At 49.3% G+C, this 138,800-nt stretch overlaps 7 protein-coding genes across 10 annotated transcripts in view; 6 read left to right on the top strand and 1 right to left on the bottom strand.

Annotated features, from left to right (window-relative positions):
- The window catches only part of LOC118597454, a 35,725-nt gene extending 32,809 nt beyond the window's left edge, over positions 1-2,916 (bottom strand). Inside the window, exon 1 of the mRNA XM_036209040.1 lies at positions 2,167-2,916. Within this exon, the coding sequence (XP_036064933.1) occupies positions 2,167-2,411 (245 nt within the window). The 5' untranslated portion in view covers positions 2,412-2,916. The remainder of the gene's footprint in view (positions 1-2,166) is intronic.
- Tuba1a (tubulin alpha 1a) lies at positions 2,290-5,896 on the top strand. The gene is made up of 4 exons (XM_036209038.1): positions 2,290-2,412; positions 3,983-4,205; positions 4,336-4,484; positions 4,712-5,896. Exons 1-4 carry the CDS (start codon positions 2,410-2,412, stop codon positions 5,690-5,692), a joined length of 1,356 nt encoding a protein of 451 aa, XP_036064931.1. The 5' UTR covers positions 2,290-2,409; the 3' UTR covers positions 5,693-5,896.
- Positions 5,897-25,565: 19,669 nt separating this feature from the next.
- LOC118596873 (tubulin alpha-1B chain) lies at positions 25,566-28,780 on the top strand. The gene is made up of 4 exons (XM_036207857.1): positions 25,566-25,688; positions 26,893-27,115; positions 27,246-27,394; positions 27,622-28,780. The coding sequence occupies exons 1-4, from the start codon at positions 25,686-25,688 to the stop codon at positions 28,600-28,602; spliced, it is 1,356 nt and encodes a 451-aa protein (XP_036063750.1). The 5' UTR covers positions 25,566-25,685; the 3' UTR covers positions 28,603-28,780.
- A 14,274-nt stretch (positions 28,781-43,054) lies between these two features.
- Lmbr1l (limb development membrane protein 1 like) lies at positions 43,055-57,694 on the top strand. Of its 3 annotated transcripts, XM_036207855.1 has the most exons (18): positions 43,055-43,102; positions 43,250-43,434; positions 46,068-46,152; positions 47,477-47,510; positions 48,756-48,895; positions 49,038-49,141; positions 49,791-49,917; positions 51,380-51,448; positions 51,543-51,607; positions 51,897-51,969; positions 52,049-52,132; positions 52,212-52,288; positions 52,970-53,047; positions 53,353-53,426; positions 54,453-54,543; positions 54,722-54,788; positions 56,783-56,944; positions 57,117-57,483. In XM_036207855.1, the coding sequence occupies exons 2-18, from the start codon at positions 43,363-43,365 to the stop codon at positions 57,182-57,184; spliced, it is 1,470 nt and encodes a 489-aa protein (XP_036063748.1). In that variant the 5' UTR covers positions 43,055-43,102; positions 43,250-43,362; the 3' UTR covers positions 57,185-57,483. The 3 variants fall into 3 exon arrangements, with proteins under 3 accessions (XP_036063748.1, XP_036063747.1, XP_036063749.1); XM_036207854.1 differs by having other exon boundaries at positions 43,055-43,434; positions 57,117-57,694; XM_036207856.1 differs by lacking the exons at positions 43,055-43,102; positions 43,250-43,434 and adding an exon at positions 43,644-43,702.
- Positions 57,695-69,149: 11,455 nt separating this feature from the next.
- On the top strand, positions 69,150-73,047 carry Rhebl1 (RHEB like 1). Its single transcript, XM_036208367.1, has 8 exons — positions 69,150-69,413; positions 69,986-70,057; positions 70,845-70,912; positions 71,181-71,263; positions 71,352-71,408; positions 71,610-71,657; positions 72,286-72,367; positions 72,512-73,047. The coding sequence occupies exons 1-8, from the start codon at positions 69,362-69,364 to the stop codon at positions 72,599-72,601; spliced, it is 552 nt and encodes a 183-aa protein (XP_036064260.1). The 5' UTR covers positions 69,150-69,361; the 3' UTR covers positions 72,602-73,047.
- Positions 73,048-79,424: 6,377 nt separating this feature from the next.
- On the top strand, positions 79,425-118,372 carry Kmt2d (lysine methyltransferase 2D). The gene is given in 57 exon segments (XM_036207810.1): positions 79,425-79,579; positions 83,746-83,831; positions 84,080-84,206; positions 84,374-84,597; positions 84,706-84,815; positions 85,074-85,236; positions 85,567-85,732; positions 85,826-85,940; positions 86,072-86,229; positions 86,394-86,539; positions 86,676-88,163; positions 88,256-89,364; positions 89,780-89,890; positions 90,189-90,299; positions 91,158-91,262; positions 92,322-92,503; positions 92,692-92,856; positions 92,945-93,054; positions 93,148-93,195; positions 93,765-93,986; positions 94,209-94,328; positions 94,418-94,522; positions 94,752-94,882; positions 94,970-95,117; positions 95,284-95,349; positions 95,528-95,638; positions 95,821-95,958; positions 96,054-96,138; positions 96,369-96,610; positions 96,703-96,776; positions 96,992-97,042; positions 97,130-98,944; positions 99,043-99,225; positions 99,301-99,437; positions 99,643-100,585; positions 100,587-101,490; positions 103,635-103,758; positions 103,894-103,978; positions 104,069-104,135; positions 104,218-104,450; positions 104,549-107,434; positions 107,552-107,692; positions 107,824-107,991; positions 108,148-108,307; positions 108,996-109,071; positions 109,194-109,369; positions 109,476-109,606; positions 110,092-110,224; positions 110,299-110,426; positions 110,578-110,715; positions 110,717-111,722; positions 113,141-113,277; positions 113,371-113,501; positions 115,425-115,710; positions 115,880-115,953; positions 116,039-116,147; positions 116,296-118,372. Coding segments are annotated over 56 exon segments (16,644 nt in total). The 5' UTR covers positions 79,425-79,579; positions 83,746-83,782; the 3' UTR covers positions 116,389-118,372.
- Positions 118,373-119,372: 1,000 nt separating this feature from the next.
- Prkag1 (protein kinase AMP-activated non-catalytic subunit gamma 1) lies at positions 119,373-136,763 on the top strand. 2 transcript variants are annotated; one of them, XM_036207809.1, is made up of 12 exons: positions 119,373-119,453; positions 125,013-125,058; positions 133,881-133,990; positions 134,106-134,187; positions 134,282-134,340; positions 134,489-134,534; positions 134,636-134,690; positions 134,991-135,117; positions 135,268-135,433; positions 135,565-135,602; positions 135,819-135,965; positions 136,094-136,763. In XM_036207809.1, the coding sequence occupies exons 1-12, from the start codon at positions 119,445-119,447 to the stop codon at positions 136,199-136,201; spliced, it is 993 nt and encodes a 330-aa protein (XP_036063702.1). In that variant the 5' UTR covers positions 119,373-119,444; the 3' UTR covers positions 136,202-136,763. The 2 variants fall into 2 exon arrangements, with proteins under 2 accessions (XP_036063702.1, XP_036063701.1); XM_036207808.1 differs by lacking the exon at positions 119,373-119,453 and adding an exon at positions 119,612-119,630.
- Positions 136,764-138,800: the final 2,037 nt, after the last annotated feature.

Genomic DNA, 138,800 nt, shown 5'->3' with positions numbered 1-138,800 from the left:
AATCTGCTCTCATAGCTGCCCTCTGGCCTCTAGACATACTGTGGCACACTCACACACACAAATATGTGCAATAAATGCAATCATTTTAAATTGTGACAATATTTTCAATAAGCTGTTTATCAATCCCTATGGATGCATCTTTTTTTAATGAAGCAGAGTTGGGGGACTTTAAAATAGATTTTTTTTTTTTTTTTTTTTGGTTTTCCGAGACCGGGTTTCTCTGTGTAGCTTTGGAGCCTATCCTGGAACTCATGCTGTAAAACAGATTTTTAAGCATGAGAGTTAAGAGAGAATCTGTCAGAAAAATACCCAAGAGAGTGGGTGTGGTCTTCTCTAAGACCAAGCAGGGGTGTGGGCTTTTTAAGAGAGAGCTGCCATCACTTAATTCTTATCCTTGCTAAATGTACTTACAGATTAGAAGTATTCATCTTTATTCCCGATTCTTTACTAAAATAAACTTTTATCTCCTAAAATGACGGAGAGGGTGGAGGATTGTTTCTCCTATGAAATATGCAAGAGGCAAACAAATGACCTGTGTGTTGGTTTTATGGATTTGTTTTCCTCTAGAAAAGACTTTCACAATACACTCAAACAAGAAAAGCAGAGCTGTGGATGGCAGGCTGGAAGAACTCACGGCCGGCCACCATTGTTGCCGCGCACCGGCAGCTGCTCTCTTCCCAAGGCCCCCCTCCCACACCCGCTCCTTGCCAGCCGGCGGGATGAATGGACTCCATAGAGACTGGAAATAGTGCTGCCGAAAACCAAGACTGTGCTGCTGAGAACTAAAAAGGGAAATCATCTGTCAAAATTCAGATTTTCAGCGTGGTGCCCAAACAAACATCTCTTTACCTCTGAAATTTTATCCAGCAAATATTCAGTGGTCTGCAGCTCAGAGACTCACTCGATATAGACCATCCTTGCTGATAATGGAGGCTTTCTAAATAGCAAAAGAATGCCACTGTAATCCATTTCCTAGGGGTGAAAGCAAGGCATTTTTTGTCCCAAGGGGCAATTGAGCAACAACCACAGTCTCTAGCTGAATAGCAGTGCTGTGAGGAGCCCCTGTTCCCACAGTTAGAAGCCCAACTGCAGACGGGGCTATTTACGGAATTCAGGGAACTACATAAAATGAACTGCAGTCGACTGACATTGCACATTTGTCTGGGGGATGAAAACAAGATCACAAAATGGTTTCCTTTTATATTATATAACTCTCCCCTTTTAACATTGGTATCTCAGTTATTTTTTACTTGGTGTCACCCCTCCTCCAAAAAAGAGCAATGCAGAAATACAAGCCCACACAAAGGAAGAGCTAGTTTTTAAACTCAATTCTTTCTCCTTATAGTTTCTGAGTCCTGTATTAGAAAGGGTGGCTCATTTCTAGGGATAAAATACCCCGGGGCGGCGGGAGTGGGGAGTGGGAGGTGGGGGGGAGTGGGCGTGGAGCGGAGATAGAGAATACTACCCGTAAAGAAAGCTTTCCTAGTAAACTACTAAATTCTGTTTTGTACATTATTTCTCTTTGGTTTTGTTCTCTTTTGCTTTTTGAGACATGATCTCACACTGTAATCCAGGCTGGCCTGAAACTAGCTGCAGTCCTCCAGCCTCTGCCTTCAAGGCTGGGATTTACATGCATGAACCTCTAAGGCCAGTTAAGATGACCTTGAATTGCAGCTCCTCCTGCCTCTGACTCCCAGGTGCTGCTGAGATTACCAGCGTGGCCTGTTCCTACTGGGCTTCTGAATCTTGTTCAAGTAATAATAATAATAACAACAATAATTGTAAAAATCAGCATTTACCCCAGCCATTTTGACCATTCCCAACTTCTCTGCTATTTTTTTTAAAGCAATTAAAGATATTGGAACCTGGCGGAAGTATTCGAATTTAGTATACTATGAATGAAACGCTAGAATTTTCCATTAAAAAAAAAAAACAAACAAAACTCAACGTAAATTCTGTGATTAAATGGTGAGGGAAACCTTAGATTATTTTAACTATAGCTTAAGGTTTAAGCCATGTGTAATCATCCAACCCCAATTTTCTTTCTTCCCTCCCCTCCCCAACCCCACCCCATAATGGATGCTGGGCTAGTCGCCTTTACACAGCCTTTGTCTGAAGGATGCAAAGTCTACGGATGCTAGGGGGAAGGGGTGGGGGAGAGATTACCTCATACCATGTCGCTTGCACCAATCACCACTCTCCTGTCGCGGCTTCTCTGGGCAGACAGAGGGGTCTGGACCAACAGGAAAAGGCCGTGGCCCATCCCCATGGTGACCGAGCTGTATATAAGGAGCTGCATCCGCCCATGTGCCGCAGGTTCTCTTACATCGACCGCCTAAGAGTCGCGCTGTAAGAAGCAACACCTCCTCCTCGCCTCCGCCACCTCCCGGCAGCCGCGAAGCAGCAACCATGGTGAGCCAGCCTCCTCTGGCCCTCGGTAACGGGGTGGGGGAGTCAGTCGCCCGATCTGCCAGGAAAAGCCTTTTGTCATCCCTGCGGGAAGGCTGGTCTCGATGCTTTGTTAAGTGGAGCTTGGCGCGGAGTCCCTAAGTCCGGCCGCCGCAGTGCGGGATACGGAAACGCCCAGACCCGGGGAAGAACAAAGGCGCCCGCGAGGGTTCGCTCGCACCGCCCGGGGCCGCGGGGCGGGGGCTCGGGGGGCAGGGGGCCGGCTGCGGCGGGCGAGCCGGAGGGCCGGCAGGCCGGGGCGGCGGCCCACTTCTCTGGGAAAATGGTTAGTTTGCGTCGGATCCATGGCAGCCGGTGTCAGGGCGGCGCAGGGGCGGGGTTGTTTGTCTCTTGCTTCCGTGGCGTTTTGGGAGGCGTTCGCCCTCTCTAAACTTCCCTCGGGAGCGGTTTGGTACTTTCATTTTTTAAAAATTGGGGACATGTAGTCGTACAAGAGGTCTTGTTTGCTTGAGTATCAAAGGTACGATTTACTTAAGGAGGGGAACGTCTCGCTGGGGGGAGGGGAGCTGGATGGTTGGCCAGGGACAAAGCCCACTTTGTGAGGAAGCCCGGGTACGCTGATTGTCAGAACCCAGGGAGACGCCCTTCCCCGCCCCCCGCAGACAATGAAAGTTGTAGCTCTAAAGTCGATGGAAGAATATCTCTATAGAATGAAATAATAGTAACATATTATGTGGTATGTAAAGATTCATCGAATAAAATTTTCTAGTTTTAAATGTTAATCTTTTTACTCGGTTTTTATTGTTGGCGCTTGTTTCTGACTTAGCTTTAAGGATATTTCGGTTCCATACAGTGGAAAAGATTCTGGGAAACCTTCAGAAAGTAATGAAGCTGCTGCAAAGAAACAAATTATACTCTGTATCCAAACTGTCTTTTGTTCTAATACATCTTCACTAATTCATTAATTCAGGCATATGACCCAGGCAGGGTCAGGACACAGAAAGCAGTGAAGAGATCGTATAGACAGCTTCTGGAATTAGAGCTTTCTCTGTTAAATAATGTAACAAAGGGCACAGGCACAGCGAATGCGGTGATGCAGAAGTCACACTTTGTCTAGCCTCTAACCTCAGTGTACTGCTGCATTCTGCAGATACTCTGCAGAAGGGTGTGGCTCTTGGCCTCAGCCGCAGTACAGATGTCCCTGTTGAAATACCAGATCCTATAAGATGAAACATTCATCTTTCTTTACCAGGAAAAGAATAATAGACAATTAATCTCATTTTACAGAATCTGTGCTTTGAATATTTTTCAAATATGAAAGTTCTTCTTTTCTTCAAGTATGGCTGTGGGAACAATGGGTTTGCACCATGCCTTAAGCAGTATTAAGGTGACATTCTTCAGACCACACCCCTTTGCAGTGTTTGTAGCAGGTCCTTATTCTTTCTGTCATCTAAGGATATGACTTCAAATAAATTTCAACAATATTTGTATTATTAGAAACACTTTAGAAATCTATTAAAATCTAAAATAAGAATAAATCTTAATTTTATAATTTTTTTTCCCCTTTCCACAGCGTGAGTGCATCTCCATCCACGTTGGCCAGGCTGGTGTCCAGATCGGCAATGCCTGCTGGGAACTCTATTGTCTGGAACATGGCATCCAGCCTGACGGCCAGATGCCAAGTGACAAGACCATTGGGGGAGGAGATGACTCCTTCAACACCTTCTTCAGTGAGACAGGCGCTGGCAAGCACGTGCCCAGGGCCGTGTTTGTAGACCTGGAACCCACGGTTATAGGTAAGTGGACCAGGAGCTTCCCTGGGGCATTCTGTCCTGGTCACAGACTCAGAGTCTCTCTTCAGACACCGAACAGCGAGTGGGTGTGTGCGGATTGTTGGTGGGTGGCTGACTGCTTCTCCTTTTCCAGATGAAGTTCGCACTGGGACCTACCGCCAGCTCTTCCACCCTGAGCAGCTCATCACAGGCAAGGAAGATGCTGCCAACAACTATGCCCGGGGCCACTACACCATTGGCAAGGAGATCATTGACCTCGTCTTGGACAGAATTCGCAAGCTGGTAAATGACATAGATGGGTGCATTTAAAATGCAGTGTGGGGGAGTCTTGGTATCTGCCAAAATATAAAGTCTGTTCACTACATTAATAATTAGACTTGTACAGATAATTTTTAAATACTTGTTCACTATTGTCTTTCAAGTACATATGGCTCACCATCTAAAGGAATTGCACATAGTGCTGAGAGTATGTCTTACCAATACAACAATAGATTCTCTTTTCTCTACAGGCTGACCAGTGCACAGGGCTTCAGGGCTTCTTGGTTTTCCACAGCTTTGGCGGGGGAACTGGCTCTGGGTTCACCTCCCTGCTGATGGAGCGGCTCTCCGTTGATTATGGAAAGAAGTCCAAGCTGGAGTTCTCCATCTACCCAGCACCCCAGGTTTCCACTGCTGTGGTTGAGCCCTACAATTCCATCCTCACCACCCACACCACCCTGGAGCACTCTGATTGTGCCTTCATGGTAGACAACGAGGCCATCTATGACATCTGTCGTAGAAACCTCGACATTGAGCGCCCCACCTACACTAACCTAAATAGGTTGATAGGTCAAATTGTGTCTTCCATCACTGCTTCCCTCAGATTTGATGGAGCCCTGAATGTTGACCTGACAGAATTCCAGACCAACCTGGTGCCCTACCCTCGCATCCACTTCCCTCTAGCCACATATGCCCCTGTCATCTCTGCTGAGAAAGCCTACCATGAGCAGCTTTCTGTAGCAGAGATCACCAATGCCTGCTTTGAGCCAGCCAACCAGATGGTGAAATGTGACCCTCGCCATGGTAAATACATGGCTTGCTGCCTGCTGTACCGTGGTGATGTGGTTCCCAAAGATGTCAATGCTGCCATTGCCACCATCAAGACCAAGCGTACCATCCAGTTTGTGGATTGGTGCCCCACTGGCTTCAAGGTTGGCATTAATTACCAGCCTCCCACTGTGGTACCTGGTGGAGACCTGGCCAAGGTCCAGAGGGCTGTGTGCATGCTGAGCAACACCACAGCCATCGCTGAGGCCTGGGCTCGCCTAGATCACAAGTTTGATCTGATGTATGCCAAGCGTGCCTTTGTGCACTGGTATGTGGGTGAGGGCATGGAGGAGGGGGAGTTCTCTGAGGCCCGTGAGGACATGGCTGCCCTGGAGAAGGATTATGAGGAAGTAGGTGTGGATTCTGTTGAAGGAGAGGGTGAGGAAGAAGGGGAGGAATACTAAATTAAATGTCATGAAGGTGCTGCTTTTACAGGGAAATTTTTCTGTTCCATCATAGAAGGTTGTGGTCTGATCAGTTAATTTGTATGTGGCAATGTGTGCTTTCATACAGTTACTGACTTATGCTTTAAACATGAATGATTTGTTGTAGACCCACGTTGTCCATCTCACTGATGGGTTTTAAATAAAATATTCCCTGTCTTAAAAGTTGTCTTGTCTTTTATATTTGGGTGTGTTCTAGTTTTCCTTCATTCACTGAGATAAACATCCTGACCAAAAGACACTTGGGGAGGAAAGAGTTAACTGTATCTTACTGTCCATCATCAGGGGAAACTAAGGCAGGACCTGAAGCACAGGCCGGGAAGGAATGCTGCTTACTAGCACTCCATTGTTCTGCTTGCCCCTTTGTGCATCCCGGGACCACCTGCTCAGGGCTGGCACCGCCCACAGTGCCACACCCACAATAATCACAAGATGCCCCCCAAAGACCTGCTTACAAGCCCATCTGACAGGCATTCTCTTCCCATATGACTCCATATTGTGTGAAGTTGACAGAACCACCACAGGGCATGAAAAGCCAGTACTTAACAAAGAATCATGAAGATCATAATGATTTGGTGGGGTAGGCCTGCAGTATCAACATTTGGGAGGCAGAGGCAGGGGGACTAAATGGTCATCTACTGTATAGCAAACTGCAGGCCAGCTTGAGCTACATGAGAGTTTTTTTTTAAAAAGTTGGAAAATAAAATGCATAAATACATAAAGATACCTTTTAAAAATAAGTGAGAGATGGCAGTGTATGCCTTTGATCCCAACACTCAGGAGGCAGAAGCTGATGGATCTCTGAGTTTGAGGTCAGCTTACTCTGCCTAGCAGGTTCCAGGCCATCCAGGGCTGCAAATAAGACCAGGCCACTAAATATTTAAATAATAGAACTGTTGCTGGTCGCTTTTGAATATGCTACAGTTATTTTTAAGTTCTCCTAATATAAAGTATATATGTAGGAGTCCCATTAGAAGGGAAAACAAAGGAAATCTCTAATGGGAACAGGACAGCGAGGAGAAAGAACAAAGCAGAGTACACAAGGATGAAAATGCCATCATACAGGCAGATCTCAGTGAGTTCGAGGCCAACCTGGTCTACGAAAGCAAGTCTCAGGACAGCCAGGGCTGTTCACAGAAACCCTGCCTGGGAGGGGGCGGGGAGGGAAGAAAGAAAGAAAGAAAAGGAGGAAGGGAGGGAAGGAGAGGGGGGGAGGAGAGGGAGAGAGAGAGAGAGAGTCATAAAGATTAAAAATTACAAAAAGTAAAACACTTTTCAGTATTTACATTTTCACTTCACTAAAGTTACTTAAACTGGCAGTATGCTTTGCTTTGTCTTTTTATTTATTTTTATTTTGTATACATTGGTGTTTTGCTTGAAGATCTGTCTGTGTGAGGGTGTTGGATCTCCAGGAACAGGAGTACAGACAGTTATGAGCTGCCACGTGGGTGCTGGGAATTGAATCCGGGACCTCTGGAAGAGCAGTTGGTGCTCTCAACCACTGAGCCATCTCTCCAGCTCCTGTTTTGTTTTTTCTAACAGGCCCTTCTAGGTAGCACAGGCTGTCCTTGAACTCTAAGTCTGGATGTCTCAGGCTCCTTAAAGCACTACCAAGCAGTAACTTTTTGAGTTGAAAGTTGCTAATTTACAGTCAGGGTGTTTGGTTACCTGCTAGCCTTATGCCGCTAACAGATAAGATGGTGACTTTTGTAAATGTGCCCTGGGGTTTTAGAAGCTGCTTTCCAGGCTCTCTTTTCCAGGCTCCCCAGACTCCTCAGCATGTGTCTAGTGCCACATGCTCCTGCTGCCCAAATTTCCCAAGACGCCTGTTCTCCAAGCAAGTGCCTCCTATGTTTGACCCAGGTCTTCAATCTTTTTTGCTAAACCCATCTCTAGCTGAATGCCATGTTGAAACCCTAATGAATCTATTCAATCTAACGTTAATTAAATCTGAATAACTCTCTAAGGATATTCTTTTTGCAATATGAGCCAATAAATTCAAAGAAGAAAAGTACTGCAAATCTTCGGGTACCTGCATCACCAATCCCAATCTGCTGAATTTGAAAATGACATGGGGCTGTTGTTGCTATTTTTGTTTTTTTGAGACAGGGTTTCTCTGTGTAGTTTTGATGCCTGTCCTGGATCTTGCTCTGTAGACCAAGCTGGCCCCGAACTCACAGGATCCTCCTGGCTCTGCCTCCCGAGTGCTGGGATCAAAGGTGTGTGCTACCACTGCCCGGCTCTGAAAATGACATTTTACTTCTTTTGTGTGCATGGGGCTGTGAGGCACATATCTCAGCAATGTGGAAGGTAGAGTTCTCCTTCCACTATGTGGTTCAGGAATTGAACTCTGAACTCAGGTTGTTGGGCTTGGTGATATACATTGAGCCATCCCATCACACAGTCCTAGAAACAGTTTCAGACTAAGGATTTCTCCAAAAATGGAAACCTTCTGTCAGTCCAACTGGACTTCACACTATCACATTTCTTTCTGCTCTGAGATACTACTCAGTGGGAACAAATTGTATTTTTTGTATCAATTCTTAATGTACTTTTACTCTGACCCAGGTCAGCTAAGAGGGTGTAAAGGGTTCCGTAGTTATTCAAATTCTCAGCTGTGTACTCACTGAAGAGCACACCCATCAAGCTCCAGTAGATAGCTGGGGTTTTGTTTTTTGTTTTTTTGAGACAGGGTCTCGCTATATAGCCCTAACTATCTTGAATCTCACTATGCAGACCAGGCTGGCTCCGAACTCAGGGTTATCTGTCTGCTTCTGTCTCCTGAGTACTGGGATTAAAGGCTTGTTGCCACCATGCCACCAAAGGCTAGTAGTGAACCCACATTTTTACAAATGGCCTTGGTTAAGCTCAATGGGTCATAAAATAAAACAGAAAGACATGAATGTGGGGCCAGAGAGATGACTCAGCAGGTCTCGTGTTTATCATCAAGTCTGTCCTCAAGATTCATGTGGTGGAAGGAAAGAACTGACTTCTGAACATTGTCCTCTGACTTCATACCTGCCCATACATGCACACAAAATAATTAAAATGAAGTGCAGTGATGCTGGACATGGTGGCGCTCGCCTTAATCCCAGCACTCTGGAGGCAGAGCCAGGCAGATCTCTGTGAGTTCAAAGCCAGCCAGAGCTTTGTAGTGAATCCCAGGACAGCCAGGACTATGTAGAGAAACCCTGTGTCAACAAAACGAAACTAAATAAAAAATGAAGTACGCTGAAGACAGGTTCGTCAAATGAATGCAGGAAAGGGATTTGTAGATCCGAGAAGAGGTTGAGGGGTGAGAGGGAGAGTTGAGAGGGAAGAGGATTAAAGTGATTAGATTGCATGATACACCAGTATGACATTGTCAGAGGACAAATTACTGACACTTCTCAGACAAGCCCATCCCCACATGCCTGGGTGTGCCTTACTCTGTCTCCCTCTTTCTCTGAGCACCCTGATTTAAATCTGTTTAAAATTATATCCTTTTAATAAATTCCAGTTCTGCTTTAAAAAACTAATATTGATTTTTGCTTTGCTGTTGTTGCTTTTTTTGAGACAGAGTCCTCCTACTATGCAGCTCTGGCTGGCCTGGAAGCTTGCTGTGTAGACATACTGGTCTTGAACTCACAGAGATCCACCTGCCTCTGCCTCCTGAGTGCTGGGATTAAAAGTGTGTGCTGTCATGCCTGGTAAGAACAATTTTAGTTAACAACAACCAAAGAGGGTTTTGTTTGTTTGTCTGTTTAAGCTGGGAATGGTGACACACATCTTCATCCCAGTACTTGTGAGGCAGGGGCATGTGGGTATCTGTGAGTTCAAGACCAGTGTAGTAAACAAAAACAAAACAATATCAACATGTAATAGTCACTGAAGTTTGAGTTTAATATAAAAATAATGTAGTAGCCTGGCATGGTGGCATACGCCTTTAGTCCCAGTACTCAGGAGGTAGAGGCAGGCAGATCTCTGAGTTCAAGGCTAGCCTGGTCTACAAGTGAGTTCCAGGACAGCCTGGGCTACACAGAGAAACCCTGTCTTGAAAAATAAAGCAAGCAAACAGCAATGCTGTCTAAGAAGTAAGGCCGAAGTGAATGGGGTTGTCCGTGCCTATACACAAGCAACTGTGTGTGCCTGCTCCCAAGGAGACCAGAGCTGGAGTTAGGGGTGGTGGGGAGCCACCATGTAGGTACTGGGAACTGAACCCAGGTCCCCTGTTAGAGCAACACGAGCTCTTAACCCTGAGTCATCACTACAGCTCATTCAAAAACTATTTATCTTATTTGTCTCATGTGTGTGCCTGGTGGGTGTTTGTGTGCCACATGCATGCAGGAGCCTGGAGAGGTCAGAAGACCATATCAGATCCCCTGGGACTGGGATTACAGATGTGTGAGCGTCCTGGGAAGTACACACACCTCTTAGAGCGGTGAGTTCCACACCGCTGAACCTTTAAAATTTAACTGTGGTTTGTTAAGGTCAATCTCACTCCTTGGTCAGGTTGATCTGGAACTCACTGTGTAGCTCAGGCTAGACTAACTTGAAGCAATCCTCTCCCCCCAGTATCCTGTGATTAGCAGGCTATAGTTTTTAGTAACTACATGATTACTGTACGCACTTACTCAGTACAGTGTGATATTAAAAGTCAAAAGCAGGCTTCGAGGTGGTGGTGCACACCTTTAGTCCCAGCACTTAGGAGGCAGAGAGGCAGGGAGACCTCTGTGAGTTCTGGTCTACAGAGTGAGTTCCACAACAGCTAGGGGGAAAAAACCAAAAATATCTTGAAAAGCCAAACCACCACCACCAACCAACAAACCAATAAAGAAAGAAAAGTCAAAAGTAGAGCTGAGAGGATGTGGATGGAGCACTTGCTGTATAAATATGAGGACTTGAATTCAGATCCTCATCGGCCATGTTAAAAAAACAAAACAAAAGAAACCTGAGTATGGTAGCACATACCTGTAATCCCACTGGATCCCTGAGGCTTCCTTGATGGCTAGTCAGTACAGCTGAGTCAACGAACTCCTGATTCAGGAAGAAACCCTCAAAAACTAAGGTAAGGAATGCTAGTCATGGCTGTTGTGGGATATTTGTACACTGTGTGAGGATGTATTGCTGTGATTGGTGTCATAAAAAGCTGAACAACCAATAGCTAGGCAGGAGATATAGGGGGACTTCTGGATGGAGCAAGAACTCTGGAAAGAAGAAAGGAGGAATCACCAGCCAGACCCAGAGAAGAAACAGGAGGTACAAGATGGAGGAGAGGTAAAGCCACACCATATAATATTGTAGTGGTATTTGCTCCGCCCATGGCCTCGGGCTATAGGGCCTGAAGGAAGCAGTGCCTCTTACCTTTGTAAGGGTAGGAGAAGGGTCACATGCCCCTCTCTCTGCATCTGCCTGCGAGGTGGAGTCACTCCCGGTCAGGTCAGAGGATGACTTCAGCTGTCCATTCCATTCTGTGTTCGTAAATGTATTTTCTCAATTTATATCTTAATGAATCCCTATTACCCATTAAATAGACTCACGTGGACTGATCACAATAGAATGTAGATTGATATAAAAGAGTTAATTTAAGTTATAAGGGTTAGCTGAGACAAGCCTAAGCTAAGGACAAGCTTTCATAGTTAATAATAAGTTTCCATGTCATTATTTAGAGGCTGGTGGTCCCAGTGAGAAAGAACTGCTACACATGGTGGTTGCAGGCCTTTAGTCCCAGCACTCAGAGACAGGTGGAGTGCTGTGAGCACCAGGCCAGTCTGGGCTACAGAGTGAGATTCTGTCTTTTATTTTTTCAATGTGTGTGTGTGTGTGTGTGTGTGTGTGTGTGTGTGTGTGTGTGTGATGGCATACAGAAGCCTGCAGAGGTCAGATGCCCTAGGACTGCAGTTACAGGTGGCTGTGATTGTGGGTTCTGGGAACCAAACCCAGGTCCTCTGTAGAACAGTAATTTCTCTCTGGCCCCATGAGACCCTGTCTTACACACACACACACACACACACACACACACACACACACACACACACGGATACACATAGGTAACACACATACATGTACACAAACTAAAAAGTAATGAAAAAAATGGAGGACAACCATGGTGTGAAAAACTTCAGTCTGCAACTCGCCGTGCTGGCCACACCCACATTTTCACTATGGTTCCAGGGTGAAGGGATGCTGGTAGATAGTGTAGCTTTTTTTTTTTTTTTTTTTTTTTTTCTGAGACAGGGTTTCCCTGTGTAACAGTCCTGGCTGTCCTGGATCTCACTCTGTAGACCAGGCTGGCCTTTAACTCACAGAGATCTGCCTGGCTCTGCCTCCCGAGTGCTGGGACTAAAGACGTGCGCCGCCACTGCTCTGTTTGGATGCTGCTGTTTTGATTTGGAATGTCTCCAAATGGTCTTGGGCCCTCAGTCCATGGTATAGGGGGACAGTACAAACTTAACGGGTCAAGCTGAATAAGAGGAGGTTTTGTTCTTTTATTTATTTATTTATTTATTTATTTATTTATTTATTTTTGAGACAGGGTTTCTCTGTGTAGCCCTGGCTGTTCTGGAACTCTCTTTGTACACCAGACTAGTCTTGAACTCACAGAAATCTCCTTGCCTCTGCTTCCCAAGTGCTGGGATTAAAGGCATTAGCTGTCACTACCACCCAGCTGTTTTGTTTTGTTTTTTAGAACAAAACATTAGTGTGTATGTGTGTGTGTAAATGAGTGCACTATCCATGGAGGCCAGAAGAGGGTGTCATAGTGTCATATCCTTTGCAACTAGAGTTACAGATGATTGTGAGCTGCCTGGGGGAGCTGGGAATCAAACGCACGTCCTCTCCAAGAACAGCAAGAGCTATTAACCAGTGGGCTATCTCTCGAGTTCCCTCTCCCCAAATAAGAGGCTTTATTGGTTTCTTTTCTTTTCCTTGTCTCAAAAAAACAAAGTTGATTTTTTAATAGGAAATGACCCCTGTAGGCTCATATATTTGAGAATGCTTGGTCATTACAGAGTGGGACTACTTAAGAGGGATTAGGAGGTGTGGCCTAGTTGGAGGAAGTGTGTCACTGGGGGTGGGCTTTGGGGTTTCAGAAGCCCAAGCCAGACCCAGTGCCTCCCTCTTCCTGTTGCCTGTGGGTCTGGATGTAGAACTCTCATCTTCTCCATCTGCATGCTGCCATGCTCTCCATCATGCTGGTAACAGACTGAACCTCTGAAACTGTAAACCAGCCCCAATGAAATGCTTTCCTTTATAAGAGCTGCGGTGGTCATGGTGCCTCTTCACAGCAATAGAATACTGACAAAAGACTTTTTTTTTTTTACCAAGAGGGTGCTAAAAGAAGGAGACTTGTGAGGGTTAGGGATTTAGCTCAGTGGTAGAGCACTTGCCTAGCAAGCACAAGGCCCTGGGTTCGATCCTCAGCTCAAAAAAATAAGAAGGAGATTTGTGTTGGCCAACTGCTCCCAGCAAAAGCCAAAGCCAAAATGAAGACAAGGAAAGCAAGAGACAGTGCAGAAAGGCACCACAGTCACAAAGACCCTCACCTTCCATGGCTCACCTTCCGTGGCTTGAGAGACAGCCCAAGTGCCCTCACAAAACCTCACAAGAGCATCCCCAGAAAGACAAGCTTGACCACACCATCATCACTAAGTTCCCCTGACCACTCAGCCCCAAAGAAGAGAGAAGGCAGCAGACTTGTGTTCACTGGGGATGCAAGGCCAGCAGGCACCAGATCGAACAAGCTGTGCAGAAAATCTGACACTCGTGTAGCCGGAGCCAACACCCTGCTCAGGCCTGATAGAATGCACATGTTCAGCTGGCTCCTGACTGGGATGCTTTGCATGTTGCCAACAAAACTGAGATCATCTAAACCATAAACTAATAATAATAGTCATAAAAATACACCATTTTTAAAACACTTTTAATGGCAGCACTCGAGAGGCAGAGGTGGCTCTCTACGAACCAAGGACAGGCTGATCTACATTGTGAGATGGTCTCAAAAACCACCAAACAAGGGCTGGAGAGGCGGCTCACCTGTTAAGAGTGCTCGCTGCTCTTGTAGAGGAAGCTGGTTTGACTCTCATCACCCACATCATGGTTCAACTATCTGTCACTCCTGTTCAAGGGGGTCTGATACCCTCTTCTGACCCCCTTGAGGACCAAGCATGTATACTGTTCACATACGTACATGCAGGCAAAACACTCATACACATAAGATAAAAATAAATCTTTGAAAACAAGGTAAGGTTGATACAGGAGGCTGGCAAGATGTCTCCCTGGATAAAGGCCCTTGCCTGCAAGCCTGATGACCTGAGTTCAATCCTCAGAACCCATGTAAAGGTGGAAGAAGAGGACCAGCTTCGGTCAGTTGTCCTCTGACCACATGTGCCCACACATACACCACGCACACACACAATAGTAATAAATTAGAAAAAATAAAAATAACTAAGTAGAAAAAGGTAGAATCTACCCTTCTCTCTTTGAATCCACACTACTTTGGGCCATAGTGGTGTATACCTTTAATCCCAGCACTCTGAAGGCAGAGGCAGGAGAATCTCTGTGCCCTGAGGTCAGCCTGAACTGCATCGCAGGTTCTGGGCCAGCCAGAGTTACAGATTGAGACACTGTGTCAAAATCAAATAAAATCCACCTGGCCTTTATAATTGCTACTTTGTTTCCAGTTTCAGGGGCGGCATCTCCACTACGCAGCACTCTCTGCTCCCCTACTGGTTCCAGAATGCTAACCAAAGAGACAAAGAACGGGAAAGCAGAGAAGAGAGACTTAGGGAAGAAGGAACAGACTTTAGGTTCAAACAGAGGAAGAACTGTTGGGCTATGAGCCAAAAGTGTGATAATGAAGCAGTCCTGAAGGTGTGGCCCCTTCTATATCACCTCAGCTCCAATCCAGGTGGTTGAGAAACTGTTAATCTACATCACTGTTCTTCTGTTTCCCACAAGATGATTATTTCTGCTCCAGAGTGCAGCTTGCCCTTATAAGTAATTGTCCTCATCTGTGTGCATTTGTGTTTTTTTTTTTTTTTGGGGGGGGGGGCTGGGGGACAAGGGCTGGGAGTCGGGATCGGCTGATGGTTTACTTATGAAATCCAAAGAGACTGCAGGTTTAGGACAAGGAATTACCTTTGTGCCTTCAGCTTTATGGCCCAAGTGAAGAGTCAATAGTTTGTAACAAAAGTAGCTTCTGTTACAATTTCCCTTGTGTTTGAACAGTCCTCAGTCTTGAGGGAACTGGGATATCTGCTAATCTGGCTCTCTAGGTTCCTTGGCCTGGTGATAAACTAGTCCACAAGAAGAGGACAGGACACAGGGGCTGAAGCGCATAAGCAAATTTTAAAAAATTCTAATTATAGGCAGTAAAAATATCAAAAGAATTTTATTGTCCAACTTTGTATGTTAGAAGTTTAGATACAACCAGGCATGGTGGCATTCACCTTTAATCCCAGCACGTGGGAGGCAGCAGCAGACAGATCTCTGAGTTTGAGGACCACCAAAGACAAAAGAAAGGGAAAAAAAAAGTCTAGTTGTTTTAGACAGGGAGCATACGATTCTAGTTTTGTATCAGTGTTAAACAACACAAAAACAACCCAGAGCTCCCACCTCCAAGAGAGTAAGATACAGCCCACCACTGCACCAGAATGTGGGTTCAGGTTACCCCAAATACCACGTTCCAATACGGTAACCAGTTTTCGTCCAATTTTATAGTAACACAACCAAGAAAGCCATAAATTAAGATAATTGCAGCTGGGTGGTAGTGGCACATGCTTTTAATCCCAGCACTTGGGAGGCAAAAGTGGGTGGATCTCTGAGTTCGAGGCTAGCCTGGTCTATAGAGCGAGTTCCAGGACAGCTAAGGCTACACTGAGAGACCCTATCTGAGGAAAAAAAGAAGAAAAAGTCCCTGTAATAAAAGTGATCCCAACATCTGTATGGAGCCATTAATCTTCCCCAGGCATTTAGCGTCACTTGTCACTAGTGGCTGATGCCCCAAGGTGTGTGACTCACCCAGGTTGTAAGTGGAGTTTTAGAGCAGAAACCTCATCCAGCAGCTCTAACAAGTCAGGCGTGCTCACTCATCCCAGTGTAACAATTAAGGCAGTAAATAATGGTGTAAGGCAGGGAGGATTTCATCACTCTCAGGGAAAGGAACACATAGAGTAAGTCCATAGCTCCAAGTTCATCTTCAGGGTAGACAGAAGCTTTGCTTTAAGCAGAGATCTGGGGCAGGAAGAAAGAGACGTGCAGAGCTAAGAGTACCCGTCAGGAGTGGCCTGTCTACCCCGTCTCAGCTCCAGTCCTGCAAGGCAGCTGGTAGACTGCTAACCTGATCTTTTGTTGTTAACCTGTGAATCCTGGGTTTCTATGAAATGATGACCTCTGCACCAGGATGCAGCACTGGACTGGTGGAGGGGGTCCGTCTTCAAAGGCATTCTTTCTTTGTTCTTCCTGGAACCCAAGGTGACTGCAGGTGCAGGACAATGACCTGTCACTGTGCCTTCAGCCTTGAGTCAATATTCTTTAGCAAAAGCAGCTTCTAAGTGCTTGCTGCAGGTGACCTAGCGGCAGAAGAGTGTGCGTGCCAGAACCAGGTCAAGCCCTTAAGAAGCCTGGTGGCTTTGTTTTCATTCTCTCAAAGGCAAGCCACCCTACAAAGACGCTCCAGCTAGATTAACAATGGATAAAAGAACATGTGGAGAGAAAGAAAGGTCATGTGGACAAGCACTGTATCCCGTCCAACAGAAAACAAAAGGCCAGGATATCTGCCATTCTAGACGTCCCAATGGACAAAGCTGCTGAGTAAGCCAGATGACACCACACGGAACCAAGAGAAATAACACATACTTGTTCTTTCTATAGATAATTGTTTCAAGTTGGTAAGTTTTGAGGTGATTGGTTATAAAGTCTGGGTAGCTGAAAGTGGAGAGAACTGGTCCCATAGATTCTCCAAAAATAGTCTCACTAATTTAGATGAAAATGACTTAGAAAACAACTCTTGCAGGGCGATGGTGGTGCACGCCTTTAATCCCAGCACTTGGGAGGCAGAGGCAGGCAGATCTCTGTGAGTTCAAGGCCAGCCTGGTCTACAGAGTTCCAGGACAGCCTGGACACAGACACAGAGAAACTGTCTCCAACCCCACTGCCAAAAAAAGGAAACTCTTAAACAATGAACATCTCTTTTTTGTTTTTGTTTTACTAGACATGGTTTCTCTGTGTAGCTCTGGCTGTCCTGGATTTCACCCTGTAGATCAGGCTGGCCTCAAACTCACAGAGATCTGCCTGTCTCTGCCTTCCAAGTGCTAGGATTAAAGGCACATGACACCACCACTCCCCTTTTTTTAGTTTAGCTTTTTTTTTTTTTTTAACAATGCTTTATTTAATATTATTTTTGTGTTTGTTTGTTTTGAGCTTTTTTGCTTAGTCTTTGTTTTGCATATGTCTTTAACCTTTAATCCCAGAGATTGAGAGGCTGAAGCAGGTGGATCTCTGAGTTTGAGGCCAGCCTGGTCTACATAGCGGACAGCCAGTGCTATAGAGAGAAGCCTTGTCTCCAAACAACCAAACAAACAAACCTGTGTAGAACTCACTATGTAACTCATCTGGCCTTGAACTAATATTCCTGCTTCTGCTTTCTCGAGTGCTGATATGACAGGTATGACGCACAATGGACTATGGATTTCTATTAGCTACAAGTAACAGCGACATACCCCATCTCTCTCTCTCTCTCTCTCTCTCTCTCTCTCTCACACACACACACACACACACACACACACACCAAATACCTAAATAGTTTTAGTTTCTTTTGTAATGAGGAATTCAGAGGTAGGTAGTCTGTGGCAATGTAGTGCTATGAAAATATCTTTCTTTTTATGTTATGTGCATTGGTGTTTTGTCATGTATGTTGGGTCCCCTGGAACTGGAGTTACAGACAGTTCTGAGCTGCCATGTGGGTGCTGGGAATTGAACCCAGGTCCTCTGGAAGAACAGTTAGTGTTCTTAACCACTGAACCATCTCTCCAGTCCCCCATGAAAATCTCTCTTATATTCTAAAAGTGAGGAATTTTTGCTGGACCTCACAACTATAACACATCCTTTGTTGATCACTTAAAACTTAAGCCTGATATCCTGCTGTGGACTCAGCCTGTTTGTTTAAACTGCCTTTTAAGAAAATAGTGTAACAATCAAGCTTTCTTGCTTTGGATTCTCATATAATCATTTGTATAACCTAAATCTTCAGTTATATACTCTTCCATGCCATTGACCCATGGGTAATGCACATGTGCGCATATTAGTGTGTGTATGTGTGTGTGTTATGGTAATAAATGCTGAAAACAGCAAATAGGCAGATGTCGCGGAATATTTGCTTACACTGTGTAAAGATGTGTCACTGTGATTGGTTTAACAAAGAGCTGAATGGCCAATAGCTGGGCAGGAGAGACCAGGCGGGACTTCCTGGAGAGAGAGGGCCTGGAAGAGGAATGTAGGCACACAGAGGACACCACAAGTCGGACATACAGAATGGGGAAGAGGTAAAAAGCTATGTGGCAAAGCATAGATCAATAAAAGCTGGTTAATTAAGTTATAAGTTGGGAATAAGCCTAAGCTAAAGGCCAAGCTTTCATAATTAACAATAAATCTCTGTCATTATTTGTGGGCTGGCGGTCCAGAGAAAGACTGACTGCAAGTAGAAAACAACTTTATTTATTTATTGTTTTTCCAGACAGGCTTTCTCTGTGTAGCCCTGGCTGTCCTGGAACTCACTCTGTAGACCAGGCTGGCCTTGAACTCACGATCAGCCTGCCTCTGCCTCCTAAGTGCTGGAATTAAAGGTGTGAGCCACCCCCCACCCTCCCACCCCACCAGGCTAGAAAGCAAACTTTATTAACAAATATCCATCACAAATGCTGAAGCAGCATATGGATATTGCTTGATAGTGTTACCTGGGTCAGTGACTTTATTCCCTGTAACACTCTAGACTTCTGTGAAGTGTCCTACATTCCTTCCCCATGTCTGTGCTGGTCAATAGAGGGAGCAAAGCCTTCATTAGGAACACACACACCAGGGCACACAGACACAGGGACAGACCCAAGGCAGCATTTGGGCTAGCACAGCTTCAGACTCTCACGGCAGATGAAGGACAATGGAAGACACAGGAAGAGCAGTGAAGTAGAGTTCAAATCTGGGCTCACGCTGGGTTAACCGACACAACAGGGAAATGCTTTCACTTCCTTCCTTAATGAGACTCAGACACATTATTGGTGACTCTGAGTTTGTTATTAATGTGTTCAAACTGATGAAGCGGTCCCAGGCTCCTGTAGCTCCACCATGTCATAGGGACCTAGATTCCACTTTCCTCCATCCTTACCAAATGACAAGGTGTTTATCATCATGGCCGTCATTGCTCCACATTCTAGGAAAGAAAAAAGAGGAGAGATATAGATGTTAGAAACCTTTTTCCTTTTTGTTGTTTGTTTTTGAGATAGGGTCTCATTATGTAGCCCAGGCTGTCCTGGAACTCACTCTATAGATCAGGCTGACCTCAAACTCAAGAGATCCACCTGCCTCTGCCTCCCGAGTGCTGGGATTAAAGGTGTGTGCCACCACCGCCCATCCTCTACCTTTCTTTTTACTTTTTTTTCTTTTAAGTTCTGTGTATGCATGTGCCCCTGTTGTGTTTATACCCATAAATGCAGGTGCCCTTGGAGGCAAGAGGCATTGGATACCCTGTAGCTGGAGTTAACAGGCAGTTGTGAACCACCAGATATAGGTCAGAGAACCAAATTCAGGTTTTCTTAACCACTGAGCCATCTCTCTAGCCCTACCACCTTAGGTTTTTTTGTTTGTTTGTTTTTTGTTTTTTTGTTTTTGAGCTGAGGATCGAACCCCGGGCCTTGCACTTGCTAGGCAAGCGCTCTACCACTGAGCTAAATCCCCAACCCCCCACCTTAGTTTTTCAGGCAAGGTCTCTCACTGAACCTAGAGCTCACAGATGCTGCTAGTATGGTTACTCAGAGAGGACCAGGGATACTTCTCCCCCAGTTCCTGCTTCCCACACTGCCAGGCCCAGCTTTTATGTGGTTACTGGGCATCAAAGTTATGTCCTCAAGATTGTGCAGCAGATTCCGCCTGCTGAGCTATTTTCCTGGGCCAGTGCATTTTACTTCAAATCATTTTATTTTATATATTTTTTAAACATTTATTTAGAACATGTGTGTGTTGGGGGGTATGCATGCAAAGTGTGCAAGGGAACTCCAGGGATGCAGCTTTTGTGGGACTTTCTCCTATACTGGGGAGACCTTTTCAATGACGCCACTGCATCAATAAATCAATGTTTGGAGTGCATAGCAGATGTAGCTCAAGGCAGCCAGGAAGTGAAAGACAGGAAGACAATGGGTCATATCCTAGTGTCCACTTCAAAGATATGCCCCCAATGACTGATATTTCCTTCCTCTAATAACTACCACCTAAAAGTTCCACTACTGCCCAACAGTGCACTGCTGGGGATCATGCCTTCAGCACAGGGGTGTCTGGGGGATGGACATTCAAGCCCAAGCTACAGTAAGCATCTATGGTGACCTTTCTCTCATTCTTTCATTCCCGGGGTAAATTAGAGCAAACCCTTACTCGCTCAACACTTGCCTTCCTGCCCTCCTTCAGAACTGAACCTGGCTTTGACCAATGGGATATAAAAACAAGTCATGGGGACAGAGTTTCTGATAACGTTTTCCCCTCCCTGATAGTGATGCTCCTGTAAAGACCCCCCCCCCCCCCCCCCCATTCATTTTGAGAAACAGGTACTCTCTGTGTTGCCAAGGCTGGTCTCAAATTTATTATCTTCCTGCTGCAGCCTTCTAAGGAACTGAGATTAAAAGTGTGTAGCTAGCCCCTCCCACTTGCCACAAGATGGTACTCACCTGACCAGGGATGACTCAGCCGGACATAAGGGAGGCGGTGCTGGCACTGCTCTGTCTTGTGTTATCTCTTCTGTTCCACACAGTGGATCATGATGCTGTGCCTGAATGATTTCAGCAGCATGACAAGGAGGACATGCTCCCTCTTCTGTCAGAGAGAAGGGTTTTGGAGGGAGAAGTCGGATAAAGGATGCAGCTTCCATGAATTTATGTATTTGCATGTTTTGTCTGCATGATTGTTTGTGTACCACGTGCACGCCTGATGCTCTTGGAGGTCAGAGGGCACCAGATCTCCTGGAACTAGAGTTGCAGATGGTTGTGAGCCATGATGTAAATGCTGGGAACTGAACCTGGGTCCTCTGCAAGAGCAACAAGTGCTCTTAGACATTAAGCCAACTCTCCAGCCCTGTAGGCTTTTGTTGTTTTTTGTTTTTTGAGATAAGTTTCTCTGTGTAGTCCTGGCTATCCTGGAACTTGCTCTATACACCAGATGGCCTCAAACTCACAGAGATCTGCCTGCCTCTGCCTCCTGAGTGTTGTGCCACTGCCCAAATAGCCCCAGCAGTTTTAATATATAATTGTGCATGTGAAAATAAAATTATTAGTTCTTTTAATTAAAAAAAAAGGTCATTTAATCCCAGCACTTAAGAGACAAAGGCACGTAGATCTCTGGGTTCAAGGCCAGCCAGGTCTATAGAGTGAGTTCTAGAACAGTCAGAACTACACAGAGAAACCCTGTCTTGAAAACCAAAAACTAAAGAAAGTCACCTAAGGGGCTGGAGATATTTCTCAGTCAGTAGAGTGCTTGTAGCCCTAGCAAGCATAAGCCCTGGTTCAATCCCCAGCACCATGGTGGTCTACACCTGTAATCAATCAGAAGGTGGAGGCAGGGTGATTGGCAGTTTAGTATTATCCTTGGCTGTGTAGGGAATTCGAGGCCAGACTGGGCTAGAGACCTTGTCTCCAAAAATGAAAGTTAAAGAAGCTGGGAATGCTGGGTTGGGGATTTAGCTCAGTGGGTTGGGGATTTAGCTCAGTGGTAGAGTGCTTGCTTAGCAAGCGCAAGGCCCTGGGTTCTGTCCTCAGCTCAAAACAAAACAAAACAAAAAACAAACAAACAAAAAACCAAAACAAACAAACAAACAAGAAGCTGGGAATGCTAGCTCACACCTGTAATCCCAATACTTGGAAGTTTCAGGCAGAGGGATGCCAACAGTTTAGGGCCAGCCTGGGCTATACAGTGAGTTCTAGTGGTAAAGCACTTGCCTAGCATGCACCAGTCCTTGGGTTCAATTCCTAGAACCACCCCTGATGAGAGAAGAGGAAGAAGAGAAGTGAGGGGAAGCGAGGCAGCCAGGGGTGGTGGATCATCCCTGTAACCCTAGCACTTCAGACACTAATGGAGGAAGACACAAGTTCAAGGTAGCTTGGGCAACAGAGTGAGTGCCAAGTCCACTGACTTGTAGTTCAAGATCCTTTCTCAAAAAATCCAAAGGTGAATGCCAGGTGGCAGTGACACATGCCTTTAATCCCAGCACTTGGGAGGCAGAGCCAGGCAGATCTCTGTGAGTTCGAGCCCAGCCTGGTCTAGCTCCAGAGCGAGATCCAGGACAGACACACCAAAACTACACAGAGAAACCCGGTCTTGAAAAGCAAAAAAAAAAAAAAAAAAAAAAGTCCAAAGGTGGAAAAAAATGAAAGAAATTCTTCATCTGCATGCAAAATTCAGGGGAAGTTGTGTATGTGCATATACACACCTTTACAAAATGTACACACATTATTAACAGTTTAAGTTTGTTGTTTGTATGAAGCAATGGGTAAAGGCTTCACCAAATCTCATTAAGGTAACAATATGAACTAGAATTCTTACTGTTATATTTACCCTTTTGTTATTTTTACACCATCACTGTTGAAGGAGAGAAGACAGGAAAAGGATAAAAGTATATAGTAAAGAGCCCTTCATCCTTACCAACATGAGCTTGACTACATCAGAAGTTTCTATATAGTTGACTGGAGACTGTCCTACATAGAAACTTTTTTCTTTCTTTCTTTTTTTAATGTTTTAATTTTTAAAATTTCTTTTCATGGTGTTTTGCCTGCTTGTATATCTGTGTGAGGGTGTTGGATTCTCTGGAACTGGAGTTAGACAGTTGTGAGCTGCTGTGTGGGTGCTGGGAATTGAACCTGAGTCGTCTTGAAGAGCAGCCAGTGCTCTTAACTGCTGAGCTATCTCTCCAGCCCCCCTACATAGAAACTTTACACAGAAATTATATTCCCTTCCTAAAAACATCACGAACAACATTATTAAGATAGAGAAAAAAAAAAAATCATGCTCAGGATTACATACATACGTAACACAGGACTATGGAAAATGGAGAAAGCCCTGAGTAAATGCGTTCTAATGACATGTGTAAGGCCAAGTCAAGGACCACAGAGCCTCAGATCCATGGAATAATGGCAAAGCCTTCACCCTGGAGTGAGATCCAGAGGCAAAGCAAAGCCTTCCTCAGAGGACCCAGTCCCAGTGTTGACTGTGTGTGCAGAAAGTGTCCAGCATAGCTTCTTCCACCTTGATATTTATGTCCTGAAGACTGCTCCCTACAGACACTGCTCCTATGAGATCAGCTAAGCCCATCTCCTGGACCCAGCTGGACACCACAGGCCCTGCCCCCAAGTCCTCTGAACTTAATAACCCCACTTCTCTGTTCAACTCTACATATGAACATGCTTAGCTTCCAGAGGCTGCCGTTTCCCTGTCAGAGCCCTTACCACCCCAGCACAGCTTTCTGCCTGTGCTTGTCTTTTCCTCATTCTCTCTCCGCCCCAGTCAGCTCTGACCCTGGAGCCATGTTGGATGTGGCACAGGATGCTCAGCAGGTGCCATCTGCCAAACCTAACAGCATCTGCTGCCAAACCTAACTTGAGTTGGATCCCTGGGCCCTACCAGGTAGAGGAGACAGGAGATTCCTGCAAATTGTCCTATGATCTCCATATGTGCTGTGCGACACATACCACACATGCACAGATAAATAAATACAATAAAGTTGTTTAAAAAGTTTGTCTTCGAGCCAGGTGGTAGTGGTGCACGCCTTGGGAGGCAGAGGCAGGTGGATCTTTGTGAGTTTGAGGCCAGTCTGGTCTACAGAGCAAGTTCCAGGACAGCCAGGACTACACAGAGAAACCCTGTCTCCATAAACAACAAGTTTGTCTTGGTTAAGATGGTTCGGAGGGTCAAGCATTTGCTTCAGAATTCTGATGACCTGAATCTGATTCCTGGGACACAGAAACGTGGAAAGAACTGTCTCCCAAAAGTTGTCCTCTATCCTCCACAAGTGGCATAATTTAATTTACGTTATAAGAGCTAGTAGGACAAGCATAAGATAAGGATGAGCATCATCTACCTACGTGGGCACACGGGTGAGCACATGTGTATGAGCATGCATGTGATCAATTTTTAGGGTTTGTTTTAAATTTATCATATTTACATATTTAAGGGTGGGTATATATATATATTTGTTTCTCCCTTGTTTGCTTTTGATACATGGTTTCACTGACCCGGAATTAGCCCAGAAAGGCCCGCCTGGCTAGCCACTAAGCTTCAGGGGTCTGCCAGTTCTGCAGCACAGGCAATACAGGCAGAAGCCACCATGGCGGGTTTTTTGTTTGTTTTTTTTTTTTCCTCCCTCGTTTGGAGAATCAAACTCAGGTCCTAACTGAGCGATTTCCTCAGCCCAGATCACCTCTTTTAAACAATGTAACTCCAAAAGTCCCCGAAATTACCTACATAAGTTGCTGCTGAAGCATGTCGGGCCTGCCTCTTCTAACCTCAGATCAGGTGTCTGCTCTTTCTCCTAATTAACTGGCTGAGGCCTTCCTTTCCTGGGACTCGGAATTCGCCTGGGCTGCCGTGCATCAAGAATCCCAGGGCACCTGACTAACAGGCGCCGGGAGGCGCTGAAAGGGGAGTTGTCGGGCCTGCAAAGGCTGTGTTCCCGGCTGCCAGGGCCAGGAAGACATTTTGAATAGTTTAGTAATTGCAATCTGTTCTGTGAAGGCGAATTTAAAGCCACATGTTAGCCCTAGTCACGTTATGAATTCCGATGGTCAGTAGTAGTTTATTGACTATAATCTGGTCGTCATAGCACTCAACACAACGCCAAGCAATCCTTTAAGAAAATTTGTATAGCACAAGAAATCCTCGCTCTCTATATTCAGTGAGACATTTTCCTTCTGGTTCCTCACTCCTTCAACTCTAGCTACCATTTCAAATGCTTTAAAAATCTTTTGAAAGAGCCCTTATTTAGGGCTTCTCCATCAAGTTGGTAGCTTAAGGCTAAAGATGGGGCCTAGTCGGTCTTTATTTCAACACTTAGATGATTCAAGCTGCTTCCAGCACTTGGTCCCTTTAGTTTTGAGAGAACGAGAGCCATTACAATATACCAAGTATTGCTGTTGGCCTTTATCAAAAAGGGCTTTCACAGTAGCAGGTAAGTAGGGAATGCACAGCCTTTAAAGGAAGCGAGGAGAAAAGGCAAGACTCACGCATCCCGTGTGGCCACACGGACAGAAAGAGCTGGGCCATCGGGACCACACGTTTCTGCATTTTAGGATGCTTCACCTTTAACACTGCGGACCTCTCCAGTCCGGGGCTGGCCCGGGCCGCACGGGCAGCCTCCCCAGGCTCCGGGCCCGCTCCCCCGCTCCCCCGCTCCCCCGCGCCCGCGCCGGCTCCGCATTGCAGCGGCGCCGCCCCGTCCGCAGCCCCGGCGCGCGCCCCGCCCCGCCCCGCGGGGAGGAGGCTCCGAGCCGAGCCCGCCTCTGCGGCGGTCAGGCCGGGCGCCCAATGGACGCGGCTGGCCGGGGGAGGCACCGTGGCTCCCCGGGCCGCGCCCGCCCCGCCCCGCCCCGCCCCGGCCGCTACTTAAGAGGCTCGGGAGCCGCCGCCTCTGCCTCATTGCGTTACTTACCTCGACTCTTAGCTGTCGGGAACGGTAACCGGGACCCGGTGTTCTGCTTCTGTCACCCTCGCCTTCTAACCCGTAGCTACTACCATGGTGAGTGCATCGGTGTGGGGAGGGGACGGGAGGAGGGGACGGGAGGAGGGGACGGGAGGGCGGCTCGCCGGGGTCCCGGGCCAGGCGCGTGTGTGCGCGTGCGAGCCGGAGGGCGCGGGGCCCGGGCTGCTGGGGGACGCCGGGGAAGGGGCTTCCGCGGGCCCTCCTGGACCCCGGTCCGCATCCGTCCACACCCTGCGCAGGGCATCGAGCATGGCGCGTTCGGGACCCCAGCCTTCCCGCCCGCGGGCCCTTCCCCCACCCTCCCCTCGCGCTCGGATGTTCGGGCGCCAGCACCGGCCTTTCCCCGCCCTCACTTCCTCTTTAGCGCGAAAAGGCGCGGGGGGGGGGGGGGGGCGGGAATGCGCCGGGCACAAAGGACGCATGCGCGACCGTTAGGTTCCCGCCTGCGAGCGGCGGGAACAGCCTCTGCAGTGTGCGCGTGCGCGCTGAGGCACTGCGGGTTTCCCTGGTTTAGGGTGTGTCTCCTTCTTGGACCTTGTGTTTGGGGGAGGGGGGCAGGGGGGGCAAACCCAGGCCCCCCGCATTCTAAGCTGGCTCCTTGCTACCGAGGTACAACCACCTCAGCCTCCACCTCCTTTTTGCTTTTAAGGAATAAGGAATATGGGGAAGGGTTCCGCGACTGTATGCCGCAATACGTAGCTTAACCAACAGCATGGAGTCCCAACTGTCTCCAGTTAGGAATTTATGTGGGGCCAGGTGGTGACATTGAAGGGTTTTCCGGGGAAACAGAAATCGGATCTGGGAGGTTGATGATCTCCTGCTGGACCAGAACAGGCGTGGAGGGGCTGAGCACGGTGCCTACAGCAGCATCCCCGACCCTGGGTGCGTGCTCTCGTAATGGCTCGTTTGTCCCGTTTGGCAAAGACTTCCCCCTTGTCCCTGCAGCGAGACGTAGCCCCTCACTGCTCAAGCCACCTGCTTCCTCTGTCTAGAACTGTCCGGAAATCTGGACGCAAAGCAGAAGTAGAACTCTTGAGGACGGAGGGTATCTTTGTTTTCAAAAAGAGGAAGTATGACTAAGAACTCCTAGGTGTGAGAAAGAGAAATTGGCTTTTATATATACATATATATAAAGAAATGCTCGCCAGTTTTAAGGATTTGTCACCTTGTGCCTATGAGCTAGAATCCCAGCTGCTTTTGGCATTGCTAATATTTTTCCCCCACTTTCCTCATTCCACAGCGTGAGTGCATCTCCATCCACGTTGGCCAGGCTGGTGTCCAGATCGGCAATGCCTGCTGGGAACTCTATTGTCTGGAACATGGCATCCAGCCTGACGGCCAGATGCCAAGTGACAAGACCATTGGGGGAGGAGATGACTCCTTCAACACCTTCTTCAGTGAGACAGGCGCTGGCAAGCACGTGCCCAGGGCCGTGTTTGTAGACCTGGAACCCACGGTTATAGGTAAGTGGACCAGGAGCTTCCCTGGGGCAGTCTGTCCTGGTCACAGACTCAGAGTCTCTCTTCAGACACCGAACAGCGAGTGGGCGTGTGCCGATTGTTGGTGGGGGGCTGACTGCTTCTCCTTTTCCAGATGAAGTTCGCACTGGGACCTACCGTCAGCTCTTCCACCCTGAGCAGCTCATCACAGGCAAGGAAGATGCTGCCAACAACTATGCCCGGGGCCACTACACCATTGGCAAGGAGATCATTGACCTCGTCTTGGACAGAATTCGCAAGCTGGTAAATGACATAGATGGGTGCATTTAAAATGCAGTGTGGGGGAGTCTTGGTATCTGCCAAAATATAAAGTCCGTTCACTACATTAATAATTAGACTTGTACAGATAATTTTTAAATACTTGTTCACTATTGTCTTTCAAGTACATATGGCTCACCATCTAAAGGAATTGCACATAGTGCTGAGAGTATGTCTTACCAATACAACAATACATTCTCTTTTCTCTACAGGCTGACCAGTGCACAGGGCTTCAGGGCTTCTTGGTTTTCCACAGCTTTGGCGGGGGAACTGGCTCTGGGTTCACCTCCCTGCTGATGGAGCGGCTCTCCGTTGATTATGGAAAGAAGTCCAAGCTGGAGTTCTCCATCTACCCAGCACCCCAGGTTTCCACTGCTGTGGTTGAGCCCTACAATTCCATCCTCACCACCCACACCACCCTGGAGCACTCTGATTGTGCCTTCATGGTAGACAACGAGGCCATCTATGACATCTGTCGTAGAAACCTCGACATTGAGCGCCCCACCTACACTAACCTTAACCGCCTTATTAGCCAGATTGTGTCTTCCATCACTGCTTCCCTCAGATTTGATGGGGCCCTGAATGTTGACCTGACAGAATTCCAGACCAACCTGGTGCCCTACCCTCGCATCCACTTCCCTCTGGCCACATATGCCCCTGTCATCTCTGCTGAGAAAGCCTACCATGAGCAGCTTTCTGTAGCAGAGATCACCAATGCCTGCTTTGAGCCAGCCAACCAGATGGTGAAATGTGACCCTCGCCATGGTAAATACATGGCTTGCTGCCTGCTGTACCGTGGTGATGTGGTTCCCAAAGATGTCAATGCTGCCATTGCCACCATCAAGACCAAGCGCAGTATCCAGTTTGTAGATTGGTGCCCCACTGGCTTCAAGGTTGGCATTAATTACCAGCCTCCCACTGTGGTACCTGGTGGAGACCTGGCCAAGGTCCAGAGGGCTGTGTGCATGCTGAGCAACACCACAGCCATCGCTGAGGCCTGGGCTCGCCTAGATCACAAGTTTGATCTGATGTATGCCAAGCGTGCCTTTGTGCACTGGTATGTGGGTGAGGGCATGGAGGAGGGGGAGTTCTCTGAGGCCCGTGAGGACATGGCTGCCCTGGAGAAGGATTATGAGGAAGTGGGTGTGGATTCTGTTGAAGGAGAGGGTGAGGAAGAAGGGGAGGAATACTAATCCATCCTGTAAACCCCTGGATCATGTCAGACTCCCAGATCTTCAGCTTCACCATTAGCTGACAGGCAGCATTGATGCTTCTGATTGTGTCATCTTCTAATTCTGTGATCATGTCTTCTCCATGTGTCCCTGTATGTTTTTTCCATGATGTCTCAAAGTAAAAGCTTTAAGAAATTTGGTTTCTGTATACTTCTTTCTTTGGTATGAGTATCCTGTATCCCAGACTAGTCTTTACCTAATCCTACAATCTTGATGCCCTGGGATAGTAATAAGCCACCACCACTCAGCTGATTCAGTGCTGCTTGTGTGCTAGGGGAGCACTAGACAGTGAGCATTCATTCCCTAGCTATTATGCTATTCTAAAGTCACTATTGCTTGGGAAAGTTCCTATAATAGGTTAGTGACCTAGACCCCACACTACCAAACTGTCAAATGATCCTTGAGGCTGGCTTAGTGCATACCTTTAATACCTGCACTTAGGATGCAAAAACAGTTACAGGTCAGCCAGAGCTACATAGTACTGGGAGGTGTGTGTGTGTGTACTGAAAATTTTGAGGGTGATGTGACAGCCCTGTTTGAGGACAGACAACATAAGACCTGTGTTCATTGCTTGGTGCCAAAGTACAAAGGTGAAATTTAACAGTGGCCTGTTGGGGTTTGGGATTTAGCTCAGTGGTAGAGCGCTTGCCTAGCAAAGCTGGGTTCGGTCTTCAGGTCAAAAACAAAAAACTGGTCTACCAAGAAAGAACTAAAGAATACATAGTCCAGTCTACTGGTAAGGGAACATCTGTCAATGTTCCAACTCAATTTACACCACTAAAGCATGAGGATATGTGGACTTGATTGGGTGAAAGGCCTCAGACATCCTCAGCAAAGGCTGTACCACTGTTCCTCTTGACTTCCTCTTTCACTTTGACATGGTCTCCTTGCCATGCTGGTCTTGCTATCCACTCCGTATGTAGCCCAGGGCTGCTTCCACCTCCAGAGTGGGATTAAAGACCTATACCTCTGCCGGAAGTAAAAGCTAGAGGGTCAGGAATTCAAGGCTAGCCTGAGCTACAGAAGTCCCTGTCCCAAGAAAAAATGCAAAATAAAACCACACAAACTAGGTACGGGGGCTGAGTAAGCTGAGGAAGAGTGCCTTGTGCTTGAGAACCAGCAAGTCTATCCTAATCAAGCCCTGCGTCCCAGCGAGGTCCTATCACAAGGTAGAGGCTACAGAGATGAGAGGATAGTGCTTATTCAGAGGACCCAAGTTCAGCCAGGCAGCCCTATCTGCTGGCTAATGGCAGCTCCAGGAAGGACTGATCCTCCTACGTCTGATACCAGCACTCACATGACCCACTTACATACAATAAAAATCTAAAAAACCCGAAACGAGGTGGACAAATGAAAAACAAACTGGCCTTCCACACACATGCTCACACTTTTGTATGAGCTCACATCCACACGTACATATAGAGAACACATCTTTTTACAAGGGAAATTGTGTCCGGCATGGTAGTGCACACCTTTAATCTCAGCACGCAAAAGGCAGAGGCAGGTGGATTTCCAATTTCAAGGCACACTTCTTTTACACTGAGTTTCAGGACAGGACTGCACAGACCCTGTCTCAAAACAACTTTAGGGATTGCAGGGGCTGTGTTTGCAGCTTGGTTTGGTAGGTGTTTGCCTGGCATGCATGAAGCCCTGAGTATGATCCCTAGCTCTGCACTACACCTGGTATGGGGGCTGAGGCCTATACTCTCAGCACTCAAGGGTGGAGGCAGGAGGATCAGGAATTGTTCAAGGTGCAGTACCTGGTAAAGCCTGTGGTCTACAGTAGGCTCCAAAATTAAGAAATCTTTTGAGACAGTTTTCCATAGGTGTCCCAGGCTGATCTTTAACTTTATCCTTCTGACTCAGCTTCCCAAATGTTAGCATTATAGGCAAGTATAACTGCACGTGGTCATCTTAGGATCTCTATTGTTTAGTCAACATAAACTTCAACATTTTATAAAACACACACATTCTCCTTACAGCCCTGGTCCTCCATGAGCACTTCTAGAGAAGGTGAGTCCCCAAAGGCCTATCCCTAGGGATCAGAGAAGGTGAGTCCCCAAAGGCCTATCCCTAGGGATCAGAGAAGGTGAGTCCCAAAGGCCTATCCCTAGGGATCAGAGAAGGTGAGTCCCCAAAGGCCTATCCCTAGGGATCAGAGGAGTCCCCAAAGGCCTATCCTAGAGATCAGACAGAGAAGGTGAGTCCCAAAGGCCTATCCCTAGGGATCAGAGAGACTTGACTCCTGTTCTATCTTGAAGCCCAAGACCCTCTGGGCCCTTTTTTTCGTTTGCACTACAGATTCTCATAATGCCTTGTTTGTAGGAGTTAACAGGTAGGGACAGACCCTGTTAGGTTCTGGAAGCTTAGGAGCAGGAGATGGTTCCCTCCTTCCACCATATGGATTCTGGGGATCAAACTTAGGTGGTCAAACTTGACATCTCATTAGCCGAAATATTTGCCTTTAAAACAAACAAAAAAACAACAGGCAGGGTGGTGGTGGCACAGACCTTTAATCCCAGTAACTCAGGAGGCAGAGCCAGGTTGATCTCTGTGAGTTCGAGGCCTGCCTGGTGGTCTACAGAGCTAGTTCGAGGGCAGGCTCCAAAGCCACACAGAGAAACCTTGGGGCGGGTGTGTGTGTGTGTGTGTGTGTGACCAAAAAACCAAAAAACACACCACAACAACAGAAAACACATAATACTAAAATGCATTCAGAGCTTAGCATACTTCACCTTCTTGAGGTCAGTATTAAATTGGGAAGACTCCGGTTGGTTCTTCATCTTACAGATGACAGATTTAATTGTCAAGGGAGAAAGGCAATGATACCACAGCTTTGTGTCGTGCCTTAAATACTGCCTGTTAAAAGAGCAGAGGGAATATCGGTGTTTCAGCCTTAGGGGGAATCCATGCTGTGACCCAGGTTAGAGACCCAGAGTAAAAGAGTTAATAGGGGAAGGCAGGAAGAACATTTTAGCCTGAGATGGCACTGACTCCTCCCAATCCCATAAAATGCCTAGCAAATTCCTTAATGCCCTGCAGATGGCACCACCGACATGGAGTTCTGCGTCCAAGAGAGCCAAGCTGAGCCGTGTGAACTCTGCCCTTGTCCTCACCTTGGAGGTAAGACTCAAAAAAATGCAACAAACAGGAAGTGACTGATGGGGCATCCCTAGCATTCACAGGCTTCTCAGTTTTTGTTCTGACAATTAGTGGAGGGAACTGTGCCTGGTGTTAGGTCACTGTGAATCAGGCAGCCAGAGGCGACACCACACCCAAGAGGTTTCTTGACTTGAGCCCCAACCTCCATCCCTACTCCAGGACAACTGAAAAGCATGGCCTTGGGGTCCATATAAACTAGGGAGAAAATGCTGCTACATTAACATAAACTCAATAATGATACAAAGTAATAATCACTGATGATCATCTCACTGCTGCTACTATTGTCAGTATGTTGCTAAGAGACTAGCTTCCTCCTCGGGCTGGGGATTTAGTTCAGTGGTAGAGCGCTTGCCTAGCCAAGAGCAAGGTCCTGGGTTCGCTCCTCAGCTCCAGATACAAAACAAAAAAACAAAAAAACTAGCTTCCTCCTCTCTGCCACCTGGTCCACAAGCCACGCCCAACCGACAGCTTGCTGTATGCTACTGTGTTCTTGTGTTCAGAATGAAAACCTTAAATAAGGAAGGCGGAGTCACCAGGCAGCAGAGGTGCACGCCTTTGATCCCAGCACTTGGAGGAGGCAGAGGCAGGTGAATCTCCTCTGAGTTTGAGGTCAGCCTGATTTACAGAGTATGTTCTAGGACAGCCAGAACTGTTAAACAGAGAAACCTTGTCTCAAAAAACAAAAACAAAACAAAAAAACAAAGGAAGGCAGAGTCATGTTTATAATTGTGTGTGTGTGTGTGTGTGTGTGTGTGTGTGTTTGGTTTTTTTGTAGGGCCTTGTACTAGCTTTTAGGCAACCATTCTAACAACTGAGCTACATTCCCAGCTCTTCTTTGTCTTTTTATTGGTACTGAGGACAAAACTCAGGGCCTCATGCATACCAAGGAGGCACTCTTGTGCTGAAACAAATCTAAAATGAAAATGCATAGAATCTAAACAGGAGGTTTTAAAAATCATCATTTAAAGAAAAGGACTTGGTACATGCTTGTAATTTTGAGCATTCAATATAAGGTGGGAAAAACAGTTGAAACCAGCAGAGTGTTATTACAGTACACAACATGGACGTTTGCTGCTCAGCGGTGCTTTTGAAACTCAGAGGAGGCAGAAATCCCTTTGAGGGGTTGGAAGATATCTCAGTTGGGTATAAGAAGTAAATCGGGGTCTGGAGAGATAGTGTTATCAAACTTGGAGGTCACAACCTGTGCCCCAAGTCAGGTTCAGCCTCTTGTCCTCAGGAAGCCAATAAAAAAAGAGCCTAATTAAGAAAGAGAGAAGATTGAGTCGATGTGAGTGCTGAGCTAGCCTAGGCTACCTAGGAAGATCTAGTCACAAAAGAAAAAAAATAAGTTATTGTGCTTTCTATGGATTAGGAAACAGGTCACAGGTTGCTGCTGGGCTCAACCACTTTTACTAAGAGGTCGTTTAAATTCTTTCTGGTTTTGCTTGAACTTACACCATACAGTTCTTACCACTCATTGTTTTGATACACTTTGCCTGCCTTGTCTTTTCTTTTTTCATAGCCCTAGCTGGCTTGGAATTCACTATATAGACCATATCAAAAAAGATTGGCAGCTGAGCATTGGTGGCGCACGCCTTTAGTCCCAGCACTCGGGAGGCAGAGCCAGGCGGATCTCTGTGAGTTCGAGGCCAGCCTGGGCTACAGAGTGAGATCCAGGAAAGGCACAAAGCTACACAGAGAAACCCTGTCTCGAAAAAACAAAAAAACAACAAACAAAACAAAACAAAAATTGGCTTGTAGCCAGGTGGTGGTTGTTAGTTATTTTGGCGCTCTTACCCAGCGAGGAACACGTCCCGAACACGACAAATCCACAGAAGAGCTGTTTATTAATAGAGGATAGGAAGAGACGTGACAGGCCTGTGTGAAGCACACACATGAGTGAGGAGAGGAGAGGAGAGGAGTGAGAGACCTGTGCAACATGGCCCCGGCTTTTTAAAGAGTGGGCCACACATGCGTATAGGACCACATGTGGCTACTCCACGCATGCGCGTAGATTACATGGCTGCGCGCGCTTTACACAAGCTTGTAAAGCCACGGAGTCCTAGTCACTCGAGATGTTCTGACCTGGAAGCGGCTATTTTGAACCGGAAATAACTAGGCGGTCAGCTGGGAAAGCCCAACCGTGTGGGCATGTTGTGATTTCCTATTAGTGGTGGATTACAACTTTAATCCTAGCACTGGTGAGGCAGAGGCAGGCGAATCTGAGTTCCAGGCCAGCCTGGTCTAGAAAGTGAGCTGCAGGATAGCCAAGATTGTTACACGGAGAAACCCTGTCTCCAGAGGAAAAAAAGATTTATTTTGTTGGACATGTAAGTTTGAAGCCAGCCCTGTCTACATATTCTATGCCATCTAGAGTCACAGTAAGACCCTTTCTCAAAACCAAGTGTGCACGTGCCCGAGGAAGGCCAGGCCAGAAGAGGGCACTGGATTCCCCTAGGACTTGAGTTACAGGTAGTTGTAAGCCACCATATAGGTGCTCAGAACTCAAGCCAAGTCCTCTGCAAAAGCAACAGGTGCCCTTAACAATGGAGCCATCTCTCCAGTTCCTGATGTTTTTGCCTTTCCAAGTTCATTTCAGGCTAGGTGTACTGTACTTCTGTAGTCCAGCACTAGAGGCCAGCCTGGGTTCACAGTGAGACCTTGTCTCAAAATAAACAAGGCTCACATCAGTTCTCCATATCTCTAGGCTGTAAATGAAAAGTCTACTTAGATTCCATAACAAGTGCCTGTGAAAATTAGAAGCAGAAGCAGGAGGACCTCCAGGAGTTTGAAGATAGCCCAGACTACATAGCACAGTTCTGACTAGCCTGGGCTACAGAGCAGAACCCTGACTTGAAACAAAAAAAGTGGGGTCTTGCCGGGCAGTGGTGGTGCACACCTTTAATCCCAGCACTTGGGAGGCAGAGGCAGGTGGATCTTTGTGAGTTCGAGGCCAGCCTGGTCTACAGAGTGAGATCCAGGAAAGGCACAAAGCTACACAGAGAAACCCTGTCTCAAAAAAACAAAACAAAACAACAACAAAAAGTGGGGTCTGGAGGGCTGGTCTTTAGCTCAACAACAGTGGAGTGTTTACTTAGCATGTACTAGACCCTGGATTTGATCCCCATCACAGGGTTAAAAAAAAACAAAGTGAAGTATAGCTCTGGAAACAGATTAATGGGCTCAGAACCTGGATCTTTTGATTATGTTAATGATGGCTGTGGTTTTCTCACTATGTTTGTAAATGTTTGTCCTCATGGATTGGGCACCAGGTTACAAGCTAAGAAAATCACTCTGTTCAAGATAAACACCATTCTTTCTCCAGAGAAGTCTATATGGCCAACAAATGAATGTAAACAAGCTCATTATAAGTATGGCAACTTCTGATAACATGAGAAAAAACAGGCTGCCTGGGTTGGCAAAAGGGCTTAGCAAGTAAAGGCATTTGCCACCATCTGTGATGACTTGAGTTTGGGTCCCAAGACCCATGCCACAGAAGGAGAGAACCATTCCTGCCAGTTGTTCTCTGACTTCCATGCTTTATAATGCCAGGAATGTACCTAGATACACACACTCACACACACACACTATACATAAATAAATAATTTAAACATTAAAAAATAGGTTGCTTTAGATAAGGTAGTGGGTGGGGGAAAGAATCCTCTGAGCTGTAACATTTAAACCAGGAGATAAAGGGAGGAAAAGATCAGAAGTTCAAGGTCTTCTTGAGCCACTGTAGCCAGACAGAAGAGAACTGGGAAGGGAAAAAGAGTTATCTTGGATAAAGGAAACAATAAATCCAGAGTCCGGAGATTGGAAAGGGCTTGGCAAGGTTCACGAGGGACTGGTAGAAGGCCAGAATGAGGATAAAGCCAGGTTACTGTTTTGGAATATTCCTGTACACTGTGTAAAATATATTGGTATATATTTTACTGGTATAATAAAGATCTGAACGGCCAATAGCTAGGCAGGAGGAGTAGGCAGGACTTCAGGACAGAGAGAAAACTCTGGGAAGAAGAAAGGCAGAGTTGCCAGCCAGATTCGGAGAAAGCAGGATGGGCAGTACAAAAATCAAGTGACATAAGAGGATGTAGATTAAAATAATATGGGTTAATTTAAATTATAAGAACTAGTTAGGAAGAAGCCCAAGATAAGGCCAAGCTTCCATGTCATGAGTTAGGAGCTGGTGGTCCAAAAAAGCCTTCTAAAGGTTATAAAAGAAAAGGTCTAGATCATACATACAAAATCTGAGCTGACCAACAGAAAAAGCTGGTAAGGTGTGGAACTACATGATGGAGGTGTGGGCCAGTGCACACATTGGTCCCATCTATACAGCCAGGGGTCTGATTCCTCCAATCTGCCAGATTTCTGTTGTTTTGTTTTTGTTTTTGTTTTTGTTTTTGTAATTTTGGTTTTTCAAGATGGAGTTTCTCTGTGCAGTCCTGGCTGTCCTGGAACTAATACCATAGACCAGGCTGGTCTTGAACTCAGAAATCTACCTGCCTTTACCTCTGCCTCTGCCTCTGGAGCATTGGAATTAAAGATGTGTGACACTATCACCTGGCTCAGATTATTCTTTAAGAGACATTTTGGGGCTGGAGAGATGGCTCAGCAGTTAAGAGCACCAACTGCTCTTCCAGAGGTCCTGAGTTCAATTCCCAGCAACCACATGGTGGCTCACAACCACCTGTTACGTTATAATCTATAATGGGATCTGATGCCCTCTTCTGGTGTCCCTGAAGACAGGTCGCTCATATACATTAAATAAAGAAATATTTTTTTTAAAAAAGAGAAAGAAAGAAAGGAAGGAAGGAAGGAAGGAAGGAAGGAAGGAAGGAAAAAAAGAAAGAAAGAAAGGAAAGGAAGAAAGAAAGGAAGAAAGAAAAGAAACATTCTGGGCTAGGGTGTAGGTCAGTAGTAAAGTGCTAGCAATACCACACACAAGATCCTTGGTTTAGTCCCCAGCATAACACACACACACACACACACACACACACACACAGACAGAGAGAGAGAGAGAGAGAGAGAGAGAGAGAGAGAGAGAGAGAGAGAGAGGTCATTTCCCATGGTTGAGATTTGATTTAAAAAAAAAAAAAAGATTGATCCAAATCAACCCAAAATCTCTATCACTCTTGTACAGCTTCTGAGAGCCATGAAGCCATGAGATCTTTCTTTTTTTAGGACAGAGGAATCTTCCCCCACCCCACAAATTGATCTCCCTTAATCAACTTGGCATACTTTACCACAAGTTCCTTTTCCTAATTTATTTTTAAAATATTTTCATTTTTTTAAATTATGAGTGTGTGTGTGTGTGTGTGTGTGTGTGTGTGTGTGTGTGTGTGAACAATGGTACAAAATATACATTATCATTCCAAAAGAATAATGGGATATAGTGAGGAAATACTGGACCAAAACAAAACCCAGCAGGGCAAACTCCAAAACCTGTAACTCCATGTCTTATTAAGGGCTCCCAGGCCTCATTCTTCCCAGCTCTGCTGCCTGCAACCCATATCTCTCTCTTAGGCTGGTTCCACTCCCCTGTCTGAAGTTCTCTTGGCAGGTACCTCCCAGATATAGTAACTTCAACACCTTGGGGTCTCCAGTGCAATCCAGGCTTCACTTTCACAGCTTCCTGAAATGGCCTGTTCTGGCCCGCATGCAGGGACTCCCTGTCACACACCTTGCCTTGGTGGAAGAGGATTCTACAGTCTCTTTACTCCTCTATTCTTCAATACTCCTATATCCTTCAAGAAAGAACCAGCCAGGGGATGGTGGCAGCGCACGCCTTTTATCCTAGCACTCCAGAGTCTGAGGCAGGCAGATCTCTTGAGTTCAGGGTCAGTCTGGTTGATAGAGAATGAGTTCTAGGACAGACAGGATTACACAAAACCTGTCTCCAGCCCCCACCTCAAAAGAAAAAAAAAAAAAAAAAGAACGAACCACGCGGCTGATGTTGCCTGTTTGGGATGGGACCTGCCCCCTCCCCAGTTATATTGGCATAAGCTTTGATTGGCTGCTTCCTTTGTTGGATAAATTCTCCCTTACAGCTGCAGAATAAGCTGAGTGGGGTCTTGGCCTGAGGACACTTCCTTCTTTCTATTTTGCATCAGGTCTCTCCTTTTGTCCTCCGGCACAAGCTTTGGCTCCAACAATGAATTTCCTGGTGCTCTTTTGCCAAAACTGTACATTTTGAATCTCTTGTTGACCCATTTGCTCTTTTCCAATGTAGATCTGCTGAGAGATCACTAATAGCCAAGCGACAAAGTCAGTACTGGGCTGTCTTGAAATCACCTCTGCCAACAAAATCAGTTCAAAACCCTTCAACTTAGTGTCAGGTGAATTCTTACAAAAAAAATCAAAATAAAAATAAAAACGCAGCCACATTCTTAACCAAAATATCCCAAGAAGAGAGTCTAGCCCAAAAATAATGTTTTTCTCTGAAACCCTTTGAGCTGGGCCTCCTTAGTCCAAATCGCTCTCTTAAGCCCTAGTTACAGCAGTCAGCCATTTCTTAGTCCCAAATCCCAAAGTCTTCCACATTCCTCCAAATACAGCACCTGTTAGGTCTGTCACATCAATAACCATCTTCCTGGTACCAATTTACAGCCTCGTTACTTTTTAATGGAAGAGATAAGGCACTGTGACCAAAGCAACTTAGAGAAAAAGTTTATTAGCCGCGCGGGAGTGGCGCTCACCTTTAATCCCAGCCCTCGGGAGGCAGAGCCAGGCGGATCTCTGTGAGTTCAAGGCCAGCCTGGTCTACAGAGCGAGTTCCAGGAAAGGCACAAGTCTCAAAAAACAAAACCAAAACAAAACCAAAAAAAACCCCAAACCCCCCCCAAAATTTATTTTTATTATATTTTTATTTTTCTATTATTATTATTGGTTTTGGTTTTGGTTTTTTTTTTTTCAAGACAGGGTTTTTCTGTGTACCTTTGCGCCTTTCCTGGAACTCACTCTGTAGCCCAGGCTGGCCTTAAACTCACAGAGATCTGCCTGCCTCTGCCTCCCAAGTTCTGAGATTAAAGGCGTGCGCCACCACTGCCTGGCATATTTTTTTTTTTTTTTATTTATTACAAAATAAATTACAAAAAAATTTCAGAATTACAAAAGAGAAAAGGAAAAGTTTATTGGGGGGTTCAGAGGGTGAGTTCATGACCATCATGGTGAGGAGCATGGCAGCAGGCAGGCAGGCATGGCTGTGGAGCTGAAGATGAGAACTTACATCTGATTCATAAGCAGGAAGCAGACAAAGAGGGGATGACCTGGGCTTTTTGAAATCTCTAGTGACATACCTCCTCCAACGATGCCATCCCTAACCCTTCCCAAACAGTTCTGTTGTGGAATAGTCTTTTGTTCACTATGAAGATGTGTCACTTGGATTGGTTGAATAAAAAGGTGGATGGCCGATAGCTAGGCAGGATTTGGGGGGCAGAGAGAACTCTGAGAAGAAAGGGCTCGCCAGCCAGATGCAGAGGAAGCATGACATGTAGGAGATGAGGTAACAAGCCATGAGCTATATGACAACACATAAATTAATAAAAATGAGTTAATTTAAGTTATAAGAGCTAGTTAGAATGAAGCCTAAGCTATCAGCCGAGCTTTCATAATTAGTAATGTCTCTGTGTGGTTATTGGAGAGCTGGCTGGTAGGACAGAGAAAGAGTCCCTACATAGTTCCACCACTTGGGGACCAAGTATTCAAATAGAATGAGCCTAGGGGGCCATTCTCATTCAGACCCACAATGTGTGGGTCGGTATGGGGTAAATGCACGTGAGTGCAGGTGTCTCCTAGGCCAGGAATATCGGAACTCACTGGTACTAGAGTCACAGGTGGCTCCTTCTCACTGATCTTTATGATTATTCTAAGCTCTATGAGGGCAGGAGCTCCATCCTTCATTTCTCTCTAATACCCACACCTAGTCCTCGGCACATTATGGACCTTAATATTATGCATGCCAGTTGTTAAGTAAATATGAATGAAATGTTCTGGTTTTGCTCTAAGTCTTTTTTTTTTTTTTTTCATTTTCATTTATTTGTTTTTTTGTTTGTTTGTTTTTCTATTATCAGCTTGATACAGTCCAAATTCTTATCCTAATGGTGAAATGTTTCACTGAGGCTTGCCTAGTAATTGAGTAAGACCAAAACTTATTATAAGCCACAGTCATCCCAGGGTCCCCCCTGCTATGTAGCCTCCCTGGTTCTGTGGGATGCAGTCTGATTATTCTTTGCTTTATATCTAGCATCCACTATTTTTTTTTTTTTTGAGCTGAGGATCAAACTCAGAGCCTTGTGCTTGCTAGGCAAACGCTCTACCACTGAGCTAAATCCCCAACCCAATTTCTTTATTTTTGACACAAGGTTATATCAGGTGGGACTGGAACTCATTAACCTAGGCTAGCCAACTCACATCCTTCTGTCTCAGCCTTCCATATGCTGGGATCACAGGCATGTACCAACACATGCAACCTCAACTTGACTTGCATTTCAATACAGTCATTAAAGCACAATGCTTTTCATAGTTGAAATAAGTATCTGAGGACTCAGATGGTTTGGCCTGTAAAGGCAGTTGCTTGCCAAATCTGATAACCTGAGTTCAATTGCTGGGACCCACACTGTAGAAGGAGAAAACTATCTCTCACAAGTTGTCCTGTGACCTCCACGCACTTTGGCATGAACTTGCTCTTGTGCACACTTGTGAGTATGCACATACACACTCACACAAGAATAATACGTGTAAAACTAAATTTAAAAATGGTGTAGAGTAGGGCATGGTGGCACATGTCTTTAATTCCAGCACTCAGGAGACAGAGGCAGGTCTCTGGGAATTTGAAGTCAGCCTGGTCTAAATATCAAATTTCAGGAAAGAAAGCACACAGAGAGGGATCTAGTCTCAAAAAGAAGTGGGGGCTAGAATTTGCATAAAACCTATGCATATCCTCCAGAATACTTTAAACCACTGGGCGCTGGTAGAACCTTTAATCCCAGCACTCAGGAGGCAGAAGCAAGTGGATCTCTGTGAGTTTGAGGCCAGCCTGGTCTACAGAGCGAGATCCAGGACAGGCACCAAAACTACACAGAGAAACCCTGTCTCAAAAAACAAAAAACAAAAACAAACGAACAAACAAAAGAATACTTTAAAGCATCTCCAGAACACCTATAATCCTTAATAAAATGAAAATGCTATGTAAATAGTTATCATACTCTATTGTTTCAGGAATAATGACAAGATGTTAAAAGTCTATACATGTTCACTACAGACATGATTTTCTTCCCAAATTGTTTTTTTCATGGTACTAGGGACCAAATTCAAGGCCTTGCACATGCTAAGTTCTTTACCACTGAGTACATTTACCCCAAATGTATCTTGCTGTTGTTTTTTGAGACCAGTTCCCTCTTTGTACTCCAAATGTTCTTTTACCTGGGGCTATATGAATAGGGTAGGCTGGCCAGCCAGCCTGCCCTGGGGATCCTCCTGTCTCTGCCTCCCCAGCCCCAATGCTGGGTTCACCAGCATGCACTACTAATTGTGGCTGCTAGGGATGGATCTTAGCTCCTGCCTGCAGAGAAGCATGTTACCAACTGAGACATCTTAACAGCTACCCCTCCCAAAGGTTTGGTTTGGTTTTTTTTTTTTTTTTTTTGGATTTTTTTTTTTATTTGAGATTAATTGAACCCACAGATGTGGAACTCAACAATGTGGACCACCAACTATGTATACATATACATGTTGCAGAACATTTGTTTACACTGTGTGAAGATGTGTTACTGTGATTGGTTTAATGAAGAGCCGAATGGCCAATAGCTAGACAGGAGAGAATAGGCGGGACTTCTGGGCAGAGAGAGGAACTCAGGATGAATCTAGGAGCATGTGAGACAACAGCAAGACACTGAAGAAGTCGGACAAATGGTACAAAGGAGAGGCAACTGAGCCATGTGGAAGAAGGTAGATTAATAAAAACAGGTTAATTTAAGTTATAAGAGCAAGTTGGGGAAAATCCTAAGCTAAGGCCAAGTTCTCATAATTAATAAATCTCCACTGTGTTATTTGGCAATCCAAAGATGGACCAACAAGAAAGCTTGCTACACACAGAGACACACACATATATCTGCATATATTTTTTTGCTTTTTGAGATAGATTCTCATTATGTTACTCTGGTTGGCCTGGGATTGGATATGTAGACCAGGTTGGCCTTGAGTTTAGAGATCCAGTTGCTTCTTCTGCCTTCCTATCGCTGGAATTAAAGGCATCTGTCACAATGCCCAGCTAGAATCACGGTCTTAAGTAGGGCCGTGACAACCTTTCTTTTCTAGTCTCAAATTCTTGCTATGATGTTAAAATCAGATAAAGGCAATAAAGAGAACTGCACATAGCAGGTAGGTAGTTAATGTTTGGTAGTTAGTTAATGTTTGGCTCAATCCACTCACCAGTATTCCCTGAGGACATTTCCTGTGGACAGGGTTTCAGGATAGCCCAGGCCTGGTAGAACATGCCTATCATCTAGCAATCAGCTGGGAGGCTGAGGAAGATCGCTGAGAATTCAAGGACAGCCTGGTTTGCACACCAAGACCTGTCTCAACAAAACGAAAGTTTCATGACATTTTTCTGTAGTCTCCTATCCGTTTTCTGTTTTGTTTTGTTTTCGAGACAGAGTTTTTCAGTGTAGCCCTGGCTGCCCTGGAACTCACTTTGTAGATCAGGGTGGCTTGAACTCAGTGATCCACCTGTCTCTGCCTCCTGGGATAAAAGGCTTATGCCACCACCGCCCGGCTTCCCTATCCAGTTTTTGTTTTGCTTTGACTATTGGTCCTCTGATACCCTAGGCCTTCCATACAAATGACTGAGTGAAAGCTTTCAGGAGTGGCTGGGGTGGGGGGGGGGGACTCCAGTACAAACACACCTCGAGAAAAAGCTATAGGCCCTTGGGTGACAGGGCAGCGGCTCCTTCTCAAAGCTCCGTGGTGCTCTTACATCTAGACTGGTTGTCCTGATGCAAACCATTCATTTAAACTAAAATCGTGGCCGACACTAACTAATATCCTGGAACCATCCTATCTCACTAGCGGATCAAGTGGATTAAGTTTTAGAACAGCTTCGACAGGCCAAAAATATCCCACCTCCCTTCCCAGACTATCCTATCAGCGCACCCCTAACGATGAGCGACGGCCGACAAGAAGCCAATCAGTTCCGCTCTTGGGAAGAAACCCGCCCATGCCTTGTGTCGTCACTGGGCCTCTTAAAAGGCTCGCACCAAGCCCGGCGCTTCCGCGTAGCTGGGCGGCCGGTTGAAACGTGACTGTGAGTGACCCCACCTTAAAGGGGAGGGAGCAGCGGGGGACCCGAGCCCTTTAAGACAAGGCGGGCTGGGACCTGCCCCTTTAAGGGCGGGGCGTCCGACGGCTGAATCCGAGCCCCAGATTACCTTTGAGTTTCCGTCACGGGCAGCGCGGAGCGGCTCCTCGGCTGGGTCCGGGTGCTTGGCGGGCGGCGGCGGCCTCCTCCCCGCTCGTCCTCCCCGGGCCCGGAGACACCCCCGCCCCAGTCATGCTGAGCAGAGTATGGAAGCAGCTGACTACGAAGTGCTATCCGTGCGAGAGCAGCTGTTCCACGACCGGGTCCGCGAGTGCATCGTGAGTGCGGGACCTGGGCGGGAAGGGGCCGGGCCGGGGTGGGAGGGGCGCGGGCAGCAGCGTTGGGGACAGGAAGTCCTGCCGCCTGGGCTCCCAGCACCTCGGTCCCTGAGAGGGCCGGGGCCGGGGTGGCGAACTCCGGAGTCGGGTCTGCTGGGTCCCTGAGCCGTAAACAAAGCCGCGGGGTTTCCGTTCCTCCGCTGCTCGCCCCTCCCCCCCGCCCCCTTCTGCTCCACCCCGGTGGGCGTTCCTGGCGGAGGGTCCTCTTGTGAGTCTGATCTTCTGGGAGAGGGTGGATTTGCTTCGGGACAAGTTGATGTGCGTGTTCCCCTTAGAAGTAGATGGAGGGCGATCGTAGCTGGTGTTGGAGTGGAGACCCGGCCGCATTGAGCAGTTAACGAGGGACCTGCTCTGGTGGCGCGAGGGAAGGGTAGGGATGTCGTGGGTCCTCCCACTGAGGAAGAAAGTAATCCTGCCCGAGGTGGGTTGTAGGCTAGGGAGATGGGGAAACCCCGAAGTCTCCGCGCCGATTTTCTCTGCCCTTCAAGGATGGTTGTTTGTTTTCATTCGTGTTGTGATTGAACCCTGGGCCGCTGGCGTGCAGCATGCCAAACACAAGCCAACACAGTGACGCACACCACGCAACACTTCCTGAGCATTTGTTTGACACTCGACTGGGTTTCCAGCTTTCTGGCCATTCTGGGAGTTCTTCTGTGAGGGGGGCTCTGCAGTAGTCCTGAGCACATCTAGTGGATTCCTCATTCCTTCCGGTAGCCTGTAATCGCAGCTGAACCTTCCACACAATAGTATACTGCTCTGGGATAGGAACATACAGTGGAACTTAGGGAAACATATTTTCCTTGGATCATCTCTCTGTCGGGTGTTTCTCCCACAGAGCTCTGCACGTACTAAATGAAAAGAGAAGGGTCTGGAGGAATGGAAAGAAGTCTTACTAAATTGAGGAGAGACACAGATGGAGTCATCCTTCATTTTTCTCAGGCGGAGCTTTAGGCTACCCCTAGGCATGCTTAGATTGAAGAGAAGGTAGAGGGAGACAGGATATACCTAGGTCTCCCTTATCAATGAGGGCTGGAAAGTACAGGTGTATGGCCTGAGGTGTAAGAATCAAGTAACATCACCTGGTGTGTTCCTTGGTGGAGAGGTACTCATCGGTACATTGGGCCTATCATGGAGGCACATCTAGACCTTGAGATGCTGTATAGGGGCTGACAACCTGGAGGGATGAGCCCTTGGAAACTGTATGTTTCTGCCTTCTAAAGCATTAGCTTAGGACATCAGCACCAGCCAAGGACAGCTGAAGGTTTCTACTACCTCCTCCACATGGCTCCCGTCTAGAAGTTAGAGAACCTAGGTGAGGTGGAGGTGGCAGTGGTGCACACCTTTAGTCCTAGCACTCAGGAGGCAGAGGCGGGGCTGATCTCTGAGTTGGAGGCCAGCCTGATTTACGGAGGTGAGTTCCAGGGGACAGCCAGGGCTACACAGAGGAACCCGAGAGAGAGAGAGAGAGAGAGAGAGAGAGAGAGAGAGAGAGAGAAGAGAGAGAGAGAGAGAGAGAGAGAGAGAGAGAGCGCGAGCGCGCTGAGAGGGGGGGGAGGGGGAGAGGAGAGGAGAGAACAGCAACAGCAACAGCAACAGCAGCAGCAACCGCCTTTCCTCTATCTACTGGGATTGGGTGGAACCCCAAGCCTGACCTTCTGAGCTCGTCTACCTCCTTGGCTATTACACAAGTTCAGGGAGGAATAAGGCAGAACACTTGGCTGTAAAAATGCAGTCACAATCTTTGTGGGATTCCCTAAGTCAAAAGCTCCAGCTCTGTTCTAGATACAGGACCTCCTTGGTTCTTCTCTCCTTGTCACTGTACAGATTTCCTATAGGGTCAGTTCCTCTTGGAGACTAGAAGACACATGAGGCTGATCGTATCTTTGCTTACCTCAACTGCAATGGCATCTTTTTTTTTTTTTTTTTTTTTTTTGGCATTCTCTGACTTTGAGGTAGTGTAGAGATGTAACCCACCCACTAATTATCTGTCCTGTCAATTGGAGGTCTAACCACTCAGGGCCGTGGGTGGGTAGGTCCTAAGAGGCCTGGCCCTGAAGTTGGAAGTCACTTGTGGTCGGGTCTGCGGACTGACTAGAGGCAGATAACCTGCTCTGGAAGTGCTGGGCCTGACAGCTCAGGCTAAATGGTAATTAAATGGGCTCTAGTTTAGCACAGAGCAGACCTGATGTTTCAGGCCCTGAGGAAACAGAGTAGAGGTTCTGATGTGGTCTAGAGACGTGATTCTCACAGAGTAGTTGAAGGAGTAGTCTTTCCCCAACAGCAAATGGAGTTGGGTAAGAGGACGTGCCAAGACAGTGCACACATCTTACCAGGAGTGTCTCTGCTCACCTCTAAAGATATGGTTGAAGCTTGTAGCTCCAGCAGAGTACCCCAATACAGTTGGCACTGTTTCCCCAGGGACTTGGGACATCCTATGGTTCTTAGCTAGAAGGAAGGCATCTGTGAGAAATGTAGAATCCCGGAATGTATGGAGCTTTATATCAAGGCCCTTGGGGCTGTGGAATGTGCTGGAAACTCTAGAAGTTCTCATTCCAGGTTGTCTTTTGCCACAGATCTCAATACTTCTGTTTGCGACACTCTACATCCTCTGCCATGTCTTCCTGACCCGCTTCAAGAAGCCCGCTGAGTTCACCACAGGTGCTTTTGACTTCCCTGCCTTCAGCCAGAGTGCCAGTTGCCATGGAGCCAGCCTCAGAGGACTGGGTGATGTTGCCTGTAGGGAAAGGAGAGGTGGCTGGGCTGGGCTGGGAGCTTGGCTGCCTCGGCCCGTCCTTCCACAGGCAGAGCTAAGGTGGCCTAGGTGGAAATAGCTTTCGATTCTTTCTTGTTACTTAATTACTTTATTTCTATGTATTTTAAGTTAGAGTACAAAATAATGTTGTATTGTGGCTTTTTCAAAGTCAAGTACCCCTTTCTTGGTTTTATTTTGTTTTATAGACAATATCTCATGTAGTCCTGGCTGGCCTCAAACTCTTTATGTAGCTAAGGGTGACCTTGAACTCCTGTCTCTACCTCCCAAATACTGGGCTTCATGGTGTATTGGTGTATCCTACCACATCCCTATCCATGTAGCTTTTCTTTCTTTCTCTCTCTCTCCCTCCCTCCCTCCCTCCTTTCCCTCCCTTTCCCTTCTTTTCTTTCCTTTCCTCTTCCTTCCTTCCTTCCTGTCTTTCCTTTTGAGACAGGGTTTCTCTGTGTAGCCCTGGCTCTTGTAGAATTCGCTGTGTAGACCAGGCTGGCCTGGAACTCAAGAGATCCGCCTGCCTCTGCCGCCAGGCATCCATGTAGCTTTCCTAATCCTCAGTTCCACCCTACAAAACGGGCATAATTAAGTCCACCTAGTACTCTGTCACTGGAAGGACCAGACGAGAGCCATTGGTGACCCGGAAGTGGGCAGCTGCAGGCTGAGTGTCATGGGCATTTGTTCTGTGCCGTCTTCTTTCCTAGTGCTTTCCCACTGGACCTGGCACCTCCCAAGGGTTGGCAGTGTTCATCTTTCTCTTTGTGGAGAGACTAAGTTTTCGCAGATTGTGGCTTGGGGTCCCATAGATCTCGAGGGGGCTAGAGAAACACACCCAGCAAGTTATCTCCATTAGTGCTGCCCCTCGGGGACTTTTCTCTGTGAATCCCCTCTTCCCCTCACCCAGCCACTGATGTGAACAACCTCACAGACTGCAGTCTGAGCCTCCATAAAGAGGAACCTGTGGTGATGGTGATGGTGGGGAGGAGGGAGAGGAGGGGGGGAATTTGGGGCTTATATTCTGTGTACCTAGGGCCACTGATGATTAAACTTGCCACCTTGGTCGGAGAACAGGTTGAGGTTTATAATGTAAGCTCTCCCAGAGCCTCTTCTTCAGCACTGTCGTCAGTGGTGGGGACAGGGGACACATTATGATGCATCTGACTCCCAGAACTGCCCACTGCTATCCTGCTGAGCCCCCTTCCTGTCTGTCTCTTGCAGTGGATGATGAAGACGCCACCGTTAACAAGATTGCGTGAGTGCCGCTCCCTCAACCCCTGAATCCAGCAACTTAAATGCTGGGATCTAGAAAGTCCTCTAGGGCAGCGGGAGAAGGAGCTGTCATCCGTCCAGGAGAGAAAGAGTTCCTACTTCCACCCTGTTCTGGCTTCTTCCGGCATTGCCTTATGCTGGGGATGCTCAGAAAAGCTGCTGTTCCTGTCTCCCTGGTTGGGCCAGGAGCTTCATGATCAGGATATTGGCTGGGACCTGCCTGAGTCACCAAGCAGTGGCTTCAGCTTGGCCTCACCTCCCAGCAGTCAGTGTGGGTGGGGAATGGAAGGGGGAAGACAGGCTAAGGAAACAGGACAGGGTTTGATAAAGATTAAAAATCCCTGAGGGATCAAGGAAACCCTGTCTCGAACACCCACTTTCCCAAAACACACACACACACACACACACACACACACACACACACACACACCCTGAGGGCAAAAAAATGCTTGGTTCTTAGAGGAAGACCCTTATTATGGACATTTTAAAAAATCTTATTTATTTTTATTTTATGTGCATTGGTGTTTTGCCATGGGTGTGGAGTCCCCTGGAACTATAGTCACAGACAGCTGTGAGCTGCCATGTGATTGCTGGGAATTAACCGCTGAGCCATGTCTCCAGCCTCCTATGGACAGTTCTTATTCACTAGCAGCATATAGAGAGGAAATGTGGAGATGCCCCTCTGGCATGACAGACTAGAAGGCAGCATTCCCCCTTTTTGAGTTTGTTTCCAGCTGGTGCAGCCCATGGCATAGGCCTTGCTTATGAAGTTGGGTTTTAGCTTGTCTTTATCCTCTGCACTAATGCCTTCTTAAAGGGCATAGCCATATGGAGTGACTGAGCTCTTATCCGTAGGGAAAGAGGCAAGCTCAGAAATCTATATCCCTAAGCGGAGGAGGAGCCACGCCCCTGGCTTTGTTAGCATTCCTGGCGTGCCCTATGGGCTTATATGGGAAGATCACATTCCCAGGATAGCCTAAACAAGTGACATGGCCAGTGATCAGGTGCCCATGAATGCCTGAGTTGGCATCCATCCATCCCAGGTGCCAAGGCTACCCTGTAGTGAGGGCGAGGGTGCGCTAGCAGTGGGCAGAGCCCAGCTGGAGAGCTCCTTGCCATCGCCCTGGCTGGCTCTAGAAGCCATAGATGCCCTTGGGAAAAAAACGGGCCTTCTAGGGCAGCAGGGCGGTGAGTGCTGGGCTGACCCGACCCCCTCTTCCCTTCTTAGGCTGGAGCTGTGCACCTTTACCCTGGCAGTCGCCCTGGGGGCCGTCTTACTCTTACCCTTCTCCATCATCAGCAATGAGGTGTTGCTCTCCTTGCCACGGAACTACTACATCCAGTGGCTCAACGGCTCCCTCATCCATGGTATGTGGCCCTGGACCGGAGCTTGGGGGAGGGAGCAGGGCAGGCAATTAGGCAGACCCAGGCAGCCCTGAGCTAATCAGTCATGTCGCCCACCTCCACTGGCCCCTCAATGACCAACTCTGCTCTTCCTTTTTGGCTCTAGGTCTTTGGAACCTTGTTTTTCTCTTCTCCAACCTGTCCCTCATCTTCCTTATGCCCTTTGCATATTTCTTCACAGAGTCTGAGGGCTTCGCCGGCTCCAGAAAGGTAATGTGGCAATATTACAATATTAGTCAACTCAGCCAGAAGCAGAACTCTGGTCTAGGGAGTTGACATAGGAGATGATTTGCAGACTTCAGTCAGAGTTAAGGGATGGAACAAGGAGTCTGAGGCTGTAGCAACGTGAGAAGTCATTGTCACCCCTAGCCTACAGGGCATTTCTAGAACTGTCGGTAGGTAAAATTGAGAATATGATGAACTCATTTAGCAGAAAAGTTACTGCCTTACTGTTGTAGCTGCTGCTGGAAGCCAGTATGCCAAAGGTGAGAGAAAGCATAGGAAGTCCCAGACTTGTTCCACCACCTTCCACTTCTCTGCTGATCCTTGCATTGGGCAGGCTGAACCAGAAGTCAGAGCAGAGAGCCTGTGTGATGCAGCTGTCAGGGACCATCTCCTCGGAACAGACAGGAGATTGAATGATTTGAGGATGGTTTTACAAGTGGATCCCCAGGATATGGATTGGGGAGTAGGAGAGCAGAGCGATTCAGAATTAGGAGAGAGAAGCAGCCCTTCCTGCCTGCTGAATCCAGACGCTTGGTCTCCCAAACCCAGCCACAGCTCTAATGTCTCCTTTCTTCCCCACCCTGCTGTAAAGTTGACCCCCCTCTTCTACTTTACCCATTTCTTCCTCCTGTAGGGTGTCCTGGGCCGGGTCTACGAGACAGTGGTGATGTTGATACTCCTCACTCTGCTTGTCCTGGGCATGGTATGGGTGGCATCCGCCATTGTAGATAATGACAAGGCCAGCAGGGAATCACTCTATGGTGAGAGTTCAATTTTCTGTCACTGATCTAAAGGAGGAACAGTTTTGGCTCATGGGTTCGGAGGTTTTGGTCTGTGGTCATTCGGCTCTGGTTTCTGGGCTGTGATGAAGCGGAACCTCACGGCAAGGATCATGTGCTGGAGCAAAGCCTCTAAACCGTGGATGGCTAAAATTATGCTCCAATCACGTCCTAAGAACACCACCACCTCTGCCCATTGTAATGGGGACCCAAGCCTTCAACATTCACGTTTTGAAAGACCATTTTACACCCAAACCACAACAGAGCGCCAGCCTTTTCCTCCTTTAGAAAGATTTATGTGTACTGGGTGTTTTCCCTGTATCTGTGCACCACATCTGTGCAGTGCCAACACAGACCAGAAGAGGGCATCAGAGCCTCTGGAACTGGAGTGAGCTGCCCTGTGGGGGCTGGGAACCAAACCTGGGTCTTACACTGAGCATCTCTCCAGCTCCTGTCCTTCCTCCTCCTCTTTAGAGCTTGTAATCTGAGCACTATGGGTAACTGCCATGAGTTAATACAGTGAGTTTGCATCTTGGGATACAGAGGAAGATGCTCTTTCTCATTCTCTGTTTTGGAGAGTGTTTCTTTGCTACACAAAGAAACCTTGGCTGTTCTCCAACTCACAGAGATCTACTTGCTTATGCCTACCAATTGCTGGGATTAAAGGTGTTCACCACCACCACCACCCATCTAAGATTCTGTCTGAAAAGAAGAGAAGAGAAAAAAAAAGAACATCCTGGCTCTTGAGTTGGCCATGTGTGTTTGGTCAACTGTAGTCCTCCTAAGTGGAAAAGACCGGCACCATTCCTGTGGGCTGAAGTTCCAAACTTATGGACTTTGGACACATCCAACATATAGAAACATCCACACAGTGATTTTGAAAAATAGATAATCAACCAGGCATGGTAGCACAGTTTTAATCCCAGCATTCAGGAGGCTAAGGCAGGTGGACCCCTGTGAGTTCCAAGCCAGCCTGGACTACATAGAAAGACCTTGTTCAAAAATAAAAAAATAAATAAATAACTAAGTAAATAAGTAAATGAGTAAATAATAGATAACAATTGTTGACTATGAAGCCCAGGCTGGCCTTGAAATCTTTCTGCCTCGACCTCCTGATTCTGCTGGGGTTACCAGGCATGTGTGCCACCATACCTGCCCTCCCACTTTGGAACTGAGAAGTTTCATCTCAATTTCTGCCTTGCTTGACAAGGGAGAGGACCTGGCTATACTTAACCCTGCTCACCTGGGCCAGACAGCAGCTGTGTCTTTTGTATAATTCAGAGTCTCTCGTTTGCCCAGCACTCTGCCTCTAACCTGGACCAGCTTTCCCCATGTGTTACTCGCCTGTAGCCTGAGGTGTTTGAATTGTCTAGACCCTGAGCCCTGTCACCTCCTAGCAATGAGGAGGAGTAAGACAAGCTGACATGCCTTTTCTTGTCTTTAGACTTCTGGGAGTACTACCTCCCCTACCTCTACTCCTGCATCTCCTTCCTCGGAGTCCTCCTCCTTCTGGGTGAGTGCAGAGTCGGGAGGCTTCAGCAATGAGGGTGGGAGGAGAAGGGCAGGGGAAGGACCTAACTGTGACCGACAAGCTCTTATCCCAACAGTGTGCACTCCCCTGGGTCTCGCCCGCATGTTCTCCGTCACTGGGAAGTTGCTGGTCAAGCCTCGAGTATGTGGTGCTCCTTTTGTACAGGGTGAATCTTGTGCATCTGAAGCCGAACCATGAAATGAACCTGCAGTTGTGTTGTGCACAACTTGCAGAAGACCACAGCCTTGGCTGGCTTCTGTGTCCTTTGCCCCATCCTCTTGAGCTGGTCAGAACGTGAGGGATTGGAAGGGATAGGACAAATGACGGGCATGGGGTGTGAAGGAGAGTTAGAACCAAGACTGAGATTGGGACTGTAGAGGGCTGTTGGGGCCAGAGAGCCTCTGACAGCCCCCCCACCCCCCACCCCCAGCTACTAGAAGATCTGGAAGAACAGCTGAACTGTTCAGCGTTTGAGGAGGCAGCTCTGACTCGAAGAATCTGCAGTGAGTTCAAATACTCCCTTGCTTGGGTGGTGGACTGGCCTTGGCAAGCACTGAAGGGAAGTGTGTTCTCTGCCCTCAGATCCCACCTCCTGCTGGCTGCCTTTGGACATGGAGCTGCTGCACAGACAAGTCCTGGCTCTGCAGACGCAGAGGGTCCTCTTGGGTATGTGGACCGGTGCTTTACCCAGGGAGAGCAGATCCTTGTTCCAGATACTTGCTAACAACCTCCCATTCCTGCACAGAAAAGCGGCGGAAGGCTTCAGCCTGGCAGCGGAACCTGGGCTACCCTCTGGCCATGCTGTGCTTGCTGCTGCTGACGGTGGGTTTTCTAGCCTTGGTGGGCATAGGGAGTATGGATACTTGAGCATCCTCAGGGAAGACAAAGATATACGTGGACATGGTTGTCGTCCACTGTGGTAGTTGCCCCTCATAGTACCTGCTTTGTGCCTCTTCCTGTGCTAAGAACATTAATTCCCATTTTGTAGATGAAGAAATACAACTGACTTACCCCAAATCACACAAAATCATTAAGAAGACACACAGATTTGCCTTGGAGTGAGAATAAAGGTTGAAATCTAGTGTCTCTTCTGTACTGGATTAGGACTTCAGGAATAGTTTCAGAGGAAACAGTACCTTTCTCTAGGTCATTTCCTGTGTGTGTGTGTGTGTGTGTGTGTGTGTGTGTGTGTGTGTGTGTGTGTCTGGGGTTGGACCAGGCCTTTGCATGTATTCAGTGCTCTGTAGAGTTATAATCCAGCCCCGTAGGGGTACTCTCTCTGGTTAAGCTTTGCGGTCCGTCCGTCTGGAAGCAGTCCATCCAGTAATATCCTCCAAGTGCTGTGTTGCTAGCAGCAGCTCGAGGGGTCCCTAAAGCTGCTTGGAAGCAGATCTGCTCTTACACACAGAGCGCTGGACTGAAGAGAAGCTCTTCCGTTGAGCTCAGAGCACTGCCGTGGGCTGGGGCAGGGATAATGGGAGTTGGTACCCTTGCTGCACACAGGGCCTGTCTGTGCTCATTGTGGCCATCCATATCCTGGAGCTGCTCATCGATGAGGCCGCCATGCCACGGGGCATTCAGGTACAGGGCTCTCTTCTTTCCCACCGCTTCTTTTGGAGAGGACTTAATTGAGAAAGGCTAGGGAAGCTGGGTATGGTGTCTTACGCCTATTATCCTAGCATTTGGAGGCTGGAGCAGGTGGATCGCCACAAGTTTCAGGACAGAATGGGCTATATTGTGCTATAGCATAATGTCTTTAAAGGGTCGAGGGGATGCTGGGGATGCTGGAGAGAGAAACAGAAGCCGAGGACAGAGGGGAGGCTGGGTAGGGCTAGTAGTACTCACAGTGGGAATATCCCTCAATCATGCCACCCCAACCTCCACAGGATGCCTCCCTGGGCCAGGTCTCCTTCTCCAAACTGGGATCCTTTGGTGCCATCATCCAGGTCATATTGATCTTGTATCCTTCTGGAAACTCCCGTGGCTTCTGCTTTCCAAACCTGCCTCCCAGGACTCCAATAGACTCTTTGGGAACACGGAGGAGGAGGAGGAAGAAAAGGGGACAACTCTTCATTTTCATCTGACTTGGGTTCAGACAAGGAAATACTTGATCTTGAGGACTGGGGAGATAACTCAAGTCAGTTAAGTGCATCTGCCTGTAGTCCAGTTCTGGGAGGCAGAGACAGGAAGATCCTGTGCTTTGTTTAAGAGCCAGTCTAGCCTGGCGGTGGTGGTGCATGCACGCCTTTAATCCCAGCACTTGGGAGGCAGAGCCAGGTGGATCTCTGTGAGTTTGAGGCCAGCCTGGTCTGCAAAGCGAGATCCAGGAAAGGCGCAAAGCTACACAGAGAAACCCTGTCTCGAAAAAAACAAACAAACAAAAAAGCCAGTCTAGCCAAACTGGTAAGTTCTAGGCTTGAAATAACCTGTCTCGGAGAATAGTAAGGTAGTAGCTGGCAAGATGGTTTGGCGAGGGCTGGGAGAGGAGTCAGGGGTTAGGGGATTGATGTTCTTGCAAGAGCACTGAATTCAGTTGGCTCACAACCATCTGTAAGTCTAGCTCCAGAGGATCTGACTCCCTCTTCTGGCCTTTGTAGGCATCCACCCTCATGCACATACCCCACACACGTACACACATTGAGGAAAGTTTTTTAAAAGATGACTCAGTAGGTATAAGTGTCTACCCTGCAAGCCTGACAACCTGGGTTCTACCCCTGGGAACTCACAGTGGCATGAGAGACTGACCCCTGAATGTTGTTCTCTATAGCACACCCTCACACACACCAACACAACATAATAGTAAATAAAATTTATAATGATAGGAGGAGACGTCCAGCTTTGACCTGTGGCCTCTGCATACACATGGATATCACATACACCACACAGAAATATTTCATCTTGGAAAGAGGTCTGAGGCGTCCTTTCTCTGAGACAGGCAGTGCTTACTTAGAAGCCGGCCAGTTTTTCCCTAACCCAGCGGCAACAGTTACCTGATGGTGTCTTCGGTCGTGGGTTTCTACAGTTCTCCACTTTTCCGAAGCCTGAGGCCCAGATGGCATGATACAGCTATGACACAGGTATAGAGGGGGAGAGAGGAGAAGCCTCCTGGGGTGGGTGAGCAGTGGGTGTTGGCAGCCCACCCCACAGGTTTCTCTGTGCAGTCCTGGCTGTCCTGGAACCCACAAAGTCTGCCTGCCTCTGCCTTCTGAGTGTGGTAACTCTTGCTGTTTTGCTTCTTCTTTGTTTTCCCCCCAGATAATCGGGAACTGCGTCTGCCTTCTGGTCCTGAGCTCTGCACTTCCTGTCTTCTCTCGGACCCTCGGTAAGAACAGAAGTCGGGAAGAGAACTGATTGGTTTTGTTTTCATAGCTTTAAAATGAGGTTTGCGGGCTGGAGAGATGGCTCAGTGGTTGATGTGGATGGTTCAGCCTCTCCTTCCAGAGGACCCAAGTTCAAATCCCAGCACCCACATGGCAGCTCACAGCTGTCTGTAACTGCAGTTCCGGGGGATCTGGCACCCTCACACGGATATGCAGGAAAAACACCAATGCACATTTAAAAAAAAAAAAAAAAAAAAAAAGGCCAGTCTGGGCTTCATAGGGAGTTTCAAGCAAGTCTGGGCTACCCAGGGAGACCCTGTAACAGAACAGAACTGCCAAGGTCTCACTAATCATTCTGCCTCAGCCTCCAGAATGCTGGAATTTGTGATACAATGCCATACCCAGCTGGGAATTTTTTTTTTTTTAGATGTATTAGTTGATGTGTATGAGTATTTCGCCTGTATGTGTGTTTGCACCTCTTTCATGCATGTACCTGTGGAGGTGCCAGAAGAGGGGTCAAATGCCCTGGAACTGGACGTGCCGATGGTTGTAAGCCACTCGTGGCTGCTGGGCACTGACCCAGGTACTCCGCAAGGGCAACACATGCTCTTAACTACTGGCCATCTCTCCAGTCCCAGAGTTATTTTTTCCTTTTAATATTTTTGATATGCGTTGGTGTTTTGCCGCATGTATGTCTTTGTGAGGGTGTTGATCTTCTGTAACTGGAGTTACAGACAGTTGTGAGCTCTAAACTGATGAGCCAGATCTCTAGCCCCTGGCTTTTTTTTTTTTTTTTTTTTTTTTTTGAGTATGTACTTAAAAAAGGTATTCAAGGGTCAGGGTCAGTAAAGGGATATCTCAGTGGGTAACGGCAGTTGCCACCATCAAGCCTCTTGACTGGAGTTTAATCCCTGGAACCCACAAGAGAGGAGAGAACCCACTGTCTCCAGCTGTCTTTTACCTGTGCATGTGCATTCACACACACACTCACACACAGAAGAAAGAAAAAATGCTTTGTAACTAGATGTGCTCCACAAAACACCCACAAAGAGCTACTCCCTTCTCTGCAGGAGAAAATCTAGCTCCATAAAGGCCTGCACCAAGCTTTGGGTGCTTGCTTTTGGTTTTGTTTATTGTATGTGCATGTATGTCTGTGCACCATTTGTGTGTCTGGTTCCAGAAGAGGCTAGAAGAGGGCAGGAGCCAGTCGGTTGTGGCACATTCACACCTTTAATCCCAGCACTTGGGAGACAGAGGCTGGCAGATCTCTTAAGTTAGAGGCCAGCCTGGGCTACAGAGCGAGTTCCAGGACAGTCAGGGCTACACAGACAAACCCTGTCTCGGAAAAAAAAAAAAAAAAAAACCAACCTCAAGTTCTTAGTGATCCTCAGCTACATAGCACAGCCAGGCTGGAACACAGGAGACTCTCAAAAGAGAGAGAGAAGGGGAAATTGTAGTAGTGCCTGGTACAAACAGTTAAATGTGTGTATTGCCTTAATTACTATAGCCCCGTTGTTTTCTTGTTTTAAAACCGAGGAAACAGGCCCAGAGCATTTAAGGAACTTGCCATGCATCACCCAGCTATGGAGAAGTGGAATTGGGATTAAAACACAAAGAAACAAACAAAACGTGATGACAGTCTGCACTCAGTGCTTAGTCTTTCTTAGTTACTGACCTATGCACTACTGAAAACTTAAAGCCAACTCGTAGGTTCTTAGCTAGGAACCACTTGTCTTCCTGGGAGCTCCAAGAGATGCCTGAGGCTAGAGGCAGCCCTCCTGAAGGAAAAGGGTCTCTGGAAGGAGGGACAGGAGCGAATTTAGCTGCTGATGCATTCAGTAGTCCTGAACTGTCCTGGCTTGAGAGTAGTAGTTCATGCACAGCCATGCTAGCCGATGTGATGTTCTGGTCCGGCCACGAGAGGGCAGCAGAAAGCTGAGCTCCTTTGAGGAGAGGGCTTGGGGGACTCCCCCTTCTTACAGATTTTGTACTTCAGGGCTGACTCGCTTTGACCTGCTGGGTGACTTCGGACGCTTCAACTGGCTGGGCAATTTCTACATCGTGTTCCTCTACAATGCAGCCTTTGCTGGCCTCACCACACTCTGTCTGGTGAAGACCTTCACTGCAGCTGTGAGGGCAGAGCTGATTCAAGCCTTTGGTAAGGGAGTATGAATTGTGGGCTAGGGATGTTCATTCTGAACCAAGGGTGGCCCCAGCAGAGAAGAGGGGGTGCTACCTGTTTGTATGTGACCTGTCTCACTCACCTCTTGTATGTTCTGGTTGCTTCACCTCTGAGGAAATGGACCTGTGTCCACTCTGTCTGCTTCTAGGGCTGGACAGACTGCCGCTGCCTGTCTCTGGTTTCCCCCGGGCTTCCGGAAAGAAACAGCACCAGTGACCGGCCCCTCGATAGGGGTTGAGAAGGAGAGAACTGGACACAGCCTAGACCTGGAGGCGAGCCAGGGTGTTGGAATCTGAGAGGGTGGGTGGAGGAGGGAGCCGAACCATCTATACTGCTGCATAATCTGAGCCAGAGTTTGGGACCCGGCCTCCGGCCTTTTCAGATGGAGCTGTGGCCTCAGCAGAAGGTGGAGCCAGGGGACTGGCTCTAGTTCCCGGTCCCAGATCCGTTTACACATCAATCTGCCTCAATCCTGTTCCAGGCCATGCCTGTAGCCATGTTTACATGATGATGTGCAATAGGGTGGGTGGGAGTGTGGGGGGGGACTAGGCCGGGGTAGGGTCTGGAGACAGGCTGTCTTCCCTGCCTCTGGCCCAGCAGAGCCTAAGCACTGTGCTATCCTGTGGAGGGGCTTTGGACCACTGGAGAGACCAAGGGTGCAGGGAAGAAGAGCCGCACCCATCAGCAATAAAGTCGATCCCAGGGTTCTCTTGGTTTTTTTGTAAAGAGCCTGTCTCTGTGTCTATACCACCTGTCCCGGCTGGTCCTGAGTCTCCTGAGGACAAGCTTCCTTCCCCTCTGTGCTTCCAGTGCAGAGAGATGCAGTTCTTCCCTTAGTTTACTTCAAGTTGGCTGGTCTCAGCTGGTGTGTCGACCCACACCTTTAATCCCAGTGCTCAGGAGTGAAGGGATCTCTATGTTTTAATTGCAAGTTCCAGACCAGCCAAGGTTACATGGTGAGACCTCAGTCTCCTGGATGCACTCTACTACTTGGGGCTTTGTTTCCATACCTTGGAAATTGGGGTACTATGGTATATGGATCCCATCCTCTGTCCACCTACACCTTCAGCCCTGACTTCTCATACTTAACAATTGCAGAGTAAAAGTGATTGGCTGGCAGTTTTTTATTCCTGCCTTAGAGAAGAACCTGACTTCAGTTTTGTAAAGACTATCAATCTCTTGATGTCCTCAAGAGACAAACCTCTGTAGACATGTACAGATTATACATTGTATGGCTTCAAAGGCATGGATAAATTAATGATTGATTGATTATTATTACAATGGAGGGTCTCATTCTGTAGCCTGGTGCTCACTTTGTAAACCAGGCTGGCCTCAATCTCATGGCAATTGTGCCTCAGTCTCCCCAGTGTCAGGAATACAGATGTGAGCCAGCATGTCCCGCTAATATCTGTGACATTTTATCATGATAGCCAAAGAATGCACGCTTCTGGTCTTTAGGAGGAGACCAGTGTCAAAGCAAAGACTTTACTTAATGAAAAGAATCTTCTCTTTTGCTGGTCGCAGAAGCTCACACTATCACCTGGAGCTCTCTGGAGTAGAAGCAGATCAGAGCTCTGGGCCGGCTTTGGCTACGTGGAGTTTTAAAGCAGCCTGAGATTCTGTCTCAAAAAAAAAAAAAAGAAAGAAAGAAAGCATCTGGGGAGGCAGCTCAGCCGTGAAGAGCACTCACTGTTCTTCCAGAGGACTAGAGTTCAGTTTCCAGGAGTTCAGCTCCCAAAACTATCATCTCTTAAAAAACAAAACAAGGGCTGGAGAGATGGCTCAGCGGTTAAGAGCACTGGCTGCTCTTCCAGAGGTCCTGAGTTCAATTTCCAGCAACCACATGGTGGCTCACAACCTTCTGTAAGGAGATCTGGCGCCCTCTTCTGGCCTGCAGGAAGGCATTCATGCAGGCAGAACACTGTGTACATAATAAATAAATCTTTAAAAAAAAAAAAAAAAAGCTACTAGCCCGGCGGTGGTGGCACACGCCTTTAATCCCAGCACTCGGGAGGCAGAGGCAGGTGGATCTCTGTGAGTTCGAGGCCAGTCTGGGCTACAGAGCTAGTCCAGGAGAGGCACAAAAGCTACAGAGAGAAACCCTGTCTCGAAAAATGAAAAAAAAAAAAAAAAAAAAAGCTACAAACATTGAAGGAAAAAAACAAACAAACAAACAAAAACCCACAGAACAATATAAAAACATGTCAATCTGTATAATAAAGAGCTGTCCAATATGTCTACATTCTTAATCTTAAAAAAACAAAACAAAAAACCAAAAACAACAACAAACCAAAAAGGACAAAAGGAAGAAAGAAAAGGAGCATTTCTGATTAAGAAACTCTTATGGCTCCCTAACTATGTTTCTGTGGACTGTGCTTTACTTCTCTAGTAAGACTTTGCTCTCAGGTGGGGAAACTGAGGCAGCTGTCTATTGAAAAAAGGCCAGGAGCCAGCTATGGTGGCACATGCCCTTAGTCCCAACAACTGGGAGGCAGAGGCAGGCAGACCTCTGAGTTTGAGCCAGCCTGGTCTACAGAGCAAGTTCCAGAACAGCCAAGGCTGTTGCACAGAGAAACCTCGTCTTGAAAAACCAAAAAGAAAAGAAAAAAGAAAAGGCCATGAATAGCTTATTTTTTGCAGCAGATTTTTTGGCCAATTAGCATATTTGAAACTTTCTCCCCATTTTGTTTTTGTACATGACTTGACATATACATTCTAATAAAAACGAGAGATTATATTTTATTAAGTTTTTGTTTGTTTGCCAGAGCCAAGGACCGAACCCAGGGCCTTGTGCTTGCTAGGCAAGCACTCTACCACTGAGCTAAATCCCCAACCCCTTTTATTAAGTTTAAGTTTTGTTTTTTCTATTTTTCATTTTGTTTTGTTTTTGAGACAAGCTCTCATGTTGTTCAGGCTGGCCTCAAACTCACTATATAGCTAAGCGAGTGTGAGCCATCATGCCAATTAAACAAAAGATTATTTATTTTATGTGTGTGTTGCCTGCTTGCATGTCTGTACACAATGTATATATGGCCCTGGTATCGAGGAGGCCAGAAAAGGAAGTCAGAGTCCCTGGAACTGGAGTTACTGATGGTTGTGAGATGCCATGTGGGTGCTGGAAATTGAATGTGGGTCCTCTGAAAGAGCAGCCAGTATTCCTAATGGCTGAGCCATCTCTCCATCCCACTTCCTTTTTTTTTTTTTTTTAACAGAGTTTCTCTGTGCAGCCCTGGCTGTCCTGGAACTCGTTATAAAGCCCAGGCTGGCCTCGAACTCACAATGATCCGCCTGCCTCTGCCTCCCTAGTGCTGGGATTAAAATCGTGCACCACTATACCCTGCTACCCTCCTTTTTAGATTTAATTTGAAAAGATTGTTGGGTGCTGGACAGATGGTTCAGTCGTTAGGAACACTGACTGTTCTTGTGGGCAGCAGAGGACCCACGTGTTGAGGCGGACAAGGGAGCCATAGCTGGGGCACTTCCGTAGAGCTACAGAGAGAAAACCTTCTGGGCCTTAGGTTTTGATTTTCCCAGCACTTGGGAGACTGAGGCAGAAGTACTGCCACAATTTGAGACCAGTGTGGGATACACATAGAGTTTGAGGTCAGCCTAGGCTATAGTTATGTCTTTCAAAAACAAAAACAAGCCAGGTGGTGGTGGTGGCGCACGCCTTTAATCCCAGCACTCGGGAGGCAGAGCCAGGTGGATCTCTGTGAGTTCGAGGCCACGTCTCCAAAGCGAATTTCGGGACAGGCTCCAAAGCTACACAGAGAAACCCTGTTTCGGAAACAAACAAAAAAGAATTAGAAGCAAAGGATTATCCTGCTGAGGGGAGTAATTAAATTTGTATTTTTTTCTTTTTCCTTTTTTTGTTTTTTCGAGACAGGGTTTCTCTGTGTAGCTATTTTGCCTTTCCTGGATCTCGCTCTGTAGCCCAGGCTGGCCTCAAACTCACAGAGACCCGCCTGGCTCTGCTTCCCGAGTTCTGGGATTACAGGCATGTGCCAGCACCGCCCTGCTCTTTTTCCTTTTATTTTAATGCCAGCTGGTTTTATTTGTTCGCTTGCTTTTTGAGACAGGGTCTCTCTATACAGTCCATCCAGACTGTCCTCGAACTCACAAGATCCACCCGCCATCAGCCTCCTAAGTGCAGGGATTAAAGATGTGTGCCACCACACCTGCCTAAATTTGTATCTTAAAAGGGAAATTGAACATGGGAGAGACGGCTCAGTGGCTCACACAATTTGTTGCTTTTGTAGAGGACAGAGCCTGTAAGTCCAGTTGCAGTGGATCTGACATCTTCAGGCCTCCACTTCCACCAGTGGCACACAGATATACACGCAGGCACAACACCGTGCACATAAAATAAATAAAATAAAACAGAAACTGGCACTGGAAAGGGCTTTTGGTTAGTCTTGTCTCTAGACAGTGTCTGAGATTCCTTGTTGCAGCCCCAGCCGAGAGCAGGAAAAGCTCCCACTCTCACAGTGTGCCATGAGAACGGACGGTAGGACAGTGCCGGGAAGTGACCGCTGGGTGGGCGAGGACACAACAGGACTCTGTTACCCTCTAGCCGCGGATTTGCTTCTTTGGAAACCCAAGTCCAGACTATCTCTAAACCTGTCCCCCGTCAGGCCCCAGAACCTAAGGACAGCGTCCAAATAGAACTCTTTCTCCGTTGTTCTCTGTCGCTTTCAGACGGTCCTGTGAGGGGAGCCTAGGCTTAGCTTGGAGCTGATGTCTACAGGCTAAGGCAGAGCCGCCCCCCTAACAGCCAGGCCTGCGCTGGACACTGCAGCTGCCCAGGGAACAGCTGCTTAAGCCGCAGCAGCTGCAGCAGCTGACAGCCCTCTCATTCCCACCACGCATGTCTCTTCGTTGCCATAATCCTTGACTAGTCCACATGATCTCACAGACTTTTTCCTCTTTAATTTTTTTTTTTTAAGTTTTATTATTTATTAGGTATACAGTGTTCTGCCTGCATGGATGCCTGTGGGCCAGAAGAGGGCGCCAGATCTCATTACAGATGGTTGTGAGCCACCATGTGGTTGCTGGGAATTGAACTCAGGACCTCTGGAAGAGCAGACAGTGCTCCTAACCTCGGAGCCATCTCTCCAGCCCCCAACTTTTTCTTTTCAAAGATCTCACTATGTGGCCCTGGCTGTCCTAGAACTTGCTATATAGACCAGCCTGGTCTTGAACTCAAAGAAATCCTCCTGCCTTTGCTGGAATTAAAAGTGTGCATCACCATGCCCGACTTAAGATTGCCTAAAATCTTTGAGAGTGGGTATTATGGATTTTTTTCTTTTTCTTTTAAGAGATGTTATTTATTATGTATATAGTGTCCTGCCTGCAAGCCAGAAGAGGGCACCAGATCCCATTATAGATGGCTGTGAGCCACCATGTGGTTGCTGGGAATTGAACTCAGGACCTTTGGAAGAGGAGTCAGTGCTCTTAACCTCTGAGCCATCTCTCCAGGACCCCCCCCCCCTTTTCCCTTTGAAATGAGCCAAGTCTCTTACCTGCTTTTCCCTGGCACTGGTGGCCCCAAACCCCCCAGCCTGCTGGAGGAGGCATAATGTGAGTCTAAATCTCACACACAGCCTCCCCTTTCACTCCCCTCTCATAAACTGATGAGGATGGAGTTTTTGTGCAGGAAGAATGGAGTTTGGTTTTGAATGACAAAGTTGTCTAGGGATGACAGCACATGTCTGGTAGGATGAGAAGGTAGGTAGATTTCCTCCGTTTCTTTCAAAGACTCTATGCTAGGTCCTAGAAATTCTTGCAAGTGTCTTGGAGAAAAGCCACTTTTCTTTTCTTTTTGTTTTATGTGCACATCTGTCCGTGTGAGGGTGTCAGATCCTCTGGAACTGGAGTTACAGGCAGCTGTGAGCTGCCATATAGGTGCTGGGAAATGAACCCAAGACCTCTGGAAGAGCAGCCAGTGTTCTTAACCACTGATCCATCTCCTCGGTAGTCACTTTTTTTTTTTTTTTTAAGATTTATTTATTTACTATGTATACAGCATGTATGACTGCAGGCCAGAATAGGGCACCAGATTTCATTACAGATGGGAATTGAACTCAGGACCTCTGGTAGAGCAGTCAGTGCTCTTAACCTCTGAGCCATCTCTCCAGCCCCCATTGGTAGTCACTTTTAAACTGACTGCTTCTCATGGGATGGTGATTCTACACTTAGAAACCAATAGAGCTTTCTACGTCCTTTTAGGTTTATTCATCTCTTGTGTTCTCAAGGAAATCACTTTGTCTGGGGTGCCAGGGGCCATGGCGAAGGGCTGGACAGGAGGCTGGAAAACCTGAGGTGCTGTAAGATTTAAACAAGGTGAATTAACACACAAGAAGAGGTCAGACACGGGGACTGTCGCTGCCGCGACTATTTACCAGGCCCAGCAAATACTGGCAGGCTTTGGACTGTAAGAAGGATGTCTTACACCACCTCTCTTTCTGGTTGATGTTGAAATCCAAAGTCTTGCTGCCTTGCCTCGCCAGCCTTGAGCACCAATGAGACACTCCTGCCTCAGCTAACCCAAAGGATGAGGTTATAGGCTCTCCCTATACACAGGAGACTTCGAAGATGGAGTTATTTGAGTAGAGAAATGAATGCAGTTAAGCTTTGGGGAAATGGTAGGATCAAACTTGAGCTTTAAAAGGACTGTTTGAGTCCCAGCGAGATAGCAGGTCTACTGTCTCTGCTGTTTACACAAAGCGGAGAGACTTGTGAGTCAGGCTGACTTGGGCCTGTAAGTTCAAGGCCAGCCTGGGTCACTTAGTAAGACCCTGTCCCAAAATATAAATTTAAAGATTTACTATTTTTTTTTTTATGTGCATGAGTGCTTTGCCTGCATGCATGTATGTGCACCATGTGGGTGCCTGGTGTGAGCAGGGGCTCGAAGAGGGCATTAGATTCCCTGGAACTACCATGTGGGTGTTGGGAACTGAACCAGAGTCCTCAGGAAGATTGGCAAGTTTATTTAACTGCTGGGCCATGTCAGCAGGCCTTTCAAAATATAAATTAGGGCTGGAGAGATGGCTCAGAGGTTAAGAGCCCTGGCTGCTCTTCCAGAGGTCCTGAGTTCAATTCCCAGCACCCACATGGTGGGTCACAACCATCTGTAATGAGATCTGGTGCCCTTTTCTGGCCTGCAGTCACACATGCTGTATACATAATAAATAAATCTTTAAAAAAATATATGTATATATACACACATATATATATATATATATATATATATATATATACATACACACACACACATACACACACACACACACACACACACATATTTATATATATATAAATTGAAAAACTAGATAGGGAGGTAGCTCAGCCTCAGTACAGAGCTTGCCTAGAATATATGGGCCCTACACACAATTCCCAGGACTACCACTACTACTATTAATATGTATATAAATATATATGTATATGTTTATGTGTAAGTAAATGAGACCCAGTTACACACTTGTAATCTTCACACTTGCGAGGTGGAGGCAACAGGACCCAGAGTTTAAAGCCAATTCTCAGTTTTACAGCAAATTTGAGGCCAGCATAAGTAACAAGAGACCTGTCTCAAAAACAAACACATAAACCAACTAAAAATACAATCAAAAGCCAGGTGGTGGTGGTGCACACCTTTAATCTCAGCACCCAGGAGGCGGAGGCAGGTGGATCTCTGTGAGTTCAAGGCCAGCCCGGTCTACAAAGAAAGTTCCAGGACAGCCAGGGCTACATAGAGAAACTGACTTGAAAACATCAAAACAAAAAATTATAGTCTCATTTAAACTTTGGAATATGAAAATGTTGCTTTTAAATATCCATATAAAATATTAGAATTTAGATGTGATGCCTGAAGGTGACCTGATTGTGTGGCCATGAGGTGACAACATCAGAAAAAAGTCCAGAAGTGTCGAGGTGCCAGGCCATGTCAATGGCACTTCCCTCAGCTTTGTTATGTGAGGTTGTGAGGTTTGTTTAAAGTGTTGGAACTGTGTTTTCTGTATTTTTTTTTTTTTATTATTAAATTATACTAGCGACTAAACCCAGGCCTTGTGTTTGCTCGAAGGTACTTTCCCACTGAGCTATGTCCTCAGTCTCAAGTAGGTTCTTACCACTCAAGTAGCTACAATCAACTAGATACCAGCAAGTTCAGGTCGCTGTAGGTTAGATACTCAACTTGGAGGTTTGTTTCCACAGTTGACATAGACGGCCTCCGTGTCTGCTAGGAAGCAGGGTGTCAAGAGTGGGTGGAAGGTGATGGTAGGTGACTTGTAGGGCTCAGCTACAGACATGGAAGACTGCACGCCTGGCTAGGTGGGGAACTTCAGCTTGTTGTGACCAACATAATCTGCTGTAAACTGAAAAACTGCCACAGGGAGTAGGGAGATGGTTCAGGGATTCAGAGCGAGCGCCTGCTGGGAACTGGGTTCATGGTCTAGCACCCACCTAGACATTCCTAGTTCCTAACTGCCTGTAAGCCCGGTTCTAGGGGCTGCAATCCCCTCATCTGACCTCCATGGGCATCACAGGAGTGTGCACACACATCTATGCAGGAAAGCACACGCATCTATGCAGGAAAACACACACACACACACACACACACACACACACACACACACACACACACACACCAAGTAGGAAGAAAGGATTGCTACAATAGTCCTTCATTCTTTTTTTTTTTTTAATTTTTATTATTATTATTTTTTTTAGTCCTTCGTTCTTATCAAGAAACAGTCTAGCGGGCTGGAGAGATGGCTAAGAGGTTAAGAGCACTGACTCCTCTTCCAAAGGTCCTGAGTTCAATTCCCAGCAACCACATGGTGGCTCACAGCCATCAGTAATGAGATCTGGTGCCCTCTTCTGGCCTGCAGGTCTACACACAGGCAGAATATTGTATATATAATAAATTTAAAAAAGAAAAAGAAAAAAAAAAAAGAAACAGTCTAGGTCACGGCTTGAATCGGGGGTGGGGGGATCTGTACCTTTTTCAAAGTAATAAGGTGTAGAAGAAGTAATGTTATGGGATGGACTCCAGGGCGCAAAGCCCAAGAGTGCCTTGCCTTCTGGTGTACTTTTGCCTCCAGGTAGAGAAGTTCAGTCCAGGCTGGATCATTCACTGATGAAAGACACATCAGGGCGGGGGGAGGTGGGGACAGAGACAGAGTCTGACTCAGCCAATAGTCAGCACCCAGGCCCAGGTACTAAGATCCTTCTGGACTTTCAACTTCCATTGAGACTTCAGCCCCCTTAGCAAATACAGAACAAGAAACAAGAGAATGACTAATTCAACCCACAGATCCCTGAGAAAGAAAACCTTGTTTTTCTGGGCCAGCACTTGGAAGGCAGAGGCAACTGTATCTCTTGGTGTTCAAGACTAGGGTCTCTGACAAAGAGTGCTCTAGGCCAGCTAGGGCTACATAATGAGATGTGAGATGTTGCCTTTTAAAAAAAAAGAGCCAGGAGGTGGTGGTACACACACCTTTAATCCCAGCACCCGGGAGGCATAGGCAGGTGGATCTCTGAGTTCAAGGCCAGACTGGTCTACAGAGTGAGTCAAAGCTAGGTAGAGAGACCCTGTCTCAAAAACACTAAACTCAATCCAAACAAACAAACAACAACAACAAAAAAATACAAAAACAAATAAAAATCTTCCCAAACCCAAATAGTGGTAAAAAAGCCACGGCTACCAAGTATTAATGTTTATTATTATTATTATTGGTTTTTTGAAGCAGAGTTTCTCTGTGTAGCCCTGGCTATCCTGGATCTTACTCTGTAGGCCAGGTTGACCTCAAACTCAGAGATCTGCCTGCCTGAGTGCAGGCATTAAAGGCGTGTGTCACCACCGCCCAGTGTTGTTTATGATAATAATGATTTTTATTATACATCGGCTAGGCAGTGATCTGTAGTTTTAGAAAACAAAGAAGCCCCGTGAAGCACTGTGTTAGTCAGAATTTTGTGTCTCTGTGACCAAATACCCAAGAAATGCTACTTCAAGGAGGGAGAGGTCTATTTTGGCTCAGAAGTCCATAGGGTTGGTCCGTGGTCAGAAAAGGAAGCATACAGGAAGGGGAGTGAACTAGAGCCTCAGGAGCACCCTCTACCAATGGCCTTCTTCCTTTGTTCTCTCTCATCAAGGGAGGAATCCATTTACTAATTTGGAGCACTCATGACATAACTGTCTCTTTTAGTTTATTTTTTTAAATTTTTATTTCATGTGCATGGATCCCCTGGAACTGGAGTTACGGTTGTGAGCTGCCATGTGGGTGCTGGGAATTGAACCTGGGTCCTCTGGAAGAGCAGCCGGTGTTCTTTAACTGCTGAGCCATTTCTTCAGGCCCCCCACCCTCACGTGTGTGTGTGTGTGTGTGTGTGTGTGTGTGTGTGTTTGTGTGTGTTCTGGGAGTTGAACACGAGGCAGTCTTCATATATGCCACGGAGTCACAATTCCAACCTCTGTGAATAAATTTAAACGCCAGAAAACGAAGACTTTGCCCGTTACATCTATCTCTTTCAGCCAGCCTCAGGCAGTGTTTGGTCCAGAGCGTGTAGAATATGCTCAACAGACTTTATTATAGTTTGTAGTTTTGAGACAGAGTTTCTCTGTGTAATAGTCCTGGCTGTCCTGGAACTCACTTTGGAGACCAAGCTGGCCTTGAACTCAAGTGCTGGGATCAAAGGCATGTGCTACCACTGCCCAGCTCTCTCTATCCCTTTTTTTAAAGACAGGATCTCTTGGGCTCAAACTCACTCTATGGCTCAAGGCCATAAGGAGTTTGAACTCCTGACCTTCCTGTCTTCACCTCTTAAATCCTGTGACAACTCTGGGTTGGTTTGGTTTTTTTTGACAAGGTCTTACATGAGTCTTGGATGGCTTGATAACTGTTTAGCCCAGGCTGGTCTTGAACTCATAGAGTCCTCCTGCCTCAACTCTTGAATTTGAGTTTGGAGATCAAAAAATATTTATTGAGCCAGGCAGTGGTGGCACACATTAATCCCAGCACTCAAGAGACAGAGGCAGGTGGATCACTGTGAGTTCGAAGCCAGCCTGGTCTACGGAGGGAGTTCCAGGACAGCCAGGGCTGCACAGTGAAACCTTGTTTCCAAAAACAAACAAACAAACAAACAAAAATTTAAATGAATGAATGCCCTAGTTAAGATAAGGAAACATCAGACTGCACAGTCATACACTGAAGCAATTTCCCCAAGGCTAAGAACTCCAGTTCTAAGATTATATCCTAGAAGACTAAAAACTACCAATAAAAGGTCCAGGCTGAGCCGGGCGGTGGTGGCACACGCCTGTAATCCCAGTACTCGGGAGGCAGAAGCAGGCGGATCTTTGTGAGTTCGAGGCCAGCCTGGTATACCAAGCGAGATCCAGGAAAGGTACCACAGAGAAACCCTGTCTCGAAAAACAAAACAAACAAACAAACAAACAAAAAAAAAAAAAAAAGAGGTTCAGGCTGGGGAAAGCAGGTGAGATAATGGAACTGTCTTTTCCTGCTAGGAGAGACCATGGAAAACAGAAGCCTAGAATCCTTTTTTTTTCCCCACAAGACAAAGTTTCTTCATGTAGTTCTGTAGACCAGGCTGGCCTCGAACTCACTGAGATTCACCTGCCTCTGCCTCCTGAGTGCTGGGATTAAAGGCGTGTGCCAGCACTGCCGCCTTCAGAGGCCTAGAACCTTTTCAACAAAACCTCCATCCTAAAGCTACTTGTAATGGTACCCCCATTTTAATCTAGCACTGGGGAAGTAGAGGCAAGGCAGCATGGTGTACATAGAGTTAAAGGCCAGCCAGGGTTACAAGATCAGACCCTGTCTCAAAACCACAAAAACCAAAACCCAGCACTCCAGCCAACTGCAGCAGGTATTTTCCTTTTCATTTCGTATTTTCACAACGGGTGTTTTTCCATCTAAGATTCGCAGCCTCTTCGGCTAGGCTGCATACGGGCAAGTACCTCTAGGACCCCGGGTTCCTTTCTCTTTCTTTATGAATGAACAGGCTCGGGTCTACGCATGTGCAGCTCCCAAAGCTCCCGCTCCACGTGAGGCCCACCCGTTCCTCCTTGCGGGCGACTCCGCCCTCCTTCATTCTAATGGACCAATGGGGAGCGGCCTAGGGGGCGGAGCCGGGAGCCGCCCGGCCGGGTATTCCGCCCCTCCCCCGGCCCCGGCGCCGGGCTCCCTTGCGTAGAGCTGCTGTGTTGTGATCACGTGGCCTGCCTGGGGCGCGCGGCTTGTTTTGGTTTTCCTTCCGCTTTCCCGGCGTAGCTTCGGTGTGCTGCTGCCTTTCCTGGGCTCCACCGCCTCCTGCATCCCGGCTGGTCTTCGGGCTCTCTCGGCCCGCGCTCTCAGGAGCCCCTCGAGGCGGCGTCTTGTCATGCCGCTGGTACGCTACAGGAAGGTGGCCATCCTCGGGTACCGCTCCGTAGGTGAGTCTCCGCCCTCCCGAGAGCACCAGAGCACCAGCGCACCGATGCTTTGTGGCCAGAAGAGGCGCGCTGTTGCGGGAACGTGATGCGAGGAGCCAATGTGGCCTGGGAAGAAGTCGGGTTTACTGCCAGGCGATGGAAGGGTGGAGGGATATTGCAAAAGGAGCGCTCAAGGGTTAAAGTGGACGGGGCTGTGGTTGCATCAGTGGTCCCCGCGTTACTCTGGGAGCAGGGGAGCGATTAGCATTTGAATGCATAGTGGAGGTCTACCCGGAGCAGACACTTGAAAGTGTCCTTGGGCTGGTGCACTATATCCTGGGGAATCCTGAATCTTCCGAAGGGTGAGTTGGGGTGGGGCAGGAAGAGGCTTCCTGCGACGCTACTGAATGCATCCCAGTAGCCAAAATGCTGCGGAATCAACGCGCAAGGATGTTGGTAATAATAGGCCAAGGGGTCTCTCACTGATTGGGAAGCTGATTTGGGGTGCGTTTTGGTACTGGCCACAGTCCGAAAGGACACAAGGTGTGACTATGGATGGATGATTGCATTACAACAATCTCTGGTCCTTAAAGGGAAGACATCTTTGGCACATCAGTTTGTGGAAGGCGAATTCCTGGAAGGCTACGATCCTACAGTGGAGAACAGTGAGTAGTGTTCTTTAGTGTGAAGGGGATGGAACCTAGATAGACTGGCTGCCCTCTTCAACTCCTTAATTTGGGATTTCTTTGTTACCAAGGGGCTGATTTATTTATGTGCTCATCTAATCAGTTCTGGGAATCCTGTGAGTGTCCAGAGCAGTGATTCTCAACCTTCCTAATGCTTGTGACACTTTAATACAGTTCCTCACCGGGCTATGGTGGTGCACACCTTTAATCCCAGCACTCGGGAGGCAGAGCCAGGCAGATCTCTGTGAGTTCAAGGCCAGCCTGGTCTACAGAGTGAGATCCAGGACAGACACTAAAGCTACACAGAGAAACCTTGTCAAAAAAACAACCAACCAACCAACCAAAAAACAAAACAAACAAACAAACAAAAAAAACCAGTTCCTCATGTTGTGGTGACCCCAACCATAAAATTATTTCATGGCTACTTCATAACTGTAATTTTACTACTGTTGTGAATTGTAGTGTAATATCTGATATGCAGGATATATGATATTTGGCCCTCCAAAGAGTTGTGACTCACAGGTTGAGAATCAATGGTCTAGAGAGTGGAATTTGCAAGGTTCTAGCCCAGGATAGTATAGAATCTATACTACACTTTACAGTAGATAAGGACAGCAAGAACCCTTGCATGTCTCTCCAGTTTCTGGAGAGTTCCCTGGAACAAATCTGTCTGTGTCACCCCCAGGGTCAGGAATATAAAGGAACACACATCACTGGCCCTTCAAAGAGCCTCACACTCAAGAAGTTTTCCTCTTTGTTTTTCCAGCTTTCAGCAAGACAGTGACTCTTGGCAAAGATGAGTTTCACCTACATCTAGTGGACACAGCAGGGCAGGTACCGGTTGGGGTAGGGTGTCCAAATGTTGCAATTCAACCCTGCGCAATGTCTTGTGGTCTGTGTGGTTCCTGTGTGACATAGTATGAAAAGAAAAGCATTTGATCTGTTAAGAACAGTGTGCAAAGGCTCATTGAGCTACTTCATAAATACTTGTTTAATGGGAGTGCCAGGAATGTCCCAGGGAGGGTCACTTGTATGCAGTCCCAGCAGTCTTTGTGATCTGAATGGTGTGGCGCTAAATACTCCCGTTTCTGTTTCTTGTCAGGATGAGTACAGCATTCTGCCCTATTCCTTTATCATTGGGGTCCACGGTTATGTCCTTGTGTATTCTGTCACGTCTCTGCATAGGTACGTGACTAAGATTTTGATGGGGGCTTGGCAGGACTCAACAATTACCCTGGAACTAAGATTATAGCTCTGTTTCTTATGTTTGAAGCTTCCAAATCGTTAAGAGCCTGTACCAAAAGCTCCATGAAGGCCATGGTAAAACTCGGTAAGTGGCCCTAGGGAGTAGATCGAGTGTGGGCATGAGGGTGTGGAAGAAAGCAAAATTGTGAATTCTTCAAGGAGGCTGGACGTAGATCGTTCTTGGCTTGTTTGAGGAATCATCTAGCCTTGCTGTAGTTGCAGTGGTTGGGGTCCATCGGGAACGGGCTCTTCTGATCATACAGTAGTAACTGCTGTTTCATCACAGGCTGCCGGTGGTGCTTGTGGGGAACAAGGCAGATCTCTCTCCAGACAGGTGTGTAAGTCTCTGCTGCTCACAGCAAAGGAAAGTGAGTTGTACCAAGGATCAGTCAAGCTGTAGTCCTTCCTGGCTCTCTTTGAGACAGACTCTTCACCATGTAGCCCAGGCTATCCTTTAACTCCCTGCCCTCTTTCCTTTCTGATAGTTCCGAGCTGCGATTGTAGGGGTGGGTCACCATGTCTATCCATCGTCCCTCTTTTCATCATTACCTTGGTGGTTATTTACGGACAGTCTTGTTGTCATAAGTCCATAGTTCATGTTTCAAGTTTCAGTCTTACATTTACCCATTCTGCTTTTGCTTTTACTTTTTTTCTTTTTTTGGTTTTTTGAGACAGGGTTTCTCTGTAGCTGGACTAGCTCTGTTGTAGACTAGGCTGGCCTTGAACTCAGAGATCCACCTGTGTCTGCCTCCCAAGTACTGGGATTACAGGCACGCACCACCGCCGCCCTGGCCCATCCTGCTTTTGTTTACATGTATTTTCTCTCTCCTCACCTTGCCCTCATCAAACCTTGGGGGAGGGGTGTGAAGAGGCAGAGGAAATCTAAATCTCAAAAGCACTTTCAGAGAGCTTGCAGACATTATTATCTGCCTTCCATCTCTATGTTCCAAATGTGCTTCCAGAGAGGTGCAGGCCATTGAAGGGAAGAAGCTAGCAGAGTCCTGGGGTGCCACGTTTATGGAGTCATCTGCTCGAGAGAATCAGGTGCTGAGCCCACTTGGTGACAGGGTTAACAGTGTCTTCCTTACACACTGCTTGGTGGTGGGGATGGTAAGAGAGTGGTGTGTTTGCCTCAGGGCTGGGTGGTATTGACACCGCCTTACCTCTGAATCTGCTTATTTCTTGTAGCTAACTCAAGAGATCTTCATCAAAGTCATCCAGGAAATTACCCGTGTGGAGAATTCTTACGGGCCAGACCGCCGATGCTATCTCATGTGAGCTCTTGACATGGACTAGCTGCCTTGTTTCTGCTGCAGGCATTTCCCAGCCTGCAGTGGGGGGCAGACCCTTGGGACTCAACTGGCATGGATGCCAACTATGTCCCTGGCCCTCTGGGCACACAGTGTGGTACCTTCATTTTTGCACACTCATCCCAGGTTCTGTAGCCTGGTGTTAATGTTTACAAAGGGGCAAGATGTCTCATGGACACTGGCTTCTAACTCCTTGTTTTTCTAAATGAACTTTTACAATCTGCACAGTTGGAATATGAGTTTTGGGCATTGATTATCCAGGACACACCCTCCTGGGTAGGTTTTGGGTGTTGGTTGGGTGAGGGTGTTGGTTGCTTGGCAGTTCTGAAGTAGAGCTGGCTCCTGGGGTGACAATGTATATTTGCAAATAAACTGAGAAATCTTTTGTTGTTGACTTCTCTGTGTCTGGAGAGAGCTGAGGAGTGATGGTTTCATTACTTAGTATGGAATCTTATCTTACTCCTCACTAAGGACCATCACCCTAAGATTTAACTATTAGTCTTTTGCACCTGTTTTGCCGTTTCTTTTTTTTTTTTTGGTTTTCCGAGACGTGGTTTCTCTGTGTAGCTTTGTGCCTTTCCTGGATTTCGCTCTGTAGACCAGGCTCGCCTGGAACTCAGAGATCCTCCTGGCTCTGCCTCCCGAGTGCTGGGATTAAAGGCATGTGCCATGGCTTCTATACTTCAAGTTCTATTGGGCTGCCCCACCATCTGAGTTTGTGGGTTCTGAAGATCCCCCTTAACTACAGATACAGCGCCCTCTAGTGGCCATCTGCTGTATGCTGAATAGCTGTTCTTGACATGGAGGAGTAGAGGCAGAGAATAGAAGTGTGTGATAACCAAGAAAATTGAGAAAAGCAAGAAGCATGTGCTTGGTGAACATTAGTTCTGCCAACCCTCATGTCCCTTGCCCCTTTCAAGTATAGTGTTTTGTTTTTTCTTCTTTTATCCATTTGACAACTTTTTGTGCCTTGCACACCTTTGAAATTGTGCTATATATTTTAGGTGTCAAAGACTTGTTTCTGCCCTATATGATTCACTGTTGCAATAGGGTGGGTGTTTCAGCTAGAAAGGGCCTTTTTGGTCTACCTTTAAAATTACGTGTCAGGGCGGGTACGGGTATACACGCGAGTGCAGGTACCTGAGGAGGCAGAGGCATCCGATTCCTTGGAGCTGTGGTGGGGTGGCAGGGTGGTGTGGCAGTGGGTGGTGATACTGTACTGAACATGGGTACTGGATACAGTACATGGGTCCTCTCTGCATAAGCTGTGTCTCCAGCCCCTGCCTCTGTCTTCCTTGACTACTCACCCACCCCCACAAAATCCTCCTCCAAGGGAGTTGTGAGGGCTACCTAAGAGGCACCATAGCATAAGGGGACAAAGACCTCTGCTAAGTGCTGGGAGCTGAAGTACCCAGGCAGCCTGAGATTCCCAGTTGTGAAGTGTGGTTAAGTTGGCTTCTGGTGTGGGGGTATGCCCCTGTAATCCTTGCATTTTTGAAGGCTAAGAAAGGGGTCCATCCTGGCCTTGATACTAAGATTTCACATATTAGCCAAATACTCTGCCAGTGAAGTATAGTTCTAGTCCTTTTTTCTGATTGAAACAGAATCCCTGGCTGTCCTGGAACTCAGAGATCTGCCTGTCTCTGTCTCCCAAGTGCTGGGATTAAAGGTGTGTGCCACCACTGCCCAGCTATTCCTTTTTTGTTTTTTAAAGTTGTATTTTAGAAATGTGTGTGGGCGTACTGTAATATTTAAGTGGAAGGTTGAAGGCTACTTTCTAGAGTTGATTCTCTTTGCAGTCTGGGGATCGAACTCAGATCTTCAGGTATGGCAGGAAGTGACTTACTCATTGAGCCATCTAGTCAGCCCTGAGAGAGTTTTGATATGCTTTTTATTTTTTATTTTTTGAGACAGGGTTTCTCTGTGTAGCTTTTCGCCTTTCCTGGAACTCACTTTGGAGACCAGGCTGGCCTCGAACTTACAGAATCCGCCTGCCTCTGCCTCCAGAGTGCTGGGATTAAAGGCGTGCACCACCACTGTCTGGCACTTTTTTTTTTTTTTTCAAGACAGGGTTTCTCTGTGTAGTTTTGGTGCCTATCCTGGATCTCACTCTGTAGACCAGACTGGCCTCGAACTCACAGAGATCCACCTGGCTCTGCCTCCCAAGTGCTGGGATTAAAGGCATGAGCCACCTCTGCCTGGCTTGATTTTCTTTTTTATAAGATTTTTATCTGGGTGGTGGTGGCGAATGCCTTTAATCTCAACACTTGGGAGGTAGAACCAGGCGGATCTCTATGAGTCTGAGGCCAGTCTGGTCTACAGAGTAAGTTCCAGGACAGCCAGGGCTTTACAGAGAAACCCTGTCTAAAACAAAACAAAAAACAAATAAGAACCATCCAAACAATAACAAAAAGGATTTATTTTTACTGTATGTTTTTGTCTAATGTACATCTGTGCACCACTCCTGTATTGTGCCCTCTGAGGCCAGAAGAAGGCATCAGATCTCTTGGAAATGGAGTTATGGATGGTTGTGAGCCACTAAGAAGGTGCTGGGAACCAAACCCAGGTCAGCTGGAAGATCAACCAGGGAGAGCTCTTAACCACTGGACAATCACTCCAGCCTCTGCATATGTTGAAATAGGGTCTTGACTCTGCCAATGCTGCTCAATCCTCCCTCCCAGTAGCTGGAATTCCATGGGTGCCACCAAGCCTGGTGTTTAAATAACTTTTTTTGTTCTTTTGATAGGAGTGTGTGTGTGTGTGTGTGTGTACAAAATATGTGTGATGGTGCAAGTGTGGAGGTCAGAGGACAACTCTCAGGAATTGATTCCATTCACTGTCCTGGGGATCAACAGGTGTTGGTTGTTTTTTGCTCTTCTTGAGGGGCCTGTCACCCAGCTCTCAAATAAATCACACACAGAGACTTATTAATTATAAATGCCTGGCCTTAGCTTGGCTTGTTTCTTGCTAGCTTTTCTTAATCTAAATTAGCCTGTCTACCTTTTGCCTCTGGGCTTTTCTTTTTCTTGCTTCTGTATGTCTTACTCCATGGCTGGCTGGGTGGCTGTCCCCTTGAGTCCTTCTCTGACTACTTGATCTCCCTTTTCCCCCTTCTAGTCTCTGCCTGCCAGTTCTCTGCTCTGCCAGCCCCACCTATCCTTTCTCCTGCCTTGCTATTGGCTGTTCAGCTCTGTATTAAACCAATCAGGTGTCTTAGGCAAGCACAGTAACACAGCTTCACAGAGTTAAACAAATGCAACCTAAAGGAATGCAACACATCATTGCATCATTAAGGGAAATGTTCCACAGCATAAACAAATACAACACACCTTAAAATAATATTCCAAGACAGCCAGGGCTGCACAGAGAAACCCTGTTTCAATCAGAAAAAAAAGGACTGGAACTATAGTTCACTGGCAGAGTATTTGGCTAATATGTGAAATCTTAACCAACAAACAGGCTTGGTAACAAACTACTTTACCTCCTGAGCCATCTCAGCTCAGAAGATGACTTTGAAGTCCTCATCTTCCTCCTGCCTTCACATTACCACATTACAGGATTGCAGTGCCAAACTCAGGTTAAGACCTTGTATTAAACAAGCCTTGGGGCTGGAGAGATGGCTCAGTGGTTAAAAGACTATGTACTCCTCTTACAGAGGACCTGAGTTCAATGCCCAAGATCAGGCAGCTTACAAGCTGCTTGTAACTCCAGCTCCACGGAATAGTCCTAACCCTGATATTGCATTCACATATATAGACATGCACACACGTACATGCACATATTCAGACATACACATGTACACATTAAAAAAAAAAAAAAGCCTTGGAGCTCAGTGGTTAAGAGTGCTTAATGCTTTTGCAGAGGACCTAGGTTTGGTTCCCACCCCCACTTAGTGGATCACAACCACCTGTAACTCCAGTTCTAGGGGCTCTGATGCCCTCTTCTGGCCTTTGGAGGTTCCTGCATCTATGTAATAACAGAAACTCACAAAGATACAAATACACACATAAATAAAATTTTTAAGTCTGTTTCAGAGGATTAAAATGGGAAATGAGGGGCCAGGTGTGGCACATGCCTTTAATTCCAGCTCCTAGAAGTCAGAAATAACATAGATCTGAGTTAGAGGCTAGCCTTGTCTAGGTGTGTCAGGAATACATAAGACCCTGTGTGATTTAAAAAAAAAAAAAGCAAGAATTGAGGTAATATACACAATGTTCAGGGTAGTCCATCATAGATGAATCAGTCAGCACTAGTGTCTTCTAGTGAGGGTCTGCATTTCCTTTTTGGTTACAGGCAGCAGGGAGGTCCCTTCCGCTTTTCAACTCCTAGTTAAACTTTAAAATTTTTGCTGAAATAGGTTTCAGTGACCAGACTAGAAACATGATGCCTGTGTATGGATAGCAGTCTACTCCGATCCCTCCTACGACCATGGCCTGATCGGCACTGTCCAATATGAAAGGTCACATATGACTAAGTTTAACATAGTTATAATTAAGTTACTGAGTTGCACCACCTACCAACATTTCAAAGTATTCAACAGCTACATGTATCTAATGGCTATATTCCTATGGCTACAGCACCTTTCCATCAGAATGAATCATGCAGTTCTTTTCCCACAAAGGTAGCCTCAGATCTACTTTGCCAACTTCTTTCCATTAAATTAAAAAAAAAATTACATTTACTTATTTATCATGTGTGGGCACAATGGGTATGTGAAGGTCAGAGGACAACGGTTAGTTCTCTCCTTCCATTAGGTGGGCCACAGGGATTGAACCCAGTTCTTCAATAAGTGCCTTTTACCCTCCAGGCCATCTCATTGGCCCTTAATTTTTTTTTTTTTTTAATTTAAATCTAAGGGGAAAATGTTGCCTTTGGTTTGTATTATGGGTTAACTTCTCAGAGTGATTCCTTGGGCATTTCCTCTAGTTTAGCCTCAGTCTTTTCGTCTGTAATATGGAGGTAATTCCCCAATGCTGGTGAGGAAAAACTAAGATGATATAAAGTATCAAGTACACAGTTAATTTGTCTCAACCTGCTTACTCCATGTATAGTCTCTGCAGAAAAGGTAATTTTTTTTTTTTTTTCCTCATTCAGACTTGGGGTGAGAGTGCTTGCCAAAGTCTTATCCAGATTAACAATATTCCAGCCAACTATTTAGCTGGGGGCGGGGGAAGAGGTTCAGAAGATTTTCGGGAAAAATTAAATACGGGGTGGGATATTCTAGATAGATGTTTTGGTAGGGAAGTGGTGTTTGGGGATCGTGAGGACACCGACAGTCCTTCCGCACGAAAGGGTCTTGGAGTTAGAAGACCTGAGACTCGTCCAGCTCTCTTTCGCCCCCGAACGTGCCGAGAACCCACCCTTTGCAGCGCCAGGCGCCGTGCCTCACTTTCTCCATTTGCGGACTCCAGTTCCCAGGATGCAGAGCAGCGGCCAATCTCTAGGCTCTTTTTCCATTCCTCCCCCCCCCCCCATGGCAAAGATTGTCCCCAGCCAAAGCATGGAGTTTCAAGGGTCAATGACTTTAGGGAACAGAATTAAGAAGTGGCTAGAATCCTAGTTTCACCACCCAAAAGGTAAAGGAAGCAGTTCCTGGGCCCCGGCGAAGAAGAAGGGGGGCTTTATTCCCACGTGTCTGCTTGGCGGCCAGCCTGGCGCAGTAGGGGTTAACCTGCGGCGGAGGGATCCCGGAGCGTGTGCGTAGAACTGCAGAGTCACAGCCTTTCCTCCAAGAGGTTGTACCCCTCCGCCGCCCCGCTCCAACACAAAATAGGGCCTCCTCTTCTCCTTTCTCCCCTTCTGGAGTGGGGTTCCCCAGGCAAAAGGCTCCCCCTGGATCTCGCGCCGGACGCTCCTCGAGCCTCTACGACCGCTGCCCAGATCTCTGGCGAGGAACTAGCCTCTTTGCAGGAACCACCCTACCGGCGGAGCAGGAGGCGGAGGGGGGGAGGCGGAGCGGCGCCGCGCTGCACTACTTTCCTCTCCGGTTGCAAATGGCTGCCTCGTTCCCCACTTTCCGCTCAGTTTCCTGACCCCCCGGCGCCGGGAGCCGGGGTTGGACCATGCACCTCTAGACCCCCCGCGATCACAGCCTGCCGGGGGTCTAGGGGGTGCTGCGGACCACAGCCGGCCAGGCCGGGGGCGGGGCAGCTCCCGAGGCCAGAGGGGAAGGGAGGCGAGCGCTGGGCCTGGAGCGGCCGGAGGGGAGCGGGCAGAGGGCTCGCACCGCCCGCCCCTTCCTCTTCCTCGCCCACCAACCCTCCTCCCTTCCCCGGGGGGAGCAGAAGGTGGGGGGCTCGAAGCCGCCGAGGGGGGACGCTCGGGGTCGCGGAGCCCGGCGCTGGGTGTGTGTCAGGTTCGGCCCCGCCGGCTCCGCGTCGCCGTAGCTCGCGCGGCCCCGGGGCGCCGGCCGGGCGGGGAGAGGGGTTCGGCGCGGCTGCGAGGGGCTCACGTTCCATCCGGGCCCGGCGCGCGGCGCGGCGCGGCGCGGCATTCCTTCCGGGCTGCTGGGGAGGCGCCTCGACGTTCCATCTGGAGAGCCTCGACGTTCCGCCCGAGCCCGGCGCGGGCGGCCGGGGCGCTGGCCGGGCCCTAGGACTGGAAGGCCGCCCGGCGACGCGGATGCGAAGCCTGCTCGCCCAAGATCAAAGCCACCGGTGCTCTCTTTGTGTCCGCTCGGGATTCGCCGCCCTGGGGCTGTCCGTGGAAACCTAAACTGCTGGAACCCGAGGCAGAGAACCCTTCTTGGCTTCTTGCTTTTTTTTTTTTTTTTTTTTTTTTTCCGGGGGAAGGGTGGCCACTCCGACCTGGATTTACCGTTCTTGGCCCCCCTAAGCCCCCCCCGAGTGGGGGGCGGCTGTGATCGCTCTGGCGGTTGGAGGTCGGGGAGCGGCCCGGGCTCTGGCCATGTTCTCGGATGAAGGTTTCTGGATCGCCCTGTGAAGAGGTGAGTGAAGTCCGCCCGGCCTGGGCCCAGAAAGGGTTGGACTGGGGGCACAGCCAGATGGACTATCTTGGCCGGTGCTGGCCTTTAGGTTGGAGAAGGGGGTGCCAGAGCTGGGGAGGGTTCCTTTGGCAGGGTCTGTCAAGGGAACCTGAGCCAGCCGCCGAGGCAGAACTGAGGCCTGGTTTCTTGGGGTGTGCCTCTTTAAAGATTGGGGGTTCAGGGAACTACAGGAGTTTGGGAACATGTCCAGGTAGCCTCTCTGCCTGTTTATTTTTGTGTTGACGGAGTTCGACCAAACTAGTACCCAGGCCCTGATGCCAGCACCAATCCCAGGCTGCTGTCCCCCACCCCCACCCCGCAGGGTTCCTTGGGACAGAGCAACCTGGGGCGGGGGTGCCACTGCCAGGTCGGACTTACTGCCAGATTGGACGTTAATGTTGTTCCTACCTAGCCGGGCACCCAAAACAGTCTGGGAAACTCAAGGAGCTGTGGGTCCTTCACTCGGGGAGGGGTGGGTGGAAACTGGTGTGATGAAGTGGGTGGCTGGGGTAAGAAGGAGGTGGGGCTGGGGCAGCTCTGGCCTTGCTGTTCAACTTTAAACTACCCCTGTCTGGCAAAGTGACCCCAGCAAGGCCTAGTGGTGTCTTAACCTGCTTTGCCTCCCCTCCTCTCGGGATGGCCATAATCTCCCGGGGATTATAGAGGAGGCCGTTGAGATTTGTTCTCTACGAATGTGGCCTGCAAAAAATGGCTTTTGTCTCCTGCTTTCCCTGGGCCTAGTGTAGAGAGTTAGCTGTCCATGAGTCCCCGGCCAGACCTCTACAATGCTTTTCTGGCCACTGAGTGGTAAATAGTTCTCTGAAGCTGTCCCAGCCCTGCAGAATAGGGTTGCTTGTACCTCTTTGGTGGAGAAATGACTTTTATTTGTGCGCTTTTCTGCTGGAGGCCAGTGTTTCCACCCCTGGTAGGAGGTGCTGGGGAGAAGGGGTGTGTATTTGCAGCAGGAAGGGTGCATCTTGAACCTCCAGCCTCAGCCTCTGTGCCCTGGTCTGGGACAGCCTCTCTCACACCTGTCATGTTGCCCAGCAGGGATTTGGCTAGTGCATTTTGCTCCCTCATCTCACCCCCTCCAAAATACATTTGCTAGGTCTCTTTGAATCTTGTCTCAGGAAGGGGAAAGTGGGGGTTCTGTCCTTGAAAGATTTCTGAGAGGTGGCACGGGGTGGTGGAGAAAGGGGAGCTGTCACCTGTGGTCTCTGATTCTGTAGTCTGTGCACCAGTGACTTCCTTAGGTGGCACTGTACCTTGTTAGCTCTGGCTACCCCCTAGGCTGACCTGTCCAGGGACAATGTGTTACCATTTGGCTCCTTCCTAGAGGGCTGCCCGAAAATGGGGGTGGGGAGAGGTGTGGTTTGATTCTCTAGCTGGGAACCAGGAAGTCCTGAGTCCCACTGAAGAGCTGTTCACACAAGGGCCTGCTCCAGCCTTTCACCCCTCCAAGCCTCCATTTCCTCCCTTGCAGAGAAAATGGAGTGAAATCTATTGGTCTAGGGCGAACACAGGAAGGCGAGCGAGTGGCTGAGTAAATCTCTGCCTTCTTTCTTGCTGCTTTGGGCCTTTTAGATGTAAGGCTAAGAGGTGTCAGCTCCTAGAACTGAGGAAGCCTGGCCCAGGTACTAGCCTAGCTTGATCCAGGGAAAACCCCCTTGGGATATGTGCGTGTGTCTGTGTTTACTGGCTGTGAATGATGGGCCGGGGGACCTTTGCTTTTATTTGTTTAAATGCCTTCAGGGAATTGATTGCTGTGGCACTTGGTATTTCGGTAAAGATGCCGGGCTGCAGGCTTGAGGAGTCCGGGGCTGAGGCTTCTTGGAGATGCTCCTGGCTTCTTTATGGTACAGAGAAAGGACATTGACTCTTTGCTGTTCAGTCTTCCACCTTCCGTAGCTCCGTGAGTGGGACTCTTACTTTGGAGGGGATTGCTACTCTGTTCCTCAAGGCTAGATGAAGAAGGCAGTTTCTGTACCTTCTTGGGCAGTGCTCACTTTACCAGCCCGAGAAGGCTGTGCTTGGGGGAGGGCAGAGGAATTTGTCCCTCTGGCCTTGTGTGGGGCGGTCCTCCTCCTCCCCCCCACTGTATTATCGCTGGCGCTGCCCATTTGTCGCTGTTGGTGGCTCCCTCGGCCTCAACTCTGAGAACAAAGTTGGTGGAGGATCCCTAAGGAAAATATGGTGGGATGCAAACATTTAGAGAACTTTGAAGTCCTCTTGGACCTTTGGTGTGACTGTTGAGTAGGAAAAGGGGCCTGGCTTGAGTCTTGACCTTCAGTTCCCACTTCCCACAGGTGGCTTGCACCGGCCTCTTGAAGTTCAGAGCACTTTTCTGTAAGCTGGCCAGATAAGCATCCTGCTTTCTTTTAAACGGACTGTTGTGTGTAAGGTTTGGGAAAGAGGTGATTTGGGAATGGAGGTAATGGGTGTCAGGTGAGGCCTTGAGGCCCTTACCTGGTAGGGGCTGAGTGTTAGGAGGAAGGAGAATAACCCCCTTTACTTTGACACAGCATTTGGAAATGAAATTGTGAGCTTAGGAAAGGAATATTGATAGTGTGTTACCTGGGAAATTGATTTCTGATCTGGGGCACTGAGTGTTTCCCTTGTTATTCAGCCCCAAGTGCTTGACTGGGATGTTTGCTGTCCGGTTTTAGAGGACAGGATTATCTGTACCCAGGTTGGTGTCATCACTGGCTGGATGGAGGAGAGGGAAAGATGGGAAATGAACTTCTCAGACTTTTATTATTTACACAGTTCTTTTTCTGGGATTCTCCACACCTCACCATCACCTTCTTTAGATGCACTAGAGTCTCTGATTAAGAAAAGGGCCCACCCTCCTCCCTAACAGCTGTAGGCACTTAGCCTTTCAACCTTCTTATGTAGGGTTCCTTTCCGAGTCATAATCTTGGTGATTCTTGTCTGATTAAACATTTTAACTGTGTAGCTCTGACTAGCCTGAAGCTCTGTGTGGACCAAGCTGGCCTCTAAATTGCAATGATCTCTCTGCTTCTGTCTCCCAAGAAATGGCATTGTTGTGTATGCCACCAGGCCTGGCACCTCTGTAGTTCTTCCTCCTAACTCCTTTCAGTCTTTGTATACTACTTAATGTGCTGCCTTGGAGGGCAAGGAAAATTCCCCCGATGTTTTGTGGGTCTTAACCTTTTCAGATGTAGACTTGTGTATTTCATTGGGTTTTGATATATGCTGGACTTTATGAGAGGGGAGAGAGGGACCGTTAACTCTGTGAGTATTTGGAAACCCTGCTTGACTTAAGAGGAAGGAAACTATTCTGCTGTTATGCCCTGCCCCATTTAGCCCTCCTCCAAGTGGCAATGTGCTTCCTGAGACTACAACTCCCAGCATGCTTAGCCCCAGGCCTGCTTACACATGCTCAGTAACTCTTAAGGCCCACTTCTGTTAACTACTAGGAGCATCTAAGGAAGAAGGGCAGTTGGCGTTGCTAAGGGCAACAACCTGAGGCCTTCATGCTAGGTGAGACCCAAGGCTCATTTAGGCCTGGGGCTAGTGGTGGTCCTGAGTTTTCATGCCTGGCAATTAAGGGCTCTCTGTCTGTTGTGTTTGGGATGTCCTTGTTGAAAGCAAGAGATCTATTCATAGCTAGCCTTTAGTTTAGTACTGTGTTGAATCTCTTGCAAGACCCTAGGACTCTGCCTTTTGAGAAAGGGATTTTGGCATGACTGAGACTTCTGGGTCATTATTACTCAGTGGGTTGCTACTTTCAGGACTGTAGGGTGGTAGCTGACCGGAGACCCAAGGATAAAGGCCAGGGACTAGGTCCCAGGAGTTAAGATGAGACAATGGATTGTACTAAATGTAACTGGATGTATTTTGAGTTGGATGTGATTGCCCTAGGAATTGTTATAGAGGAAGGTGGAAGTGGGGGAGTGGAATAGATACCTTGAGAATCCAGGATGAGAGAAAGAGGTATATGTTTGGGGAAGAATTGGGATAAGACTTAGCTAGAGTGATTTTACTTGTCATTGCTATAGAGGTTTGTAGACAAGGCTTGTCTCTGATGTCTGAAGGGTCTCATTACCATTGGCTGACTATTGGAGAAGCTTACTGGACACACAAGTATCTTTTGGCACCAACAGGTCTCCCCGAGAGGGCCCTGCCCAGTCGGAGAGAGGGATGGACAGCCAGAAGCCGCCTGGTGAAGATAAAGATTCAGAACCGGCAGGTGAGTAGGATAAATTCTCAGTTTGCTGACAGCGTTGGGCTCCTCAGGGTAGTCCTTTATTTCTGGTCCTGGCACAAGTCCTGGCTAAGTCTGTAATAGACAGGTAATTGAAGAACTTTGTGCTTTGAGACAAAAGTTGAAATGCCATCTCTGTGAGTTGCTGAGGGCTTAGATAATTTCATGCATGTGATGGGTGAACTTAGTAATCTAAGTCAGGCTGACACATACTCTTCTGTCCATTTATTCAGCTGATGGACCTGCAGCCTCTGAGGAGCCAGGTGCCATTGAGCCAGACCTTCCTAACCTGTGTGTTGGGGAGGTCTCTGTCCCCAGTTCTGGGAGTCCCAGGCTTCAGAAGCCTCCTCATGACTGCAGGTAATTTGTTTGTGGAAAACGGGACTTTCTGGACACATAAAGATTTGGTTGGAGTATTTGGGTTTTGCAGAAAAGGATGTCGGAGAAAGAAATGAGTAGGATGCATGAGTATGCCAGTCCTGGGGTTCTCAGAGGCTGGCACAGTGCTGATGTTTGTGTGTCCACAGTGGGGGTCCAGCACGGCGTTGTGCTCTCTGTAACTGTGGAGAGCCCAGCCTGCACGGGCAGAGGGAGCTACAACGCTTTGAATTGCCATGTGACTGGCCCCGGTCTCCAGTGGTGTCCTCTGGGGGAAACCTGGGGCCCTGTGAAGCAGTGCTGCCCAGTGAGGACCTATCACAAATTGGTTTCCCTGAGGGCCTTACACCTGCCCACCTAGGAGAACCTGGAGGTAAGTGAGAGAGGTGGATTAGGAAGCAGGGTGGAGGCTGGGCAGCCTTGAGTTACTGGTCACTGTATTAATTTGTTCCTCTCTGTTGACATCTTCCCACCTATGAAGGGCACTGCTGGGCACATCACTGGTGTGCTGTGTGGTCAGCAGGTGTATGGGGGCAGGATGGCCCGGAACTACGTGGTGTGGACAAGGCCATCTTCTCAGGGATCTCACAGGTAGGGCTGAGGTCAGAGGGTGGCGTAGGTGAAGGCAGGGCTGGTGGACTTGGTGAAGGCAGGGCTGGTGGACTTGGTGAAGGCGGGGCTGGTGGACTTGGTGAAGGCGGGGCTGGTGGACTTGGTGAAGGCGGGGCTGGTGGACTTGGTGAAGGCGGGGTTGGGGCAGAGTGGGCCCTATGGAGGACGGGCGGGCTAGTGGCTCAGCGTCCTCCAGAGGGAGATGGCAGGCTCTGAGGCTTCCTCTCATCCTCACAGCGCTGCTCGCACTGCGCCAGGTTCGGTGCCTCCGTTCCTTGCCGCTCGCCTGGATGTCCACGCCTTTACCACTTTCCCTGTGCGACTACCAGTGGTTCCTTCTTATCCATGAAAACCCTGCAGCTGCTCTGCCCCGACCACAGAGAGAGGGCTGCACATTTGGGTGAGAAGTCATAGTCTTCGGATAGGGAGCAAATGAAGGGCCAAGTGTGCCTTGGAGTTGGTACTCCACCAAGCATTCTTCCAAGTCTGGAATTACATAGTCCTTCTGTCCCAGTAGGGTAGATGCAAACTTTGTGAGTACAGGGGCTTTGCCTATATTTATTTACTCCGCTGTCTGCTGTGCCTAAAATAGTACCTGGCATGTATTTGATAGGCACTTGGTGACTTTTTTATTCTGTGTCCATGAAGGGCCTGGTAGCTATCTACCACTGTGCTCCGTTGTATGAGCACCCCACAGCTGACCTACACTGTCCCTTCCTTCCTGCTGCAGAGGAGGCTCGCTGTGCAGTGTGTGAGGGGCCAGGGGAGCTGTGCGACCTCTTCTTCTGTACCAGCTGTGGGCATCACTACCATGGAGCCTGTCTGGACACTGCTCTGACTGCCCGCAAGCGCGCCGGCTGGCAGTGTCCTGAATGCAAACAGTGCCAAGCCTGCAGGTAAGAGGGTGAGGGCAGAAGCGTAGCCACACGCAAACTGTGAGCCGAAGATGCTGTGAGAGAGGATCTCATAATGTGTCCTGTACCCCCCAGGAAACCTGGGAATGATTCTAAGATGTTGGTCTGCGAGACCTGTGACAAGGGACATCATACTTTCTGCTTAAAGCCACCCATAGAAGAACTGCCTGCCCACTCCTGGAAATGTACGGTGAGTGTCTTCCAATGCCACCTCCTTCAGCAGCTCCAGAGCTGCCCTGCGCTTGCCTGCCGGCCGTGTGTTCGTCTCTGCCCTGCACTGTGGTCTGACTAGTGCCCGTCTCACCCGCTTGCTTCCCCTAGACATGCCGAGTGTGCCGGGCCTGTGGGGCGGGCTCAGCAGAGCTGAGCCCGAACTCTGAGTGGTTTGAGAACTATTCACTTTGTCACCGATGTCACAAAGCCCAGGGAAGTCAGCCTGTCGTTTCTGTTGCTGAGCAGTGCCCACCTGTGTGTAGCAGGTAAGTGGCATAGACTGAGGCCGGGGTGGGACACCAGAAGGGGCCATGGGAAAAGGGGACAGTCAGCAGCGTGATCCACAGGATTTATGCCTCGCCCCAGGACGCTCTCTAGGGGTTGTCAGCTGGTGAGAGCCACAGTGCCTGCTCCCCTGTACCCTCTGCAGATTTTCACCCCCAGAGCCTGGTGATATCCCCACTGATGAGCCCGATGCTCTGTACCTTACATGCCAAGGGCAGCCAAAGGCTGGGCACATGACCTCTATGCAACCCAAGGAACCGGGGCCCCTGCAATGTGAAGCCAAACCACTAGGTGAGTAGAGTTTAAAGGTCCCTGAAATTAGTCTTTTGTTCTGTGGCAAGAGACAGTTTTTGCTTTGCCTCAGACCCTGCACTTTTTGTGGAGTCAGATCTGAGCTAGGTAGGAACAGAATATGTTGTGTCTACAGGGAGAGCAGGGACCCAACTTGAAGCCCCGTTGGAGGCTCCCCTAAACGAGGAGATGCCACTGCTGCCCCCTCCTGAGGAGTCACCCCTGTCTCCACCACCCGAGGAGTCACCTACATCTCCACCACCCGAGGCCTCACGCCTGTCCCCACCACCTGAGGAATCACCTGAATCGATGCTACCTGAGACATCACGCCTATCCCCACCGACTGAGGAGTCTCCCCTTTCTCCACCACCTGAGGAGTCTCCTTTGTCTCCCCCACCCGAGGCCTCACCTTTTTCTCCTTTGGAAGAGTCAACCCCGTCTCCTGCACTAGAGATGCCCCTGTCCCCACCGCCTGAAGCCTCACCCCGGTCTCCACCATTTGAGGAATCTCCTCTATCCCCTCCACCTGAGGAATTGCCCACTTCCCCACCACCTGAAGCTTCTCGCCTGTCTCCGCCGCCTGAAGAGTCACCCATGTCCCCTCCACCTGAAGAGTCACCCATGTCCCCACCACCTGAGGCATCTCGTCTGTTTCCACCATTTGAAGAGTCTCCTCTATCCCCTCCACCTGAAGAGTCTCCTCTGTCTCCACCTCCGGAGGCATCACGCCTGTCCCCACCCCCTGAGGACTCACCCATGTCTCCCCCACCTGAGGACTCACCCATGTCTCCCCCACCTGAAGTATCACGCTTCTCCCCGCTGCCTGAGGTATCACGGCTGTTCCCACCACCTGAGGAATCTCCCCTGTCCCCACCACCTGAGGACTCTCCCACCTCACCTCCACCTGAGGCTTCACGACTGTCCCCTCCCCCTGAAGACTCACCGACTTCACCACCACCAGAGGACTCCCTCATGTCCCTACCGGAGGAGGAGTCACCCTTGTCCCCACTGCCTGAGGAACCGAGACTCTGCCCTCAGCCCGAAGAACCATACCTGTCTCCTCAGCCGGAGGAGCCCCAACTCTGTCCCCGGTCTGAGGAGCCACCCCTATCTCCACAGTCTGAGGATCCATGCCTGTCCCCTGTGCTTCAGGAACAACATTTGTCCCCTCAGCCTGAGGAGCCACACCTGTCCCCTCAGCCTGAGGAGCCACACCTGTCCCCTCAGACTGAGGAACCACACCTGTCCCCTCAGACTGAGGAACCACACTTGTCCCCTCAGACTGAGGAGCCACACCTGTCCCCTCAGACTGAGGAGCCACACCTGTCCCCTCAGACTGAGGAACCACACCTGACTCCCCAATCAGAGGAGCCTTGCCTGTCCCCCAAGCCTGAGGAATTATACCAGTCTTCTCGGCCTGAAGAACCTCCTGAGGAACCAAGCCAGTGCCCTGCACCTAAGGAGTTGCCCTTGTTTCCCCCAGCTGGGGGGCCACCTTTATCCCCCATGCTTGGAGAGCCAGCCGTGACTGAGCCTGGGGACCCACCTCTGTCCCCACTTCCTGAGGAGCTGCCCTTGTCCCTCCCAGGGGAGCCAGCCTTGTCAGCACAGCTGATGCCACCAGGTAAGGAGATGTTGATGTCCCCTGTCTGGGCCAGTCTTCACCCTTTATGGCACATCTAATCTGAGAGTCTCTCTTTTTCTCTTATCCCTCAGATCCTCTTCCTCCTCCGCTCTCACCCATTCTCCCAGCTGCGGCTCCTCCAGCCTTGTCTCCTTTGGGCGAGTTAGAGTACCCCTTTGGTGCCAAAGGGGACAGTGATCCCGAGTCCCCATTGGCTGCCCCCATTCTAGAGACACCTATCAGCCCTCCACCAGAAGCTAACTGCACTGACCCTGAGCCTGTACCCCCAATGATCCTTCCGCCATCTCCAGGCTCCCCAATGGGACCTGCTTCTCCTATCCTCATGGAAACCCTCCCTCCACCTTGTTCTCCGCTCCTCCAGCATCCCCTGCCTCCTCCAGCCTCTCCTCCTCCCCGATGTTCACCTCCTGCTCTGCCGCTGTCTATCCCCTCCCCACTGAGTCCTGTGCAGAAGGCAGTGGATGTCTCAGATGATGCTGAGCTGCAGGAGATGGAGACTGAGAAAGGTCCAGAACCTGAGTGCCCAGCCTTGGAACCCAGGGCCACCAGCCCTCTGCCATCCCCTATGGGGGACCTTTCTTGCCCTGCCCCCAGCCCTGCCCCTGCCCTGGATGACTTCTCTGGCTTGGAAGAAGACACAGCCCCTCTAGATGGGACTGATGCCAACACTTCACAGTCACAGACTGGACAGACCCCTGGCAGTTTGGCTAGTGAACTTAAAGGTTCTCCCGTGCTCCTGGACCCTGAGGAGCTGACCGCTGTGACCCCTATGGAGGTCTATGGCCCGGATTGCAAGCAGGCAGGGCAGGGCTCACCCTGTGAAGAGCAGGAGGAGCCTGGTGCACCAGTGGCCCCTATGCCACCTATTCTCATCAAATCAGACATTGTTAATGAGATCTCTAATCTGAGCCAGGGCGATGCCAGTGCCAGCTTTCCTGGTTCAGAGCCCCTCCTGGGCTCACCTGACCCTGAGGGGGGCGGCTCCTTGTCCATGGAGCTGGGAGTGTCTACAGATGTTAGTCCAGCCCGAGATGAGGGCTCCCTGCGCCTCTGTACCGACTCACTGCCAGAGACTGATGACTCACTGTTGTGTGACGCTGGGGCGGCTATCAGTGGGGGCAAAGCGGAGGGTGACAAAGGGCGGCGGCGCAGCTCCCCAGCCCGGTCCCGGATCAAACAGGTAAGAGGCTCCTCGGCCATTGGATGTCGGTTACAGCCCTGAGCTGCCTTTGCATCTGACTTTCTGCAGTCTGGATTCATACGGAGATCTTTTAGTCCAGCTTTGCCTAGCTGACTCCTGTGCATAGAGGAGGAAATGATTTACCCAGGTCCACGGTCCCTTAGAAATAGAATTGGGACCCAAAGATTGGTCCTCTCGAGTTATTTCGCTATAGTTTTTGTCCTTACCCACATTCTCCATTCTTGGACGCAGAGATTGGCTGGTCACTACTTGCTGCTGTTTGGAAACTGGGCTTTTCCCCTGTCCTCTAAGTGGGACCTCTAGGTCTTTTTTTTCCCTCCTCTTGGTCGTCCTTCCCTCCAAGCCTGTGGGCCCAACATACTTGGCCTTGTAACGGTTCTCTTCCCTCACTTAGGGTCGTAGCAGTAGTTTCCCAGGAAGACGCCGGCCTCGTGGAGGAGCACATGGCGGACGAGGGCGAGGACGGGCTCGACTGAAATCCACCACTTCTTCCGTCGAGACCCTGGTAGTAAGGACAGGCTTTGCAACCCCTTCCCCCTCCAAGCATGCTTCACATGCTGCTTCAGAGTTAAACACGCTTAAAATCCTGTCAGCCCTTTGCCTGATAGTCCAGGGCTTGATGACTTGGCCCTGGGGGTTCTTGAAACTTGCTGTTGGGCCCCAGCTGGGGAGTTGGAGTGTTCTGCCTCTCAGGCCTTCATCTTAGCCAGAAATTCACACCTCTTTCCTGGGTATGGGGGAGAGGACAGCTTAGCTGGGGTAGGTTTCTCTTCTTCACTTTCTGCGGCTTTCTCCTTATGAAGGTGGCTGATATTGACAGTTCTCCCAGCAAGGAGGAGGAGGAGGAGGAGGATGACACCATGCAGAATACAGTGGTTCTCTTCTCCAACACGGACAAGTTTGTTCTGATGCAGGTACCACACTGACCAGGGATGGCCCAGCTTTAGCGGGGAGAGTGGGCATGCAGAGCTCGCTCTGTGTGTGTGTGAACGTACTTTGCTGAGAGGGTGGATGGGAAAACCAGGGACCCCCTTTGCTTCCTGGGATACCGAGCTAATGAGGAAGTGGGTGGCGAATGCCCAAATAGTGCAGAGGGCAGAAATGTAGTCTAGGGAGCCTGTGTATGTTGCCACCTAATCTTGAAACTGCTGTGCTTTTTGTCACATACAACTCTTACCAGAAAGTCTTTATCCTGGCTTGTCTTCCTGTGACTTCTTATATTTACTGATGCCGCACTGTATTTCTGGTTACTTGACCAGGCCAGGAGGGGCATCCTAGGGAGTTGCATCTTTTGTGAGTTGAGTGGGAGATGCAAGGGTCCCCTGGTGACCTATAAGTGTCTTAATACTTTGACATGGGCTTCTGATTACCTCCCTAATCTTTGGCTGGAACCTGGGGTAGCGAAGAGACTTATTTGCAGGGCTAGGTAGGTGATTTAGGAGTAATGTTTGCTCTGCATTACAGAGGACCTGAGTTTAAATCCCAGTATTTATTAAAAGCTGGACATGGCTGTACATGCCTGTAACCTCAAGTGTGAATGGGGAGGAGACAGGGTGGATCCCAGGAGCTTGTTGGCTAGCCAGCTTAGTTGGGATTGTTAGCTTCAGGTTTGTGGAGAGACCATTTCAGACAAAAAGCCTGGAAAGTAATAGAAGAAACCCTTGACTTCTTCCATATTACCCCTACCCCCATACAGAGAGAGAGAGAGAGAGACAGAGACTGAGGCAGGGGCAGAGGTATGCTTGGACGTTGGGGTTTCTGTGTTTCCACAGGACATGTGTGTGGTGTGTGGCAGCTTTGGCCGGGGGGCCGAGGGCCACCTCCTGGCCTGTTCCCAGTGTTCCCAGTGCTACCACCCCTACTGTGTCAACAGCAAGGTGAGTTTAGGGCCCAAGATGGACGGGCTGCAGTCAGGGTCAGTCCTCTGTTACCTAGTCCCCATTCTTGCCACACTATTTTTTTTATTATTTTATGACGTTTATCTGGTGTGGGGGATTGCAGGGGGAGTGCATGTGTCAGAGTGTAATTGTTGAGGTCAGAGGGTACCTTATGGCATCATTTCTTTCTTTTCACCATGTTGATCCCAGAGATCAAACTGAGGTCATCAGACTTGGTGGCAAGGGCCTTTACCTGCTGAGCCACCTCATCAGCCTGACACACGATGTCTTAAGTGGCTGTGGTTCTTGGAAGTCACTGATTACTTGTCAGTGCCATCATACTTGGAGAAAAGTGCCTGGGAATTCAGGGTGAACTTTGTAATTTCTTTGCATAGACAAAACTTGCTGGTGGAATTCAGTCCATTGTATAAATGCATGCTGACACCTTTACTAGTAGCACACATGGTATATGGCCAGGAGTGGAGGTGTATGCCTTTAGTGCCAGCCAGAGGCAGGCAGATCTTTTGGGAGTTTCAGATGAGCTTGGTCTGTATAGTGAGTTCCAGGACAGCCAGAGCTGTATAGATAAGACTCTGTTTCAACAAAACCATAGTGTAGTCTGGAGGTAGATCATAGAATCAAAAGCGTAACTGCACATCCACAAATAGATAGCAATTCTTTAACCTTAGGCATAATCGATCCTTTGGAGTTTTTCCAAAACTATTCCTTTATTAATTAATCCACTGCTGTCATTTACTAGCTTGTTTTACTAATAGGTTCTAAAGGTAAAGAAAAGCTGAAGGAAATGAGCCTTGATCTGTCATCAGTTGGGTGGGGGGTGCTGCTTAGTAAAGGATGTATAATTCATTCTCAGAGTGGGGCTGTGACCACGTGAGGTTGTTGTCTGTTCAGCAGAGATCCCAGGAGCCTCTGGAGACTCACCTTTGGGGGCAAAGAGTGCTCTGTACAAATCTCTCTGCTTAGAGGTCTGGCCTTCAGCCATATAAGCCCTGTGCTTCCCCCACCCCAACACACCTGAGGCATCTCTCTCTGTACCAGATCACTAAGGTGATGCTGCTAAAAGGCTGGCGTTGTGTGGAGTGTATCGTGTGTGAGGTTTGCGGCCAGGCCTCTGACCCTTCGCGCCTGCTACTCTGTGATGACTGCGACATTAGCTACCATACATACTGCCTGGACCCTCCTCTGCTCACCGTGCCCAAGGGTGGCTGGAAGTGCAAGTGGTAAGGAGCCTGGGAGTCTTTGAAGGTCCGACAGGAGGTGGTGAACGGGCCTGAGATCCAGTTAGAAAAGATGCAGTGTTGAATGTGGGATAACCTGTGTTTAGGAAACCAGATTGCTGGTTTGGTACTCAATGGTAGTACCTCCGGGAACCTAGGTTAGATGCTGAAGGTCCTTCTGCTTCTCCTAGGTGTGTGTCTTGTATGCAGTGTGGGGCCGCCTCCCCTGGCTTCCACTGTGAATGGCAGAATAGTTACACACATTGCGGGCCCTGTGCCAGCCTGGTGACTTGTCCTATCTGTCATGCCCCCTATGTGGAGGAAGACCTGCTAATCCAGTGTCGCCACTGTGAACGGTGAGGGCGTCCCTTTCTCCTCACGCCTGCGCCATGTGCTGGCATTGGCTGCCTTTGCCTGTGCTTATCCCTGTCTTCCTCCTCCCAGGTGGATGCATGCTGGCTGTGAGAGCCTCTTCACAGAGGAGGAAGTGGAGCAAGCTGCTGATGAAGGCTTCGACTGTGTTTCCTGTCAGCCCTATGTGGTGAAGCCTGTGGGTGAGTGTCGGCGGGCGCCGAAGAAGCAAAGAGGACGGTGTCTCTTGCTTTGGGACAGTGCCCTGAGCTGCCTGTGGTCTGTCCTTCTCACAGCACCTGTTGTCCTCCCAGAATTGGTACCAGTGAAGGTAAAAGAGCCAGGTAAGTCCCAGAGAGTCCGAATACCCAACCCAGCTAAGACCATCTCCTCTGCTCCATCCTCAGGGTAAATGGCCTACACCTAAGGCCACTTACCAAGTTAGTGGCAAAGTTATGGTTAGAACCAAAGCTATCTCCAGATGTGGTCCTTTTGCCAGGCAAGTCAGCTTCTCCACTACGAGAATTTCATTCAAGAGAGCACACCTTTCTTCTTACAGAAGGGGACAAGGGCACCCTTTCTGCCCCAATGTGGGCACCACTCTTGGAGTCTAGGGTACTCTGTGCTGGCATTCAGCAAGTAGAGTCCTTCCTGTCCCTTGACAGCTTGAGATTTCATTGGGTGAACCCGTGGTTAGTAGGTTCTGGACACAGCTAGGTTTCTGCACTAACAGACTCAGGTCTGGATCCCTCCATCACTGTTGGGGCCTCCGATGGCTGTTATCCAGCCCTGGGAGTCTGACTGGACCTGTCTGTCACTGCTTATGTCTCAGCTGGGAATAGGGGTTGAAATGTGGAGTTTTGGTTCCTCTGGGCCTCTGTCCAGGGGTCATATGTTCTTCCCTGTTGTCCAGAGCCCCAGTTCTTTCGCTTCGAGGGTGTGTGGCTGACAGAAACTGGCATGGCGGTGCTGCGTAACCTGACCCTGTCACCACTACACAAGCGGCGCCAGCGGCGAGGACGGCTAGGCCTCCCAGGCGAGGCAGGGCTGGAGGGTTCTGAGCCCTCAGATGCCCTTGGCCCTGAGGACAAGAAGGATGGGGACCTGGACACTGACGAGCTGCTCAAGGGTGAAGGTTGGGCTGGGGAATCTCAGAGAAAGGCAGATAGTGGGAGAAGCCCAGCCCATTGGAGTTGGGATGTTGGGTAGGGCTCCATAGCCACTGCTGGTCAGCCTCTAGCACTGTTGGTCTTGCTCAGGTGGCCCTGTGGCAGGTTGCTGGGTTCCCTCATGCAGGATGACAAGGATTCAAGGACCCATTCCTCTGACCTGCCTCCATCTCTTGTGTTCCATGCAGGTGGTGTGGAGCACATGGAGTGTGAAATTAAACTAGAAGGCCCTGCCAGCCCTGATATGGAACCTGGCAAAGAGGAGACAGAGGAAAGCAAAAAACGCAAGCGCAAACCCTATCGGCCGGGTAAGGCCCTGGAGTGGGGTTGTGAGGCAGTAAGAGGCCACTCCCCAGGTCTCTAGTGGCTTCTCGTTCCTAATTCTGATTTCTCACAGGCATTGGTGGTTTCATGGTACGACAGCGGAAAACTCACGCGCGTGTGAAAAGGGGGCCTGCTGCACAGGCGGAGGTGTTGAGTGGGGATGGGCAGCCCGACGAGGGTGAGATGGGTGAGGGCACCATGGGGTCTGGGAAGAAGGTGGGGATCACAGCACATGGGGCAGTGCCAGTGAGACTAGGGTGTGAATTTACTTCAAGGGAAGAGTGGGCGGAGGAGGGTCTACCTGGTTGGGGAGGAGTAGGTAGGGAGAGTCGTCCCCCCCGCCCCCCAGTTGACTGTGGCATGCCTGGTATCTCCAGAAAGTATGAGCCCTTCCCCTTTGTCCGTAGTGATGCCTCCTGATCTGCCCACAGAGGGCTCTGTGGAACCAAGCCTTGCTGAGGGAGATGAGAAGAAGAAGCAGCAGCGGAGAGGGCGGAAAAAGAGCAAGCTGGAGGACATGTTCCCTGCTTATTTGCAGGCAGGTTTCAGACTCCCTAGGGCAGGCGAAGGGCGGGTCTGCACCCACAGGGTATCAAGAAACCATTTCTCTTGACTCCTCCTGCAGGAAGCCTTCTTTGGGAAGGAACTGCTGGACCTGAGTCGGAAGACCCTTTTTGCAGTTGGGATGGGCCGGCCAAGCTTTGGATTGGGGACTCAAAAGCCCCGGGGGGATGGAGGTTCAGAGAGGAAGGAGCTCTCTGTCTTGCACAAAGGTCAGTTGATAGAAATGACATGTTCTGGGCTGTCTAGCCTACCTTTCTGCTTCATAGTTGGCAGAGGTGTCTAGGGGAGGGCTGGTCAACCAAGGTTGGGCCAAGGGCCCCATTCTGGGCGCCAGGTGTCACTCATCTCTGATTGGAGTGGAACTGTTGCTCATAGGAGATGATGGTCCAGATGTTGCAGATGAAGAGTCCCGTGGGCCTGAGGGCATGGCTGATATACCAGGTGAGGGCTGCTGGGGGAATTGGGGCCTGTCTTGGTTTTGCTTATTATCGGTTGGCTCTGCTCCTGAACACTGCCAGAGCTGGAGCCTGGACACTGTTCCATGCCTCTTGTGGTTCGTATTGGCCTGTGTGGTACCTCCATGCCTCTGTGACTGGTGGTTTTCTTCTGGAAGTTGCAGGGCTTGAGGATGGGGGTGTAAAGGCATCGCCAGTGCCCAGTGACCCTGAGAAGCCGGGCACCCCAGGTGAAGGAATGCTTAGCTCTGACTTAGACAAGATTCCTACAGAAGGTAAGGCTTGCCCGAGGTTGTCTTCTGTACAAGGGTCCTCCATGGGAAAAGAAGGTCCTGTCTGTGGAGCTGCCCTAGACTGCTGTGGTGGGAGAGTCCTGGTTACCCTCCTTGGCCATGACCATTTGTAGATCTGTGGTGTCATGTGAACCTCATACTCAGCACTGTGTCATTTCCCACAGAACTGCCCAAGATGGAGTCCAAGGACCTGCAGCAGCTCTTCAAGGATGTGCTGGGCTCGGAAAGAGAGCAACATTTGGGCTGTGGAACTCCTGGCCTAGAAGGCAGTCGTACACCACTGCAGAGGCCCTTTCTCCAAGGTGCTTAAAACAGGGGGCTGATGCCAAGTCGCCAAGCCAGCCTGCCCCTGAGTGGGCTGTTGCTCCTTCCCCCGCTGATCCTGGTGTTCTTGCAGGCGGACTCCCTTTGGGCAGCCTCCCGTCCAGCAGCCCAATGGACTCCTACCCAGGCCTCTGCCAGTCTCCCTTCTTGGATTCTAGGTTGGTATCTATGCTTAACTGTCATGGGTGGTCCCTATTGGCCTTTCCCTCTGCATGGTCCCTGCCTCGCCTCCTTTTGACTCTGAGCCACTGAAGAGACAACTCCCTTGCTCTTCCTACTCCCTTTTTAGTGGCCTTCCTCAAGAGCAGTGACTTGGGGTTCTGGGCGGTTGGTTTGGGGTGGGTCTTGAAATCCTTACCCTCTGTGACTCTCTGCCCCTGCGCCCCAGGGAGCGCGGGGGCTTCTTTAGCCCAGAACCCGGTGAGCCAGACAGCCCTTGGACAGGCTCAGGGGGCACCACCCCCTCCACTCCCACCACCCCTACCACAGAGGGTGAGGGCGACGGGTTATCCTATAACCAGCGGAGTCTGCAGCGTTGGGAAAAAGACGAGGAACTGGGCCAGCTCTCCACCATCTCACCTGTGCTGTATGCCAACATTAACTTTCCTAATCTCAAGCAAGATTACCCAGGTACCTCTGGGCGAGGCGAGGGCAAGAGAAACAACCTGGCAGGTGGAGGGTCACCTGCCAAGCCTCCTCTGACTTACCGTTCTGCTCTCCAGACTGGTCTAGCCGATGTAAACAAATCATGAAGCTCTGGAGAAAGGTTCCAGCTGCTGACAAAGCCCCCTACCTGGTAAGACAGCTTGGGCCAGCCTGAGAGCTGACGTGGAAGCATCTGGAGGGTGTCATCTCAGTTCCTTCTCCCCTCCCGACCCTCTTCTCTTGTCTCCTGTCATCCCTAAAGCAGCCGGGTTAGGAAGGACTGAGTTCTGAGGAGGCAATGTGGCAAGGTTGGGGGCTGGGCTTGAGGCTAAGCACAAAGCGCTCTGTTGTGTCCTTGTCCCTCAGCAAAAGGCCAAAGATAACCGGGCTGCTCACCGCATCAACAAGGTGCAGAAGGTGAGTGGGTGGTTGTTGTGGGGTGGGGGGCCGTGGTGGTCTTCCTCAGGAAGCAGAGTGACTGATGGACTTGGTCTCCCTCTGTAGCAGGCTGAGAGCCAGATCAACAAGCAGGCCAAGGTGGGCGACGTGGCCCGTAAGACTGATCGACCGGCCCTCCATCTCCGCATTCCCTCCCAGCCAGGGGCACTGGGCAGCCCGCCCCCTGCTGCGGCCCCCACCATTTTCATTGGTAGTCCCACCACCCCTGCTGGCTTGTCTACCTCTGCCGACGGGTTCCTGAAGCCACCAGCGGGCACAGTGCCCGGCCCTGACTCACCTGGTGAGCTCTTCCTCAAGCTCCCGCCCCAGGTGCCCGCCCAAGTGCCTTCGCAGGACCCCTTTGGACTGGCCCCTGCCTACGCCCCGGAGCCCCGCTTCTCTGCGGCACCACCCACCTATCCTCCTTACCCAAGCCCCTCTGGAGCCCCTGCCCAGCCCCCGATACTGGGCACCACAACTCGACCTGGGACTGGCCAGCCAGGGGAATTCCACACTACCCCACCAGGCACCCCCAGACACCGGCCTTCCACGCCTGACCCCTTCCTCAAACCCCGTTGCCCCTCACTGGACAACCTGGCTGTGCCTGAGAGCCCAGGGGTAGCAGGAGGCAAGACTTGCGAGCCTCTTCTCTCACCCCCACCTTTTGGGGAGCCCCGGAAGACCCTAGAGGTGAAGAAGGAAGAGCTTGGGGCACCCTCTCCTGGCTATGGCCCCCCAAACCTGGGCTGTGTCGACTCACCCTCCTCAGGCCCCCAGCTGGGTGGCCTGGAGTTAAAGGCACCTGATGTCTTCAAAGCCCCCCTCACCCCTCGGGCATCTCAGGTAGAGCCCCAGAGCCCGGGCCTGGGCTTACGGGCCCAGGAGCCACCCCCTGCCCAGGCTTTGGCCCCTTCTCCTCCCAGCCACCCAGACGTCTTTCGTTCTGGCCCCTACACTGACCCCTATGCCCAGCCCCCATTGACTCCTCGGCCCCAACCACCACCCCCTGAGAGCTGCTGTGCCCTGCCTCCTCGGTCACTGCCCTCTGACCCTTTCTCTAGAGTGCCCGCTAGTCCCCAGTCCCAGTCCAGCTCCCAGTCCCCACTGACCCCGCGTCCTCTGTCTGCTGAGGCTTTCTGCCCATCCCCTGTGACCCCTCGCTTCCAGTCCCCTGACCCTTATTCTCGTCCACCCTCACGCCCTCAGTCCCGTGACCCCTTTGCCCCATTGCATAAGCCACCCCGACCCCAGCCCCCTGAAGTTGCCTTTAAGGCTGGGCCCCTAGCCCACACTCCGCTGGGAGCTGGGGGCTTCCCAGCAGCCCTACCCTCCGGCCCAGCAGGTGAGCTCCATGCCAAGGTCCCAAGTGGACAGCCTCCCAATTTTGCCCGTTCTCCTGGGACAGGCGCATTTGTGGGCACCCCATCTCCCATGCGGTTCACTTTCCCACAGGGGGTAGGGGAGCCTTCCCTAAAGCCCCCTGTCCCTCAGCCTGGTCTCCCTCCACCCCATGGGATCAACAGCCATTTTGGGCCTGGCCCCACCTTGGGGAAGCCTCAAAGCACAAACTACGCAGTAGCCACGGGGAACTTTCACCCATCAGGCAGCCCCCTGGGACCCACCAGTGGGCCCACAGGGGAGGGCTATGGGCTGTCCCCACTGCGCCCCGCGTCAGTCCTGCCGCCCCCCACACCCGATGGACCCCTCCCCTACTTATCCCATGGAGCCTCACAAAGGGCGGGCATCACCTCTCCAGTGGAAAAGCGAGAGGACGCGGGAGCTGCAGTGAGCGGTGGCTCTTTGGCAACTCCTGAACTCCCAAGTACCCAGGATGCAGGCATGTCTAGCCTCAGCCAGACGGAGCTGGAGAAGCAGCGGCAGGTGAGCGGACGGCCTAGACCTGTCCCACCATGCTTCTGACCCCTCCCCCAGCCCTGTGAGTAGAATGGAGTGGGCTTACTTTTCTGTCTTCTGGACAGCGCCAGAGACTACGGGAACTGCTGATTCGGCAGCAGATCCAGCGTAACAACCTGCGGCAGGAGAAGGAAACAGCTGCAGCAGCTGCAGGAGCAGTGGGGCCTCCAGGCAACTGGGGTGCTGAACCCAGCAGCCCTGCCTTTGAACAGCTGAGTCGAGGCCAGACCCCTTTCACTGGGTCCCAGGTAGGTGGATTGGCAAGGGTGGTGGGGCCAGCATACTGAAGGTGGCTACACCTTCATCTACTTCTGTCGTTTCAGGATAAGAACACTATCCTGGGGTTACCCTCAAGCAAGCTAGGTGGTCCCGTCCTGGGACCAGGAGCCTTCTCCAGTGATGACCGACTCTCCCGGCCACTTCCACCAGCCACGCCTTCCTCTATGGATATGAACAGCAGGTGAGGTTCAGGGTAGGGGTGGGGGAGAGAGTGTGTGTGCACGTGTGTGTAAAGAGAGAATGGGACAGGTTTTACCGTCACTGTATTCTGTCCCTGTCCTCATCTCTTTCCCTCATTGTTTCTTTTGCCCTTCGTCACTGTCCTAAGCCTCTCTTCTGGGCCTCCATGCTCATTGCTTCTCACTGACTGCTGAATATTTTTCCAGGCAACTTGTCGGAGGCTCCCAGGCCTTCTATCAGCGCACACCCTATCCTGGGTCCCTGCCTCTGCAGCAGCAGCAGCAGCAGCAGCAACAACTGTGGCAGCAGCAGCAGCAGGCAACAGCAGCAACCTCCATGCGACTTGCTATGTCTGCTCGATTTCCATCCACTCCTGCACCAGAACTTGGCCGCCAGGCACTAGGCTCCCCCTTGGCAGGGATCCCCACCCGCCTTCCAGGCCCTGCTGAGCCCGTGCCTGGTCCAGCTGGTCCTGCTCAGTTTATTGAGTTGCGGCACAATGTGCAGAAAGGACTTGGACCTGGGGGATCTCCGTTTCCTGGTCAGGGTCCCCCTCAGAGGCCCCGTGTTTATCCGCTTGGCGAGGAGCCCCACCGACTGGCTCCTGAAGGTCTCCGGGGCATGGCTGTTTCAGGCCTTCCCCCACAAAAACCCTCAGCTCCACCAGCTCCCGATTTGAACAACTGCCTCCAGCAGACCCCCCATACCAAGGGTCCTGCCCTACCAACTGGCTTGGAGCTGGTCAGCCGTCCACCATCAAGCACTGAACTTGGTCGCCCCCCTCTGGCCTTGGAAGCTGGGAAGTTGCCTTGTGAGGATCCTGAGCTAGATGATGACTTTGATGCCCACAAGGCCCTAGAGGATGATGAAGAGCTGGCTCACTTGGGTCTGGGTGTGGATGTGGCCAAGGGTGATGATGAACTGAGCACCCTGGAGAACCTGGAGACTAATGATCCCCACCTAGATGACCTCCTCAATGGAGATGAGTTTGACCTGCTAGCGTACACTGACCCAGAGCTGGACACCGGGGACAAGAAGGACATCTTCAATGAGCACCTAAGGCTGGTGGAGTCAGCAAATGAGAAGGCCGAGCGAGAAGCCCTGCTGCGGGGGGTGGAGCCAGGGTCTTTGGGCTCTGAGGACCGTCCTCACCCCTGCCACAGAGAACCCTGAGCCTCGCCTAACATCTGTGCTCCCTGAGGTGAAGCCCAAAGTGGAGGAAGGAGGACGTCATCCTTCTCCTTGCCAATTCACCATTAACACCCCCAAGGTGGAGCCAGCACCTTCGGCCGCTCCCCTCAGCCTGGGACTGAAGCCAGGTCAGACTGTGATGGGCAGCCGGGACACTCGAGTAGGTACAGGACCATTCCCCAGCAGTGGGCAGACCACAGGAGGAACACCAGCTCACTTGCTGAACCCCAGCTCACTGAGTGGCCCAGGTGGAGCCTCCCTTCTGGAAAAATTTGAGCTAGAGAGTGGGGCTCTAACCTTGCCCAGTGGACACACGGCACCTGGAGATGAGCTGGACAAGATGGAGAGCTCACTGGTAGCCAGCGAGTTGCCCCTGCTCATCGAGGACCTGTTAGAGCATGAGAAGAAGGAGCTGCAGAAGAAGCAGCAGCTGTCAGCACAGCTGCAGCCTGCCCAGCAGCAGCAGCAGCAGCAGCAGCAGCAGCAACAGCAGCATTCCCTCCTTCCCACGCCAGGCCCTGCACAGACCCTGCCTTTGCCACATGAGGCTGGGCCCCCACAGCAGCTTGCTCTGGGGCTTGGAAATACTCGACAGCCAGGTTTGGGCCAGTCACTGATGCCTACCCAGTCCCCAGCTCATGCCCTTCAGCAGCGCCTGGCCCCATCTGTGGCTATGGTGTCTAACCAAGGGCACATGCTGAGTGGGCAGCAAGCAGGGCAGACAGGCCTGGTGCCCCCACAGAGCTCCCATCCAGTGTTAGCACAGAAACCCATGAACGCCATGCCAGCTTCCATGTGCATGAAGCCCCAACAGCTGGCAATGCAGCAGCAACAGCTGGCTAACAGCTTCTTCCCTGACACAGGTAACTTCACATTGGCGTGGTTAAGTGTGATGCTGGTTATCATTGAGTGGGCACCGAGTGTAGTGCCCTCAGAGAAGCCATAGTTAAGGGAGACAGGACACCACAAAGTATTATAGGCAGAAGCAGTGGGACTTTGGAGAGGAAAGCTGGATTAATGGTTGAAGCCCGATGAGCAAAGGCTCTATGTCTGTGGTGAAGTGAGAGATTAAATGAAGCCATAGGGCAGGAAAATCTATGGAGAGCAATGAAAGATATGGCACAGAAGGGTGGGCACTGCTGTTAGACATGGCACAGGAGAGCGGGCACTGCTGTTAGACATGGCACAGGAGAGCGGGCACCGCTGTTAGACATGGCGCAGGAGGGCAGGCACCGCTGTTAGATATGGCGCAGGAGGGCGGGCACCGCTGTTAGATATGGCACAGGAGGGCGGGCACCGCTGTTATTTTGGAGAGGGAGGAAGGGGGCCAAATTGAGGAACACCTCACACTGCATTTATTGAATAGTCTTTATTGGACATTGGTTGTTTGATTTCATCATAACAGATTTGTTAAATGGCTACTGTAGTTGTCTTTGATTACCAAAGATTAAACAGGCATAAAAACTAAATAATGTGTCTAAGATTTTACAGGTAGCAGAGCCAGCTCTGAACTTAACAGCCTTAGAATTAGTCCTTTATAAAGTTGAGAGTCAACCGGGCGGTGGTGGCGCACGCCTTTAATCCCAGCACTCAGGAGGCAGAGCCAGGCGGATCTCTGTGAGTTTGAGGCCAGCCTGGGCTACAGAGTGAGTTCCAGGAAAAGGTGCAAAGCTACACAGAGAAACCCTGTCTCGAAAAACCAAAAAAAAAATAAAGTTGAGAGTCAGTTTTCTGAGCCCTAGTACTTGAGAGGCAGAGGCAGGAGGATCTCTGAGAGTTGAAGGCTAGCCTGCTCTACATAACTAAATTCCAGGATGGCCAGGGCTACTTAGGCTGTCTCTCAAATAAATAAACCAATTAATTAATTAATTAAAGCAAATAAATAAAAGCACCCCAAAACAAAATATAGGATTTTAGGAAGGTTTGAGTTTTTTTGTGGTTATTTCTTTATGGTTTATTTATTAAATTTTGAGTCAGAGGATAAAAGTAGAATGGGAAGTGAGTTAGGGTCTCATATATTCCAGGCTATCCTCAAATTTGCTATGTAACTGAGGATGAAGATGACATTAAATTTAGGATTCTCCTGTCTCCTTATCAAGTGCTGGAATTACAAGCATATGCCACCATACTTGGTTTATTCTGGTTTGTTTTGTTTTTTTGAGGCAGTGTCTCACTACATAGCACAGGTTGGCCTTAAATTCAAAAATCTTTGTGTCATAGCCTCTCCCAAGTGCTGGGTTTACGGTTGTATACCATTCATTGTGCCTAGTTATTTTTTGTTACTTGACTAGACTGGCAGGACAATGGGTTATTTATTTATTTTTTTGCCAGAGCTGAGGACCAAACCCAGGGTCTTGCACTTGCTAGGCAAGCGCTCTACCACTGAACTAAATCCCCAACTCCTGTTTTGTTTTTTGAGACAGGGTTTCTCGTGTAGTTTTGAAGCCTGTCCTGGATCTCACTCTGTAGACCAGGCTGGTCTTGAACTCACAGAGATCCACCCGGCTCTGGGATTAAAGGCATGAGCCACCACTGCCCGGTTTAGGTGATGTTTTTACATCACAAACAGTGCTATTGTCTAGGGCTTTGTCACAGAGCCTATGCCTTGGGTTCTTGAGCTGGCTTAGTTGCAGAGTACCTCTTTGAAGAGTACTATCTGCTCACAGCATGCCTTCATTCTTGTCACGTGATGATCTTTTAGAGTATCATGAAGTAGGCAGAGTAGCAACCATGGTTTCTCCTCAAATGAGGGAAACTGAGTCTTAAAAAGGTATAGTGGCACTAACTGACTTAGTCAATGTTTTGCTACTCCCTTAAACACACAAATGAAAGGACTGTGTGTTCTGTGAACATTAGTGCTATAGTGCCATGTTGCGTGGCTCCTGCTTAGCTGAGCGGACTTGCCACATTGCTCTACATGTAGAGGTCAGAGTGTTGGGTAAAAACAGCCATCTTGCCATAGAGCCTTGACCCCCAAACCCAGCTTATTAATCTCGTCCCTCTTCAGATCTGGACAAATTTGCTGCAGAGGACATCATTGATCCTATTGCAAAGGCCAAGATGGTAGCTTTGAAAGGCATCAAGAAAGTGATGGCTCAGGGCAGCATTGGGGTGGCACCTGGTATGAACAGGTGAGCGTCTGGCCGGGTGTGAGCTGACTGCCTATCACACCGCTCTCCTGGGTTTCCTCCCCACTTGTCTCATTGCTTTGTGTTTGAACTGTGCCCTCACTGACGCCATAATCCCCTATGCTTTATGGACTGTAGGCAGCAAGTCTCACTGCTGGCTCAGAGGCTCTCTGGGGGCTCTGGCACTGATCTGCAGAACCATGTGGCACCTGGGAGTGGCCAGGTAAGGAGGAAGTGGGAACTTGTGTACTATTTCACTGGACTGTCTTTCTTAGGGCCTGGCATGGAACAGTGACCTTCTCTCTTACCACAGGAGCGGAATGCTAGTGACCCTTCTCAGCCTCGTCCCAATCCACCCACTTTTGCCCAGGGAGTGATCAGTGAGTATGGGCAAAGAAATGGCTAAGACTCTGGAAGGGGGTCACCATTTTGCAGGTCCTAATGTACAAGTTCCGTCCCCAGATGAGGCTGACCAGCGACAGTATGAGGAGTGGCTGTTCCACACCCAGCAGCTCCTTCAGATGCAGCTGAAGGTCCTAGAGGAGCAGATTGGTGTGCACCGCAAGTCCCGGAAGGCTCTGTGTGCCAAGCAGCGTACTGCCAAAAAGGCCGGTCGTGAGTTCCCGGAAGCTGATGCTGAGAAGCTCAAGCTGGTTACGGAGCAGCAAAGCAAGATCCAGAAACAACTGGACCAGGTAGGAAAGCAAAGTGCGGCCAAGCGCCCAGAAACCAGGGTTAAGGCGCGGCAGGGCTAGGCAGCCTCCGTCTGACCTCTCCAACCCTCCAACGTTAGGTCCGGAAACAGCAGAAGGAGCACACGAATCTCATGGCAGAATATCGCAACAAGCAGCAGCAGCAGCAGCAGCAACAGCAGCAGCAGCAGCAGCAGCAGCAGCACTCAGCTGTACTGGCTCTCAGCCCTTCTCAGGGTTCTCGGGTACTCACCAAGCTCCCTGGCCAGCTGCTCCCTGGCCATGGATTACAGCCACCACAGCCACCTCCGGGTGGGCAAGCTGGAGGTCTTCGCCTGCCTCCGGGAGGTATGGTACTCCCTGGACAGCCTGGTGGTCCATTCCTCAATACTGCCTTGGCCCAGCAGCAGCAGCAGCAGCAGCAGCAGCAGCAGCCGCAGCAGCCGCAGCATCCTGGTGTGGCTGGATCCTTGACTGGTCCCTCAGGGAGCTTCTTCCCTGGTAATCTTGCTCTGCGAAGCCTTGGACCTGACTCAAGGCTTTTACAGGAACGGCAACTTCAGCTGCAGCAGCAGCGAATGCAGCTGGCCCAGAAATTGCAGCAGCAGCAGCAGCAGCACCTCTTAGGGCAGGTGGCAGTCCAACAGCAGCAGCAGGGTCCCCCTGGAGTACAGAACCAGACTCTGGGTCCCAAGCCTCAGGGCCTTCTGCCTCCCAGCAACCACCAGGGCCTCCTGGTGCAACAGTTGTCCCCCCCGCAGTCACAGGGCTCCCAGGGCGTGCTGGGTCCTGGCCAGGTTGCAGTGCTGCAGCAGCAGCACTCTGGAGCTTTGGGTCCTCAGGGCCCTCACAGACAGGTGCTTATGACTCAGTCCAGGGTGCTGAGTTCCCCTCAGCTCTCGCAGCAGGGTCACAGCCTTATGGGTCACCGACTGCTCACGGCCCAGCAGCACCAACAACAGGGCTCTATGACAGGCCTTTCCCATCTTCAGCAAGGAATGATGTCACATGCTGGACAGCCCAAAATGAGTGCTCCAACGTTGGGCTCCTTGCAGCAACAGCAGCAGCAGCAGCAGCTGCAGCAGCAACAGCTGCACCTTCAGCAGCTGCACCAGCAACAACAGCAACATCTTCAGCAGCAGCAACAGCTCCAGCAGCAGCAGCAGCAACAGCAGCAGCAGCAACAGCTCCAGCAGCAGCAGCAACAGCAGCAGCAACATCTTCAGCAGCAGCAACAGCTCCAGCAGCAGCAGCAACAGCCACATCTTCAGCAGCAGCAGCAGCAACAGCCACATCTTCAGCAGCAGCAGCAGCAGCAGCAACATCTTCAGCAGCAACAGCAGCAACAGCAGCAGCAACATCTTCAGCAGCAGCAGCAGATGGGCCTCTTGAGTCAAAATCGAACTTTGCTATCTCCTCAGCAGCAGCAGCAGCAGCAGCAGCAGCAGGTGACACTTGGCCCTGGCATGCCAGCCAAACCTCTTCAACACTTTTCTAGCTCTGGAGCCCTAGGCCCAACCCTCCTCCTGACAGGCAAGGAACAAAACATTGCAGAGACATCGCTTCCTTCAGAGGTCCCTGAGGGACCCTCAACACATCAAGGAGGGCCACTAGCAGTGGGGGCTACACCTGAGTCAATGTCTGTTGAACCAGGGGAGGTAAAGCCCTCCATTTCCGGAGACTCACAACTCCTACTTGTCCAATCCCAGGCCCAGTCTCAGCCCGCCTCAATGCAGCTGCAGCCACCACTGAGGCTCCCAGGACAACCCCAACAGCAAGTTAACTTGCTCCACACAGCGGGTGGAGGAAACCATGGGCAGCAGCTGGGGAGTGGATCCTCTTCCGAGGCCCCATCTGCACCCCACCTGCTGACCCAGCCCTCTGTTCCCTTAGGGGAGCAGCCTGGGCCTATGGCTCAGAACCTTCTGGGCTCCCAACAGCCCCTTGGGCTAGATCGGCCCATTCAGAACAATACGGGGCCACAGCCTCCCAAATCAGGCCCTGTCCCTCAGTCTGCGCAGGGTCTTCCTGGGGTTGGAGTCATGCCTACAGTGGGTCAACTTCGAGCACAGCTCCAAGGAGTCCTGGCCAAAAGTCCGCAGCTGCGGCACCTGAGCCCGCAGCAGCAGCAACAGCTACAGACGCTCCTCATGCAGCGGCAGCTGCAGCAGCAGAGTCAGGCAGTGCGCCAGACCCCGCCCATCCAGGAACCTGGGACCCAGCCCTCTCCTCTCCAGGGCCTCTTGGGCTGCCAACCTCAACCTGGGGGTTTTTCTGCATCTCAGACTGCACCCCTCCAGGAGCTAGGGGCAGGGCCTAGACCTCAGGGCCCACCCCGGCTCCCTGTCCCGCAAGGAGCCTTATCCACAGGACCAGTGCTTGGCCCTGTCCACCCCCCACCTCCACCATCCAGTCCCCAAGAGCCAAAGAGACCTTCACAATTACCTTCTCCCAGTACCCAGCTAACCCCTACCCATCCAGGGACTCCAAAGCCCCCGGGGCCAACCTTGGAGCTGCCTCCTGGGAGGGTCTCACCTGTGGCTGCCCAGCTTGCAGATACATTTTTTGGCAAGGGGCTGGGACCTTGGGACCCCTCAGACAACCTAACGGAAGCCCAGAAGCCAGAGCAGAGCAGCCTGGTATCTGGGCATCTGGAGCAGGTGAATGGACAGGTGGTACATGAGCCACCCCAACTCAGCATCAAGCAGGAGCCTCGGGAAGAGCCCTGTGCCCTGGGTGCACAGGCATTGAAAAGGGAGGCCAATGGGGAGCCAGTAGGCACACCAGGCACCAGCAACCACCTTCTGCTAGCAGGCTCCCGCTCAGAGGCTGGGCATCTGCTCTTGCAGAAGCTTCTACGGGCAAAGAATGTGCAACTTGGTACTGGGCGGGGGCCTGAGGGGCCTCGATCTGAGGTCAATGGACACATTGACAGCAAGCTGTCGGGGCTGGAGCAGAAACTACAGGGTCCTTCCAGCAGCAGAGAGGTGAGTGCTGTGGCTAGCGAGGTGTGACAGTGAAACCTATAATTATGGAGGTCAGATGGGCAGGGCTAGGTCAGACTAGGTAAGAGCAGCACCCATCACAGGGCTTCTCTGGTTTAGGATGCAGCCACAAGAAAGCCTTTGACAGTGAAGTCCAAGCGGGTACAGAAGACAAGCGACAGGTTGGTGAGCTCCCGAAAGAAGCTTCGGAAAGAAGATGGGGTCAGGGCCAACGAGGCCTTGCTGAAACAGCTCAAACAGGTGATCTCCGAGGAGCCAGTCCAGCGGTCCCCAGCACCCGCCCCCCGCCGGCGGGGGATGGGCAGCCTGCTGTCGGAGGGGAAAGCTATGACCGCTGCAGCTTCCCAGCTTTGTTATCTTGTCCCTCCTAGGAACTGTCCCAGCTGCCCCTGACGGAGCCTACCATCACCGCCAATTTTAGCCTCTTTGCTCCCTTTGGCAGCAGCTGCCTAGTCAGTGGGCAGAGCCAGCTCAGGGGGGCCTTTGGAAGTGGGGCTCTACACACCGGCCCTGACTACTATTCTCAGCTGCTCACCAAGGTCAGAAAAATGACAATGCTTTTGGGGAGTAATAAAATTCTTGGGGTTGGAGGTAGGGATGAAAGACTGGAGGAAAATGCTGATGTAGTGTGGGGCCAGGAGATTATACCAGTCTCCCTCTGCCATCTTGCACACAACACCCACCCCACCCCCCAGAATAACCTGAGTAACCCGCCGACACCACCCTCGTCGCTGCCCCCCACCCCACCCCCATCGGTGCAGCAGAAGATGGTGAATGGTGTTACTCCCTCTGACGAGCTGGGGGAGCACCCCAAGGATTCAGCCTCTGCCCAGGACACTGAAGGAACATTGAGGGGTAAGTGAGAAGCTGATTTCTCTTTCCCAGTGGGATTTGGTGGATGAGTGGCGGGCATGAGTGGTATCCTGGTAGCCACTCAGTATCAGAAATAAATGGGTGGCATCCTGCCTTGGGCGCTTACACAGTAGACATTTGGAGGGAAGGGCCCAGTGATGGGCTTCTAGAGTCTGTTGCAAAGGCAACAGGGGAGGTTGGTAGCAAGGTGAATCTGAGTGAAGTTCTGTGAGAGCAAACAGTCCAGCATTCGTGGATGTGAAGCCACAGTCTAACCCACATTTGAACTCCAGCACATGAGTGTACTTAGCTGTGTTACTTAGACCAAGTAGCTTGACTTGTGTGAACCTTGATTTCCCCTCTATAAACTGGATACTATAAAGTTCACCATAATAGTTATTAAAAAGACTTAAATAAAGTGTTATGATGACTTATGATCCCAGCCAAAACCGGAGAAGCACGGCAACAGGGCTTAAGAGTTTGAAGTCAGCTAGACTGTGCTACGTGAGTGAGACCCTGTCTTTAAGTCAGTATGGCACACAAGGAAGGCTCAATGCGTGTCTGCAGTGCTCCTGCCACAGACTGTTAGTTGAGTAGATAGTTGGTCACAGTAGCTAGCTGGACCTGGAATGCTGGGGACAGCATCACTGACTCTCCACTCACCTTGACCTCTACTCCCTCCGCCCCTCAGATGCTGCAGAGGTGAAGAGTTTAGACCTGCTGGCTGCTCTGCCCACACCCCCTCACAATCAGACTGAGGATGTCAGGTGGGGCATAGGGTGGCGGGCAGATGGGGCAGGTTTCAGTTCCGGCTACACCTCCTGATCTCTGCTGTTGAGAGGGAGAATCCCTGTGGCTGTACCAACGTCTGCTTGCATTTGGCCTTCAGGATGGAGAGTGATGAGGACAGTGACTCTCCTGACAGCATCGTGCCGGCGTCGTCCCCTGAGAGCATCCTTGGGGAAGAGGCCCCACGCTTTCCACAGCTGGGCTCTGGCCGGTGGGAGCGGGACAATCGGTCCCTCTCTCCTGTCATCCCTATCATCCCCCGCGCCAGCATCCCTGGTAAGCGCTGCTCATGGCCTGGGCAGGCCCAGTGTGGCTGGGTTGTCAGAAGTGAGGGGCTAGGGTTGTGGCGGAGAGTGACGTTCAGTTTCTCTCTCTCATCCAGTCTTCCCAGATACAAAACCTTATGGGGCCCTTGACCTGGAGGTCCCCGGAAAGCTGCCTGCTGCAGCTTGGGAAAAAGGCAAAGGAAGTGAGGTGTCAGTCATGCTGACAGTCTCTGCTGCCGCCGCCAAGGTATGTTCTAGGGGAACCTTGAGGCCAAGGAGAACTTGGGTGAGAGGGCATTCTTCAGAGCTTGTCTGGATTTAAGAAGAAAAAAAAATTTCAACTGTCCAAATACTTGTCCTGAGCACTTGCTTTGTTTGAAAGACTGGCCTGGGCACTGTGGGGCTGAGCAAGGAAAGCCGGTTCTCATAGGGCTCGTCATCCGTTGTTAAAGACAGTCAGCCCACACACTGACAAATGCTACCAGACCGCTCTCCTCCAGTTGCACTTGGGGGACCCTGCTGCAGGTTCTATGGTCAAAGAAAGTTGGAAAACGGTTCAGATGGCAAACATCTACAATGTCATTTCCTCTGTGGAGCTCCTGTGTCCCTGTCGTGGTCTGGGAACGGTGGTGTGAGGAGAGCGGGAGTGAATGGGGAGCAGTGGCCACCGCGTGCGGTAGGGCTCACTGAAGATGCTGCTGGTTTCTCCCATCCTTTCTTCCGCCCCAGCAGAATCTGAATGGTGTGATGGTAGCAGTAGCAGAGCTACTGAGCATGAAGATACCCAACTCCTACGAGGTGCTGTTCCCAGACAGCCCTGCCCGCGCTGGCCTGGAGCCTAAGAAGGTGGAAGCCGAGGGTCCTGGTGAGTAGAGCAGGAGACCACTTTCAGATCCGAGAAGAGTTCTGGTGGAAGGACTGACCCTTTCCTTTCTACAGGTGGGAAAGAAAAAGGTTTGAGTGGCAGGGGCCCAGACACTGGACCTGATTGGCTAAGGCAGTTTGATGCTGTGTTGCCTGGCTACACCCTCAAGAGCCAGTTAGACATCTTGAGCCTCCTGAAACAGGTGGGTCTGGGGGGAAGGGTAGAGGGGAGGGGTCAGTTTTAGGAAGAAGGTGCTCCCAGGGCAAAGAAGACTTTTGAGGGAGTGGAGTCTGGTCAGGAGGGAGGGAGGGGCTAGTGAGCTGAAGAACTAACACCAGGGTGCCCTCTCTTAGGAGAGTTCTGCCCCAGAGCCATCCACCCAGCACAGCTACACCTGCAATGTCTCCAACCTGGATGTGAGGCAGCTCTCCGCCCCACCTCCTGAGGAACCGTCCCCACCTCCGTCCCCTTTGGCACCTTCTCCCGCCAGCCCCCCCCGCCGAGCCCCTGGTTGAACTTCAGGCTGAGCCCTCTGCTGGGCCGCCGCCAATCCCTTCGCCTCCACCACTGGCTTCATCCCCTGAATCTGCCCGGCCCAAACCCCGAGCCCGGCCCCCGGAAGAGAGCGAAGACTCTCGTCCCCCACGCCTCAAAAGGTGGAAAGGGGTACGCTGGAAGAGGCTGCGACCTCTGCTTACCATCCAGAAGGGCAGCGGGCGGCAAGAGGACGAACGGGAAGTGGCAGAGTTCATGGAGCAGCTCGGGACAGCCTTGAGACCAAACAAGGTGCCTCGAGACATGCGCCGATGTTGCTTCTGTCATGAAGAGGGAGATGGCGCCACTGATGGGCCTGCCCGCCTCCTCAACCTTGACCTGGACCTCTGGGTACACCTCAACTGTGCCCTGTGGTCCACGGAGGTGTATGAAACCCAGGGTGGGGCGCTGATGAACGTGGAGGTGGCCCTGCACCGAGGACTGCTGACCAAGTGCTCCCTGTGCCAGCGAACTGGCGCCACCAGCAGCTGCAACCGCATGCGCTGCCCCAGTGTCTACCACTTTGCCTGTGCCATCCGTGCTAAGTGCATGTTCTTCAAGGACAAGACCATGCTGTGTCCGATGCACAAGATCAAGGGGCCTTGTGAGCAGGAACTGAGCTCCTTTGCTGTCTTCCGGAGGGTCTACATTGAACGGGACGAGGTGAAGCAGATCGCCAGCATCATCCAGCGGGGTGAGCGGCTGCACATGTTCCGAGTAGGCGGCCTTGTGTTCCATGCCATTGGACAGCTGCTCCCACACCAGATGGCTGACTTCCACAGTGCCACGGCCCTCTATCCTGTGGGCTACGAGGCCACTCGCATCTACTGGAGTCTTCGGACCAACAATCGCCGCTGCTGCTACCGCTGCTCCATCAGTGAGAATAATGGACGGCCGGAGTTTGTGATCAAAGTCATTGAGCAGGGTTTAGAAGACCTGGTCTTCACTGATGCCTCTCCCCAAGGTGAGCACTAGAATGGGATTGGGCAGGTGTTTCTCAGGAGTCAGTTTACAGCGTCAGAAAGCTGGACAGCTTTTATGTAGCCCCTACCTCAAGTGGCATGGTGTCTTGAAAACTCAAAAATACTGGGATTCTGCCTTACTCAGGCACTTTAAATACCTTGCAATTTAAAATATTTTCTTAGCCAAGCATGGTCCTCAACCCTGTAATACCAATACTTGGGAGATTAAGGCAGGAAGATCCTGAGTTCAAGGTCACATCCTTAGCTATATAGCAAACTGGAAGCCAGCCTGGGCTGCAGGAGACCTTTTCTCAAAAGAAAAAGTTTTGTGGTTAGCTTTTCCCCCTAACCTTGGTAGATTAAATGATGTAGTTTTTGTGTGTATGTTTTTTGTTTGTTTGTTTTTTGAGACTGTGTAACCCTGCCTGTCCTGAAACTTGCTCTGTAGACCAGGCTGGCCTCAAACTCAGAGGGCCGACTGTCTCTGCCTCCTAAGTGCTGGGATTAAAGGCGTGTGCCACCACCGCCCAGTTCAACAGTGATGTTTTGAGATGCTGTTGTCTGTTATACACAGTTCCAAATTCCCTCTTTTTTACCATATGTAAAATCCCTTTTAGAATTTTGTTTTTGTGGTACTGGGGATAAAACCCAGGACTCAGGATGTGCTAGGCAAACTTACACCATTGAGCTACAGCCCTACCCTACCCCCTAAAGGGTTTTTTTAAATTTTAAGTTTTGTGTGTATGAGTGTTTTGCCTGCATGTATGTCTGTGTATCTCATGCATTTAGTGCCCATGGAGGCCAAAAGAGAGTGTATTGGAGTTCCTGAGACTAGAGTTGAAAACAGTTGTGAGTAGGCTTATAGGTTGCTGGGAACTGAATGAACCTGGGTCCTTTGGAAGAGCAGCCATTGATCTTAATTGCTGAGGCCATTCCTTTGTATCTTTATTTCTATGTTGATGATAAATCAAGCAGCAGGAAGTATATTTTGTTGAGCATGTCCTATGAGTCACAGATCCGTTAGTAGGATGATCATTCAGGTGGTTTTGTCCACGCAGCCCTAGAAGGTGAACACTGTCATTATGCACCGTAGACGTACCGTGACCAAGTCTTGTGAGGAGACTTGGGTATTTGGCTTAAGTCCCATAGCCAGTGCTCAGACTTGAACATCATCTTCTCAACTCCAAAGCATGTGTATTTGTTCAGTAGGAACTGTGGCTCCTGCTGGGTCTCTGGGACCTGTGCTTGTCATTCCCCTCCAAAATTGAAGCTTCTGGGACTAGGAAACCGGGAGTGGGTCCTGAAGAGTCATGGGGAGGGGCAGTCAGATGGCGGAAAGCCGAGCTCAGGAATGGGGTTATGGGCTGGCGATCAGTAAGCAGTGTGGTCCTAGAGCGCGGTCTGTCTCATTCACCCCCAGCCGTATGGAACCGAATCATCGAACCTGTGGCGGCCATGAGGAAAGAAGCAGACATGCTGAGGCTCTTCCCCGAGTACCTGAAGGGCGAAGAGCTCTTCGGGCTGACTGTGCACGCCGTGCTCCGCATAGCTGAGTCGGTAAGCAGGAGCGCAGAGCTGCGGCGGCGAGGTGGGCACTGGGAGTCTTGGTCCTGCTTCAGAGGAGCTAAGGCAAGCTCCCTGTGCCCGCAGCTACCTGGGGTGGAGAGCTGTCAGAACTATTTATTCCGCTATGGGCGCCACCCCCTGATGGAACTACCACTCATGATCAACCCCACCGGCTGCGCTAGATCAGAACCTAAAATCCTCACACACTACAAACGGTGAGCTTGTGCGGCCAGGGCCAGGGGCTGTGGCTGTGGCTGTGGGTAGGACCGTCTGGCTACATTGTGGGGGTTTGAGGTGCAGATCAGAGTCTTTTCCAAGAACTGGGGGAGTCACCCTAGACCTGGTTAGAGGTACACAAACGTCACTGGTGTGCTGGGTTGACCAGGAATACAGGACAGAGCCCTCTTGGGTACCCTGGGAATGGCTGCTGGGAGGTTCTTGGTAGACAATGGAGATGTACGGGAGCTGGTCACTTCTTTCTTCTTTGGTCTTGCTTCCAGAGGGGCCGGTGATACTCCCAAACCTCAGACACCCCATGAATGCTAGGGTCACCATCCCTTTCCAAAGCTGAGTCGGTTTAGAAATAATTAGTATTATAGAAAAATAATACAATCTTACATTTGTATAGCACTTTATACTTTTTTTTTCAAAGCGTTTTCACATCCATTATCTCATTTGATCCTCACAACAACCTTATGAGGTAGGTAGGGCAGGTGGTATGACCCCATTTTATAGCTGAGAAAACTGAGGCCCAGAAAGACTGCGTGACTAGATAAAGGTCACACAGCTGGGACTAGACTCTCCTCTCATTGTGGGTTGCTGGTCTTTCGGTGTACCACAGGAGCCTAACCTTGGTCCTTGGGTAGAGGGAGGCAGAATCCATGGTAGCCGGGCTCTCCATGAAGAAGGCCTTTGGTGGCTCGAAGGCTGTCATCGAACACTGAACACTTTACCTTTAGTTAACCTAGTCCTTGACGCTCTACAACAGTGGTTTTCAAACTCAAAGTCCGTGTGTCCCCCGCGCCCCAGACCACCGAAGCCAGTGAGCAGACTTGCCCTGCTTTGTCTGACTTCACCTTCCTCAGACTGGATTTAGCCAGAGGAATTCCAATTTTACCTATGGATTGGAGTTGCAATCAACACTTTGCTGAAGAAAAGAAATTGTACTACATAAAATAGAAAAGCACCCCAGGCGTTTGAAAACCACTGCTCTGAGCGAGACTGGCTTGTGCCCCAGGGTGGTGAAGGCTGCCACACACAGGCAGCTGTCCTTCCCCTGCACTGGTGCCCCAGGGTGGTGAAGGCTGCCACACACAGGCAGCTGTCCTTCCCCTGCACTGGTGCCCCAGGGTGGTGAAGGCTGCCACACACAGGCAGCTGTCCGTCCCCTGCACTGGTGCCCCAGGGTGGTGAAGGCTGCCACACACAGGCAGCTGTCCGTCCCCTGCACTGGTGCCCCAGGGTGGTGGAGGCTGCCACCACACAGGCAGCTGTCCGTCCCCTGCACTGGTGCCCCAGGGTGGTGAAGGCTGCCACACACAGGCAGCTGTCCGTCCCCTGCACTGGTGCCCCAGGGTGGTGGAGGCTGCCACCACACAGGCAGCAGTCCTTCCCCTGCCCTGAGCCGTCGACACAGCCCAGTGCTGTGCCGCAGAGCAGGACGGTCTGAAGAAAGGCCAGGATACCATCAGGCTGAATTCACAGCCCCCTAAAACTCAGATCCAGCCCCTGTAGTACAGGTGGCCCCATTTTTCAGGGTCTATGGCATGTGCAGGACGTAGGACTCAGATGATGGAACAAGCCATCAGCTTAAATTCTAGGGAAGACCACCAAGATCTTGTGTGGCCTTGAGCATGGTTGCCAGGGGGTGGTAGCCAGTATGAGATGGGGCAGCAAGCTCAGTGTCGGGGAACTGGTACTTCTTCCCTCTCTCTACCTACTCCTTATCCTGGGTGGTCTCTGCTACCTAGGATGTCCAGAAGGGTCCCAGTGGCTGGTTACTTCCTCTTCTAAGCTAAGACCCAGGTGCTTGCACTGCATTCTCAAGGCAGCAAGCCCTTGCTTGTAGTACATGCCCCCTGGAGGAGGCAGGCGATGAAGGCTTGGCCTGTCTTGTCATGGACTCTATCACCTCCCAGGCCCCATACCTTGAACAGCACCAGCATGTCTAAGGCATATCAGAGCACCTTCACAGGCGAGACCAACACCCCCTACAGCAAGCAGTTCGTGCACTCCAAGTCATCCCAGTACCGGCGCCTGCGCACTGAGTGGAAGAACAATGTTTACCTGGCTCGCTCCCGTATCCAGGGCCTAGGGCTCTATGCAGCCAAGGACCTAGAAAAGCACACGATGGTCATCGAGTACATTGGCACCATCATCCGCAACGAGGTGGCCAATCGGCGGGAGAAAATCTACGAGGAGCAGGTACTTCAGGGTGGCTGGGGAGTGGTGTGGTCGAGTCCACCCTCCTCTGCCAAGGAGCACGGGGCAGGGTTGGGTCCAGGAGACAGTTGGAGGGAGGGAGAAGGCGGGAGGAATTTGATGGTGTCAGATAAGCCGATTTTTGTGCCTTCCCTGACTTCTGCCTGTCTAGAACCGAGGCATCTACATGTTCCGGATAAACAATGAACACGTGATTGACGCTACGTTGACTGGAGGCCCTGCCAGGTGAGCAAGGAAGGCCCGAGTGTCTCCAGTGGCCACTTCCTGGGTGCGGCCTGGCATCACTGACGTTGACTCTCCTGCCATCCAGGTACATTAACCACTCCTGTGCCCCTAACTGTGTAGCAGAGGTTGTAACATTTGACAAGGAGGACAAGATCATCATCATCTCCAGCCGGCGGATCCCCAAAGGAGAGGAGGTGAGAGGGCCTCCTGTACTGTCACAGAGCAGTCCTCCTCTCCTCCTCTGCCATTGCCTAGGAGTTGGATTCCAAGGCTCCTGCCCTCAGATGGCATCTTGCCCCCCCCCCCCTTCCTCACCTTGATCCTGTCCTCCTTTCTTTCCAGCTGACCTATGACTATCAGTTTGATTTCGAGGATGATCAGCACAAGATCCCCTGTCACTGTGGAGCCTGGAACTGTCGGAAATGGATGAACTAAGAAGCTTTGAGGCTACCAGGCAGGGGAACCCCCCACCCCCCACCTCTTCCCTGAAAGGGATGAGGGGGAAGAGCGGTAGCAGCCAGAGCTAGGACCCAGGGCTGGGGCTGCCAGCCGACCAGAGCCCCTGGAGCAGGAGGCTGGGGCAGAGGGCCCTAGGCCAAGCCCACCCTGGGCACCAGGGACAACCTTCTTCCCTGCCACCGGCCCTTAGGCTGGCATCTCTGCCCCCAGCTCCAGGAGGGGACAGACAGAAGCAGCCACTGGGCATCTCAGGTTTGAGGGGATATGGGCCGGGAACTACCCAGAAGTGTCTGGGAGGCAGCAGGGAGGGAGGAGGAGGATGTGTGGCCGGGCCTCACAGCCCTGCTGCCTCCACTGGCCTCTCTGGCCCAACTCAAGGCTGCAAAGAGACTTGACTAAAAGCTTGACAATCCCAAAGGCCGGGTCCCACCCCTGGCCCTGCCTGCCGGGTCCTGCCCCTGCCCTCGCCCCCGTCCCTTCCTCTCTTCTGTCTCTGTCTCCCTCTTTCCTCTGTGTCTCTGTCTCTCTGTGGGTTGTGTTTCCTTGTTTTCCACTCTGACAAATGCAACATGATGGGAAAGAGGCATCCAGATGCCCAGGAGGGCAAGCTGGGCAAGCCGGGCAAGGAGACCCCGCACCCACACCTACCTCATTTAAGTGTTGGATTTTTTGCTGTTTTGAAATGTGAGACCCTCTCCAAGCCCCCTACTGCCCCAACTCTGTCCCCCACCTCACTGCCCTCTTCTAGTGGGTGGAAAGGGGGGTAGGAGGAGGAAGCAACAACAATAACAACAACAAAAATCCATCTTTGTTTTTAATGATGGGCATGGGATGGTGGTTGAGGCAAATGGTGATGAAGATTGGGGATGACTGGTCCCTAGTTGCTCTAGAACTTCCTTCTCCATCTGGACATGGAGGCAGGAGGGGGTGTGCTAAACCTAGGACCAGGATCTCTCTCTCCTGTTTTCCCAGCCTCATCCTTAGCCCATTTGCCCTCCAGCCCCTGGATGGGGTTTGGGGGGTAGGGTGAGGGCTATCCCTGTGTGGCATGCCCATACCCAGTGAGGCAGGGTGTGGCCCAGAGCTCTCACTTTCCCTCAGTCACCAAACTGCTGCTGGTCTGGTGGGAATGGGTGGTGATGTGGGGGTGGGGAGCTTAGTGTCAGCGCGGGGAGGGTGGGGGGTATTTATCTATTTATACATGGGGTTGTACATAGTCTTGTGGGGCATGGGGGAGCCGGCTGGAGGTGAGAACCCTCCCCTCTCCCCCAACCCCCGGGGAGAGCAAATGTAAAACTACTAATTTTTGTGCTTTATATATTCTATATAAATATATCTATTTTCTTTTTACAAAACCAGTTTATAAATGGTAGGGGGGTGTGGGGCGGACACATGGAGCTCCCCTTGTGGGGGGGCCCCCTCCACTACCCAACCTACCGCCCTTTCCTCACCCCCCTTTCCCACCCCCTGGCTGTGACTGCTGTAAGGTGGGGGTATAGAGAGAAGCTGGGTGATCCTCACCCCGGTTGTATAGTTGGACTATGATATAACGCACAAAAGTAAGCTGGCCCCAGGGGGAGCCAGAGGGTGATGGGTCCCCGATCTTCCTTTTTCCTTCCTCTTTCTGCCCAAGCTTGTGCTGCAGTTAAACCTCTTCCTGGGGGTGGTGTAGGGTAAGGGTGTGTGAGGCCTCAGACTGCTCTCTGTAGGGAGCCATGGGGATGAAGATGAAGCTTATATGCAGTTCTCTCGTGGGGGCTGTGGGCAAAGGGCATTTTGTAATTAATATTTCCAAGAATCAGATATCTGGATTGTAGAGATGGGCTTGATGGTGGCAAATGAGCAGGCCTGCTGAGGGTAGCACGATTGCTGTTGTGATTTTAGGTTTTTGTTTTGTTTTAAATTTGGGGGATTGTGGATTGATGGGGGTAGGGAGGTTTTTTTTTTGTTTTTTGTTTTTTTCCTGGCTTTTTTTTTTTTTTTTTTTTTTTTTTTAAAGCTGCTTCCTCAACTGTTTCAAGCTGCAAATGTTTAAGAGAACGACAGCTCCCCCACACGCTCCCACAGAAACCATTGTAATTAGATCAGACAGTGGGAAGACTGGGCTGCTGTCCCCAAAGCCACAGAGCTGAAAGGTCTAGGCACTAGGTGGGGGAGATTTGTCTCCTGTGAGTCAGGCTCTGGTTGGGGCTTGGGCCCTAGAACTGGGAAAGGAGAAGGGGCAGACTTTGTAAGCATATGCTAGGTATCCGATAGTCCTGTAGAATTTAGTGAAGAAACCTTATACAGTTTTTAATTTTTATATAAACTATAACTCAGACCCACGCTACAAGGTTGGAATTTTGGTTGTTGGTTTTTGTTTGTTTGTTTTTTTTTAAAGTACCCCGCCTGTATAATTGCATCAAAATCCCACCCCCGTGTTTGTACTTTGGGTTGGTTTACACTTGCACATACTCAATTTCAGTTTTTCCCTTTTACCGTCTACCCTCACCTCCAGGACCCTCCCCCTTTTTAAAAAAATAAATCGCTGACAAGTGTGAATCCCGTGAAGAACTTTATTTTGTGTTGTGTGTATCCTGTACAGCAAGGTTGGTCCTTCGTAACAACGGATGAAATGGTTCCCTTTTTTAAAGCGCTCTCTCTTCCTCCACCCCCAGCGCCCCTGTCCTTGGCATGTTTTGTATCAGCGATCATTCTGAACTGTACATAATTTATGTTGCGAGAGGCAAAGGGCAAGTTTTGGATTTTGCTTCTTCAAAGTTTGTTTTTAAACGACAAATAAAAAAGGACATTTTAAATACAAGCGCCTCCGTCCTATGACCTCGCCGTCAGCCAGATATTAAGGTCCTAGAGGACCTAGCGGGAGGGAGGATATCCAAACCAGGCTCAGCCGCTGCCGGAAGGGTGGATTCCCCGCCTTCCGCCCTGGGGCTGAGATGGCCTGACGTAGACGGAAGTGACGTGAGGCGCCGGAAGTGGGCGGGGCTGCTGCAAGGGAGCTTTCTAAGCTCAGGAACTGGCGGGCGATTGCGATGGAGTCGGTGAGTGGCGCAGGAGGGCGGCGGGGGGGCGCTGTGGAGCCGGAGACCCCCGCTAGGAGCCGGGGAGGGCCGGGCTTGGTGATGGAGTCCCAGACTCCCTCCTCTGCTTCGGTGGGCACCTCGACTGGGCCACACCCGTTCCTGCCCGGGGTCCGCGGTTCTCTGGGAGACCGGGCTGTGAGTTTGGAGCCTACGAATGCCGCCGTAATCCTGGCCTCCTGGCCGGGAGTGCCTCAAGCCCTTTCAGAAGTTTGCATGAGGGCGGGGTTGTGAGCCCCGCTAGCGGGGAGCTCCGGGACCCCGTTTGTGCAACTGTTTACTGCAATTCTTGGCACGGACATCTGAAAGACTATACTGCATCCAGAGAGGCTACATTCCTTTAATAAGTTCTAGAATTGAGGTTTCCGAAAGGAAGGAATCCAAGAGGCCGCTGTGTCCCTTGAACAAGTTTAGGTCGTGTCCTGATCACAGTGACGCTATGCATGCGTGTTGACACAGCTCGTTCTTGGCGAGCAGCGTTGACCAATGCTGGCAGGTCCCTGTCACCTCTTACAGGTGCTGCAGGTTATCTGCTGCTTGCTTGACCTCCCTCCTCTGGAGCCTTTTTTTAGCACTTGGAAAGCCATCCCATCGACTTCCTGCTCCAGAGTTTTAGCTGTGTATCCCCTGCGGGCAGCTTGGGTTCTATCTCTCACTCACTTACTCACTCACTCACTCACTCACTCCCCTGAGGGCAGCTTGGGTTCTGTGTCTCTCTCTCTCTCTCACTCACTCCCCTGAGGGCAGCTTGAGTTCTATCTCTCACTCACTCTCTCTCACTCACTCACTCACTCACTCACTCACTCACACCTGATGTGTAGCCGAGTAACACCTGCAGGTTCGCTCTTCCTGTATTTTTTTCTCCTCTTCTTTGAGTCAGATCCTTGCCCAGTGTAATTTTTGCGCCACGCCTTTGCCTGCAGAGTAGTAATACCTTAACTTACAAAGAAGAAAACAGATACAACAGGAGAGTGGTATGCATTGGTCATACATGCAAGGATTCCGTTTTCTACAGACAGCACATTTTATGCAAAAGTAGTCTAATTACATTAAATTTAAAACAATGCTGTTATTTTTTACTTGTAAATGTATTATGCTGTAATGTCTTTAAACTATATATTATCATAGTTTTTAATGTGTATTTCCGAATTTAGCCCTTATGCTTTATATATACACTGGAGTGCAGAGAGAGTGAGACAGAGAGAGCTGTTACTTAAGGTAGACAGACTGTACTAAGTTCTATCATCAAGATACAAAGAGCTGCCATCGGTGGTGGCACACCTCTTTAATCCCAGCACTTGAGAGGCAGAGGCAGAGGCAGGTGGATCTCTGTGAGTTCAAGGCCAGCCTGGTCTACAGAGTTCCAGGAAAGGCTCCAAAGCTACACAGAGAAACCCTGTCTTGAAAGAAAAGTCAGCCAAGACCAAGTTGGATGTGTTGTATGTTGTGCTAAGTTACACACAATTTTTTTTTTTTGAGACAGGTTCTCAGTAGGTAGCTCAAATCTTCTGCTTCAGTGCAGGTATCATTTCCAGCTCTGACTTTTGAAATAAGAGGGCCCGAGGAAGATTTATAAGCAAGGCAGTGATTGTACTTTTGAGAATATTCTTAAAAGTTTTTAAATTTTGAATTGTATTTGTGTGTGTGTGTGTGTGTGTGTGTGTGTGTGTGTGTGTGTGTATGTAAGAGAAAAGAGAGATGGGGGAGTGCACAGGTGGCATGGAATAAATGTGGAGGCAGAGAACAGCTTTCTGCAGTTCGTTTTCTCCTTCTGCCGTGGTGGAGGGTCTGGGGACAAACTCAGGTCACCCGGCTTATTGCCCTCTTACTCTTTGGACCATCTCGCAAGCCTTGTATTTCTGTGGCTGAGGATGGAAAGAACTGTAGATGTTTAGACTGTATCTCTGGAGCTACTTTGGTTAGAGAACCTGGTGAAGGCACAAAAGATAAGTGAGGAGGCAGTAGATGTGGAGCAAGGAGACTAGAATGCTGTGCAGCTCGGGGTGGGGTTTAGTGCCTGCCCACACCTGTGGGTTCAGTGCGCCAGCACCGTCCAGTGAAGGTTTATGAAAGCTTGGAGGCAGTGCAGGAGCAAGAAGCAGAAGCCTCAGTGAGGGCTGTGAGAATGAACAGAGAGATCTGAGGCATTTCAACACGAGTTTGCCATCGAGAGCCCTTACATGCTAAGGAAGACAGAAGGACTAGAGTCCCAGACACTAGGAAGATGGCAGAATTGCACTAAAAAGAGAGAAATGTCACAGGCCAGGGACAGGAGTGAAGGACAGTATTCTGTACTAAAGTAAGTAGTGTGGATGGTCTCTGTACTGTGTGGTTGGCACACAATGGGAAACGTAGATGGGGAGTTTGGGAAGCAATTCTGTCTTAGCGTCAGACCTAGCCTCTGTAGTAATACGTTATACTTGTGTATAAATATAAGTGATATAGTCTTGTTTCCCTAAAACGTTTTGTTTGGGGTGTTTTGTTATTGTTTTGAGTTGGAGTCTAATGTAGCACAGGATAACCTTGAATTCACTCTGTAGCTGAGGCTGGTCATGAACTCCTAATCCTTCTAACTCGACCTCCCGAGCACTAGGAATACAGTTGTGCAACACTAAACGGGGCCCTTAGTATAAGGAGAGGAGAGTGGACATAATCTGCCCACTTGTGGAGAAACAGGATAAAAGCATGTTTAATCGTGTCTGTGACGGCTAGCTTTGTCAACTTGTTACAACCTAGAATTACCTGGGAAGAGAGTCTCCATGTTGCCTGTCACATTAGGTTGGCATGTGGGCATGTCTGTGGAGTATTGTCTCAGTTAATCAGTGTGGGAAGACCTAGCCCACCGTGGGTAGCACCATTCTCTAGATAGAAGGTCCTAAACCGTGTAAGAGTGGACAAATGAACAACACAGCAAGCGAAGGAGAGTGTATCCACTCCTTCCTCTCTGTCCTTGACTGGATATGATGCAGTCTGCTGTCTGAAGTTCCTGCTGCTGTGACCTCCCCACAAAGATGGGCTGTAGCCTGGAATTGTCAGCTAAAAATAAGCCCCTCCTCCCCTGAATTGCAAATTGTTATCAGGGTGTTTTACCACACAACAGAAAAGGAACTAGACCATCTCTGATTCTTTGGTTGATATCTGTATCTCTACCTGTGTATCTTGTTCATCTCTCAGTCTTAGGTTTACATCATTATTCTAGAATGTCTTTAAACTGTAAATTATGTACAGTGCCCCATGCTAGGGGAGCCAAATACAAGGTATAAGATAGTTGAAGGCTTCTGGGAATTTATAATCTGTTTCTGTAGATAATGCCCTAAATAACTGTAACACAGTGCGATGTGGGTTGAGAGACAGGTGCCACCACTTTCAAAAGTAGCTACTTCTGTCTGTGCCTTGTGTAGATCAGAGACTGATGCACGCATCTTTACTGTGGAAGAGCCCACTCCTGTTTTAAGCAATGAGGCTGTTACTTGGCAGTGAGTCTTGCCAGAAAAGCCAGACCAGGCTGCTGGTTTTATCGAGCCCAGAGAGAAGAAAGGAGGATTAGTGCTTACCTCAGTGTTCTTGCTTGTCTCAGTGTACCGGAGGGAGATTTGGGGTCATCCTGCCCACTTCACCCTGTTCGCCAGCCATCTCTTAGGTTCAACCCAAGGCCTTTTACTTCGTACCACTACATAAGCTATGAAAGTGAAATGATTCTGTGTGTAGATAAATGTTTTCATGATCCCTCCTGGGCTCCCAGATAGCAATACAATTTCCAAATGTTCTACTTGAGAGATCTCTGTGAATGCTCTTCTATGTGAGATATCTCTCTCTCTCTCTCTCTCTCTCTCTCTCTCTCTCTCTCTCTCTTTCTCCCTCGTGTTTTGAGACAGGGTTTCTCTGTGTAGCTCTGGTCATCCTGGAACTTGCTCTGTAGCCCAGGCTGGCCTTCAACTCAGAGATCCACCTGCCTCTGCCTCTGAGTGCTGGAATTAAAGGCGTGTGCCACCATGCCCAGTCCAGGATTTTTAGTGTTAACTCCTGTTTTGTTTTGGGATATGGGGGACAGATTCTTACTGTGTAGCCCTGGCTGGTCTGGAATTCACTATACAAACCAGGCTGGTCCCACACTTGCTATGATCCCCCTGTCTCTGCCTCCTAAGTGCTGATATTACAAACATGCTCTACCACAGCTGTTTTTAGACTTAATGGTTTGTTGGTTTTTCCTTTTTTTTTTTTTTTTTTTTTTGAGATTTATTTATTTATTATGAATACAGTGTTCTGTCTGCATGTGTGCCTGCAGGCCTGAAGAGGGCACCAGATCTCAGTACAGATGGTTGTGAGCCACCATGTGGTTGCTGGGAATTGAACTCAGGACCTCTGGAAGAGCAGTCAGTGCTCTTAACCTCTGAGCCACCTCTCCAGCTCCCAGTTTTTGTTTTGTTTTTTTTTTTTTTTTTTTTTTTTTTTGGGGTTGTTTTTTTTTTTTGAGGCAGGGTTTCTCTCTGTAGCTTTGGAGTCTGTCCTGGATCTCGCTCTGTAGACCAGGCTGGCCTTGAACTCACATGGCTCTGCCTCCCGGCTTAGACTTAATGTTTTGTTTTGCATTGTAATATATACTTGTAATCCTGGCACTAGGAAGGCTAAGGCAGGAAGATTTTAAGTTTAATTTCAGCCTAGTTAGTCTACATGTTGAAACATTACCTTAAATAACCAGCCAACCAACCAAGACCTAATACTTCGTTAGAAAGTGTGTTCTATAAGAATGTGAGCTTTGCCTGGCGGTGGTGGCGAATACCTTTAATCCCAGGAGGCAGAGGCAGGTGGATCTCTGTGAGTTCCAGGCCAGCCTGGGATACACAGAGAAAGTCTTGAAAAACCAAAGCCAAAGAAACAAAAGCCATGAGCTCTGGAGATCCCACCTGACCCTTTAGCGGCCCGTGAGCTTGGGCAGAAGGTTCTGTCCGTACGGACTCTTGACTCTCTCTTCTACTGTGAATAATTGTTTACCTCAGGTTGTTAGAAACATAGATGAGATAGTATTTCTGTCTTTGAGGGGATGTTGAGACAGAGTCTTGTGTAGCCCAGGCTAACCTCAAATCTGTTGTGTATCCAAGGCTCGTCTCAAGCTCCCGATTCTCCCTTCTTCACCCTCCCACGTTGTAGGCGCCACCACACTCCGCTGAAGGAATACTACTCGAAGAGCCTGGCCCTGCTGTGTTTTTTTTTTTTGTTTGTTTGTTTGTTTGTTTTTTAAAACAATGCTGGGAATTGAACTTGGGCCTCACACATGTTCTACCACTGGTCTATATCCGTAGCCATACCAGCTTTGTTTTTCTGTTTTTTTTTTTTTTTTTTTTTTGTTTTGTTTTGATGTCTTTTTGAGACAGAGTTTTGCTTATAGAGTAGCCCAGGCTGGCCTGGCTTCAAATTCATGATGCTATTCCCACATTAGCCTTCCGAGTAGCCTTTTTCTAATGTGAGGCCGAGAGAGGATGGAGTCTCAGCTAAGGTGACAGCGCTTTTCTTGTCTTCCAGGTCGCTTTAGAGAGCTCCCCAGCTCCGGAGAACGAGCCCTCTCAAGGTACATGTACCATGAAATCGGCTGAGGGAAGGGGTCCACATGTGAAAGAAAGCCGTAGCCTGACCCTGTCTTCAGCGATCCTTTTGAATCTCCTAGGGAAAGAGGCGGGATGTCTGGGGATGTGGCTCGGCGTCAGAGCACTTGCCTAGCATGTGTGCGGCCATAGGTTCAAGCCCCAGCAGCACAAATGAATGAAAGAATCAATTCGCCACTTCTCTGGGAAAGGATTTTGCCTGGGAGCACTCTTATTTTTCCTAAGGATTTTACCTTCATTGTGTTAGACACACCTTTTCCCAAAAGATTAAAATACAGACTGAGTGTAAACGTCAAGAGATTATGTAGTGGGGCTGGAGAGATGACGGTTCCTTGTTTTAAGAGCACGTCCTGTGCAATCCTGAGGACTGGAGTTCAGATCCCATAGATTCACGTGTTCCACATGTCCTGTAGCCCAAACTCCAAGGGAGTTTGAGACAGAAAGATCACTGGGGCTTGCTGGCTGTACCTTGACACAGAAAACGAGCTCCAGCTTCAGGGAGAAACCCTGTCTCCAAGGAATAGGTGGAGGGTGGTAGAGAATGATACTCGATACTCTCTTCTAGACTCCACACATGAACAGCACTTGATTATATCTGTATCAACAGTTTTTGGTTTCTGTGAGTCTTACATATATATATTTTTTTTTTTTTTAATTTTTGTTTATTTATTTATTTTAGAGGACAGGGTCTTGTAGCCCAGGCTGAACTTAAATGTGATTTGTAGCTGCGCTGTCTAGTTTGACGTCAACCTAACACAAGCTGGTGTCATCTCGGAGGAGGGCTGTAGGAGCTGGGCGGTGGTGGCGCACGCCTTTAATCCCAGCATTGGGGAGGCAGAGACAGGCGGATCTCTATGAGTTCGAGGCCAGCCTGGTCGACAGAGTGAGATCCAGGACAGGCTCCAAAGCTACAGAGAGAAACCCTGTCTCGAAAAACCAAAAAACAAACAAACAAAAAAATCAGGCTGTAGGCAAGCCTGTAGGGCATTTAATTAGTGACTCATGGGGGAGGGCCCAGCTTATTGTGGGTGGTGCCACCCCTGGGGTTCTGAGCTGATATAAGAAAGCCATGTTGAGCAGGCCAGTAAGCAGCTCCCCTCCATGGCCTCTGCATCAGCTCTTGGCTCTAAATTCCCTCCTGGTTTGAGTTCCTGCCTCGGTTTCTATCAGTGGAGTGTGATTCAGGATACATAAGGCAAATAAACCCATTCCTACTTAAGCTGCTTTTGGTCACGGTGTTCATCATAGTGACAGTAGCCCCAAGACTGCAGCTGAAGATGACTTTGAACCTCTGATTATCTTGTCTTCCACCCCTAAGCACAACTATGCCGATTATTTGCAGGGCTGGGATTGAACCCAGGGCTTTGTGCATCCTAGGCAAGTATTCTAACAACTGAGGTACACCCCAGCCTGGAAATCCCCTTTATACATTTTAAGAGACATGTTGTTTATTTATGTCTATGAGTTTTTTTGTCTGCATGTATGTCTGTGTACCACATGTGTGCCTAGTCCCTGTAGCGGCCAGAAGAGGGTGTTGGATCCTGAGACTAGAGTTACAGGCAGTTGTGAGCCATGTAGGTGCTGAGAAATGACCCTGGGTCCTCTGGAAGAGCAGCCAGTGTCTTCTGAGTCATCTCTGCAGCCCCCAAGCCCCCTCCCCTTTTTAAATGTCCTTTCCCTGTTTCCTGATGAGGTGTTCTTTACCTGAGTATATTATATTGTTATCGAGGTTTTGTTCTGTGTGCAGGTTCCCTGTACTTCCCCTCCAGTCACCCATGTGTTTCCTTGTACTGTATTTAGTATGGGGGACAATGTGGGTCACTATTTTATACTAAAAAATTATTTATGTGTATGAGTGTTTTTTGCCTGCATGTATGTCTGTGTATCATGTATGTGCTGGTGCCTGTGGTGGTCAGGAGAGGATGTTAAGATTCTCTAGAACTGGAATTACAGATGCTTATGAGCCACTATGTGGGTGCTGAAACTAAACTCGGGTCCTCTATAAGAACAAGTTCTCTTAACCACTGAGCCATCTCTCCACCCCTACACCTTTTTTAGATGTTTGTGAATCCTTGGTTTAAACAAAATTCAATGGGTAAGCTCTTGCTTTGGAAGTGTGAGGACTGGAGTTTGGATTTCCAGAACTCAGGTAAACACTGAGCAGGCATGGCCTGTAATCCCAGCACTCAGGAGTCAAAGATGGATCCCCAAAGCAAACTGTTTGTTCAGACTAGTAAAGACTACTGAGGCTCTGCTCAGTAAATTAAGTGGAAGGAGAGTGATTGATCAAGGAATACACTCAACATCAAGCTTGAATTTCCACATACTCATGCATGTATATAGACATTCACATACATACATGGGAAAAACAGGATTCTAATAATACACTCAGATGTACAAAAACACAAAATTTTTAAAAAGAGGTAGTCAGCTGGATGGTAGTGGTGCATGCCTTGAAGGGAGGTAGAGGCAGGCAGGTCTCTGTGAGTTGGAGCCTGGTCTACAGAACAAGTTCCAGGACAAACAGGGCTACACAGAGAAACCCTGTCTCAAAAAGAAAAAAAAAAAAAGCCTAGTATCTAAGAAAATCCAAGGACATATTAAGACTTCTGTGAGTTCTTGACAAGAATTTAAATTGTTCTGTTTTATTGGCTTAAAAAATCAGCTGGGTGGTGGTCTTGCACACCTTTAATCTTAGCACTCAGGAGGCAGAGGCAGGTGGAGCTCTGAGTTTGAGACCAGTCTGGTCTACAGAGTGAGTTCTAGGACAGCCAGGGCAACACAGAGAGACCCTATGTCTTAGTGAGAGTTTCTGTTGCTGTGAAAAGACACCATGACCACAGCAACTCGTTTAATTAGGGCTGGCTTACAGTTTAGAAGTTTAGTCCATTGTCATCATGGCAGGAAGCATGGCTGCAGGCAGATATGGTGCTAGAGAAGAAGCTCAGAGTTCTACATCCTGATCCAAAGGCAGCAGAAAGAGAGAGGGCCACTGTGCCTGGCCTGGAGTTTTGAAACCCCAGAGCCTACCCCCAGAGAGACACCTCCTCCAACAAGGCCACATCTCCAAATGCCACTCTCTAAGCATTCAACTTGATTCTGTGGGGGCCATTCTTATTCAGACCACCACACCCCATCTTGAAAAATAAAAAACAAATTAGTGTTATGGTATGTTACATCATCTCGATGACTTTTCATCATTGAATGCTGCACACGATATCAATGCCTGTTGTGTGTTTCTGAGTACATCTCTGGCAGCTGCAAGGCAGGCAGCAGAGACTCGGTTTATGTGGATGAAGCAGATGAGGTGGACTAAATATGACAAGCAACAGCTCATAACTCTTGTGTCCCACTTCAAAGGAGATAGCAACTATCTATATCTGCTCAATTAAGGCCTATTTTTGCCAGATCTCATTTTTGTAAAGAAACTGAGAATTTGGATTTTTATGTAAATTTGTAGAGTTTTTAAATTTGGAAAGTGATTTAAATTATTTTTAAAACTGGGAAATCCAAATTCAATACGTGTGTGGGCTTCTGACTTATAATGATAGTGTCTAACTCGGTGTAGTATATCTATGTCTTGGTATCTGTAAGTTGGGTTTTCATGTTTGAGAAACAATGGAAGTCATCCAGTTACTGTGGTAGATTGAGTGCCTACACCCACCTTCAGTCCTTCTTTGAGAACAAAGGGCTCAGAGATAGCTCAGCCATTAAGAGTGCACTCTTCTAAAGAACCTGGTTCCTTTCCTCCCTCTAATGGCAGCTCACACAGTCTTGTCTGTAATTCCGGTTCCCAGGGAACTGATGCCCTCTTCTGGCCACCACAGGGACTGCATGAACATAAAATCAAAATCAAAATCAGATAAAGCTGCTTGCCGTTCTGGGCCTGGCAACCTGAGTTTGATACCCAAAACCTACAAAAAGGAGGGAGGAGAGAACCAGCTGCACAAGGGGGTCCTCACATGCCTCGACATGTGCACATGTATGCATGCACACACAACACCCTAGAGGACTTTTTTTCTTTTTTAGTACAAACCTACAAAAATAAGAACAGGAGAGGGAACTGTAGAAATGGGTTGTGGAAGCTGGAAAGTGTGTGGGAGATAATTAAATGAGTTAGCTGATCTGCGAATGGTTCATTGTAGTTAACAGTAAAGAAAGTTTGAAAGTATAAAGAACAGACACCCCAAGACAGACTGTCTCATTGCATACTGCTGAGCTACGGTTCCTCCCCACCCAGGCCCACCCAGTGTGGAGAGCAGCTCACACACTGTACTGAAAAGCAGAACCTGAAGTGAACTATGCTGGATGCTGAGCCTCCCCCATTCAGCTTCCAGAATACTAACCAGAAAAGACTTCAGTCTTCCAGGCTCAGGGTTAAAGGATCATCTGTAGACTCCCCTTGACAGGAAAACCTACAAACACAAGAACTGGATGTTCTCTAAATGGCTCACAATCAACAACCTCGTTTATACATTTAGAGGCTCCAGTTGGCATTCAAGTGTTCCCACTTAAGATAGGATTTAGATAAAATGTGCAGAAATCGAATTTGAAGCCTGTTTCTGTGTGTGCCGCGGGCGGGAGGGGGTCTACGTTACTCACTCTTCCCCATTTCATTTACTGAGGCGGGGTCTCCCTAAACCACACCTCGACAGTTGTGACTGTCTGCCATCAGCTTACCCGGGTTCCTCTGTCTGTTCGAAGGCTTCCCAGGCTTTCACACAGGTTCTGACACTTGGGGTAAGCCCCTTTTCACTGAACCATGGCCCAGCTCCTAAATCCCATTTTAAACCAAGATTAGCAGACATCTAAAGAGAGTATTTAAAAGATGGTCCAACTGTTTCCTGTCCCACAAGGAAACGGACAGAAAAGGTCAACTGGAGGGAAAGCCAATGTGCAGGGAGCAGAACTTTGATAATAATGTAATATGTTCAAGTAAAAAAACCTATTTGCCCAGTGTGGTGGTGGCACTTTAATCCCGGCACTTGAGAAGCAGAGGCGGGTGACTCTGCGATTGAGGTCAGTCTGGTCTTTCTTTATAGCAAGTTTCAGGACAGCCAGGGAGAGACCTTGTCTCAGAAAGAAAAAAAGAATTACACAGACTTGAAAGGATCAGTGTAGAAAGTCTAGTGTCTGAGTCATAAGAGCCACAGAAAGAGATAAGGCACAGTCAAGATAAACACTTAGCCGGGCGGTGGTGGCGCACGCCTGTAATCCCAGCACTCGGGAGGCAGAGCCAGGAGGATCTCTGTGAGTTCGAGGCCAGCACAGTCCAGAACTGAAAAACATTACCACTCCCACTGAAAGAAAACCCACTGGATACTCAGTTCAAAGATGAACCCGATCCACCCAAAGAGAAGCAGGAGATTTCAAAGAGAAGAGCCCATGAGTTTGCAAAGAGGCCAAAATGACGCATGGAACAATCAGAAACGACTAGGAAAGCAGTGTTAGTGATGATAGGCGATGGTGCAGTGCCTTCAACATGCTGTGGGAAATCAATTCTAACCTAGTACTCAAGCCAACCACGTTATAATCAAAGAAGGATTAGGGTAGAATAGCGATATCCACAGGCTACTAGGACTCAGAGGTCCTTCCATGCATGTACCTTTCTCAGAAAGCTGCTGGAAGATATGCTCTGTGAAAACAAGGGGGCAATAATAAAGTGTATAAACAGGGGATACAAGAAACAAGAGTCCCAAACAGAGGAAGGTATGAAAGGGGCCTCCTGGACATTGGGAAGGAAAGACCAAGGTGGCGGGGCAGAAGACTTCAAGGAGACATCTTTTGATATTCCAAATTGATAGAATAATGCTTCTGAATTTCCTGAGATTCGAGTAATTGGTAGACTTGGGGATTGAATCAGTTGTGAGTACTGCATATGTAGAAAATTTGAACAAAAGAATAAGGCCATTGTTAACTCTAGGGATGATAGAAAGTGCCAAAGAAAGAAAATGTTTTTTATTTACTTATTCTTGTTGTTTTCAATTATATGTACTTGTGTCTGTGCACATCTGAGTGCAGGTGACCACACAGAGGCCACAGGTGTCTGATGTCCCTGGAGCTGGAGTTACAGGTGCTTGTGAGCCATCTGATGTGGGCACTGGGAAGAACAGAAATATGTCACCTTAACCACTGAGCCATCTCTCTAGCTCCAAGAATAGGTTCTTTTAACTTAGCTCTGACAATGACTATCTGGTCAAAATGGTTTAAATACTGATATAACCAGCATTAGGATTTAACTCTAGGAAGGAAGGGGGCTGCAACATGAAGTCCTTGATGTTGATTTGGAAAGAGAACTCACAGTTCTTGTCTTTTTAGGAAGATAATGATTGAATGTGAAATGAAGTCAGACAGCAGCAGTGTGAGCGTGCCACAGGAACAGTCTGGGTGTGAGTGTGCACACTTGGGATCCCAGTACTCAGGCTGAGGCAAGGTGTGAGACTAGCTTTGTAGTGGTATTTGCTCAGCCCATGGCCTTGGGCTGTACTGTGGGAAGGAAGGAGGTGCTTCTTGCCTTCCTAGTGACCTGTCAAAAGAGAGGCGGCCTGGCTCAGCTGTTAAGAGCACTGACCTCCGTTCCAAAGGGCCCAGGTTTAATTCTCAGCACCCACATGAATGCACCTAGCCTCGGTGTGCTATCACGCCCAGGAGCCACATGAACCCTCTCTCCTCTCCTTTTAAGAGGTCATACCCAAGGTCATGGGTGGAGCAAATGCCACTACATAGCTTGAGCTATATAGTGAGACCCTGGCTTTTTTAAAAAAAAAAAAAAAAAAAAAAAAAAAGCACTGGCTGGAGAGATTGTTCAGTGGCAAAGAGCACTGGCTGCTCTTTCAGAGGACCTGGGTTTAATTCCCAGCACCCTTGTGGTAGTTCACAACCATCTGTTGGCCTCCAAGGCCACTAGGCATGCAGACAAAACACCCATACACATAAATAAAAATGAAAAGTTTAAAAAAAAAAAAGCACTGTCAAGGCCCCTCAAGAGATATTCCCTCAGTTGGGTAGGTGTATTATTTCATACCTGTAGGGGCTAGAGGCAGGAAGATCAGCTAAAGGTCATTCTTGGCTACATAGGGAGTTTGAGTCTTTTTGTGTTAAAATAAAAATGAAGCCCACAGGATCCAGGTGTGGTAGTGTTTGTCTATGATCCCATCACTAGAGAGACACACAGTGACCTGGCTTCACACTGCTTTCAGAACTAGCCCAGTCAAAAGCCTATCTCCAGATGCTGAGGGCTGGGAATGTAGTTAGTGGTGCGGTGCTTGCCTGGCGTTACCTAGGAGAAAAAAAATTATGAGTTGGTTTTTTTTTTTTGTTTTTTGTTTTTTTTTTGAGGCAGCATTGCTATAGCACTGGCTGGTCTCCAACTCAGACATCCCTCCTCTGCCTCCCAGGTGCTGGGATTAAAGGCATTCAAGACTGCCACCACCTGGTTAGAATTTTTGTTTGTTTGTTTGTTTTTCGATACAAGGTTTCTCTGTATAGTTTTGGTTTCTGTCCTGGAACTCTTTGTAGACCAGGCTGGCCTTGAACTCACAGAGATCCACCTGCCTCTGCCTCTTGAGTGCTGGGATTAAAGGCATGTGCCACCACTGCCTTGCTTAGAAATAATTTTTTAAAAACCAGCTAGGGTGCTGGGAGTCTAGTACAGAATTAGTCAGGGCTCAGAGTATTTCTTGCCATTCACTCAATGATATGACCTTGAACAGTTCATTTAACTGGTTTGCATGTGTTTTCTCACCTAAAACACAAGGATAATACTTAATAGAACAGTAAGCATTCGGAGATGCAGGGTGGTGGTGGTACACAACTTTAATCCCAGCACTCAGGAGGCAGAGGCAGGTGGATTTCTGAGTTCAAGGTCAGCCTGGGCTACAGAGTGAATTCCAGGACAGCCTGGGCTACACAGAGAAACTCTGTCTTGGAAAAAGTGGGGAAAGGGATGGGATGTTAAGTGATGCAGTATTTTAAGTATATATTATAGTACACAGAACATCCAGAGTATTATTTTACAGGGTTGCCTTTCCAGTTTAGAGCAAGCAGTTAAAAAACACAGGCTGCCAGGCGTGGTGTTGCATGCCTGAGATCCCAGCACTTGAGAACTAAGGCAATAAGATTACTACAAGCTTGAGGCGAGCCTGGGCTACATAGCAAGACTCTGTCTCAAGAAAATGAGGGGCCGCAGAGTTGGGTCAGTGGAAAAACACTGGCTGCTCTCCAGAGGACTCCAGTTCAGTCCCCAGCACCCACATGACAGCTCACAGCTGCCAGTAACTCTCAGGGGCTCCAACTCCCTCTTGGCCTCATCAGGCACCAGGCACACATATGGTGCACAGATATACAAGTAAAACACCCATACACACAAGAAGAAATTATTTAAAAAGCCAAACTAAAAACCTTACAGTTATTTAAAAAGCAAACAGGGGAATGTATAAATCAGAAGAATGGAGGTAGTGTAGCCAGGCTCTCCCTTTGGGATTTGTGACTCACATTGTGATTCTGAGTGTTCTGACCAAGTTGATTGAGCACTTGGTGTTGTTAGAGATGTCCTTGCCTGAACCATGAGTGTCCCACCTGCAGGTCATCAACACGCATGAAGAAGTTTGCTTGCTCTCTCGTCCTCATTTAGAAAAGAGAAACTGATGGGAAGATGAGACACAGTGCGGAACAACTCCCTTCGGAGTTGATTTACTAGAATTCTTTTTTTTGGGGGGGGTTCCATCTCTTCTGATTGTGAGTTCTTGCATAAAAGAAAGACACCAACTTTCCAACTTCCCCTGTGCAGAGACCCCGGAATCGAACAATGGTGTGTATACTTCCTTCATGAAATCTCATCGCTGCTACGACCTGATTCCCACAAGTTCCAAGTTGGTTGTGTTTGATACTTCCCTGCAGGTAGGTCGGATCCCTTTCTCCTCCGCAGTCCCCAGAGCCGCTGGTTCAATGCCCGTCATCACACTTGATACCCCGTCTGTCTTACCGCCTTAGGCTCTTCCTCTTTTGGCTTTAGGTAAAGAAAGCCTTCTTTGCCCTGGTGACTAACGGTGTTCGAGCTGCCCCTCTGTGGGATAGTAAGAAGCAGAGTTTTGTGGGTAAGCAGAAGTTTCTGGAACACGCCCATTGGCATCTTTTGCCAGTTGGGAAGATGCCTTGAACTGTGCTGAGGGCTCTTGTCTTGGCTTCTAGGAATGCTGACCATCACTGACTTCATCAATATCCTGCACCGATACTATAAGTCAGCCTTGGTAAGGCAGTGAGCCTCCAGAGCAAACCACACCCTACCTCTGGTCCTCACCTGTGGGCCCATCATGCCTGGGTTTTCCCTCCAAGCAAAGCCCCATGGGTTAGTGAAAAGGGGAGAGCAAGTCTCAGATCTGCTGCTTCTGCTTCTAGGTACAGATCTATGAGCTGGAAGAACACAAGATAGAAACTTGGAGAGGTACATAAGGAGTTGGAGGTGGTGAGAGATGAAGGGATGGAGGGTTCCCTGGGACCCGCTTCTCCGTGGCAGTGTCTTATGAACCACCCCTTTCCCTCCAGAGGTGTACCTACAGGACTCCTTTAAGCCGCTTGTCTGCATCTCTCCAAATGCCAGGTCAGTTCCGGCTGGGTGTCCATCCCTCAACACCTGGAGCCAGGGCTCATCTCCCCATAGCCAGGACTGGCCTGATCTCAGTCTTACTGCAGAGCTCAGGCTGGCCTGAGTTATGATTCTTCCGCTTGTCCTCACCTGGCACGACACATGTCACACACCCAGCCACATCACTCCACTTTAAGTCTGGTTTAGCACTGCCCTTCCCTCTGACCACGAGTTTTCCCTGTCTGTAAACACACTGTAAGGAGCAGTACAGTTTAACACTGTGGAACCTAACCTTGACCTTCTACCTTTTCACAGCTTGTTTGATGCTGTGTCTTCATTAATTCGAAATAAGATCCACAGACTTCCAGTTATCGACCCAGAGTCAGGCAACACCCTGTACATCCTTACTCACAAGCGCATCCTCAAGTTCCTCAAGTTGTTTGTAAGTGCACTTGAACGCAGCTCTTATGTCTTATATGCTGGGGTGGGACCTTAAAAGTCAAGCCCAGTCGGTGTTTTGGGTCCTGAGGATTGAACCCAGCACTTCATGATCTACCACAGAACCCCTGAAAGCCGATGATTCTTCCCTCAGATCACTGAGTTCCCCAAGCCAGAGTTCATGTCTAAGTCTCTGGAAGAGCTACAGATTGGCACCTATGCCAACATTGCTATGGTGCGCACTACCACGCCTGTCTATGTGGCGCTAGGCATCTTTGTTCAACACCGAGTCTCCGCCTTGCCTGTGGTGGATGAGAAAGGTAAGACTGGGAAAGAAGGGCGGAGGTTCCGGGCTCTGGGAATACCTGCTTTCCCTCAGCTTGACTTGGGTAGTAAGAGCTGTGGCTACCAGATATTTTTCTTTTTTTCTGAGCTGCCTCTGTTTCCCTAGGGCGTGTTGTGGACATCTACTCCAAGTTTGATGTGATTGTGAGTGGCAGTGGAGGGCACAGAGGGAGGGCGGGGAGCAGCAGGGGGGCTTCTTCTATGTCAGCCGCTTCTGTGCTTTGAATCCTGTCTGGACAGTAGCTGAACAGACTGGTTATGGCTGTGGGCAGAGCTAAGGAGTGCCCCCAGTCTCTAGTGAGGTTGGGTTGGTCCAGGGTTTGGGAACTGGCACCCTTTCAAGTGCACCCCCACCTCCAGAATTTGGCAGCAGAAAAGACCTACAACAACCTAGACGTGTCTGTGACGAAAGCCCTACAACATCGGTCCCACTACTTTGAGGGTGTTCTCAAGTGCTACCTACACGAGACTCTGGAAACCATCATTAATAGGCTGGTGGAAGCGGAGGTAGGAAGCCAGCCCCCCTCAAGCAGCTAGGGAGCGTGGCCTTGAGAATGGTGTTTTCAAAGAGGGCAGGGACTGAGGCGCTCGCCCTGAAGTTGGTACTAACACTACTTCTCCTTGCTCTGCGCCAGGTTCACCGTCTGGTGGTGGTGGATGAGAATGATGTGGTCAAGGGCATTGTATCGCTGTCTGACATCCTGCAGGCTCTGGTGCTCACAGGTGGAGAGAAGAAGCCCTGAGCATGGCCCCTTGATGCCTCCCAGAAGCTCTGGGAGTCAGATGAAATCCTGGGAGATCAGTCTGTTCCCTTGGGAGCTCCATACCCACTGTCTGGAACTAGAGGAGACGGGAATGAGGAGAAAGGACTTTTAGCTTCCCTTACCATCATGTGTACATTTGAGAAAACCTTGAGCCTAGCCAACCCTAGTACCTGTGCCCTTAGTCATAGCGCCCTTCTGGGTGAACCATGAGCTTTGTGCTCCTTAGGCAGATTCTGATCTCTAAGAGATCCCTACACCTCACAGTGCCCCAGCTCTGTCTCTGCCCTTACTCCACCAAAGATAATAGCTCCACAAAAGTCTTCTTAAAAATATTTTTATTCATCCTGCTTCGTTTGTGTGGAGGAGGCTGAGTCCATTTAATGTCATTCCTTCCCATGAATCTTGGGAGGTGCATGTCTGGGTTCCTGTGCTCTGCGCATATGAAGGCAGATGGCTGTGTGGAGGAGGGCAATGGGTAGGTAGCCAAGATTAATGCTTTTTGTAGCAAACCTAATTAAATGACAAGGTTTTCATCATGGTATTGCAGTGTTTGATTTCCGCATTTGATCGACACTGTTTCGACAACCTTCCTACCTTATAAAGCTGCTTCAACTCACTGATAACAGTAATGATACTACACACAAAAACACATGTTCTCAATGGTTTAACTACACGGGTTGTATGAGACTCTGCGTGTTTTGGTTTGGGGAGAATTTATTTTTATTTCTCTATCATCCATCTATCTGTCTGTCTATCTATTTATTTATTTTTTGGTTTTACGAGACAGGGTTTCTCTCTGTAGTTTTGGTGCCTGTCCTGGATCTCACTCTGTAGACCAGGCTGGCCTCCAGCTCAGAGAGATCCACCTGGCTCTGCCTCCCGAGTGCTGTGATCAAAGGCATGCGTCACCTCCACCCAGCATGTATTTATTTATTTATTTATTTATTTATTTATTTATTTATTATTTTATTTTGAGACAGGATTTTGTACCATATGTAGATCAGGCAGGCCTCAGATTTATAGCAATCCTCCTGCCTCCAACTCCTAAGAACTGGGGTTATAGGCACATGCTGCCGCACTCAGGGTCAGACTTTTTAAAAAAATCTTTGTGAACCAGGCATGGTGGCACAAGCCTTTAATCCCAGCACTCAGGAGGCAGAGGCAGGTGGATCTCTTGAGTTCGAGGCCTGCCTGGGCTACAGAGTGAGTTCCAGGACAGCCAGGGCTACACAGAGAACCCTGTCTAGAAAAAAACAAAAACAGGGACAAAAAAACCTTTGTGTGTGCCTGTGTGTAGGCAAGTGGTACCTGAAGGACAGCCTTGGGTGATAGTCCTCACCTTCCACCTTAGGTGACACTTTCTGTTTTTGAGACACTGTCTTTCATTGGCTTGGGATTTCATGACGGAGGCAAGGGTAGCTGGCCGGCAGACTCCAGGACCCCTGGGGTCAAAAGCACATACCACCATATGTGGCTTTGTATGTAGGTTCTGGGGATCTGAACTCGGTGCTTCAACCTTTTGAGACGAATATTTTACCAGTTGAGCCGTCTCAGCACCTTCTCCACTTCTGTCTGTCTGTCTGTTTGGTTTTTCAAGACAGGGTTTCTCTGTGTAGTCCTAGCTGTCCTGGAGCTCACTGTGTATGTATGTATGTAGATCTGCCTGCCTCCTCAAATACTGTGATTAAAGTCCTCCGCCGCTGCCACTACCACCACCACCACCACCACCACCACCACCACCACCACCATCACCACCACCACCACCACCACCACCACCACCACCATCACCACCACCACCATCATCACCACCACCACCATCACCACCACCACCACCATCATCATCACCACCACCACCACCACCACCACCACCACCACCACCATCATCACCATCACCACCACCACCATTATCACCATCATTACCACCATCACCACCACCACCATCATCACCACCACCACCACCACCACCACCATCATCACCATCATCACCATCACCACCACCACCACCACCATCATCACCATCATCACCATCACCACCACCACCACCACCACCACCATCATCACCACCACCATCATCACCACCACCACCACCACCACCACCACCACCACCATCACCACCACCACCACCACCACCACCACCACCACCACCACCAACAACAACAACACCACTACCACCACCACCACCACCGCTGCCACCACTCAGCAACCTTTTCCAGTTTTAAGAGAATTTAAAACTAAGGTACATACTTAAAAATTGGCCCCGAGCCACACACCTGGTAAAAAGCAAAGCTAACAGGTAGAGGCACTCGCCGTTACTCGTTGTACTGAGTTTAGTTGCCAGAACCCATGTAAAGGCAGAAAGGGAACAGGCTCCTCAAAATTGTCCTGACTTCCACATTACAACATGCCATGTGCACCCACCCACCCACACACACACCATTGTGCATATGCACAAATACATTTTTAAAAAGCAAAGCTGGTAAGGGGTGGGGATTTAGCTCAGTGGTAGAGTGCTTGCCTAGCAAGCACAAGGCCCTGGGTTTGATCCTCAGCTCAAAAAAAAAAAAAAAAAAAAAAAGTG

This window comes from Onychomys torridus, chromosome 16 (genome assembly GCF_903995425.1).
Source record: "Onychomys torridus chromosome 16, mOncTor1.1, whole genome shotgun sequence".
Taxonomy (NCBI): Eukaryota; Metazoa; Chordata; class Mammalia; order Rodentia; family Cricetidae; genus Onychomys; species Onychomys torridus.
This window is presented reverse-complemented; position numbering and strand designations above follow the sequence as displayed.

Excerpts from the sequence above, each read along its gene's own strand:
- Rhebl1 (XM_036208367.1), top strand. The coding sequence starts at position 69,362 with ATGCCGCTGGTACGCTACAGGAAGGTGGCCATCCTCGGGTACCGCTCC. Across the intron at positions 71,658-72,285 it reads GCAGATCTCTCTCCAGACAG|AGAGGTGCAGGCCATTGAAG; the intron begins GTGTGTAAGTCT and ends ATGTGCTTCCAG. Across the intron at positions 72,368-72,511 it reads CATCTGCTCGAGAGAATCAG|CTAACTCAAGAGATCTTCAT; the intron begins GTGCTGAGCCCA and ends TATTTCTTGTAG.
- LOC118596873 (XM_036207857.1), top strand. Across the intron at positions 27,116-27,245 it reads CCTGGAACCCACGGTTATAG|ATGAAGTTCGCACTGGGACC; the intron begins GTAAGTGGACCA and ends CTCCTTTTCCAG. Across the intron at positions 27,395-27,621 it reads TGGACAGAATTCGCAAGCTG|GCTGACCAGTGCACAGGGCT; the intron begins GTAAATGACATA and ends TTTTCTCTACAG.
- Lmbr1l (XM_036207854.1), top strand. The coding sequence starts at position 43,363 with ATGGAAGCAGCTGACTACGAAGTGCTATCCGTGCGAGAGCAGCTGTTC. Across the intron at positions 51,970-52,048 it reads TCTGACTCGAAGAATCTGCA|ATCCCACCTCCTGCTGGCTG; the intron begins GTGAGTTCAAAT and ends CTCTGCCCTCAG. Across the intron at positions 53,048-53,352 it reads CCATGCCACGGGGCATTCAG|GATGCCTCCCTGGGCCAGGT; the intron begins GTACAGGGCTCT and ends CAACCTCCACAG.
- Prkag1 (XM_036207809.1), top strand. Across the intron at positions 134,188-134,281 it reads TAAGAAGCAGAGTTTTGTGG|GAATGCTGACCATCACTGAC; the intron begins GTAAGCAGAAGT and ends CTTGGCTTCTAG. Across the intron at positions 135,118-135,267 it reads TCAAGTTCCTCAAGTTGTTT|ATCACTGAGTTCCCCAAGCC; the intron begins GTAAGTGCACTT and ends TTCTTCCCTCAG.
- Tuba1a (XM_036209038.1), top strand. Across the intron at positions 4,206-4,335 it reads CCTGGAACCCACGGTTATAG|ATGAAGTTCGCACTGGGACC; the intron begins GTAAGTGGACCA and ends CTCCTTTTCCAG. Across the intron at positions 4,485-4,711 it reads TGGACAGAATTCGCAAGCTG|GCTGACCAGTGCACAGGGCT; the intron begins GTAAATGACATA and ends TTTTCTCTACAG.